Consider the following 139,047-nt stretch of genomic DNA (forward strand, 5'->3'; position numbering starts at 1 on the left):
TAGCCGTAGCGTTAATTGACAAATTGCTTGTAAAGTTAGTATCTAGACCGTAAACGAAACCGTTAAGAAATATATCTTAAGCCAGTAACGTTACAGGCCATTGTTACAATATGTTGGTAACGTCAAATGAATCATCTCTTAACTGTTTCAGTAAAATATACGCTAACAATAACCTCAGATATTGGTTAGCTAAGCTAGCGTACAACACTGAGTTAACATGATCATCATCCAGGGTATCAAGGGTAAAATGTGCAGACACGCTTGGTTTAAAAAGTCAGTATGTTTAGAAGACAAAAAAAGACCAACTTACTCAGTTTAACTGCTGTATGGACCACTGGTTGCTAACGGTCGAGTAGCGGCAGTTAACGTTAGTTAGCTAGCTAGCTAAGCTAGCTCCTTTAGCTAGCTAGCTAACTAACTAGCTGGGGAATGGGGATAATGCCCACCCAGCGAGTACCACAATCGTAAACCGGTTGAGTTGTTGCAGTGATATCAGCAAATACACACTGTACTGGGGTAACTAAACAAAATAACACAAGTCCAGGCAACAAATTAATTTACACAGTGACTGTGTAATCTCAAATTATTGTTTGCTCTTTCTCTGTTTTCTAAGTCGTAGCAGCAATTTTCCTCTGATCACCGCTTTAAGAAGGTCCTAGGAAAGATTACATTGTGCCCATTGCGCCTTTGTAGAATTGGATATAGTATGGTGTGCGTTGGCTGTGTTGTAAACTCATATTTAAATCCTAGTACAGCAATCACGTGTTGCTCGTAATATATTTTTTTGTGCATCCATACAAACTTTGGTAGAACATTTAACATAATTTGTAGGGGTTTAACTTATACTAAATGTAGAATATTCACAAGGCAATATTCAAGGCAGCTACTTATTATCTTGGGGTTTGCCCGATTTGTCACTCAATCATTACCGTCTCCGGTGCTTCTTTGTGAAAATGAAAGACTCCGCCCTCGCGGGCTGTCTAGGTTTAACATTGTGCGTAGCCGTTACCCTGAAAGGACCTCGGGTGCGTTCCAGTCCTCCTGTTATCGCCACAGCAAAGCGAGAATAAATATTTCACAATTAAAATATTGTATTAAAAATAAGTCTTTATAACATACTTATCAGCTCCATCTTTAAAATATTATTTTATAGTGTAAAAATGCCAGAGATACACATTTAATGCCCTCAACCTGAACTCAGCGCAGCATTGGAAAACGTTCATTTGCCTTTTGCTGTCTGGAACAGACCCTAGAGATATACCCGTGTTCACGTGACAAGGAAAAACAAACGCGCGGCACTTAGGTTAGTTACCCAAACAATGTTCCACATTGAAGGGTGTTGATTTTGTTTTATAGCTAAACCTGTGGTAAAGTTGTGGTGTTGATGTTTATATTAGATGTGATGTTGTGGTTTTACCTTTCTGTACACTGGTGGTCTGGTGTAATATAATGCAAAGTAACGCCAGGGGGCCAGATCCAGTAAGACCCCGAACAAGAGATGTCAGTTCTGGTGGTGAAAGAAAACAAGTCCGCAAAGTTCATACAAGAAAGCTCCTTTACAGAGTTGGATACAGCTGGAACAAAGGTGGAAGACTCAAGGAGCTGAGAATAAGGTGCTGAGACATTTGATTTACTGTATTATCACTCTTATCTTTTCATTCATAACTTAAACAAACCTTTTCAACCTTAAGGCACTTGGCAAGAAAGTTCCTGAAGATATGGATGCAGAACACCTTTGGCCGAATTCTTCCTCATAAAGCCAAGTAACATGTTAAACTCTTTTTTGCAAACTGGAGTCATTAAAATAAGAAATAATGTTATCTTTAAAGCTAGGATCAAAGTCTGTTTGCCGGTTTCAAATGTGCTAATTGACCCTGAGTTCTCTAATCCAAGCGAATATTACATATCACAGGTCCCACTATGACACCGTGGTCTTGAAACGAGCCTTTGCAGGATGGAGAGACGAGTGGTGGACGTCCAGGAGGGAGTGGAGTCTTATGATGCGGGCAGAATGTCACTACAGGTACAGGACACCATCCTGTTACTCAGTCAGCTGTTCACAGATAGTTGTTGGGTCTCCTAATGTTGTGTTTTGTGTTTCAGGTATTCTCTGTATAACTTGGCATTCAATAGCTGGCAAACGTTTATATCATTGCACAAGGAAAAGAAGAACAAAGTCCAAACTGCTAAATCATTTGGTATGGTTTTGGCACACATTAAGAGTATATCTAACTGCAAAGCCTTATGTTTAGTTTGATATCACACGCAGCTGTTTTGTTCAAATTATTTCCTAAATAGCTGACAGGCAACGGATGCGTCTGGTTTGGGAACGATGGGAGGTTTTCACAGAAATGAGGCGAATGAAGAAGAGAATGCTTGAGTCTGCACTTGAGCACAATAAACTTGCAACTCTACAGTAAGATAATTCATTGTATTTACAAATCAGACACTTATAATGCTTCGTGGATTACTGTTTTTTAAATGTTGTTGTGTTTATTTCACCTGTTTAGTTCAGCGTGGAGATTATGGAGGACTCGGCTGCAGCAGCATCAAGACCTTCACACGTTAGAGGATCAAGCCCTGAAACGGAGGGCGCTCACTTTACAGAGCAGGGTAAAGATATAATCCAATGCACACATGACCCACATGCTGTCAACATTATGTGAATGCTGATCTCCTTCCTTTGCGTTCTGTGTGATGATTTGTGAATGCCTTTTTTTTTCTATCAAAGACTTGGCTTCAGTGGAAAGAAATGCATACAGCTGCTTGTTGCCAGAAAGCGAAAGAATCCAAAGCTGCCCTTCACTTTACCCTCAAACGGAAGAGAAAAACATTGCACCATTGGAAAAGTTATGTGTCTTCCCTCCAAACCAAGAAAAAGTCACAAGGTTGTTATATTTGACCTGTCTTTCCTAATTTAATATACACCGCAAGCTCATCCATACTATACCTCTTATGTTCTCATATTTAAGCCTGATTACTCAATTGTTTTTTATAATTCCTAACTTTTAGCTGTGGCACATCTTGCCTGCGATCTCCGTCTGCTGATGATGTGTTGGAGTAAATGGAGGAGTGCGTTGCATCGTAAACGATGCGAGGAAGACCGTTTGCAGGCTGCAGGGCATTTGGCCAAAAGGATCACCCGGCGCCGAACACTGGTGCGCTGGAAAGCTTGTATCCTCAGCCCAAAAAAGATAAACACACCTTTCATGTTTATCCAACAACAGCATCAAATGTAGTTCAGTGAGGGATAGTTTGGGCTTCTAATAATCGGAACAGTTGTTTAATTCTTGAGCTTGTCAGTAGATGTGACGTTGTGCAGAGAAGAAGCTGAAAAAAACAGAATTGCAAGTCAGAGTCATCATCGTCATCGACTGGTAAGATGAAGAGCGAGTTAAGCAACTGCATACAAGTCAAGATTGCGATCATTCTTCAATGTATTGATCACAGTGTGTTCTTGTTGCAGCATGCTGGACTGCAGGGACTTTCTCTTAACGTCATCAGAAACAAAACACACCGACTAAACAACAACATGGCTGTCCAACATTATCATCAGACCGTAATAATGAGTGCTCTATCGTCCTAATACTACAGTGTCAAAACATATATCAAGTAACCTTTATAAAAATTTACCTTTTTTCTTCTTCTAAGATGACATGTAACTATTGGAAGCTGTGGCAGGACCGTTTGGAGGAGGCTGAAGACAAGAGTTTCCAACCCCTAACAGAAACGGCAGTTACTAACCACAGGTGCTGTTATTTACCTTTGTTTCCCCTCAAGCGAAAGATATAGTCATTACTTTATGTTGTAGCATCCGAGCTACAAAGATTTTGCATATTTCATATAACGTTTTTCCTGTTTTTCTCTTTACAGCACATGTTTGGTGAGCAGATGTTTTCACCACTGGAGACAGAAACTTGCTGAACAGCAACACATGCGGGTAATTTTAGATCCAACACATGAGAAATACCAGGGGAGAGATAAGGACACATAATATACAAGTGAATTAATTAAAAAAGAATGTAGCCAAACAAAAGGGGAAATATGAGTGATGATATGTGACCTTAACTCCTAGATATAGTTGAGTTGCAAACTCAAAAATATGATGTCTTTCTGCAGGAATTGGAGCATCGTGCAGACATTTGGTTTGCTGAAGGCATGTTGCCTCAGTGTTTCAACTTGTGGGTTGAGTTTACTTTACAGAGAAGACTCCATAAACAGAGGAGACACGAGGCAGAAGTCTTTAACAAGTGAGTTACGAACCCTGCGCTTTGTTCACGTGTGATTGTGATTTATTTATGTCTGTTGCCTCCACATGATTTGTTTGATCACTGTGTTATCAGGCAGCGTCAGTACTCTTTGGTGTTTTACACCTGGTGGGAAAGATTAGAGAAACACAAGGAGTGGATGCTCTCTGAGCGGATGGTATGTTAGCTGGAAATGGAAACATCAACAACTACTGCATGTTGTTTATTAAGAGCTCAGTTGTGTGTCAGATACTGAAGGATAACTCGCTGTTACCAGGCAATTCTGCATGAGGAGCGCTGCCACTTGCAGAGAGCCTGGACTCGCTGGAGGCAACGGACAGAGCAGCAAATTGACGAAGAGGAGAAACGGGAGGCTTCAGAGCGTCTGTACCGTCACAGACTTCTACACAAGTCGATGACACAGTGGAAGGACAACAGCTCTGAGATAAGAGACAGGTGAAGCAACCAAAGTGCTGCAAAAGTTTTTGCAGCACTTGCGGGTCTGTTGACTAACACATATTTTTGAATACTCTTGTTTGCATATCAGGAGAAATCGAGAGCTGCAGGCTTGTCATCAGGGCGACCTGCGCTGCATGAGATTGGCTGTGGATAAATGGAAGAAGGTAACACTGTAGTACTTGTTTGTGCAGTTTGCACAACATTCGTTCAAGTAGTACCGAATAGGCATCTGTTCTTTTGTCTAAACATTTAAAGAAAGACAGACAGTGACCTGTGTCGGTCTGGAAAGTTGGAGAAGGAAACTTGAAAACTATTTTTAATGTGTTCAACGTTCTAAGAACTACATATGCGTCTCTTTTATAACACAGCTCCTGTGTGTTTGAAATCCAATTTAAGTATTCATATTTTGTGTGTGCGTTAATGTCTCTTGTGTGTTCGGTCAGTTTGTTCAGTGCCGGAGAGTGAAGAAAAGCAAACTGAAACAGATGCAGCGTTACCATGAAGTTAAACTCCTCAAACACACGTTTGTGGCCTGGAAGGTACGTGGGCATCTTAAATCACATCATTTCTTAAGGTTGGAGTATTACAGATAAAGCTGATGCACTGTCGCCTGCTGCATTCACAGAAACACCACCTCCTGATGTGTCAGATGTATGGTCATGTAGAGGAACTTTACCGGCAACATAAACAGAAATTTCTCAGGTATTGAACACAAAGTCTTACGTTTACTCCTTTGCAAAATTTGACGTCTGCTCCCATTTTTTTTTTCCATCCGAATGATTTAAGTCAGCTTTACCTCAATGATATGTCTTCAGGGCAGTTCTGTGTGTTTGGAGGGAGAACGCGGTGCTGCAGACAGAAGTCCGGCTCACAGAGCAGCGAGCACAGAATCACTTTCAGCACCTCCTTCAACTTAAGGTTATAAAGCAGTCCAGCGCCATCATATGAAAACCTGGCATGGCTATTTCTTTGTGGGAACCTTTGCTTATTGCTGTCTTTGCACTAAATCTGTCAAGGTGTTTCTCGCTTGGAGAGAAGCAACAGCATGTGCAGCTTCAAAGCGACACCAGCAGGGGGAAGCAGTCCACAAGGCTCTGAGGTGCATAAATCAAGGTAACAACACATGTAGTATATTTTCAAGGCCATTTTCATATTTTCAGTTACATTTTTTTTATGAAAGTTACTTCCCTTCCACGAATGTCACTTATTATTATTATTATGCATATATTATATTTATCATATACGTATTTTGGTAGTCATGTACATTTCTTACACCAACAGCTTGATAGTTAGGAAGCATTATTTGTTTTTGTAAACAAATTGTATTGATGTACCTTTTGCATTTGGAAGTTTAATGGAAATAGATTTTCTCAAAATCTTATATTGGCTGACTGGCCAACTTTTAAAGATGATACACAAAACAACCTAGTCTGTGATGAAGAGAAACCCTCACACAAGGAAAACCTAATGATACAGACGAAACAAAACAGTTATTGCACATTAAAGTCAAAACTTTAAGATTTTTAAACGTTCATTCCAAAAAAACTTGTTTTTCTTTTCAATCCTTTCTACAATGTTTTCTTGTGTCCCATACACATTTGAGCCATCATCATTTACCTTTGTCTGTTGTATCACTGTTTTCATAGAATTACACCTCAGATTTGGCAACTTTTAAGCTGCTATTGTGTAAGGATACTGTTAAGATTAGGCGCATGTAGCTGAATTGTTCTACACTTTTTCTTTGTTTAGTGCGGCTGCTGCGTTCTTTCAGACAATGGAGGAAGCAGACCAGGGAGGCTCGGAGAGAGAGGATGTGTATGGAAAAAGCCCGGCAGCAACATGACTCCAAACTTCTTTCAAAAGCTCTGAAAGCCTGGAAAAAACATCACAACCAAGTTCTGAAAAACAAGGTTGTGACTTTATTATCCCTGAACTGTAATATAAAGCCACACTGTAAACTTCTGAGTTTTTTTTAAATGTGATTATTTCATAGGTAATGAGACGACAGGGACTCCTTTTGCTGAGATTAAAGATGTACCAGACGTACTTTGACCAGTGGAAAATTAAGGTATGTTTCCTTTTCAAACACTTTCGGCTCTTAACTCTACTGATTTTACACAGAAAGAGTACTGTACTTGTCTTGAAGAATTCAGACAGTCAAAACAGTTATATTATGTCCTCTTTGGCTCAGGAGGAGCTTTATAAAGTGTCTTTTGTTTAGCTTGACTGATATTAGTGACTAAAAGTCAGGATATTTTTGCTTCTACTGTTTATTTGTTTTATTATCATTTAAAAAATGGTCTCACATTTCCCCAAACTTTATTGAAGTATAAAATTGCTTGTTCAAATAGACAATCTCAGCCAACGGTAGTTTTTATTTGTTTATGGGATTTATATGATGTGGTCCAGCTCTATATTATGGAACAAGGTAAGATCAATATATGTGATGTGATATAGTGCCGTTAAACTGGCCGTGACTTTGGTTTCCTTCCCGCGAGCAGCTGCAGCACAGACGGAGAGAAGCTAAGCAGACGGAGCGAGCGCTCTGGCACTGGTCCCTCACGCTTCAGGCCAAGGTAACACTTGCCCTCACAGATGTCGCTTGCTGCAATATTGAGCACTGAATTTATAGAATTTGTGCTCACGCAGTCTTTATGTTGTTTTGTGAATTTGCTGCAGGTGTTGTATGGATGGAGGCTGCAGGTCACAGAGGAGCGCAGGAAACAAGAGCAGGCGGCCAGAGCTGCTCAGGTCTACAGAGACCAGCTGCTGAGGGAGGGCGTGACGTGCATCCTCACATATGCTGCTCACATGAGCGATCTCACAACGAGCCTCACGCAGCACAGCCAAGAGCAGGTTGGTTGAGTTTGTGTCACTTCAGATGTTAAATTTGAGTTTTGTTTGATCAAGTCTGCCTGTGTCCTGCAGAGGTCACGACATCTCCAGAGAGTGGTGAAGCGTTGTGCAATGCGGTGGAAGCAGCGGGTGCTGTGTAAACCACAAAGAGAGCAAGAGGTCAAAGGGCAGTCACCCAAGAAAAGCGTGACCTTCTGTTTGGCTACATGTGGATTAAAGAGTGTATCCCCGTCGGACTCAGAGGAGCAGGAAGCTGAAGATGGAGTCCTTAGCAAGCTGTGAGTCTGAGTCCCTCACAGGCTGTGAATCTGTGTTACTTGGACTCAGTATAACAGAGTTTTTCATTTTTTGCAGACAACTCAGCCGTGCGCCTCGACGTCAGCCACGACGCTGCGTGTCTCCACTGAAAATAAAGTACATTTTGTTTAAATTAAACATATACTTCAAGTTAGAAATGAGCTTTTATTAAAACATCCAGTTTCTCAATCAGTGAAAGATACTGACAAAAGCTTTTTTAATTTTATTTTTGCACCCAAAATCCGACTGCCATCAACAGCGCCGAAGCAGTTCCGAAACCCTCGCAGCTTCGTCGTCCTTCACAGCAAGACCTTCATACAGCATCGTCCTGCATCCATCTTCCATCCACACGCCAGAGCATCATCACATCTAACGGGTCACCCTCTGAACCAAACATGTCCACTGTGGACTCTGCTCAGAAAACCCAAAACCAAGACGTTCTTTTACCCCCTTCTGCTTTCATGACCATTGTGACTGGATATATGGTAATAGTCCCCTGTTTGAATGCGTTCAAAGCTAAATTAAGTAACTTGACTTGGTTATGACGTCTGCTTTTTCTCCCACAAGTTGGGAAAGACTAACAGCTCAGGTTTTGGAGATGCTCCTCATCAGTTTGTCCCTCCGTTTGAACAACACTCGTCAGCTTATTCAGGCATGATACCTTTTTTCCCCCCAGTATGGGTTATTTTTTTATTTCACTATAAAATGATATGATTGTCTAGCTTTGATTATACAGACATCACAAATGACAATCAACTTTTTTGTTGTACTTCTTCTAGATGAACGTCGGAGAGCATCCAGTAGAGGAAGTGTGGAAGATCTAGTGACGGATCCAACTTCAGCTCTGGCCGCAGAACTGCTCAGTATTCAGCTGGACATGGTGACGTACCAACAGGACAGGAAGCAGCTCCGGTATGAAACCTGTCCCAACTGTTTTTTCCATCTCTCTCAGGTTCTTAAACACCTTTCACAGTGTTTGATTGTGTGTGTCGACTCAGGGCTTGGCAAAGACTAAAAGAGGTATTACAAAGCTGGCTGCAGACCAGTGGAAAGGAAGAACAAATGGAAAGAAATGCTGTGTGTCAAGAGTTAAAGGAGGTAAGAAGATAAGATAATCCTGTCCTTGTTTTTTATTAAACTGGAAACAGCACTTATGAATGTTGCAAACAGAGTGACTACACAGCAGAATTTTGGTACTTCAATTTGTATTTTACACTTTAGAGATAATACTGTATTAAGGATTGATATATTGTTCCTTAATTGTTGCACCCCAAATCTCTATATACCATCAATACTTGTGATGTTGTGGGGCTTGAGCATGAATATACCTTTTTTTTTTTTAAAGTGTTTAACCCCTTCTTGAGACAACCAACCGTGACTAACAAATTTAAAAAGCAAATGGTAAAAGATAACATGTATTCACACACTGTGAGCAGACTGAATGCAGTTCATGAAAAGAGGAAATGCATTTAACTGTATGAGTTTGTTTCATTATGGAAAGAGACAGGCTTGTGAGGGACTGATCATGAGGAAAGTCATTTAAAGGTGACTGACCAAATCACTTATGATTATCGCTTACATTTTTCATGCATTCTTTTGGGTTTCTGTTTGAACAATAAATCATCGTCTGTGAAAAAGCCATCAACAATGAGAGGGTCACATGAGGGGAAGTGGTATGAAATCGCTTCCACTCAAAGTCATTTTACTGGTGTCACAGCCGATGTTATTGATGTTGACAGTTGGAGGAGCGCATCGCCGGTCTGTCCCCTGAATTGGCGAAACGGAAACCAACAATGCTGCTGCATGCAAAGAGGATCCAACATTTACAGACGGCCCTCCAGTCTTCAGGAGCTTTTTTTCTCCATCAGAAAACAGAAGAGATGGAAGAAGAGTGCTCTGTGTTTACAACATTCTCTGCTTAGGTCACATTTCTTAAAATAAAACAAGACTGACACAAGAATTTGATGAGAAAACGTTTCACTAGCTGATGCATATTTTAGAGTAAACATGTATTATTGTACCACTGCACTGAGTTTGTAATTAAAACACAGATATCTTGACGTTCATATATTGCTTTTCATTCCTGTTGAATGCCACATAAACTGTACCCAAGGTCCTTACAGCAGCTTTTACTGCGACATTTACACTTAAAATCCGCGAAAACCTTGGATAGGAGTGACAGATGGTGTTAAATATTTCCATATGTGTGAAAAAAAGTAACAACCTTTTCAGAGGCGCTGCCCTTGCACAATAGGATTTCTATTTACCCGCTAGTATCGATGCCTCTAATACTTGTGGAAATCTATGCAAGAGCTTTATGGACTTCAGACTAACAGAACGGACGGCTGTCTGTTGAGCTCTGCAGACGACAGACAAACAGTAGTCTAAATCTCTGATATACAACAGGCAGAATGCGAGGGCTAAATGCCATTTTCCTCTTTTTCCTCTTTGTCTGCTGCATCAGGGGTGAGTTATGATACTGAACTAGTTTATTACTTTATGATTACGTTATTGTATTTTCCTATTCAGTCTCATCTTGTAAATAATATGTTTATTCTTTTGTAGATGTTGACTTTTGGTTGTTTATGGCAAGATTGCTGCCCTCTTTTTGTGGATATTATTAAAGCTAATTTAAAATGTATAGATGTTGTAAAATAATTTCATTGTTTTAGATTTTCTTCATGAATGAATGCACAAAGAAATGCATGAAATAACTGCATCTTCCTAAAAGATGAACAAAAAGCCAGTTAATTCTGTTTAATTTGTGTGGACTGTTTGAACTCCCATGTTAGGTAAGAAGATGCGGTGGTGCACAGTGTCGGAGCCAGAACAGAGGAAGTGTGCAGAACTAGCTAAAGCTCTGGTGGCAGTGCTGCCGCCAGCTGCTGTGGCAGCTTTCGCCAGACTCTCGTGCGTACTAGCGTCCAGCACCACTGACTGCATCGATAGGATCAGGGTGAGCCATCTTCCACCTTAAATACAGTGTCATGTTTTTATCCCCAGTTGTAATCAAGCAAAAGGTGTACAAGGGATGAAGAAGTCACTTTAGCAGATAACAATCATATGAAGTTGTATATTTGTTTGAGATTTACAGCCTGCATTCGTAGTACAACTTTTATTTTTTACAAATACACATAGAAATCGATTGAAAATACCAAGGTGGATTTCTTCTTAAAGTTTTAGAGATAAATAGAAGAAGAAATTTGAGTTGGAAAAAAGACGTAAAGAATTGATGAAATGATTTTTTTAAAATAAAATATTAAGTTTATCGTATAAAGTCAGATCAGGGCAGGGCAGCTTTCTTCAACAATGAACAAGGCCGGTTAGAGTTGTGTTTAGAGCTTGACTGATACTGTATTGTTGAGGCCAATACCAATATTTTAGTAAAAATAAATAAATCAGATGGCAATAAAGCAAAAAAAAATTTTTTTAAACTTTTTGATAAGAATCCCATATAGAGCAAAATTATGAATAGGTTTAGTCAGTGATCCCGGATGGACATTAGATGTGATGGAGTTGAAATGAGCTGCTTCTCATTTACATGCCTTTGGCATATACAGTATGCCGATACCCAGAGGATTTATTAGTTCAGTTCTACTGATGAAAGCCTGTTCTCAGGGCTAGAGGTTGGTATGTGGGATGGAAGAGCCAAAGTGAATTGTCTTAACTAAAAAGGTGTTTCAACAAAATGTCTCAAAATGCTGAAACCCCTTCCTTTATTAACTATAGTGAGTTCTTCTTTGAGTCCTCCTTTCACTAAAACTGTTAATTCTTTGTTTCAGGCAAATCGTGCTGATATCGTGACGTTAGATGCAGGAGAAGTTTATTCTGCTGTGAAACAGTTTGGCCTCGTCGCCATCGCCAAGGAGATATACAGTGGCGGTAGGTTTACTTCGGATTTCTGAGTCGCTTAGGCATGTCTTTTCGGCACGAGTGTCTGAATCAGTAAGTGTGTGCACGTGCGTGCGTGTGCGTGTGTGTGCGTGTGTGTGTGTGTGTGTGTGTGTGCTCTGAGTCCTGCAGGAGGTTGTATTCTGTCCGTGGGAGTGGTGAAAAACAGCAGTTTGGACATCCGATCCCTTAAGGGCCTCAGGAGCTGTCACAATGGGGTTCGGTGGACGGCTGGATGGAGTCTTCCCCTCGGCTTCCTGCTGTCCCGCAACTATCTGAGCTGGTCGAAGGAGCAGCCACTCAGTCAGGGTGATGCGATTATAATCAGCTTTCAGGGAGAACAGTGTGGACGTTTCTTCTTTCTGTTTTCTATTTTCATTTCTGGTTTCATGGTCCCCTGACTTCTTTTCCTCCACTCCACCAGACATCAGTACCTTTTTCAGTGCCAGCTGTGTTCCCGGAGCTGCTGCCATGGCACCAAGTCTGTGTTCTCTGTGCCAAGGCCAGAAGTCCTACAATCGTCAGAAGAACTACCACTGTGAAACGTCCCACAGTGAGCCCTTCTACAACAGCCATGGGGCCCTCAGGTCGGGCTCAACAAAGAGTCAACAAAGCTCTCAACTTACAACCCACATTTGCTGTACTTTAAACATGTCCAGCATAGAAATGAATGTCTCTTTTTCTCTGTCACAGATGTCTCAGCAGTGGGGCAGGAGATGTTGCATTTGTGGACCATTTAGCTCTTGAAAGTATTCAAGGTAAGCTGTCTTCCAATATACTTTTATTGTATTTTACCCTTTATTTATTCTGTTACCATTGAAGGTCTTTTCTAAGGCCAAATAGGGACCAAAGGGTTTAAGATACTGACCATCTCACTGCAACGTCCCAAGTTTGAGTCCAGATTTTAGTTGCAAATCCTGTCTATTTAATAAAGGCATAATGACGACCCTTTCTGAGCAGGCCTCTCCCTCCAGAGTCTGGTCTTCAGGGAGTTTCAGATTACATGGTCTGGTAAAAAGACTGTATAAACTGGTGTCAGTCACGCAGTATCTCTCTCCCCTGGATTCCACTCTGTTTGGTAATGTTACATTTAGTTTATCATTTGATGTTAGTTGTGTAAAATAGACTTCTTTTTAGTTACAACTCACGTGTGGTCTCCCCTCCTTTGTCCAGCCTCGAGCCAGGTATACCAGCGTCACTATCACGGCTGGTAATGATTAAAATGTCCAGCGTCTGCCACTTTAAGAGATAGTGAAACAGTAGAAGTACAAATGCAAACCTAAATATTGACCATTTTAGAATCACTATATCTTGTTTGCAAAAAATATTACAACAATAGGTGCTTTTATATAATTAATGTAATCAATTAACATCTAGTAGAACACATTTGGAACAAAACAGCTGCTTAATAATAACACAACAATAATTACACAACATCCTGGTAACACGTAAGACTATAAGACTCTTCTCTTCTGTTTGTTCTCTCAGGCAGTGATAGAGATGAGTTCAGGCTGTTATGCTCAGATGGCACACAAGCTCCTCTCAGCCATTACAGAAACTGTAACCTGGGTCGTGGTCCAGGAGGCGGGACAGTCACCAGATTTAACTTTCGCAAGATTGCTAGCAAATTTCTGGTGACTGTACAGGTAATAATATTTTTGTTCATTCGTTTCCCCCCCCCCCACTTTTGTCAACAAATATGACGCACTTTGTTTCCATGCTACATGTCCGTATACCCAAATAAAAGATTAAGGATTATTTATTGTTGCTTAGATGCTGTTTGGCCACCGAGGGAGAGAGAGACGGTGCTTCCAACTCTTCAACTCGTCTTCCTTTGGAGAAAACGACCTTCTCTTCAAGGATTTGACAGATAAGCTAGCTGTTCTGCCCGACGACATGGACGTCAGTCAGGTGCTGGGGCTGGATTATGTGGCACTCCTCAAGGGTCTTGGACATGAAGGTGCTTGTACCCACATTATTCATGTTTATATTAAAACAGACTGATTGTATGAGCTCATTGAACCTGTATGTGTGCAGGGAGCTCACTGGAGGACAGTGTTGTACGATGGTGCTGTATTAGCCATGCAGAGCAGAAGAAATGTGAGCAGTGGGCTCTCAATATTAAGTCCGACCCGCTAGTGTGTGTCAGAGCCGTCTCAATGCGTGACTGTATCGAGAAAATTAAGGTAAGTCATTCAAGTAGCATGAATCCCAGGATCTGGAGATACTGGAGTTCTATCACACTTGAAAAACAACTGTAATTCTGTCTACAGAGGGACGAGGTGGACGCCGTCTCGCTGGATGCAACTCACTCTTTCATCGCAGGAAAATGTGGCCTTGTCCCTGTAGTTACAGAATATTATGGTGAGACTGCTTACATTCTCAAAGCACATTGTACTCGCTGCAAAGAGGCTTCTCAAAAATCAAGTTAGAGCCTTTTCGACTGTGTATTATTGACTAATGGTCGTCATTATTCCTGAAACAATTAGTCACATCATTATCAGACTGACATGAGATTTTTTTGTCGACAAGTTTGATAATTTATCGGTCTTTTAAGTCATTCATGAAGCAAAAATTCCAACATTTGCTGGTTTCAGCTGCTTAAATATGCAGATTTATTTTGCTAATTAAATATACAAGATCCAACTTGTCCTGTTGTAAAGCAGAAAGTTATTTTCATAATTTTATTTTAATTGAGGTAAATCCAATCATAAATTGCCTTTCTGTCTGCAGCACTTGATACTGCAATTAACCACAATTTCCTACCCAGAGTTTTTCACTATTTTCTTTACATTTTATAAACTAAACACTTAATTATCATTACATTATCTGCAGTTGTAGTCTTCATTGCTTAAAATACATTGATCTGTTTCCACTGTGTCCTCAGGAGGAAAATGTGTCCTTGCTGAGGGATCAACCCACTTAGAGACAGACGGTACGACAGCACAGTGAACGAACAACTTACAATAATCATAATACATTTTATTCAAATGGCACCTTTCATACAATAAACTTGGTATCTGATGTGATTGTTTTCTTTACATTTAAAACGGCCGCCGCCTCTCTCCTCAGTGTTGCCCTCAGTGGTGGGTGTGGCAGTGGCAAAGCGCTCCAGCAGAAACGTATTCATCGGGAACCTCAGAGGCCGCCGCTCCTGTCTTGGCCACATGTACAGCCCTGCAGGCTGGCTGCTGCCATACAGACACACATTAAGCCTGGAGCATAACAGCAGCTCCCCCTGTGATCCAAACCAAGGTACAGTTTCAAATATTTCATGTGCAGGAATGAACTACGAGGTGTGAGGGGGCCCCCTGACCTTCACCCACAACATGTCTATCAAAGAGACACGTACCAACCAGGCAGAGACTCAAAATGAAAGAAACACACAAACAAACACAAAGAAACATATAACGTCTAAAGAGATGCAAAATAGCTGCAAAGAGACCACAGAGAGACTCACAAGGCCTATGAAAAGGGCCCAAACAACTCCAAGAGACAGAAATAGACGACAACAAAAAGAGTCTGTACAACTCTAAAGTCTGTGTGTCTTGCTCTTTAGAGGGGCTCGTTAATCCCACAATGTTCATGTGGAGTTGCATAAAAAGCTTTATTGAACCAGAATGTAACTTCATATTTATAATAGCAGTCCTCTTTGTGTTTTATCTCTTTTGTGTGTTGTGACCTCTTGACCTTTACACTTTATGCTGTTGGTATTTTAAGCCCATTATTACACACATACACACGGTTTGTCACTTTATGTTTTCTCAGTGTACAATGACGTGTTCTGGAAAGGCTGCCTTCCCGGCTCTCAGGGGAATCTGTGTAAAGTGTGTCTCGGAGGCACCGGGGAGGCGGCCACCAAACGCTGTGCTGACAACCACAATGAGCGCTACTATGGCAACATGGGGGCTTTAAGGTATGTGCTTACCTGAACAAAAGCTTTCTGTTCATCTGTGATTGATGGTGCGGAGCATTTACAAAGTTTTTATAAATATTGCATATATTTTGTGATATACAGCCATTAGGACAGTTTTGGTTTTATTTGTCCTGGTTTGACTTCTACAGTTGATGTATGAGGTCGAATGTTTCAACTTGTTCAGCATCTGCCTCCATTTTTAATAGAAGCCAAAGATTTTACAGACTGATATCTCAACCCTTGAGCCATGGATGTCTCTTGACCATTTCCTGTCTGTTCACAGGTGTCTGGTTGGAGATCCCAGTGGTAAAAGCTACGGCGACGTGGCCTTCCTCGAGCAACACAACCTTCTTGCCAACATCCTCAGTGAGACAATCAAGATGAAATGTTGACATAAACACGCACACTGATGCTAACATGTACATACTGTATGTATATTGAGTAACATGTGGTTGCAGGTTTAAGCTCCACCGGTTGGGCAGAGGGGTGGACGTCATCAGACTACGAGCTGCTTTGTGCTGATGGCCGTCGGGCCCCGCTGTCAGAGTGGGAGAGCTGTAACCTCGGAGACATCCCACCGAACACCGTCATGACACGACCGGTGCTCACGGCACGAGTGTACGACTTCCTCATGAAGTCACAGGTCAGCTTATGGGAACAGATTTTTGTTTGATAAATGTGAGTGTTTCAAACCAGGTAGTCCTTTTACACCTTACGTGGACTGTCAACCCTTAAAGCTGCAGTTTGGGACACATGGAATAGGAAAGTCTTGACGAGGCCTTTCTCTGATTAGCCTCATGCAAAAAATGATAAGAGAAGGAAGTATGTACAAAGATGGACAGATTTGTGACTGGTCTAAAGCGCAAATCCGATGGAACTTCTGTTACAGCCGCATATTTTATACAGTTCATGCATTATAATGCAATTCATTAAAAACCAAGAAAAATTTGGGGTCGGGTTGCGGGGGGGGGGGTCGGGCCGTCGTCCAATGTTCCTATATCATCAAAGGGGGTCTTGACAGAAAAAGTTTGTGAACCACTGCTTTAAAGGGTGGCTGTAGCTCATGAGTGGTCGTCCTGAAACCACAAGGTAGCTGGTTCGATCCCTGGTCTTAGCATAGTTTGCATGTCGAAGTGTCCTTGAGCAAGACACTGAACCCCCATTTGCTCCCCGGGCGCTTCACAAGGCTGCCCACTGCTCCTTACTTACTAAGGGGTTAAAATGCAGAGAATACATTTCCCTACTGTGGGAATAATAATAACATTAAGATGTACATGATTGATTTAAAAAATCAATCATGCAGAGAAAAAGTAGTCAAGAGTACAAATCTGACCAGACATTTTGATTCCAGCTTTTGTTTATGCTCACGTAAATCAGAACCAACAGTTAAACTATTATCTTTGGCATCGGGGAAAGGAACAGGGGAATGTTTATGTCCATATTTACTCTTTTTTTTTGTTTTTTTTTTACCTTTTAAAGGAAACTTTTGCAGCCAACCCAAACACAGAGTTCAAGCTCTTTGAGTCTATACAATATGGAGAAAGTGATCTGCTGTTCAAAGATGCAACTCAGTGCTTTGTGCACACGAGCCACATGGACTACCGCTCCATCCTCGGAGAGGAGTTTTACCGTCACGCAGAAACAGTCTTCAACTGCACACACTCCGGTACGACTGTAGTCAGATACATCTGCTTGATTGTCAAACGAATAATCAAACTACCGCCCACACATGTTGATCATGCTAATGTTTACATTTATTTTTCCTTATGACAGATATCTTGGAGTTTTGTAATCAAGACGTGTGCAGCATATTCTAATGGACACAGAGGGAAACGTTACTTTTCTCTGTACTACTCAGTGGTTCAACTCTTCATCCACAGTCTTGTTTCGTTCAAATCCGATGTCTGCAAGCGATCACTGGTATCGCTTCAACAACAGTCCTCTTTAGTCATTATTACTATTAATACCCGTTAAAGGGTAGAGGAAATCAACTTTCAGATGCCCTTGTAACTTAATGTTTTGTTGTGTAATGGAACACATATGGGTGTCAAATTGATGTGTGTAGAATATGGATAAGTAGCAGTGTGTTACATTTTTACATACACCAATTATTAATGTGAGACTGGGAACATTAGATATATGGGAATACAATTTTAAAGCAATGTCTATACCTATTACTTGCTCTGACACTTGTTAACAGACTGTTTGACATTGAAGCTTTGGTTTGAATAAAGATATCTAAACTTGACAGGAAGAAAAACTTAATGCAGCCATGAATACTGCATTTTGTGTTGTACAATGTAATGTCATGTATTTCTTTATGACTTATGTATGTGTTTACTGTTAGCTAGAGTAACCAAGCTAACAATGTTTAACTTAGGGGGCACTGGAAGGTGGGGATACGGTTCCCCGGGATGCTGATGGTGGGCATCACCAGCTGTAGTGTAGCCTTGTGAGCAGTAGCAGTGAGTCAACCAGTGAGGTTAACTCACATGTACGAGCATGCATTCAAAGACTTAATTCTCTTCTCAAGTAGACATTACTCCCCAATATCATTACATAGCAAATAGTTGTTTGCTGCTATATTAATGTTCAGAAAGTTAAATACAGTTCCTTTAAATATATTGATTCCTTTGGAATACAATTTTGTCAATCAAATGGATTTAATGTGGCTTGAAAGTATAAATAAATATAAATATAGTGATGTCAAAAGGATGTGGTTAATCTTTTCAGAAAGAAAGGCAAATAAAACTGATCACTTTGGCAAGCTGGATCTGAACATCCTTCACTGCAACTCCCAGAATGCAACGCGACTGTGTTTGGTGTTATGTAAAACCTGGTGTTTCCGGTTTCTGCCACTGTGACTCAAGTTCCCATCTTATATATCAGCCTGTTGTGGTTTGTCATGTTATTCAACCAACACTTTGAAGCTGTAGACACGTTGTGTGCCAGTTAAATAACGTTAAACTGTAGCCACCGCCATAGAAAAGGTATCGTAACTAACTGACTTAGCTCTTAGCTAAACATATTCAGATAGCTAGATCAGATAACGGTTAAAACTTGCACTGAAGGACAGTTTAACATCTTTGCTATGTTTTAATATGTACCTGCATGTATGCACGCTTAGTTGGCATTAACCACCTTTAAGTACATTAACCTCTAAGGTAATTCAAGTGTGTGTTAGATGTGTGTCGTGGAGTCTCCTCACTAACGTCAGATTTGACTTAAATCACCGCCCCTCTGGGGGAAGGAACGTGGAGCAGGCGGTGTATAAAACACGCGGGTTTATTCATGTCCATCAATTTGTCTTGCCAGAGATGAGATTACCGCGGCGGTTCCTCACACTACACACAGCACCTGTGAGGAGGGCATCCTCAGCCCCCGCGGGTGCGGTGAGCTTCGTCCCCGCCTGCAGCACCACAGACACCAACTCCCTGGAGCTGCTGCAGGACTTTGTGTCCCGAGCAAGTCGCCTGTTCGTGATCAGCGGAGCTGGACTCTCCACCGAGTCAGGGATCCCCGACTATCGTTCAGAGGGTGTCGGACTGTACGCTCGCACAGACAGGCGACCCATGCAGCATGCAGAGTTTGTCCGCAGCGCAAAGTCCCGTCAGCGCTACTGGGCCAGAAACTTTGTCGGGTGGCCGCAGTTCTCGTCCCATCAGCCAAACGCCGCTCACAAGACCCTGCAACAGTGGGAGCAGGGAGGCAAGCTGCACTGGCTGGTGACACAGAATGTGGATGCTCTCCATTCAAAGGCAGGACAGAAAAGACTGACTGAGCTCCACGGCTGTGCCCACAGGTGAGAAGACGCCTGACACATTAATCATGAGCCTGCTCTCGTGGTTCTCGAGATTGTAGTCCTCACATTTGGAAAAGGAAACAGTTTACACATTGGCACATGGCATGTCATTAGATTTGGTGTAAATAAAAATGGTAAACATTGGCAGTTAGGAAATCAGTTGTCAGTAAAAAATACAGCAGAATATTGAATAGGATGGTTCACCTAAATGACATGGTTACTAAATGATAGTTCTGGTTTATTTGACCAGGTTTTTCATATTGCCACCCAAAATTGCAATAGAGGTGATAGCTCAGAGACGGATATCTCAAAATCTGGGCAAATGAAAACAAGTCACATTTATTGACACCACTAGGGGTAAGAAAGAGACATATTTTTTTATTAATTTGGGTGAACTGACCCTTTTTAAGTCACCGTAAAGATGAATTAGTGTTTGTATATGTGTCCTCAGGGTAATGTGTCTTGGTTGTGATGGCATCTCACCGAGGAAGGAGCTGCAGATGCGATTCGTAGCACTCAACCCGGACTGGACCGCACAGACGGGCGGCGTGGCGCCGGATGGTGACGTCTTCATAGAGGACGAGCAGGTCCTCAACTTCAGAGTTCCCTCATGTGATAACTGTGGAGGTATACTGAAGCCTGAGGTCACGTTTTTTGGCGACAGTGTGAACAAAGCTACAGTACAGTTTGTACACGACAGACTGAAGGAGTCAGATGCGGTACTAGTGGTGGGGTCATCATTACAGGTAGGTTTTAGAAAGTGTACGAGGCTACTTTGGTCAAAATAACACCAGTTTACAACACACCTCTTCTGGACTTTTGTATATAATTGTGTCCCTCTCTGTTATTCACAAGGTTTATTCAGGATACAGGTTTTTACTGGCAGCTGGTGATCGGAGAATGCCAGTTGCCATCGTAAACATTGGCTCCACGAGGGCTGACCACCTGGCTGAGCTAAAAGTGAGCGGCCGCTGTGGTGAAGTGCTGTCCGTCATCCAACCTCTCTGACTGTCATGGACATGCAGTTTGGATAATCTACATTAAGATGGTCAAAACTACCTCCGATTTAAACTGTTAAACAACATAATCAACTTCAGGATGAATGTCTCGCACTTTTTTTGAGTAACATAAAAGTATCCCCGAGCATCTGGCTCAATGAACATATCTACTCTCACCTATTGTATGCGGAACTAGTGAAAACAAGTGTGCCTGTCTTGGAAATTCAACTTCTTTTTACACTACAGATTGCTGTCAGCTGATTATTATCTTGGTCCAGCAGAAATACTCGAGCTGTACTGTATTTAGAACTGGTGCTGTGGGTTTTGGCATCATAGCACATGTGCAGTAGATCCTGCAGCATGTGTGGTTCACTGTCTGAAGGCCCAGAGTTGTAAGAGGAGGATTGGGCCCTGTGGTTTGTCTTCAGGCTCTGTTCAATGTTGTGTACTGATTTTATTTAAATTAACTACGAGCAACAATGTATTGTATTGGCAATATATCATGTTTTTAAATAGAGCTGACACTCGTGAACATTTTAAATGCTTAGTCAACAGAATGGACCGTTTCTTAATATATTGACTAATGTAACTACAAGTATGAGGCTTGAAATTACAAACTACAACCTGTCCAGCAGTGGATCATGTTTTACCTGAAACTGATGCAAATATTTATATTCATGTCATGGCAAACACATGCTATTTTGTTTTATGAATAAATGCCAAAGCATAATAGCACTTCATCCATGTAATGTGTTTTGTTTGTGTGCATTCTCAACCAGTGCATGTCAAGAAATAAACAGCCGTTTAATATAGAAAGAAAGTAAAACTCACATTCTTTAACGGTTTTATTTTAAAGACAAATTTGATGTCAGCATCACAAACAGACTGAGGGCAGAGTGACTTTGGATTGACAAAATGTAAGATCCGTGAGGACATTTTGCTGCTTAAATCTTTCTTGTAAACAAAGCCTCCAGTCTTCCAGGTTGGACTGCACTGCATCAAGCAGAACAGCCGGGAAGCTGAAGGAGTACAGACAACACCTGTGAGCTGCGGAGTCTGCCTGCCATATTGCTGACGCTGTAGTTACTATCAGGGGAGTCATAGACAGACAGTTTTCAAAGCTCTTGGTCTGATCGAACCAGTAAGTGACAGGGAAGCCCAACAAAAGACCAAACACCGTGCACAGGTTCCACTCGTCTGACTTCTCTCCAACATAATGAGGTTTCTCGGCCTCCTTCAGTTGTTCAAGCCCTCTCAAGAGAAGCAGTAAATCTTGTGTCATGCTCTTTATCTCGCCTCTGAGCGAGTCAGCAATGGTGGGCTTCTCCAGCGTGTGGCAGACATCAATAACAGCCACATTGTTATCATGAAGCAGCTGTTGTACATCTGATCGGACTGTAAGTGTATTAACAATAAGAGTGTTTCTATTTAAATCCAGTGTGAGAAGTGATTTAGACACAAGCTGGGAAGACTGCAAGGAGCTCAAATACTGCTGCACCTGATCTGCTCTGGCGCCGTTGCTATCGTACAATAAAGATGGTTTCAATCCCAAATCAACAGCCGAGACCTGAGCAGCCAGATCCAGACTCTGAGGGACGGAGAGAGATTTTCTACCAGCAGACAAACACTTACGAGCTGCAGCAACAAAGAGCTCCTGAGTGGACATAGCTGGAGAAATCACGGAAAATACGATTTTAGTTAATTTAATAAAAATAAAAAGGGACAAAAACTATAAGAACGGAAACACTGATTCAATGTAATTACTTCTCTTCAGGCCGCCTACAATGACATGAGAAAAAAAAATTTCTCTAGAAAAATGAAGCTGATTTGGGTCAACAACATGATTTCTGTTCAAAGTCAGACTAGTCAAACAAAAGTCATTCATTCACAACCCTTGTTTCTTCTTTGTTGGTCCAAGACACCTAAAGGGACAAACAGATGCCATCAATAACAAACATGTACTTATTTTCAAGATCAATAAAGTTGCTGCAATAAGACACATTTGCTCGGTCAAAAGTGAGAAGATCTCACCATTATCCTGGTTTAATTGGTGATGTATTTTAAATACGTTATGTCACGGGCTGAGGAGACATCAGGTCAAAATCTGAGAGATTTCTTGCAACCCAAACACCAGCTGCAAACAAGCCCAGGTTGACCAGTAGATTCCTGAAAAATAAATACGATAAAATCATGCATTGAGTCACAATTGACAAGATTAAAGCTAAACAAAGTGAACAAAAAGTACATCTACAAGTCAGCTGAAAATAAAAAAAATGTTCAGAAATTATTACATTATCATTATCATATCATCATGTAATGTATGGTCACTATGTTTTTTTCTTTCTTTCTACTCCTGTCAAGCCCGTTGTGACCTTTGTCAGTGAAAAGTGCGATATAAATAAATACATTTAAAAACAAACATAGTATGCAGACATGTGATCAATAATATGTAATGAATAAGACATGTGGTTGTTAAAAATACTCTTTGTAAATGACCTCTTACATATTTTGGCAATTCTGTACAGCAATTTCGTGTTACTTAACGACATATTCACCGATGATTGCACATATCTAATAAACCAGTATTTGTCCATATATGAGCCCAGATTATTTCTTAATGTAGTTTTAGTGCCACACTTTCCCAAAACTGAAACAATTAATGTCTTGAAACGGGACCTTTTTCCAGCCAGGGCCCCAAAAATCCAGATAATAAAGCAGAACCCCCAAAAGAGGTCATGGCATGTTAGTGGTGCAGTTTTACGATCACGTCAATTAAAGCATCCATTGACAAACACTGACATAAACTAGGATTTGGAGATTTGGAGCAGTTTCGCACTAACCCCTGTTGGTAATCTAGCCTTGATACTGACTAAACTAAGTGGTTTGACTCATCCGAGAGACATCGGACGAGGCAAGGACAAATGTCCCTGACGCGGCGTGTGCTAACGTCAGCTAACGCGGAGAACAACCACACCGTCCACACACATACATTCATCCACATCCGCTCACCTTCTGAAGTCGGTTCTGTCCGTTGCAAACCGACAAGCTGAACCGATCCACTCCATCACACCGGAGGAAGGACCCGTTTTACCGTTTGCTGCTCCGCTCATCTTGCTACCGTGCGTTGTAACGACAGAAGCAGCCACAACGAGGGGAACAGACCGGAGGCGGAAGACTTTCGTTGTAACGCAAAGTACGGAGAGCGATAAAGTTCAAAGTTCACGCGTCTTCAAAACCAACTCGATTTTCATTACATGTCCAAAGATGTCTGCCACCAGGTACCGTCGGTTCCTGAAGTTGTGTGAAGAATGGCCCCGGGACGAGGCCAAGAAAGCCCGGGATCTGGGAACGTTTCTGCGACAGAGAGTAGCCTCAGCCTTCCGTGAGGGGGAAAACACACAGGTAGCTCTTTTACGGTACACAACACACCGAGCTAAGCTAAGTGAAGAACCGTGGTAATGGGCTAACTGCCGTCGACCTTGGTGTTGATCAATACCTGTGACGCCTTTTTGTAATCAATAATATAATCAACAGTTTGTACCTTTTTTTATTATATTTGTAGAATATGATGATCTTTGACGTCAATATATTAAACATAAAACAGTTTACAGTACAGTAAACCAAAAACAACACATTTTTAAAAATGTTTTTGCATTTTTCTAATATTGTTCTCTTATAAAGTGTCAGTAAAATATCTGAAGTTGTATTTTTTTCATGGAATCTGTCTATGGTATAGTTCATGTATATATATGTTATATGTATATTGTATGTTTCCCATCAGATCTCGGATCCAGAGAAGTGTGACCAGATGTATGAAAGTTTGGTCCGCATTAATGATAATTTCTACAGACAACGAGTAAGTACAGTTTATTACTTGTATATCTTGTGTGCTTCTGTATCTGCTACAGCTACTCATTAGAGATCATTTATTGAATTACTTTGTTGCTTAAAAAAATAATGGAGGACATTATTTGGTGGGCCCATTTTATCTTTTAAATGCAACAGATGAAAGATGGATCCTTACAATACAACTCTCCCCAGAAATAACTTATCTGTCATGTTCAAGACTAAAGAAAACCTTGTGAGCCTTACTTTTTAGCATTAATTATATGATGATGATATTACAATAATTGTATAGGATGTGCAATGGTCTCATTACTTTGTTGTCACAAAAGTGCCTCAGTTAAGAGTATTTGCATCAAGTACTCCTCAACACAATGTATTCACTAAGCTGTTAGAAGTGATAAAGGTATGAAAAGACATGTTAATACAAACACGTCTCTGTATCTGTTCACAGTTCCCTCGCATAAGAGACACCAGCTTTACTGGAGTTACAGTGGAAGAGTGTAAATTGCTTTTGTCAGGTATGGACCCACATTATCACAATTATGTGTATGACTATTTTTTCAACACACTTTTGTTACAGTGAACTTTATTTTCATTGCACAGGAAATGTGCAGCAGATGGACGAGGAAAAAAAGGGTTTGTGGAAGACGTTAATGGAGAGATTCTCCAAATCACCAGAAGACGTTCCAGAGAAAGCCCCTGAAAAATAACTTTTCTCTCTCACTCTTTTCTTTTTTTTCTCATTACATGTATAGAATTAAAGCTTATTGTTGTTAACTTAAAAGTGCTTGTTACCTGTATCATTTCTAGCTTTTGAGGAATCAAAACACAACAATGTAAAGGGTGATAGGAAAGGAAGTCCCCACATTAATATAGATTTGACTAAAAATACTTTCCAGATTTTAATTTCCAGATGAAATTAAATCTACCTCCACAAGGTTTTGTTCATTCGGTTTGTTAGTGAGATTGTCAAACGACTGTGTGCCATATTTTAAATAAATGTGGTTAAACTTTCAGCTGTGAGCCAAGAACAAAATATTTTTAGTTTTGGGGCCTTTTTAAATATAAATTCTAACATAAGATGTCCTTGAATATTTTAATTATTTCACACACGCTACAGAATGAACTAAAAGGAAAAAATAACTGGTACATTTAATGTCGGTAAATACCAACTAGTGATCTGATATCTTTTTTATTGTAAAATGTGTACACCTGCTGTGACGTAAGGAATGGATTCAATAGTGATTAATTGGATAGAAATCTTTATGTTTACTATAAACACACAACTCTTGCAGTTTTACACTCAAATACACAACAAGAATTTGATTTATACATCCATAGGAGAAGGTTTTTCTCATTCACTTCAATGTGATCAATATGGCTTTTGTGTCAATAATAGATACTGAAAAACAAACAAATGATTTACTGGCAAATTAGTTAGGTTTTTGAATTAATGCACTTTTTTTTTTTTTTTTAGCAGGGATCAATTGAATTTGGGTTACAAATCAATGACAGATCAGAGGCAGGTTGTCTCACCTTCCCTAATATGGTGCAGATGACTAAACAAACAAGTCTGCTAGACATACTAAGTCAACACTATTTGTCTCCTACTCTTCTTTCTCCTCACGGTTGTCTCTCCATATGCAGTAGTTGAGAGCGGTGGCAAGGCACAGCCAGGTCAGGTAGGGCGCCATCAGCAGCGTGGCAGTTTGGCTGATGGGATACCAAGACACCATGGTGGCTCCAACAGTACCAGTAAGAAGCACAATTTCCATGAGCGCCTAAATTGGGCAATGAGAGGGTGTTAAATAGACATGTGGATGTAGGATATTAAACTGTCCTCCTTCATAAACTGGTATCCCAGTTTAAATACAGTTTGTGTGAAACATACCAGTTTCAGCTTGTGTGCACCAAAGAAGATAGGAGTCCATGCCCAGTTTAGAGATAGCTGCAGTCCATAAAGTCCCAGTGGAACCCTAGCATCTGCAGTAAAACCTCCCAGCTCTTTCCACACCAGGTAGGAACCATACCTGCATAACAACATACAAAATATGTTAGACGAGGAGGTTGCTTCACTGAATAAAAAACAGCAGTTGTAGATCTGAGCCTGCATGAGCAAGTCACGATGATGCGTACCCCATTCCTGTATACAGACAGGTCCAAACTACTGGGAATGCTGCATTTGGTGGACGCCATGATGGTTTCTTTATGGTTGGGTACCAGGTCTTCACCTCTTTGCGTGTGATTAAACCACCGAAGAGCCCTCCTACGTGTGGTAGGGCCGTCATTCCAAGCATGGGCAGCCACATGTTCTGTGATAAGAGCAACATGATAGCAACCTCTGCTTGGGCTGCAAATCCCAATACTGTGTAGTGCTGAGTATTGAAATATGTGACTCTACATTGATCATAATAATTCATTATAAGGAACAGGACAATAAGGAAAGTTAAAGTCAGTCAGTTGATAATTATTCAACACTAGGGACCACCAATTCATATGTGTCAGTTATTAGTGCATGCAGACTGACTTAAAAAAAAATCACTGAAATATCATTTAATTTAAGTATGCTACACAGAATGTATGGCTGTTGGCTAATGCAGGTATACAACATACAGTCATGAAGCTAGATTTAGAACATTTAGAAAAGAATGAACAAGTATGGTTGTTTGGCCAACCGCAGTCTACATAATAATAAGTTACAAAATACGTTTTATTACAAAAACAAAGCATGCTAGTTTTAAGCCAAAGTGTATCACTATTTTCTTACTATTATTTATTATGAGGAAGGAAAGCACTGAACGACACTAGCTCAGTCAATGTTTCAATCGCGCAAAGTTACAGGTAAAGATACATTTACAGCTGTTATATTGACAGTAACGTAACTGTTGGATTATAGACTGCAACACTCACCCCTCAGTCAGTTGTCAGTATATTGTATATATTGTATATTGTTTTGTCGAAATAACTAATGCTCCACCAAGACTGATGTTAGTTTGCTGAACGGGCAGGGCTGCCTTATCAGGGTGGTTAGTAACAGACACTCCCCATGCTAACGCTCACACACACACACACACACGCACATGCGCACAAACACAGACAAACATGTGACGTCGCAGCCTGGGTACCGACTGATTGGTCGCGAGGACAAACTCAAAAGAGCACATACGGGTTGGTAGCCAGCCAAATAATTATGTGTTATAACGCCCGCTACCGTAGTGCATTAAAAAGGTCCAAAGGTCACACATCACTACCTGACTTCCTGGTCGCCCTGCTGTTACATATTTCCCTGTTGCTCACTCCAAAACTCGCATAACAGCATTCGTGACTGAATAGGCAGTAGCAGAGATTAAAAAAACATCAAGATAGTTGCCCGTAGTACCTCTCATATTTTGCTTTTGTTCCTATGTGAGTTCAGTTTGTACGGGAAGCTAACTTAAATATTCTTATGGCTAGTAAAACTTGAAAAACACGTTATAGCATATTATTCTGTTTTATCACCAACAAAAGCATTTTGATGTTTAGTTGTGAATGTGGAGCCAATGTTAGATACTTAGTCAAATGGGTAACATTATAAAGTAATAGTGTCTAAGTATGTAGTGGATGGTTAATATTTCCCTCTGAAGTAAAGTAGAAGTCGGCCTATAAACTAGCACATCAACCTCTTGTAAAACAGGCAAATTGTTGTTTTGCAATTTCGGTGACAGGTCGGATTAAACAAACGAGATATAATGTGTTAGTTGGTGAGCTTTAGAGGTGTTGTCAGGTGGATTTTGTTTCCTTTAGACATGTGGTGGAAGAAGTACTCAGCTCTTTTACTTAAGACGCCTAAAGGTAGTACTATAAATCTATAATTAGAGACATTTCAGAAGTATTAGCATTGAAATATACCTAAATTAGGCTACCAAAAGTAAAACTTCTTACAGAACAGCTAATTTCAGAATGTCTGATTGAATAATATATTATTGACTAGAATGTGATGCATACATCCCTTTAACGTTTCAGCTTGTTTCGGCTTATTTTTATTATTATATAATGCTGGGTAGATGTCTTTTTAAATTTGACCAAGGGATCAATGTAGTCTTATCTTTATCAAATGTCATGCGCCGTAAATATTAGTTGATACTATTTTTGTATTATTAATCTTCATCTGCAAAGTAACAACTTAAATTATTAAATAAATGGTCGAGCAGGAGTATAAAGTATAGCAGAAAATGGAAATACTCAAGTAAAGTACGAGAAGGCCTCCCTTAAAATTGTACCAAAGGCCAGGCTGCCTGTATCCCACTGTTTCCAGTTGTTACGTTAACCAAGTGGTTCTCAAAAGGGGATGTGTGGAGGCACTCCAGGGGGTACGTGAGATTAAATTAGCATCCATTCAAAAATCCTTTAAAAATAGTAATTTAATAAATATTAAATAAAATATAAGTGTAAGTTCATGAACTGAATTGTACATATTTTATATTCAATCATACCTTGATGGCACAGTACTGTGCATTACATCTTTTTCCAACCAAAAATGTTATGTTCTGGTTAGGCCTGGCTAAAAAACTATTTCACAGGGAATCACTCAAAAAAGGTTGAGAACCACTTCGTTAACATACACGAACCACCTGCTGGCTGTTGCCTCATATTACATAAAAGTGGAATAAATCGTCTCATCCAGCTCCGACAAAAAAAAATTAGCATACAATATCAAACTATTCCTTTCAATGATTACGGAGAAGAAGAATGTGAAAACAGCCTTTTTGCATCAAACACAGTGAAAGTCAAAGATAAGTTGGTTTGAGTTTAGGATGGCTTTAATAATACGCTGGGGAAAAAAAACATTACATAAAAAGAAAAAGTTATGAGGGGAATATGTACAGTAAACTCACGGGCAGAGATACTCTCTCTTCCCAGTGCAGTTGTTTGATTTGTTCACCCCTCCTCCCCATCCGTCGCCAGACGCACCTTTCCTCTGTGGTCCTCCAGCGTTTCTTACCTTCTTGTCGCTCCTCTCAGCCTCGTTGTCTGGCGGTGAACTCTCACCCCAGCTGCTTGGGAAATGTCATACAGGCAGAGGCCCGTGCTGCAGTAGGGGGGCGTAAAAGGAGGAAAAAATAACAACATTTTTACTGCTCTCACTGCATCTTTTATCCGCCTCTCTGAGCCGTGCAAGAGCCACATGCCGCATCAAGCCACAGCAGCAGCCGCCGACAACTAATTGCAGTCTCAATGCTTATTTCGCATTAGGGCTAATATATATATATATAAATATATATATATATATAAATATATATATATATATATATATATAAATATATATATATATATTTATAAATACAAAAAATCCGTGCCAGACATGTGAGTAGCAAACCATCGCTGCCGTCCTGACTGCTATGTGTTCACGCTATTGTATCCTCTCACCAATGAGAACAAATGGTCATTGAACCGTATCGTGGTGCGTTTAGAGTCAGTGTGCTGGATCCCCGGTGTCCGAGCCGGAGTCTCTGCACACCGACGCGGCAGATGAAGCCTCGCTGGCGGCTTGTTTTGGGAGCTCTGCGTCGGTTTGGCTAATTGAGCAAAATGCTGTGATTTTCTTGCTGTAAATAGCCCAGGTGGAGGGGAAGCCCATTCAAGCAGTAGGCTGTATGGCAAGTGTCTATAAAGTAGCTTAGCTCTTCGTTTTTTGTGTGTTTATTTTTATTTTTACATTGACTCAAGGTAGCCGTGAATTGGTGGTGTGGAAGTCCAGCCTGGCATCTCCAGTCAGATGTGGAGGCCCAGGTTAGAGTACACATAATGCGGCGGTGTTGATCTGAAATCGGCTATGTGAGGGTGACAAGGAGCAGAAATCACAGGAGCAGATGTGAGCACAAAAAACAAACAGTTGATGTTGCTGTGTGTTTTTGTCAAGAGCTCAAAGGACATATGTGTAACATTGTTTGAGAATATTTGTAGAGATAATACAGTGTTTTTTCATTCCTGATTTAAAGAAGCACATTTTGTGATTTCCAGCCATAACTTTACAGGAAACTTTAGTGGAAGAAAAAAGCATAGTTTTCAGCTCGGGTTATTGGCCAAAACCAGTGCTCATAATTATTATTATTGACAGCAACATATTGTGGGACTTAATCTAAGACAGCAGCCCACTGTGAATGTAAAAATACAATGATTAATTTCAGAATAAAATAGAAAAGAAACACAATTTATGCCAGGTAACGTCAGAATTGGTGCTATGGAATCGGTGCATCTCTCCTTTTAACCACATCTCACAGTCGTTATCAGAGAATGAAGACATTAACTCTATTAATTAGTTATGGGGTGTATTTCATAATTTTGACAGATGGGGAGAAACTCATGATTTTAAATGTGATGTTTTTTTTGACATTTTATGTAGATATTGAATAATAGAGAGATGACAATAAAGATCACATGGAGCAGGTTCAGTCCACATATATTTCTGCTAAACATTGTATTTGAGTCTTGCTTGTATCAAAAGTTCTAAACCTAAATGTTGTTGACGGTTACAGGGGGGGGAACATGATGCTTCTCTTGAAGATGTCAGTCCAACAAACTAACTGGCTTGTGACGACGATGCCCAGTCGAAGATCCTGGGATTGATACGTGAATCCCTTTACGCTGATGGCCTGGACTGAGTAAGAAGTTTGTGTGTGCCTGTTCCTTGAAGTTGGATGGTCAGTGTTGTGTTGTCTGAGTTGAATAACTGGCATTACACTTGTTTACATTACTGTTGTTTACAGTACTGTTATCTGTTTGTCTGTGCACTTTATCTGTGCACTTTATTTAATATTTAATATTCTATTGTAAATGTTGATTGTTGTTGTTTGTCTAATGTATGCACCACCCGCCAAGACAAATTCCTTGTATGTGTAACATACCTGGCAAATAAATGATTCTGATTCTGATTAAATTGCTGATATTGTTACTGGCAGTGGGTGATGAGGTTTGCTTCCATGACAGGTTTCAGCCGGCCTGCTGAAGCTATGGGGAGCTGTTGGAGTTGTCTGTACAGAGACCCCATCCGAGACAACCATCTCACCAAATTTAAGGTAAATAATCCCACAATTACTTTAAATTGAACAGATTTATTTGGATCTTCAGGCTGATAATCACCTGTATATCCCCACTAACATATTTGACAGTGTATTGCCATAATCTGCACTTAAAATTCCTTCTCTCCATGTAATATATCTCTTCTCTCTGTCCTAGGTCACCAATGTGGATGATGAGGGCAATGAGCTGGGCTCTGGGATCATGGAGCTCACCCAGACCGAGCTCATTCTTCACACGCGTAAGAGAGACGCCATCCGGTGGCCGTATCTTTGTCTGCGCCGCTACGGCTACGACTCCAACCTGTTTTCTTTTGAGAGCGGTCGTCGCTGTCAGACTGGGCAGGGTAAGCAACCGTTTCTCTGCTTCAGTGCCAGAGTCATGATTAGAGCTGGGCAATATGGAGACAATCAAATATGATAGCATTTTTGACCAAATACCAAATAATAGAACAGCTACAACAGTTAAGTTCATAAAATAAAAAATCACTGTACTGTATGTAATGCAGCCTTTAAAACTAGGATAAAAACTACACTTACTACATTACGATATCGAAAGTCTAAGATGATATCTAGTCTCACAATATCAATATGCCAGAATAGATTGCCCAGCCGTGGTCATGATGATGAGGTTTTCTATTTTCTAGTTACATGAATTATTTTAACCATTTGTAAGGTGCTAACCGATCTTTTTTTTACTGAAAATATTTCAATATGTCACAGTAGGAAAAGCAGGAGTGAATATTAAAATTGATGTTTGCTGAATTCCATATAGCTACGGCACAATGTCCTGACTTACGGGGACACTTTAATAGAACAGAGAACTATTGTTGGTAGTTAGACCTGTGCTTTTCCAACTGTGACAAATCAAAATAACTGCTGGGAAAACGGCTTGTGTTGTATTCAGACTACACAATATCCGCTTGATAATGGCCCGACCCAAAGTGAGCATTTGGTGCCATAGTGAAAGATAAGTGACACAGCATCACAGTGTCTCACAACATCCCGATCAAAAGCCTGATGGACTCTCTCGTCCCGTTTGACAACTTTTACCTTGAGTTCTGCAACGTTGACCCACAGGAGCACAAAGTGGGCTTTTGTGTACAACAGAGTGCTGCAGGGATGATGTATTTTTGTAGCGTGAATACAATTGGCAGAAGTAAAAAGCCAACGTTCGGCTATAAACAAACTATATACGGTCGCATGAGCACGAGTTTACAAAACAAGGTTGTAAATGCGAAGTAAAGTTTGGCTCTCACTTGTTACCAACTTCCTTTAAGAAATGTAAAAGCTCAAACATTCTGTTGAAGGGTATTTACTGATGTATTGTATATATCGTCGAACAAGACGTTATTAAATCTTAAGCTTGTGTTAACCACAGACCCAGAAGTTAAAAATATACAAACAAATTTTAAAGTGTTAGGTCTTATTCCTGTCACACTTTACTAGGTTGGGTTATACTCGGGTAATAAAAACTACTTGTCCAACTACGTCGGAAATCAAACGAAGATAACATTGCACATTTTCCGACCGTCCCTCCTGGAGGACATTCCTAATGTTGTACTCGACCGTTGGCTTTGTTGAAGGTAAGACTTGTGTCAAGAGTATCGGATTTTCATTTTCCAGAAAACTACAGAAATGGTCGCACACATCCCCCTTAATGCAAAGTTGTCGGATGAAAGGTTTTTCCAAGCTGTTCAACCATCCAATAATCAGTTCTAACGGAATATACTGGCTCCTTTAACACGGAAAAGGGAAATAGGAAGGATGGTACATTTTATTTGTGTCACACATCGCTTGTGTTTACCCATGTGGTGTTACTGGAGAGGAGCATGGGTGGATTGCCAAACGGGCCTACCGGGTCTAGGGGCCCAAGAGCTCAGAGGCCCCAAAAAAGTGAGTGGAGGCAACCCATGTGTGCTTGTAACCAGCACGAGATGTTAAGATGTTAAACCTTTTTTCAAGGGGTAGAAAGACTAAATATGACTTTGTAAAGAAAGTGACATTTTCCGATGACTATTTATTGATATGGTGCACTGAAAAAAATGTGAAGTATCATTTACTTAAAAAAAAAGCAATTTCCACACAGAAATTCTAAGTACTTTTCACTCCGACAATTTTTAAGTTAAGTTTACTTGCTAATAACAATGTGTTTTCATCCGAAATGGTCAAGTAAATTTCACTTGAAAATTACTTCCTGAGACATAACATTTACTCAGCATTTGATAGTAATATTTACTCAGTCTTTGATCGTAATCTTTACTCAGCATTTGATAGTAATCTTTATATATATAGATTTCATATACCGTCATATACCATCATATAGCCATAACAACAGTTTTTTTTATTTTTTGACGTTTATTGACTCTAGTACATGGTAACAGCAGTTGTTGCTCTTGTGCAGGAAGCAAAACATATTTTTCACGGCTCACCTCTGCAAGTGCGGTCAGAGCTACTTGTATTACGTGTATTGAAACTGTGTTGAGTCAAGGTTTCTAACTTTATAACAACAATTAATAACCCACAAGTAGCACTCAAATAACAGGGTAAAACATCACGACACAACAGTTTGTGACACATAAACAATTTGTAACACTAATAATTGTACATTTATAAAATTACACTGCCGAATTGCATGCTGGGTACAGTTCGCCCACTTTCACATCGCAGGAAGAGTGTTTTTATTCGAAAAAAATACTGTGATATACCGTGAAACCGCCAGAATCATATACAATACTGTGATATGAATGTTTGGCCACCGCCCAGCCCTAGTTGCCAGGTTTACTTGTAACCCCCAAGTACATTTTACTTTGTTGTGTCAGGTTGTACAGTCAATCCAGTAGTTTAGTTAATATTACTTGGTGTGAATGATCACATTTACTTATCAAAATAAGGATTCATAATTACTAACAAACACAAAGTAACACATTAAATAAAAGAATACCTTTTAAAGTAAAAGGACTGAAATAATAATTTATTGTAGAATTTACACATATAATCAAGGTAATAATTACAGTACATGGCCAAAAAGTCATTTTTTTCAGTGTGTGTTATCAGCATTTAAAAAAGTATTTATGTAACTATGATGTAACTTCTATCCTTCAGCCAGGGTGTTCTGTGTCTCTTCATAGCTACGTGTGACTAACAATGTTGTTAATTTGTCGGTTTGATTAGGAATCTTTGCATTCAAGTGTTCCCGGGCAGAAGAGATCTTCAATCTGCTTCAGGAGCTGATGCAATGCAACAGCATCAACGTGGTGGAAGAGTCGATGATGATGAGTCGCAGTGGTCACACACCAGAGATGGAAATGGCTCGCACACCACAGACTCCCAACAGTGAGTCACTCACACACACACACACACACACACACACACACACACACACACACACACACACACACACACACACACACACACACAAGCTAATTATACAGTTGCGATTAATTGTAGAACTTGCATGCAGCAATAGAGCAGTAATTTTAGAAGATTTTTTGAGTTATTAATATACTCTGAGTCACAGGTACAAAGTTATCCAAATACACCAAGTAAAGCGGAGACCCTTCATATGGCTAGTTAGGTGAAACGTTGCTATTATGCCTCTTGTAGCTGAAAGATTGTGGCTCAAAGCTCACCTATTTAAAATTAATATTAAGTTGAATCGTATCCGGTACAGTATAAAATTCCGATTTTATTTATAAAAGAAGCTATACTGATGTGATCCGTTACGTTTAGAGCATCTAAATAGAGTCTTAAGACCAAAAACAAAGTAAAGCGTGTGAACAGTTGGGTTAGAATTATTAGACTGATGTCATTTGCAATTACATCGGTTATGTCAGAACTATTTATTGTATTTCTTCAGAGAACCTGATCATTATTGTTAATGCAATAAAATATTTTTTCAGTTAAAAGATTAGCATGGAAATCTGTTTTCCATGCTAATCTTTTAAGTAATAAGTTAATGAATGAATGATGCCACTTGGCATTTTTGACCAACCTGATGATGGTTGGAAATATTTAAACACCCTCTATTATTTCATTTGAGAGACTTGTTTTTATTTTCACCTTTCTGTAGCCACAATTCATCTGTTTAACTATGTCAGGGTTTGACTACAATTATAAAACAAAAACATTTGAATAATGCTTCATGAAATTACAATAAATTGAGTAATTCAAACATGAGAACAAAATAACTGGAGTGTAGATGACAAAATACATTGATTGGAAGACTTCTTCAAGACAACATCTTTTTACTATAAAAGCTTGATAGTTGATACTATTCATATTCACTATTCAAATAATATTCTCTGGGTTCTCTGAGCACGTTTGTCGAGCCACCAGATCAAAGAGCCGTCTTGCATTTCATTTTTCTGTGTCTTCATATTGTCATACAAATGTGTGTTTGCAGCTCCGGCGTTCCCTGTCCAGGCTTTTCCCAATGGATACCCTGGTTATCCAATCAGAGGAGACTCCTCCCAACCCTCTCTTGCTGATGATCATGGGCATAGCCTCATGGGTTTGGAGGACCAGGTAAGACTGATTCATGTTACTTACAGTTCACTGTATCTGTGCTAGTTCACGATGTGACTCTATTTTTGTTATCCCCAACAGACCCACACCTATGTAAATACTGTTAGTATGGAGGGGGATCTCTCTATGCGACACTGTGTACACTCCCTGCCTGAGGTGCGGCCCGGCTCTTTCCCTGAAACAACACGAGGAGCCATGCCTGTCGGGGGTCCAGGAAATCCCCCGTCCAACCTGCGGTGCTGTCCCCTGGAGGAGCATAACGATCCTCAGGTGTTCTTACAGCCGTCCTCGCAGGAGGTCAAATTCATGCTTGGCCCGACTCCGGCACAACGCCATCTCCTGGAGAGGGAGAGAGAGAGGGAGCGGCATGGGCACAATCCTCACAACCTTCAACCAGTAGAGGGAGCAACAGGCTCAGAGACTGAGGTGGACGAGCCCTCTATGCACCTCTGCAACTCTCACTCCTATCACCATTTCCATCACCATGCGCATCGGCACCCGGGCCTTGAGCACCCGGACAGCTGCCAGAGCGGCGAACTCACCTACGAGAACATCAACGGGCTGAGGAGTGGCCGCAAGCAGCGGCTGAGTCCCAGCAGCGTCTCACAGTCTGTGGGTTCAAGCAGCAGCAGCAGCACTGGGGACAGTCACACCCACTCCCTCCTGCACCCACACGCCCTCGGCCCGTCTTCTCTTCCCCCGCAGGCCTATGCCTGCGACAGGGGCATGGTTGGAGGCCATCGTCGAACAGCTCTGCTTAACTACGAGAACCTGCCCTCTCTGCCGCCGGTGTGGGAGTACAGCGCTCTGCAGCGGGATGACGAACAAGAAGAGGAAGATGATGAGCAGGATGAGGAGGAATACGAGGAAGAGGAGGAAGACTTTGATGAATATGAGTTCTCAGAGGGCCCTGGGACACCCAACGGGTATCACCAGGATGGTCGGGGCATCCACAGAGATGCCCTGCAGAACTATGTCAACACAGAGCAGGTGCAGCCCCGGCTCCGACACGCCTGCCCTCCGCATCCACGGCCCTGTCAGCCAGACAGAGGGGGGCGAATATTTAGCTTTGATTTCCGCAGACGATCGAGGTCAGGGGTCGGAGGCTGTGAGCACGGCCACATGCCTCCATCCCGGCAGCTGAATTACATCCAGGTGGACCTAGAGGGAGAACCTCCCCGCCAAGCCCTCAGCAGCGGGGGTGCCCAGACCCAGCCACAGCACCAGCGTCTACCACCCAAAAAATGTGGCCCACAGGCACCCCGGCGCAGTGAATGCTACGCAGTCATCGACCTAAAGAAGACCGCTGCCATGTCCAACCTGCAGAAAGCTCTGCCCAGGGATGATGGGACTTCCAGAAAGACTCGCCACAACAGCACAGACCTGCCTCTGTAAACGGTGTTCAAACTGAAGAGGAACGATGAAGACAGACGAAGGCTTATCCTCATTTTAGCACACTGGACCCTTCACTGTCATTCATTCATTCAACTGTCGGGCTGACTAATACAGTACAGGTACCTAATTAGAAACTTACTGAAACCTATCTGTACGTATAAAAGGAATTGAGAAATCTCTGAAGAGAATTTGCCATTTTATTCTGTGTTATTTATTAGATATGTGTGTTTGCAGTGTTTTCTGCAAATATATTTGCTGGATGTATGGGTATTTATACATATCCATATATATATATATATATATATATATATATATATATATATATATATATATATATATATATATGTATATATGTATATATATATATATATATATATAGATATATATATTTATATATATATTTATATATATATATATATATATATATATATATATATATATATATATATATATATATATATGAGATTTTATTCTTGGCTATGACTTGGAGCAGAGACCTCTGTTTTCAGTGGAAGCTATCATTGCATCAGCAAATTCTTATTCATAAACCCATCTCCACTCGCACATATTATTGTTCCTATCATTTAGTTATTCTACATCAATGTGGCTTTTTACTCAAATACGATGAGAGTCAAAAATGTGACCCTCACTACAGAAGAAGTAGAGTAGTTCTTGACCTGAAGGAAGGTTAATGGTTCCTCCAAGATGCTGGCCAATATTCATACCTCATCACAAGCATTTTAAATCTGATATTGTGACTGGTAGAAGATACCATTATTTGTTACTATATGCCTACAGAGCATTTTGCACACAATCCTATGGAATTGTATTTTATCATATTTTAGGGAATGGTTTCATCCAGTCCAATAATTAAATATACAGAAGAGATGGTGATATTAGCAGAAGTATACTCAACTGAATGATGGTAAAAGTAGCACACATGGATTAAACGAGCTTTGCTCTCTCCTATCCACATGCAGCAAATGAAAAAGTAGCATATCATCTTCGATCACACCTCCTGCACATCATGCCAGACCTGCAGGAGGTCCACGCAGTTTACGCTTGTCACGTTGCACTTTTGACCCTGGGCCACTGAAACGCTCTTTGTCTCTACTCCCACTCCACTGGAGCCGCAGGTTCGACCGTGTCCTTTTTACCAAAAGCAGGGGGCCAAATATTTCCAGGACATTCGCAGTCAGCATCATAGATAGAATTTATTTGCATGTTTTGATGGAGACATCAACAACCTCAAATAGTGGCATTAAGCTATGACCTCACATAAAAAGTGCTGAATCTATAATTGGTTAGTTATCAGTTGTGAATGATCTGTTTTTAAAGGGTAATCAAGTTTGTCGCAAAGTCATGCTTTGATGATTTTTGTGGGGCTATGTATCAATCGTAGTCAGATATTTATCTATTTATTTATTTATTAATTCTTTCATTTCAAATTGTAATATTTCTATTTTCCATTTGATGACCAGCGTTTTGTAATCCAGTTGGTAATATGGAGACCAAAGTTTCACCTCAAATTGTCACTGGACTGGTGTATTACTGTTATTACTGTGCTTGATTATATTTTAAAACGTAACATTTAGGAAAGAAAAAAACAAAGACTGTATTAATATTTGAAGTGCCAAAACTTATTTGCAAACTGTATGATGAATAAAATCAAACGTGCCATTAGGATTTGTAAAAACAATAGGACAGAAAGGCATGAGGTGATAACAGTTAGGACACACACTTTTTAGAAAAATCCAACTTTTTAAGGATAGATTACGGCACATTCCACCTCATCCACATTGATAGCCATTTGGGAGCGAGATATAAGAATGGTAATCTTGTAGTCTGATAATCACAGCCAGGGTGGTTTTATGCTGCTACATGTACATACTAACGGTAGCCGCGTAAGCTACAGGTACTTGTGAAAATGAAACCGTATGTATTTGAACCTATGCGATGTCAGATCTTTTACCATATGTTTAATTGCTAATAGAAGTAGCATTGTTGTGTTCTTCTGAGATTTATTTCTGAACAGTAGAAATATTTAATGTACCATTTCAGAGAATGATTGCTTTGGCCAATACTTAATTTCAGTGCTTTCTTGACAAACTGGCTGTCTGATAGGAGAAGTAACGGAAGCACAGGCCCACTGATGCTTTCATCTTTTTGTTGAGCGCTCACATCAAGGGGATATTTTCAGCTGACGTAGGATGGTCAATTGTTCCAGAGTTACAGATGGCAGTGGCATTTAGCTGTTGATCAACAAGGGATGCACATACAAATTCTCAAATTCTGATATGGAGGTTTTTTTTGGCTTCTGTGTGACACAAGGTGCAAATCAAAGCTGCTTTCTTTAAATTCAATCGAGCAAAAAAACAGCTTGAAGCTTGTGATTGTGATCGGTGCTATATAGATATTTATTACATACATTTTATTTAGATTTTTTTTCCTTATTGATTAATCTTGTAATCTTTTGTTGGAGTAATTGGTAAATTGTTTGCTCTATAAAAGATCCCTCACAATTTTCCATAACGCAAGGTTAAGCCTTCAAATTGCTTGTTTTGTCTGACCAACAATCGAAAACCATAAAGTATTCCATTTACAATTAAAAAGAAAAGCAAGAAAATTGGCACTTTGAGTAATTCATCAATGAAATATGTCAGTGCCACTGGTTAGATGATAACAATAATGTGAGAGTTTTAGTTTCTGATGAACATTCCCAACACAGAAGCTTTAAATAACCCACAATCAAAAATTGATGGTTTGTATTTTTGCTTGATTGTCATAATTTAATATGACATTTAAAAAAAATAGGTATCTTCTACAACAAACAGGCCAACTTTTAATGGACATTTTTGACTGTATTTGCAAAGATATTGTCATGATACATTGAAAGGATGTTTACATTTTTGCAATAATAGGTGAATACTTTTTTTGTCAATCTAATTCAGACCAATGTGTGAAGTGTGAAATTTAAATAGTAGTCTATAGAGCTGTGGGCTTAGTGTATTTAATCGCCTGTTCTTCTGTGAATCAGCAGTCTTATTTTTATTTCAGGCACAATGTTTATTTTTCAATATTCATAGTACAATTTCAGCTATGATAGTACAAAAAAAAAGAAAGATGCCTGTTTTCTTGATTGTCAGACACTGGTTTAAACTCACTGTGTTTTAAACTCACATTAACAGTGCCATACAGTAGGTGGCTATTGCCAGTACTTAAATTACATTTCATTGTATTAATCTTTTAAAACCAGTGGCGATATTTCATACAGAAATCAGAAAGTGTTTCATCTAATTTCTCAGAATATTGTTACATGTGGTTTTATGGTCATTTGAAAAAAAAAATATCCATGTTGAAATGTGTTAACTATCTTTGTTATAACGCAGTAACCTCACCACCACCCAACCCAGTTAACAGTGATTACGGCATCATTAACACATACTCCTGTGTTTACTGAATAATAATCAAAAATAAATAGATGTGTTCAATAATTGCTTTTCAAAAAACGCTCATGTGATCTCATTGCACTTGAGTTCAAATGAAGGGCAGCTCCCACCCCATAACTCATTCATTTATTATTGCGGTGGGGTTGATGCTATCTCAAACGTTTAGTTTTCATCACCTTGAGTGTTTATGCTCAAGGCGTAATTCACACAAGTGTCTGTGAAAAATGCACCGCTCACATTAGTTCTGCAGGGCAAGGGGCCAAAGGTCGACGTACCTTCTATCAGTAAGTTCTCCAAACTGAATTTATTGAATGGGTTGTTTAACAAAAGGGCTTGCTCTGTGTTTACTGTACAAACATGAAATGCCATTTAGTCCATTAAAAAAAGAAATCTCACTGTGCCTTTCATTTTCAAGCTGTAGTAACATTTCCTTTGCTGTTTAAGAGGGCGGCCTGTTGTAAAAACAATAAACAAATAAAAGTACCGCCTGTCGAAGGTTTAACGAAGTTGGAAGGGGCTTCCGTCAAAATGGTTTCATACTCAAGTTGTAGTTGAAAAAAAGGGCAAACTCTTGATTGTTTTACACCATACGGTTTTTTTAAATAATTATGTCTGTTTAAAGGAAGGTTTTCAAATTTTAGGAAACACATTTCTTGCTGAGTAAGAGAAAAAGATCGATGCCACTCTCATGTTTGTGTGCTTAATATAATACAGCAACAATCAGCAATCCAGGAAGTCACTGACATCGGCCATGAAATAATTTGGCACAAAGTAATTGATCATTTAATTAATACCAAATGAGAGTGGTATCAACCGTCTCATCAAACTCTTTGGCAAGAAAGTGAATACCCGAAAGCTTTTCCTTTAGCGTTGTCATTGAAGTTGAATGAGTTGTAATCTTTTGAGGATACATGAGTCATGATTTTAATAATCTGTTTAATGGTTTAGGAGATGCAGTGAAAATGGCCAAAATCAGTGTGACTGAAAAGGTGTTTAAATCATAGTATGATAAGTAGCATATAATGTTAAATATGATTTAAGATTGCAATTGTGTTTGTCATTATAATGTCACGTGGCTATGGTGCACTCCATGATTCCTCATCAGCTGCCATTTCTTCTCATAGTGCTGAAGAATGTGAAAATAAAAGTCCTCTCAGATATTTATTTTTCTTTACTTTTCCTTATTTGACTGAAAATGTGTAATGTACGTCAGATTACAAGAATATAATAAGAGCAGAAAGAAAAGGCAAGCGACACAGTGCACATTAATCCTACACATCTTCATCAGTGGTTTGTCATCATCAGCAACTCTTAAGTGATTCTGTGTCGTCTTCAAAATGACAGAACATCACAAATTACATATTGTAAAACCTCAACTTCCTGTCCATGCTATCAGATAGTTATCTGTCAAAAAAGTATCAGAAAACTGTAATATCTCTTTATTATTATTATGTATTTTTTTTTTAAATCTTTTTGTGTGTATCTGGTTCAAGGGTGTGATCACCACCAGAGGGTGATACATGTACAGGTCTGAGCTGTACATGTTTGTGTAATGCATAAAGGTTGCATTGGCTGAACTTTGTGACTATTATATCAATTTACAAATCGACTGAGTGCCAAATATGCTTGAGCATGACAACATCTAGGAACTACGAGGAACAGCAGGTACTCTCGAACTCATCGAGTGAGACTTGAGTGACTCGCTGCTGTTGTAGACTCTACGTGTGTGATACGAATGCACAGCTAAAGGTTTTACCATGCTAAATATTTCTGCTGAAATGGATACATTTCTTTGCTTTTGTCTCAGTTTCTTCATAAATTTCTTGTATGTTTCTGTGTATCTATCCATGGCTTATAAATTAGTATGCAGCGATGGTCTTATCATCTTGACATTAGAAGTGAATACAAAAAGCTGATTTGCTTCATTTGTTGGACTGTCAAAAATAATAATTTGGGTCATTTTCATTCTTAAATCATTCCAGACAACAGATGTATGTTATCTGACCTCCTCTTCATCCCAACCTGTCCCAAAACAAAGTGAGCCTGACATTTAGTGAATTTTACCCTGAATTATAGTGTGGATTTGTCCAAAATGTAAAAGTAAATGTAATTCTAATATTAAAATGAAGCTATGAAAATATCTTAATGCGCACTAAACAGTGTCTATTTTTTCTCTCTTTACAACAAACCTTTAATATCAAAGAATCAATTGATGTATTTAAGTAAAACTAAGCATTTTCCCTCCATGATCACGTACTTGTATAGTTAATTACATGTAAAAATGTAATTTTTTGGGGTATTCCTAGAATATTTTTATAAAATATACCTGAACTGTCTGCGCAATGATCAGAACAGTACAAAACTTTTACAAAAATCTTCTTTTTTTAAGAAAGAAAGAAACAAGTCTGGTCGACAAATGCTTTGTTTGCTCTGGTCTATTTATTATTTTTTGAAGAAAGATTGAAGACTGTCGAGAAACAAATGAGAAACGTGTGTAATACAATACTCAAACCGTTGTGCGGATACTCATTCATCCTCCAGCCCGACAGCTGTGTGATGGATGTCCGTACCGTTGATACGTTTCAGTACCCAGAGGGGAGAAATTGTATGAATTGTGTAAACACCTTTTAGTAAAAGTAGTTTACCTTTTTGTTAAGAATATGTACAGCTATCCAACTAGGCAAGCAGCCCATGATACATTATTTATTATCCAAGTTTTAAATATTTCCGTTTCTTGCTCAAACTAAAAATTAATTAATAATTTTATTCCACAATTGTTTTTACAGTTGAACATTAACTTATTTTTAGCATGTAATTCGTGTCTACCAATGTCTTAACAATTTAAATTATTTTATGAACAGAGAGCATGGTCCTTGTTTAGCTCTAGCGATTTACAGCAAACTGTAAATATATGCTTTAAATAGTAGCTGCCTTGTGTTTGTATGTCTGCCTGTTCTATGATTATTGAATTATTGTATCAGAAGAGGAGCCCCACAAATGAAGCAACGCTATTATTGTTTCTACTCTACGTCACTAATGTTATGTATTAGCTGACGCACTAAATAATTAATTTTGTTAGAACAGAACACAGGTAGATAGACAATGCCTGCACATGGTGTGATGAAACTCCATGAGAACACGACAGTTTGCCATTTGAGTGTTAGATTTATGTCTGAATAAATGTGAATGTAGGTTGCATGACATATGATCATCTGGTATTTCCAGTTTCCCCAGTAGAGTTTTCACGACAAATAGGTCAGCCTCTCCACTGTGTAACAAACAGTGGCAAGGTCTTATATGGTCTTACATGTGACAGGACATGGGGGTAGGGCTGCATAGACAAAGGTAAAGAGATGTAAGATACAGAACATACATGTTGGTTGCTTCTGAACTGTAGATAAGCCAGCTGAAATGTAAATAGCTGTAATTGGTCAAATTTCACTTAACTGATTGCCCGTATGCACAAATTATGTCAATTATGCTCCTTGTGATTTGTGCTTAAAATCCCCGTCGTCGTAAAGAAGCTGTGTTGTTAATATAGTTTTAACCAAAGACAACACAATGTTGTTTTTTATTTATGCTTAAAGTGGCTACAACTGAAATGTTTATATAAAATCCAAAACAGAGGTAAAAGAGACAAGTGGCCAGAAACACAACTCCGAATCAATGCTAACATATGTCATACTATGGTCATAGGTCAAAGTATTGGATGAATTAAAATGTTGAACTGATGGTACTAGAGGAAAGGTCAGTGGATCATCAAAGTTGATACAATTCATCTCGAGGGGGAGATAAATGTCTGAACCAAATTTGATGGCTTTCAATCTTTACATGGCTTGGATCGTAGCAGCAAGCTTCAAGCATGCGCATTTTAACCATTGAGCATGCGTGTGCAGCTTCCTTACATTTAAGAAAGGCTACACATTTAGCTTGAAGATTAGCAAAAGCCAGAGCATTAGGTTTATTGTTCAGATGTGCGTCTTCGTCGGAAACACCAAATATTGTTGATAGAAGGGTTTGTACCGTTTAGAGCCTGAGGACGTTTTTGAAATCTCTTTTTCATTTATTTATTTGATTTTATTTATTTATTTATTTGAACACATCAATCAACCCAGGGGTAAATGTGTCAGTCTTAGCTAAGGCTAAATTTCAACCGTAGTCCCTGTGGCCAGATATAACAAGCCATAACTAAAGTAAAGAAATGGTTATAACAAAACATCATAAAAAGCAATAAATATACAGGTTACGATCAAATATATAAATAGGCCTCATCATAAAATCATAAAAACATACCTTTGCACACTGTCCCTCAAAGTGCATGCCATTCGTGATCCCATTTTGAATGATCCTTCAAGAACTTCTTACTTTCATTTATTCATACTTAACAGACAATGAATCAAATGTTTAATATCAAGAACCCCATCTCTCTCACTATCCAAACTCCCCTGAGCCATCCTTCAATACACCCCGTTCTTTTCTCCTCACTTCCGGCACTCATTCACAAGTGGAAAATTCCTGGCAAATGTTTTTCTTTCCAAACTTCCTTCTGTATTTTTAGATATTGCAACATTGTTTATGCAAATTTGCACCATTGTGCTTCTTAGAACACGTCTTCAGCCTCCTCAGGGCACTGAAGCTCCAGGATTTCAACAGTGGCTGCAAGTCGTTCAGCGAGTAATCTTTCCAGTGTGCATGCGTTAAACATGTTGTGTCCAGCATGCCCCTGGGCCTCCGTCTGTACATCAACTCAAATGGCGAGAACCCTGTGGAAACCTGGGGAAGTTCTCTGATTAAAAACAAGACAAAGGGGATTAGTTGGTCCCAGTTTATCCCATCCACATCAATAGTCTTCCTCAGCATTTGTTTTAGGGTCTTATTAAAACGTTCTACCAGGCCATCAGTCTGTGGGTGATACACTGAGGTTCTTATTTGGCTCACCTTCAACAACTTGCACATCTTCTTCATTACACGAGACATGAAGCAGCTTCCCTGGTCAGTTAGGAGCTCTTTCACAATGCCTACTCGACTACAGAGGAGGAACAGTTCTCTGGCCACTGCCTTAGCATTTGCAGTGCGTAATGGGACTGCCTCGGGGTAGCGGGTGGCATAGTCCATGATGACCAGGATATAACGATGCCCCCTACTGGACTTTGGCAGGGCCCCTACTATATCCATGGCCACTCTCTGGAAGGGAACATCAATTAAGGGTAACGGGATCGAGGGGTTCTGGTAGTATACCTTTGGAGCTGTCTTCTGGCACTCCCTGCAACTTTTGCAGTAATCCTGGACCGCCCTCTTCACCCCTGGCCAGTAGAAGCGACCCAGGATTCTGTTGTAGGTCTTCTCTACTTCCAGATGAGCGCCCAACAGGTGTGAATGGGCTAGGTACAACACTTTTGGAACATAGCGTTTAGGGACTAGCAACTGTTCAATGACAAATTCCCCTAGCTTAGCTACCCTATATAGGAGGCCATTTTTCACTGAAAAATGTGGGAAGGAGGTAACAACCCCTACTCCCGGTTTCCCCTCGACCACCGCCAGGTTCTGTCTGGCTTGTTCCAGGTTGGGGTCTTCCAACTTGGCAGTCCCAAACTGTCCTGGGCTCACCGGGGCCTCTGCTGTTGTCAGTTTTTCCTCATCCGTCTCTCCTCCCGATGAACCAGTCGGGCGAGTTGGTGCAGCACAGGCATGTACCACTTCGGCATTCCGGATATTCTGAGGTCTGTTGTTGGTACGGCTTCTCCGGTTGTCTGTCATCCTGTGGCCCCACAACCGCCAGAATATGGGGCAGTCCCGACCAATCAGCACTGGCACCGGCAAATTATCTACCACTCCCGCAAGGACTTCATAGGTGCCCCTTGTGGTCTGGACCTTAATGTGGGTGGTAGGATAACTACGTGAGTCCCCATGGACACAGGATACTGGGATAGGGCCCCCCTGGGATCAGTTGTCAGCCCTGGCCGTATGAGAGTGACTGCACTCCCGAGTCCAGTAGGGCTTCTGCATCCTGGTCCCCTATCCTGACAGGAAGCTTTGGGGCCCTTGCACCCTCATGGGCCCAGCAAGTTGTCAGGTAGCTGCCGGCCTTCTGTTGTGGATCTGATGAGCCCGCCGTCGGCATCAGTACATCATTCCCCAGACAATTTCACACTAAATGGCCTTCTTGGCCACAGGTGAAGCACTTCCGGCGGCCCCGATTCACGAGGGGGTCGACATTGGGGTGGTGGTCTGGGCTGCGCAACCTGGGGAATCTGGCCGCTTGGTGGCGTCTCCGTGCCTCCCTTCCTCAACCTTGGCTCTTGCCGACTGCTCCACTGTGACCTAGTGGTTTTCCAATAGTTCCACTAGGTCATCCACTGTCTTTGGGCTGCTTCGGGAGGCGTGTAGTTTAGCATCCCCTGGTAGTGCCCTAACACAACGGTCCATTACAACTCTGTCCAGAGCTGGGGGTCCATCTCCTGTGGTTAACCAACTGTGTGTCAGCCGCATAAGGGTCGCGACCTGCGGCCGCACTGGGGCAGTAGCGTCATATGACCAGGAGTGGAATTGCTGTGCCCTCGTCTGGAGGTTGTGACCATAATGGGCTAAGATGGCTGCTTTTAGTGCCTCATAATTGTTCACTTCGGCCAGGGAGAGGTCCCGACAGGCTTTTTGCGCATCACCAGTCAAAAAAGGGCCAAGTAGACCTGGCCACTCTACTTCAGGCCAGCCCACCCTCTTTGCCGTTCTTTCAAAAACCTCTAGGTAGGCTTCAATGTCATCCTCCCCAGTCTGCTTGGTGAGCACTTTACTGGGATGTGTAGGCCTCTCTGGTTTTACCAGATGCTGACCCAGAGTGGTCATCGCATCCTGCAACACTCTAAGGCTCTGGGCCTGCTGAGTTTGGTTCTGGATCAGCTGGGCTAGTGCATTCTCCATAGCACGGAGTGTCTTCCTCTCTGAGGACCTATTTTATTGTGAATCTTTAGCGACGGATTTCTCCTGCCCGCATCCTCCACCAAATGTGGCAACCCGGGGGACTTGGAGGCAAGATTCAACAATAAAATAGGAGACTCAGAGACATTAGTACGCCAACAAAAAGTGTCCTTTAATAAATAGGTTTGGGGTGAAGGGGAATGGGGTTAAACTCAACAAAATATTCCTCCCGGTCGGGGTCTTCGGTCTCACAAGCAGCGTCCTTTCTTCTGTGAGGGCAGATCAGAGGAGAGAGGTTTAGAATACGGTTTTCCTCGTGTCCGTGCGGCTCCTCTCCAGCGGTTCAGGGGATCCTCTTAGCCTCCTGTCCAGTCTCCCCCTTCTTCATCCCAGCTCTGAGAATATATGCTCCCTCTGATTACCTGATGGGCTGCAGGTGGGTCCAATGCCATGTGCCGATTGGCTGCAGCACCTGCACTGTGAAGTACATTCCCCCGACCACCTGCCCCAACCTGAGCTTGGGGATCCGCCCCCTGTGCTCTGTCTGCTCCTCTGTTCTTCCTGGTTTACCACAACGTCCTCATTCACAGATGTTCCAAAGATGCCCAAATGTACAATACAATCGGTTAGGCAGGCTGTGTGTGCCTGCTACTCGACCATATTTATCAGAGCTAAATCAGCAGCTCGATTCACATTCTCACCCAAAATGTGCAGGCTGGCCAAGGGGTAGACTTAGCAAATTAAGCACGATTAGAGTGGTTAAAAAATAATACCATTTTGAAAGAGTGCTCCTTCGCGAATCGTCACCTTAACGAGGTGAAGGAGTTTGAGTGGCTCAGTGATCCTGGGAGCTATGTTGTCCGGGGCACCAGCCCCTGATTCAACTAGTAGGAGACCCCGGGGAAGACCCAGGACACGCTGGAGGGATTATATCTCCCAGCTGGCCTGGGAACGCCTCGGGATCCCCCAGAATGAGTTGGTAAATGGTGCGGGTGAGAGGGAAGCCTCGGTCAGGCTGCTGGACCTGCTGCCACCGCAACCCAACCCCAGGGAAAGCGAATGAAAATGGATGGATGGAAGAGTGTGTTTGAAGAGTTGATTTTAAAAAGAGGGGAGGGCATGTTTCTCTGTCCCCACTGGAAATTATTTTATTTATGTGGTCCTAACATTGTGGATTTAATCAAAACTCAACAACCAAAACAAGTAGTCAAAATGCTCCATGTTTAGGGGAGGTGTTTGATGTTTTGCTGCTATATGTCACCCCTTATTTAACAAAGAAACAATATGTGTGTTGCTCCTTTCACTGAAGAGAGAACTTTACTAATTATGCAGAACATGAGCTCAGTTTCAATCCAACATAGAGGCTGTTTGTTTCATCTATCCACACAGATTCATCATCAGATGGAGTGAGGTACATTGTAGTTTTACACTGTAAACAATGTATTTTAAATACAGTTTAAATCCGTCACATTATTGTCTCACTCCAACCAACCACCGAAAAAGTGTATACAAACCCCATATCAGACTGAGATGAGAAAAACTGTATTTATGTAGTACAGTAAAGTTGACAACAATAAAAAATGAAGAAGGAAGTCAGTCAAATATAAAAACTAAAAACAGTAGGATTATTGTAGTAAATAAGTACAACAGAAAAAAGTGCAGTTAGGTCAGAGATCATGAAGATAAAAATACAAAGTACTATCAATATTATGAATGAAAAAAAACTACAGAAATAAAGCCATGGTTGCATTTTAATAAATTGTTGGCATTTTAATGATTTATGCTACTAAGCAAATTCACAATTGGCAAATAATGGTAGCCTGTATGAGCACTGACATAAGAGAGACGGCTCAGCTGATTTGGTTTAGTTGTAAGCAACGTGCTAATCTCAGTGACTCACGCTGCTCTGTCTCAGTGGAAAAATACTGCAGGGAAGTGGTATACCTAGGACCTTTGTCAGAGCAAAACACTTTGCAAGTGAGACGGCATGGCGTGCAGAGCAGTGCGACAGATAATTAGATCATAGAGGAGCCAAACGAAACCCTAGCTACTTTGTTTCTCACTCTAGCTCTGCTCAAGCCATGTTGTTTGTTTAGAGATCCTGCAGTGCACCCAGCTGAGAGGAATACTGATCAGTTAGTTGTAGCTGTAAGCAACTCTTGGGGGAGGGTGCTTTGTGATGGAGGGGTAAGTACCTTCTTGTTTTACACTTGGCTGCTAAATGCATTGCTTGAATTCTAAAATGTGCTTCAATAAGTGCAGCTTTCTGATAAACACTTTCCGGTGAAAACTTTCCATTCCTGATAATCCCACAAGCTCAAGTTCAACAAATAAAAAAAGAAAGCTTATGATCAGTGCCAAACTATCACCTGAGTAGTTTAGTTTCTGTACAAAACCCAGAGCTACAAACGTGTGACTGTACTTTTCCCATAAATGTGGAAGCGATTAAAGGATATTTCCGTTTCGATTTCATTGCTTTTAATTATCTGCTGCTTTTCCTGCATATGTCAAGACCATTCCTTAAAGGAAACAGCCTTGAGATGCCCGGTCCGGATAAGAGTGTGGTGAAGAAGACACAACTGTTGGATCGAGGCCAGTGGGGGAACAAGTTGGAATTTCTGTTGGCTGTAGCCGGAACTCTGGTTGGGCTAGGAAACCTCTGGAGGTTCCCCTATTTGTGCTACAAAAATGGGGGAGGTAAGCAGGATTCCCATACAACAAGAAAAACATACAATGCTTATACTCTTCTGCACAAAGTCATGCAGCTGCACTTAATCAAATTGGTATGTCAACAATTGAGAAAAAAGAACCATGGCAAATAAATACATCTTAGCGATAAGAAAGTTGCTCCGGCGATCAAGGGCTGTTTGTTATTAAAGGAACCGTTTGTCTTGGTTTAACCAAATGCAGCTCAGGAGACAAAGGACGTCATTGTTTCCTGACAAATTTGAAAGTCATTCATTTACATACAAACATTATATGGTATATTCTTTAGAAAGTCATTCCATGTTTTGCTAAACTCTGCAGGCACTTTTCATCAGGACACAGATAAAGGGGTTCGATGTTTTGTTACTAGTTCTTTAGAATTTACGGAATACATTCTATAAGAAGAATCCATGTTGGTTATTTCAGTATCCAGATGTTTCCATGCAAAAGACAAAAAAAAAGACCATGAACAACAATCTTCTTGTCTACGCTCTCTACCAACAGAAACCATCATGTTTGATGTAAGTCGTTATCTATGGTTTACAGAGGGAGCGGTGTTTTGATATGCATGTAATGTTTCTCTCAGGTGCATTTCTGGTTCCTTACGTCTTGTTCCTGCTCTCTTGTGGCATACCGATGTTCCTCCTGGAGACAGCCATGGGACAGTTCACATCTCAAGGATGTATTACCTGTTGGAGGCACTTCTGCCCCCTATTTGAAGGTCAGTGTATTTAAAAGAAATGCATCATATAACTAGTAGTGTAAATAATCATCATCATTCTGACAAATTTCACAATTACATATATGGTATGTGTAATATATATGTAAAAAAACCCATTTCTAAAAGGAAATGTTTCACCCTTCAAGGGTGAAACTTTTACTTCCCTTTTATTTATACAAATGCATGATGCACAGGTACATGCAATCATATGTAATTTACAGAAGACCATATATATATATATATATATATATATATATATATATATATATATATATATATATATATATATATTACTTTTACAGATACATAAAGACAGCCTTATCTACTTCAGCCGATTAAAAACAAGCATTAGCAGGCACACGTTTGTAACAAAAATGATAAAGACACCAGATTTTCTAATGGGTATTGTTCTTGATGACTGCTTTGAATTCCATGTTGATGCCAACTCAAAAAGGTTTCAGAAAAATTAACTTTTTCACATTTTTTTCTGAGATGATAACAATTCACTTTATCATTGGTTTGGAAATCTGAATTTGACCAAAAAAGAATAGACTTGAAAGGCTCGTTGGACAGTTAGATTGCAGAGAGGCGTCAGGTTATGGTCTTGGATTTTCATAACAGGCGAATCTTAAAAGGGCTAATGCTATATTGGGCTGCTAGAACCATCCTCTCATGAAGAAAGGTTTTGCCTCCAGAACCTCGTTTCAGGAGACTGTAAAGAGAACTCTAAGATTCCACGTCGCTTTCATCCCAAATGCTATCAATATGCTCAATAGCATAAAGCACTCTGGCTGCACTCTTTGCACTTTCCTTGCACACTTGCTTGTAGATGTGTGTGAATCTTTCAATTCCCTGCTCTAGCTCTGTGTTTTAATGTTTTGATGTGTTGTTGATGTTGTCTTTGTCTTTTTGTATTCTGTTTTATGTGAATACTGGCTGCAAATAAAACTTCCTCAAATGGGATGATAAAGATAACCTTTAACCTTGAGTTAAGCTGAAGAAAAAGTCTCTATCCCTTAAACCTTGGAGAATAAGGTCCAAAAGATTTTTTTTTTATTTTTCATCCTGTGGTTTTATTTTGAAGGGATTTTTTTATGCAACTTGTTTTGCATTTGTTCCTCCAGGTTTTCAGCAGCGTCTGCCAGGTTGGGTCAAACCATCCTGATATGGGGCAGACTCTGGGTTTTTAGGCTAATTCAATTAAACAGCCTACTGAATATAAAATTTACAACTGATGGCGCTGCCTGCATGACAGGAAAAAACTCAAGGGTCGTGAGGAGAATTGAGTGCTGCTTAATTTTCTATAAAGCACAATGTTTTTCAGTATTTACCTAGTGATGAGGTAATCACAAGAAAAGTTAATTTTGCATTTATGAATCCTTTTGAATTAGAATTGTTTAATTTATTTTGAATTTGTGGAAAAGCTGCTCCTCAAGACAGTGACTTGTTCCATAGTAAAGTGTTTGTCATAGATTCAGTGAGTGTGTATTCTCAGTTAAAGTTAGGTCATTTGAGTCTTTTTGAAACTACTTCTTAGTTGTTGGACTTTTTTGTTTGTGCATGAAAGCAGTTGAGTCTGTTTGAACATTTTAACACCTCTGTGTGTTAAAAGACTCTGTTTCACCACTTGAATGACACTCTGTGTGCACACACGATGTGTCCGTTGCTTCTTGAAACTCCCAACTTGGCAAAATATCAAAAGACCTAATGTGACGCAGAGATTAGTATTGACTCTGAGACGCACCCAGACATCTCAAATGTAAATATCAAACATATGAAGAAGTGTTTAAATCTTGATTCCCACGAAGTGACCCAAGTGACAAATAAATACCTATACCATAATACTTTTAGTTACGTTTATATCAATGTGTGTTTGCTAACTTACTTTAAACATAACTGCAACATGAAAGATATATTCTTTCAATCAAATCATAATTTCTATTTTTAATTTTTTGATTAGTTGAGTTACTTTACTAATCTCTATTCTAAGTAACCGCTGCGGTACAAGTACCCCTGGCTGGGAATCACTGCTCTGGTGAGTTTGCAGCAGCAGGATGGTGTTTGTGGGATTGACTCAAAATAAAGGAACATGTCGCCCAGAGCAACAGTGTGTCGAAACGATATGTTTTTATCAATGACACAGAGGATTAAGATCAAGCAACACTTGGTAGTAGAATCAATTCATTGTTGGTTTTGGTCTTTTCATGGAACGTCTCGACATTTGAAAACAAACCGATCTGGATAACTGCACACAGATTGGCAGCGTTTGACTCTGTGACACTCGGTCTTACTTGGTTTCTCTTTCTGGAAGTCTCCTTGCCATCATAAAAAGCATTACACACGTGTTAACTGGTCTCTTAACGCTGGTCGTGGCAGGTGTGCCAGCTGGCTGAGTGTAAAGACACTCTGCACTTCCAATCAGTGTTAAAAGCTAACCGATCCACGCCACACTGACCAGGTAGGCAGGCCTGTCTGAGCCAATCCACATCGCTTTGTCTCCAACGGCACTTAAATAATGCCCAAGCATACCACAATCTGCTTTACCTGCCAGGACTTCAAAAACAAACCTTTCTTCAGGTATGAAAATGCTATACGCAAGGGGTCGGCCATCTGTACCATTTTAAAGTTTTCTTGTTGATCACTGTGCCATATAAACACTAAGTTTAAGCATGACACCACATTAACAAGTTAAATCTCCAATAGAGCTGTACTTTATTCCATTACTATAGGCAAAGTGCATAGCAACATTAAAAAAAAATACTTTCCTATAATCAAGACATTGTAATTAAATATGAGATCCTTTCACAAGAAGGCTGCCATCCTTATGAAAACATCCACATAGATCTGAGTTGAAATCATTAACCAACCAACCTTCCACCAAGCATGTATATCAGTAAATCAGAGGCATAGTAAGGCGGGTCTTCATGGAATGTGGAAGTGAAAAGAAAAACATTCAAACGACCATAAATAACAGGCCATGTAACTGTGAGGAGCTGGGAAAGAAGTAGGCCTGAGACTCATAGTGAGTGTGCCATTGGTTAAGCTACCATAGGTCAATGGTGGCAAACATTACCTACTATTATATGTTTTATTATTTTGGCCGTCATTATCTATAATCTACATTGTCCACACCCTTTCTGTCTCCTCAGGTATTGGCTACGCTACCCAAGTTGTGATTGCGTATGCTGCCGTGTCATACATTGTCATCCAGGCGTGGGCCTTCTTTTACCTCTTCTCGTCCTTCAGCGCTGAGATCCCATGGGCCAGCTGCAGAAATGCTTGGAACACAGGTAGACATGCAAACAGGTGCAGAAATGAACCATGTGCATGACAGACGTCTGTGTTAACGTGTTTCTCATCATTATTTTTAATCTTGTATCTTTATAACAGCAGCAATAGAGAAACTGGTCCACTAGTTTCTCTAGTGTTTGGATTCAAATGGTGAAAAAACAGACTTTCTAGAAAATTGCTTACATAATTGATTGCTTGACTGATGAAGCTATTAGTTTCATAACAGTACTGTAGCTAACAAAAGATACAGTTAGTTAACTAAAACTGCCACAGTGGAGGGTCCTTCACAGCTAAAATGACTATTGCATGGTTGAGGATTATTGTGTATTTGCTGAGTAGAACTGCATCTGTCTTTTCAAATATGCATCTACACTTTGATCAATGAAAACATCTCCTGCTGTTTTTTTCTCTCAGAGTCTTGTGTTGAATTTGGTAAAACAAATGTGTCATCCAATTGGACAGCGAACGCAACATCGCCTGCAACAGAATTCTGGGAGTAAGTTGAATTGACACCTGTCTATCTTTATAGCTGATGTCACATGTTTTTAGGAGCTTGATCACTAAAGGTGCATTGACACCCCGTTGTTTTGTGCATTTGTCTTTCTGTAAACACAGCCCATTGAACGTAATTAGTCACATTATACCAAGTGACAAATGAGTCAGATGACTAGGAACTCACATAACTAATGACACTGACGACTCACGTGACGAAATGTCAACATTTAGTCTCCTGGATGAATGTCCTGTGCTTGTTTAACCCATCCACTACCACCTCCCTTTGTGCACTGTATCTCTCTCTTTATATGACGTCAGTTGCGTCGGGATCAGACGTTGAGGGGAACTGACCAAGCATCGGTATTTGATGAGTTGGGGTCAACAAAGATGGAAATAAGTACAAATAAAAGGATAATTTACAATAAAAGAAGAAGAAAAAATGTAGTAAGAAGTATATACAACTAGTAAAAGGGTAGAAAGTATGTGAAACTGTACAAGAAAGAACAAGAGAAATTAACGGGAGGAAAACCTAAAACGGCCTTTGAGGTGCAATATACAGGATTCACATAGTAGCAAACTATTCATACATTTAGTTCAAAATAAAGCTCAATGCAACCAAGTTCCTAGCAAGGCTGTGGTCTTCATGTGTCACAAACAATGTTCAAAATAAGCTCAGAATATATGCTCTGTTTATTTCAATAATTATTTTAGCTGCCATTTTGAGTTTTCAGATATATATATATATAGTTATAGATCCAAGTTACAGTTATAGTTCCAAGTTTCCAAACTTTCACTCTGTGATTAGAACAGAATCCTACAAAGATTACTTACAAATATTATTTGGCAGCAAATTCATGAAAACAGGGTGTGACATTTATTTTGCTATGTCATGGTCAACCTTTCTCAGTAGATAACATGTAGAACATTCAGTAATCTATGTATGTAGCTCAAGCAATGAAAACAACCGTCAATTTGACTTCAATTTTCAGTGATACACCACATGAACAACTTGTTGTGTCCCTGCAGGAGGTTTTCCTTTCCACGAACCATGTATGATCTATAACGATAAAGAGGTGATATTGTTAGAGAAGCAGACTCTTATGTATTATTATTATTTTCCACATGAATGTGGTGCAATGTAGCCATAACAATGTGAAATGTGATCAGTCACATTGATGCTTCACTATCATAATAACCTTCTTGATTATCTTATGAATTAATTATAGTTGTGAACAACGTTCCCAGGGTTGTTGTGTTCATACTGACCCTGTTTTGACAATATGTTTTCTTTTCAGGAGACGAGTGTTGGGTATATCTAATGGAATTGATAAGATTGGTAGCCTGAGGTGGGAGTTGGCCCTGTGTCTCTTACTGGCGTGGGTCCTTTGCTACTTCTGTGTTTGGAAAGGAGTGAGATCCACTGGAAAGGTACAAAATACAGGAAACACCTCAATAAATGAACCATTACCAAATGCAGATGCCTCCATAGATAGCATACTTTACAATATTTGCACATTTCTAAAACAAAACTATCACTCTTAGAAAACTGCACAGAACTTTTTTTTATATAAGATATATTGTACATCATTTTACAGTCATTTTTCTTCTATAGTTGTTTCTTGATTTTGTACTTACTTTTATTTTTAATTAAATGTTCTCTTACTATGTTTATGTTACGAACCGACACACAAAAAGCAAATTCCTCATACCTATTATAAACTGGATTCTGCATCTGTTTATATATCACTAAACATCAGTTTTTATGGTTGGTATGGCTGGTTAAAGTATAACCAGGAAGAGATTGTATGTGTGATAGATTGTGGGCCAGCTGCACTCCCAGGAAATAATATTTCACAAATGTCACCTTGATATTTCCTTTGTTTTTCCTTTTTTGTGACTTGTGCTCGTTCTGTTGCTGTTCTGTTGTTGCTTCTTTTCCGATTCCAATAATAAATTGTGAATTAAAACAACATTTGAAAACGGCCTTTGTCTCATTTTGACAGGTGGTTTACTTTACAGCCACTTTCCCTTACGTGATGCTGGTAGTTCTGTTGGTTCGTGGACTCACTTTACCAGGAGCTATGGACGGCATAGCTTTCTATCTATATCCTGACCCGACAAGGTTGGTGGATCCTCAAGTAAGTAATACAGTTAAACATTCAACTTTAGACAAGCTGCCCGCACAATCGCCTCCCACTGGAAGCCCAAATACTGTAAAATACTTTAATTGCATGATGTATGCGTCCACTTTTACAGTAGTTTAAGTGGTGAAAGTTTACTAATATGTATGTTTTGGCATCTGCTTAGGTTTGGATGGATGCAGGTGCACAAGTTCTTTTTTCGTTTGGGATTTGTCAGGGGAGTTTGACAGCTTTGGGCAGTTACAATCAATACAATAATGATTGCTACAAGTAAGTGCTTTCTGCTTTTTTTAAAATATCTAAATGCATCATGAAAACACATTTAGATTCTTACAAAAAAATGTTTCTTTTGCTTTCTCTGACATAATATTAGAACTTGATTAGAGCTGCAACTAGTCATTAAATGATGCTGATTTGCTCTAAACCAAAAAAAGGTCAGAAATCATGAAATGTGATGATTACATTTTCCTGGGCAACATATTTAAATTGCTTGATTTGTCCATTTAACATTTAAAACCAAAAGAAACTACTTTCACTGTTGTAACAAAGATAAGCAGGAAATCATCAAATTTCAGAAGCTGGAACCAGAGAATGTTTCCATATATATATTCCTTTTGATTCAGACTCATAGGTCCATATAGCAAAAAAATAGTTTGGCATGAGTAACACATTTCTGTCAGAGAGACATAAATAGGTAAGCAGCCTTAGTTTGGATCTAGTTTGTGATACTACCATTAATAACACTATCTGTGCTTTCTGTGGCACATTGTGTGGTGCTATGTTGTTCTAATTTAATGTTTATCATTTCCAACCTTTGGTCTCATTTGTTACCTAAAGTTGTGATACAATGTTATGTGAAAACTTGAAAAAGATACAAGCAGTCAAATGCTCAATCAATCAGCAAAATTATTGATAAATGATAGGAGAAAGGAGATCATAAATTAATTTCCTCACTTTAAAAGCCATTATGTGTAGAAATGTCAAACAATCATAGCAACCTATTGTACCAGCATACATTTTGTTTGTAGAAGATTAAGGGGATCTCGCGATATAAACTGATGTGGTCTATGTGTTGCTTCCAGCATGTTTTGCTCTCTAACACAATGTCTTTTTTTATGCGGCCACTGGGGCGGCACCAAAGTTATAAATGTTGAGAGGGGAAGAGGTACAGTAAAGTAAAAGCCTTTATTCAATCAGGCATGATAATCAACCTGCATGCTCTTCATCAAGGCCGAGTTAATGAAAGGCAGACATAATCATATAAAGATGATAATTCACCGCATTGGCGTTAACATTTTACATCACTCATCATCCCTGTGTATGTATAGATGTCAATATTTGTCGTCTTGAACAGCCACTGTGTTCACTTTTACCGTTATCTCTCCATCAGGCTCTAGGCTATTGTTTTCTTCTCATTGTAACATGTATACAAAATTCCATTAGTTTGAAAATATATTTATGTATATATATATTACCAAAAAGTTTTGTTTGTTTCCTCAGGGACACGTTTATTCTATGTTTGGTGAATGGCGCATCAAGCTTTGTGGCAGGATTTGCCATTTTTTCAGTTTTAGGCTTTATGTCTTACGAACAAGGACTGCCCATATCTGAAGTGGCTGCTACAGGTGAGACCACCACTACAGCACTTATGTTACAGTACATTTGATATGTTTTGGTAAAGAGCTCCCACAAGAAATAATGATATAGACAGGGTTGAGAGTATAGCTCCCTCAAAAACATGTTTTATTGTGGCTTTACCAGGGGTTCTCAACTTAAGATCCACTACTGATTTTTCACAGATTTACGAGGTCCTCCTTTTAAAATAATGAGGACAAAACATCACATGACCAAACAGGGAGGACAAATACATTGGAATGTACATATGTGATCTGCCACTGTCATCTTTAATAACCAAAATAAATGCTAACACTCAGTGAGACAGGAGAATGGTATTGCATTTTGGTTGTAGCTGCCTCCAGTCAAAACGCGTTGGGCTCTTCCCGATGATGCAAGTGATTGGTGAGGGGATATTTAAACGTAACTGATCATCAAAATTATGCTTTTTAATTTGAAGTTTTTCTATTCATGTGAATTCTTGAGCACATTTAGACATAAAGATAATGATGTTTTTAAAATTACAAAATAATAAAACCATAGGTTAGCTATTTTAAAGGCCAAAAGAGATTGTACTAATATTAATAATAGCAACTGTGCTTTATCTTTGAAATCAAAAAGTTTAATTTGCATGTTCTCAAATACAGGACCTGGCTTGGCATTTATTGCCTATCCACGTGCAGTAGCCATGATGCCTTTTCCTCAGTTATGGGCTATATGTTTCTTCGTCATGGTCATCTTGTTGGGTGCTGATACACAGGTGTGATAAAAAAAAGAAGAACATTTACATTAAGCAGATTTCAAGTTAGTTTTATTATTTAACCTTTGTTAATTACATACAACAGCTTCTTTTCAGTGTCTCAGTTGACTCATCATTCTGTGTCTCTGGCAGTTTGTGAGTCTGGAGTGCCTGATGACCTCCGTGACAGACATGTTCCCCACCGTGTTTCGAAGAGCTTATCGTCGAGAGTTGCTGCTGCTGTGTCTCTGCACTGTGTTCTTCTTCCTCGGCCTCCTTCTCGTCTCAGAGGTGTGAACTCATGTTGGTGGTGTGTTCACAATGAATAAAAAGCAAGACTGCTTACCGTCCACAAATAGGCCAATACAATCTTTCCTGGACCTGCAGCATGCTGAGTCATCTAATTTAAGCAAAGCAAAAATGTTAAGCATCTGAACATTAGCCAACATTGTTGTGTTGTTTTTGTGTTTGATACGCAGTAACAGTTTCCCCTTTATCTTCCTGCAGGGAGGCTTATATTTCCTTCAACTTTTTGACCATTACGTTTGCAGTGGCAACAATCTTCTCCTTCTTTCAGTGTTTCAGTCGATAGCAATCGGATGGATATACGGTGAGTCATTAATCAAACAATGTTCTTGTTACAGCTTTTGTTTATATGCCTATTGAAATGATCTTCGACCAAATTATTAGAAGTTTTAATAATATTTTCAAACCATGGTTGTTATTCCTTGAGGCAAATCATTTAAAACCTTTATTCAGTGGTTGGTATTTGTTCAAGTCAAACACTGAACTAACATGACAACATGCTTTGACTAATTTTATACTGGAGCAAATCTGAAACATAAATTAAAAATAAACTGCCACTGTGAGGAACTGGCTCAGCAGACTGCTCTGAAGTCCAACATCTTCATCTGTTGAGCACTTGGCGGTCTCAAAAGAAGCTTTCTGAAATGTTTATGAATATAAATAAGTATTATTATTATTTTATTTATTTTATCTAAAAAAGTTTTAACAGCTGAAAATGAGGCCCAATATATCAATATCTGGGGTTTTGTTGGCATAAAAGTAATATGAAATGGCAATAAAAAATTATTAGTTTGAGGTCATTTAGAAACATTGCAGATTTTGTCCACCAGAGAGCACTGACAACTGTACAATAGTGCGCTCTGTACATATCCTAGTCAAAACTCTTTTAATAACCAAATATGAGGGATTCTTATTTGAAAGATTAAGTTCTCGTGTTGGTTACAAAATAGTAAAAGGTTTGGGGCTTAAAAGTACATTAAAACCATTGAATCAGATTTAAGTTCAGGCTACAGCAGAGCTATCAATATCTCTAAACTGAACAAAATGTTGGCAAAAGGTTATACAGTTACACTAAAAACAACATTTGACTGTTGATGTTCTCTGGGTTTCAAACCTACAAGTTGTTTGTTTATTACTGACTGAGGTGAGTGTTGACGCTCCAGTCCTAACTTACATTCTTTTGGCACATTTTTGGCAACGTGGACTGCACTTCTACCTACTGCCTAACTCCTGTGGTACTTGGTCAGTTGATTTACTAGATATTTAGTCCACACTTAAATTCCTGTGCTTTCCTTTACATTCAGCTGTCACTCCTGTTTAAGCTTGATAGACAATTGATCTTCTTGAGGGTGGGCGTTTGATCTCTGTGGCACTCTTTCTTTGACTTTCAATGACTACAAAAGATCTAAGAGAGCTCAAAACATTCACTCTATAAAACACATCCTTCACACTGCCTCCTTGTCAACTAGGATTTAAATGCCTCCTCAGAGGGGTTTAGGGTTAATGTGAGAAATCATGCAAAACTTTAAAGCAGTGTTGTCAGCTGTAGTAGGTTAAATATGTTATATTAAAAACAAAATAGTGAATAATAATATATAAATAGTTAAATATTGTAACACCAGCACCCACACTAGTCTTAAATATCACCATTGTCCATTTCAATACATGTGGGATTTGGAGCCAGTGTCAGTTATCAATATATTACATCATGCATTTGTTTGTGCTGTAACTTGAGTTTTGGGTGACCGAGCAGAATGTTTTTTCATATCTGCAGATTTGAAGTCAAAACAGGCTGTTTATTTTCCTTTTCATTCCCAGGTGCAAATCGTCTCTTTGACAATATTGAAGACATGGTAGGTTACCGTCCAGGGTGCCTAATGAAGTACTGCTGGCTTTACATTACCCCCACTGTTTGTCTGGTGAGTGAAATGTTTTATTCAAATTGTCTCAATAGTATAAAGAGGGTAAAGAAAAGTGTATTTTACAGAACAAAATAGTGCCTACTGTGAAGTGACACAGAGAGGGAAGAGGGAAGAGAATCATATTGCCACCTATGTTATTGTGGTATATAATTCAGGAAATGTAATATGTTGACATTTAACAGAACAAATACAATCTCTTTTTTTCAACTTTCCCAATCATTCACCTTTTCAAGTTCAACTGTCTCTGAGTAAAAATGCAAGTAGAGGGAATGAGATTGTTACATAACATTAAACTGTAGTATATAAAAACAACCAAAACTGGTCCTTACAATAAGATGAAGTAGAGAGAGAAACAAGGAAGGGACGAAAAAAAGATTCCTATTATTATTTCAAACGTTCAAAGTTTGGGGCAATTCAAACGAGAAATGACAACAATGTTCTTTTCAACAAAGCCAAAGAAAGATAACATACATGTCCAAATGTATGTGGACCCAAACAAAGTGTGTGGATGAAAAAAAAAAGCACTTACACTTACACTGACAATATGATAATAACAGCCTCTCACTCTTCTGGGAGATTTTGGAGCCTGGCTTTGATGTTAGACAATAAAACTTAGCTCATGCTTTCATTTTCCCCAGAGGTGTTAGTCAAAAGGTCAGCGTCCGGTTTCACAATTTTTTTTTTTTATGTTAGGCTAGTTTAAAGTCTATAAAGTTAGCCTCCTTACCCCGAGGCTGACTTTGAACTAAGAGCCATGTTTCCACCGTAGAAGAAGTAGTATCTGCTGGCCTGTGGTGAGAAAAGAGAGGAAAACGTTGCTCATATTTGGTGGTTAGCTAACGGTGTGGAGCAAACAATGCACAGTACAAAGCCACGGCATCTCAGCTCTGCTGCAGGACTGCACTGTCGCGGAAGTTTCTAGTGTTAAGAAACTTAATCACCAAATCTTCCCAGTAAAATATTTTTAAAAAGGCTGCTGGATTGAAGGAGGCTGATTGGTTTGATGGGGTTTATTTTACTCAGAATTGATGGCAAATTAGTCCAATTCAGAGAGTCAAGAACCAGACAGCGTTCAACGTGCAATGGATGAATTTAGACGTCCATCTGAAGTCTGACTAGATCTAATAAAGGCATGTTTATTCTATCGTCTATATCTATCTGTGTGAAACTGGCTTCAGGGCTCTGCAGGAGAGCAAAAGAGGCCAAACGCATTGGCTGAAATGCATTCTGGGAGCCCAAAGGCTACTGACGATAATTTAGTTTTGTATTGGTTTTAAATTAGCTTATAGACTGGCAATGTGACACAACCACAGTAGTTTGCGACGCCTCTCAACTCCAACTTCAGTCTCACATCTCAAGTTGCTCATCTGAAAGTAAACAACGAGCAGCGCATGGAGACCCAGATATCAGCTGGCTACATTGGATCCCCCAAAATATAGCCCTTTGCCCCCAGAGGCTCATCCATTGTCAGACCGATGCCAGATGCAAATGTTATGAGTTGAATCTGAATCTAAAATAGTGCAGATAGCTGAAGGGGAGGCGGAGGCTGCCAATAGCAGGCTTATACCCACAGTCGATTTCTATTGAATATAAAACTATTTATTTCGGGACTTTTTCTTTAAGGATATTTATGTTGAAACAGGTAAGCGCATTCTCAACACTTTTGCCGCAATGTTAGAAACACACTGTCTTCTAAAATATAATTACATGCAAATTAAGATTTCACAGCGTAGCTCAAACTATGAAAAACCTGCCCAGACCAAAAGGACACTAATGTATCTGGACAGGGGTGTCCAAATAGTTTTGCTCATATAGTGAAAAGACGGCACAATATATCTGTATATTTTTCACATGTGTATTGTTTTTATGCCGAGCACTTACATGTGTTAATAATAAACATAACATTCTTTTAGTAGAAAATATTTGATAAACTGGACATCAGGAGGTAAATGTTAGTGATCTGACCTGATTTTACTGAAACTGGATAGAAATAATGGTTGTGTTTTTTCCCTGTCAGAGTACCTTCATCTTTTCATTGGTGAGATACAAGCCTCTCAAGTTCAACAAAACCTACGTCTATCCGACCTGGGCTTATGCTTTGGGCTGGTCCCTTGGAATGTTCTGTGTTCTCCTGGTTCCTCTGTGGATCATCTTTAAACTCGTGCAGATGAAAGGGACTATAGGGCAGGTATGTACTCAATAAAGAAAGATTACATTCATAAAATATGAATATTACAAAAACATGTGATATTAATATTTCTGTGACGTGAAGCAATTAGTCGATCAATAGAAAATTGACAAAAAATGCTTTGACCTTTTGACCTGTTGGTCGGACAAAAACACAATTGAAAGGTTTCAATTTGAGCTCTGGGAAATTCTTTAGGGGTGTTTTTCTCACTATTTTTAGACATTTCATTTAATTAATTATTATCGTGAAATATAACAGCAGATTAATCGAGAATGAAAACAATCTGTAGTTGCAGCCCCAATGGGATCATTACAAAATGACATCAGTTTGTGAATGTACATGTCAATCTAAAAGTGAAAACCCAACTTTAATACATACTAATTATAGTATACTTTAACTTTTATTATATACTTTAACTTTATATAATAGTTTGATTTTGTTCACATTTTAGTAATAATTTGTGTACTTTCATTTCATTGCTTTAATTATTGCTTATTATAATTACTTAGACTTTGTCAGAGAACAAGGGAGAACAGTAGGTGATAAGACTGTGTGGTAATACCTTTACGACTGGAGCATCTAAACACATTTGTTGTACTATTCTTGCAAAATGCCCACACATTTTAACAGTACTTTAATACCATTTATAACATGTACAGTAAGTTAATTGTATGGTTCATTTGAGACAATGAAGAACTGCCTCAAATTGCGCCATAAATCTGGATCATAGTGAGGTAACAGTCCTCTCCTACAGTGCAAAAAATACAAGGTTGGTTATTCAATTACAAAATGTTCCAACATTGAGAAGTAATTACTGAGAGAATTATAGCACAAGTACTGTTGTACAAAACTCAGAGTCCAATTAAAGACACACATGAGATGTAAAAGTTTTCAAAAGGAACAGTAGTGGATCGACAAGGCCCTCCAGCCAGACATGCATGTCAAGGAGATGCAGCTGCACGTAATAACAAAAAAACTCAACTTGACACTAAGAAGTGTGAGAAATTAGAGGTGAGAGGCAAGGCTTTCCATGTAGCCTCTGTTATATTTGAGCCTGTATGTTTCTGAATTTGAAGCAATCAACAAAAAAGTCAGAAGATCACATAGTTATTACACTTCATCCTTCGGGGTACATGAATATAGGCATCGGATAACAATCTGTTCACAAGTTGAGAAACTAAAGAACACAACAGTCGACTTCATGGTGACCCCAGAGGAAAACTCAGGATCAAGTAAAAGAAAGCAAACATGTGTTTCTGCTGACCGGTTTGGGAAACCTGCACTGAATGTCAACAGTTCTACTAACATGAACTGACTGATTTTGTTTCCACAGAACCTCAGGCAGCTTTGTCGCCCTGAAATCAAGATGCACGACACAGCGAAGCAACCCGAGCAATGCCCTTTGAACCCAGACAACTCTCTTACTCCTGCTGCCAATGAATACAAAGCAAGTGGTGGAGCTGAGATGGAGATGCACATGTGTGAAACTGAGAGATAGATATAGATAGATAGATAGATAGATAGATAGATAGATAGATAGATAGATAGATAGATAGATAGACAGATAGACAGACAGACAGACAGACAGACAGACAGATAGATAGATAGATAGAAAGAAATATTTTATACTGAAGTACTTTAAGTATCAGGTATTGATACCTTGAGACTTATATATCAGTTCACAAGGTACAAATCAAGGAAAAAACATGGTATAAATCCCCCCCAAAACATGTTAGGTATCAAATAATATAAACATAAAAATCAGGGCTACAATAATATATGATCGGATATAATACAACCTCTAAACACAACTCAAATAATAAATAGGATTAGGTGTTAGGATTAGGGCGAGGGCTTAAAGGGCTGCACTGTTTCTAAACTTTCTAAAGTTATGCAGGCTGACAGGCTGCATAAGGAATTCAACCATATAAGGAATTCAACCATATATATATATACATAAATATATATATATATATATATATATATATATATATATATATATATATATATATATATATTTAAATATATATATGTATACAATACATATACACACACACAAACATTTGAAATGGTTTGCCTTATATATTATATTATTTTCCTCTAGTAGCTATGTATGTTCCATATTATATATTTACTGTTACATTGATTTACATGCATTTGTTATTAGATTACTTTACAATTAAATGGTGATAATTTCTAGAGTCTGCTACCAAGAGACAAATTGCTTCCGACCGTTCAGTCTGCTTTGTCGTGTAAACCCACCACACTCATCTCACCTAATGATATTGTTTATTTACGGGTCTTCAAACTCACAAATGTTTATGTGGATTAACAAATTGTACATATATTCGTATTATAATAATAGAACAAACTAAAGAGTAGTAATACTGTTTCTTTTTCTACTTAAGTTTTGATATGACACTGACATTGTTACTGCTTGATTAAAGATTGCTCTGCTTAGTAGGCGGTTACTGCCACGTTTTAAATGTATAGCGAAGCAAAGTGAGACTTTCAAGCGTCTCCAGCGTTCCAGAAGTAAAAGACCCTTTTATTTTCTACATAGAAAATGTTAGTTGACTGCCAACATGCCCCCTGTTGGCACTTGGCAGTCACTCTCTTGACACTCTTTGCACAACATTCTGTTGCCAGCAACACTAATGGCCTAAGTTACAGATTTCCCCTTGTAGCAAACAATTAATACATTCAGCAATTTAAATCACTTCACTTTCAGATTTCGGATTAATTCAACAACTACGCTGTAGTAGTCTTAACCCCTCTGTGTGGATTATTCTCCATAGCAACGGCTGCTGAGGCTCATGGGAACTATGGTACTTAGAACGAGCCATACAACACTGACAGAAAGCCAATAGTATAAATTCAATGAAAATGTTTACAATCATATACAGCTATAACCCTTTAGTATCATTTCAATTCCCAGACCACAGTGTTTTTGTGTTGAAGATCATTCAAGTTATCATCAAAATGACCTTTAAATATGATTTAAAACATTCTTGAACCTGCAGCTCTGCCCACAGAAAATGCCTCCCATGACAGATGTTTTGAAAGGTCTTCAGTTAATATTGTGCAAACAAGATATTCAAATTTATATCAGTGGCATTTATGCATCCTTTTTGGTAATCGATTTACACTTTTGGACCCCACTGTAGTTGTCTTGTTAATGTTGTAAAGATACAACAACAGTTGATTCCAGGAAAACTGACATTGAATTTTTGGTTTGAAGATGGTTCTCAATATAAGTATAGTATAAGCAATGTAGCATATTTTGTCAAATCATATCCAAGTTGTGAGAATTCAATAAATTGTATATCTTTTCTTATTTTGAATTAGTTTTCCATTGTATTTGTACACACCACTTATATATATATATATATATATATATATATATATATATATATATATATATATATATTTATATATATATATATATATATATATATATATATATATATATATATATATATATATAGATCTATAGATATATCTATAGATCTCTATATAGATATATAGATCTATAGATATATCTATATATATTTATATATATACTGACTGTAAAGTAGTTTTCTTTAAGTTTTCCTCCACTGACTACAAGAGGAACCTGAACAAGTCTAAACTGTCATCCCGGTCTTGGCATCCACTCCTTTTGCAAATACAATATGTTCTGTTACAAACTGAAAGGGAATTAAAATTAGAATATGATTGACAGTGGTAAAAAAAAGTACATTTGCTCAGGTTTTTGGATTTTGATGTGTATGTTACCAGCATCCCCTTTTATGTTCACGCTTTTACTTCAAAGCATGTCTTGAACAACAAGTAAAGGTGCAACATTCGAGATTGGGCGCATTTCGCTTGCTTTCCAACATGTCAGCAGTGAGCCGCTAACAGCGCTAACAAGGAGGAGGAGGAGGAGGAGGAGGAGGAGGAAGATATGTCACTCATACCTGTCTTAAAAACTTGAGAGCCCTGCTGTTGTTTGAGTACATCAAAGAGATTTGTCTGGAAAGAGTGAACGCTAAAAGAGCAAAAAGGTGCAACGGCTGAATTGTGCTTTTGTATGAGATCAACTGCATTAGATAAGGACCAACTACGGGTATTCTTCTTTGCAACTTTAAATTAAAAAGCAGAAGTACATTAAGGCAACAATATAAAGAGATAATTCACATTGAAAACTGCATAGTAATATCTAAAAAAGAGCTACTTATCATAGATTAATAGTTTCTTGGACAAAACAAATAGTTTTTGGACATTAAAGTATGAAAACATATTCTTGAAAAACAAAATGCGAGTATGGACCTGGAAAATAGATCAATATGTCCACTTTCACACCTGGATGATAAGTGTTATAATCACACATACCATACTATACATTATTGTAGATTAAATAAACACCTGAGGAAAGGCTAACACCAGTTTTCCCTGGGGCTGAGCAATAAGGATGACTGGCAGGTCATTCAGCCCTGGAACACTTACATAGAAAAGATATACGTATGCATCCTACATTAGGATCCAAACTGACATAAAAAGAGCTAAACATGTGAGTTCCATGTTTAACTTTGGATATGTTTCTATCACATACAAACACTCACATACAAAAGCAGTTTCTATATACCGCGTCTCCCTCCTCTCAAGCTCTGGTATGCATACAACTACAAGCTTTTGCCAAAAAAATATGGTAATTATGTGGAAATGCGTATACATTTCATTTTTTAAATTAACATTATATAAATATGAGTTCACTATAAACAGAACTGTACTAGAAGGGAACTTGGTACTTGGAAGTTTATAGAGCAGAAGCAGGTGGAAAGCAACATACACAGGGTCACTTGAAAGGTAGTTAAAATCAATTACATATATTACAGTCTAATCTGGATTTATGACTGTTAAAATGAATTTTGCTTCGGGCAAAACAATTCTAGTTTTCAGTTATTCATGGGGCGGAGAAATCTGTTATAAAAGCCTTCAATACCATGTCGAAACCGCAATTAGTCACACCAAATGCATCACTCTCCTGTTTGTCGCTTGAGTAGCATGATGTTTTTGTAAGTGGAAACTTTTGGTGCACATCTAGAGGTCCCCCTTGTGGCTAAATACCTTGCAGTGTGTCAAGTCTGCATCAGACAGTCCCCACAGTCAATCCAGAAACTCAAGGATCGATCCCACTAGTGCCATTACAGCGTTCCTCTCTCAGCGGTATGGCAGACTCTCTGTGCAGGCTGGATCATCCCCCTCCTAAGGCTACTTCACAAACAGTTGAGGAGCGTGGCAAATGGGGCAGCAAAAAGGAGTTCATCCTGTCTGCGGCTGGTGCTATTATTGGACTTGGAAACGTGTGGAGATTTCCATATCTCTGCTACAAGAATGGTGGTGGTGAGTATTTCTGTTTACTATTCTCTCAGTTTAGTATTGCTAGTCCAACATCCACTTACAAGAACAAAAAGTGTAGCATGGTGTCAAATTTTGCATGCAAACTTTTTTTTAACTCTTTCCTTTCGAGAATTTTCTTTTGTATGGTAAATGATGAGAGTACTTTTTTATTATTTAAGACACAAATACAAGATAGTTGTATTTATTTTACTTGTTAGGTCGCCTCTTGATATTGTTACTGTAAAATATTATATAATAATATAAATACAAAAATGACAGTGGATTAATAGAAACAACACCTCTTAAACATGGAAAACATATTATTCATTGATAAATTGCCAAATGCATCATTATAAATGCATACCAGATTGTATTACTAATGAAATGTAATCACTCAAATTGACTTTCACAAATCCGGAGGGCAAAGTAGTAAAGCTCTCCTGCTTTCGGTTGGTCTCCCTTCACTTCACATCTGATGATTAACGATGTGACAGGTTATGAAAGGCTATGAAAATAATCTACTGCCTGTGATTATGAAAAGAGCAGAGTCACATTCTTTGCTGATTCCGAAATTCAGTGCTGTAAACCAGATGGTGATTGTTTTAAACTTTGGTGATACTGGTTACACAGAACCTGCTTGGACTGATCTGGTCTCTTACATGACGAGTTTAGAGTATGCAGCAGATCAAAAGGAGACATGCAATAAAAGGCGATGCATATTTGGGAAAGACAATACATTACATGATGTTCATTCCAGGTAAATCTGTGAGTCGCAATGGCTGAGAAACCCATTTTATTGACCTGCAAAGTTCAATTTCAAATTAACAGCTTGAAGACCACTGTTTAATAGTGGCACATTTCAACTTTCCCCAACTTTTCCAAAATAATCGTGATTTTCCTAGAGAACTCCTGACTCTATTCAACTCTTAACGCTTTGCAAAGTGGACATGTCCAATGTGTCTCATGTGCTTGATTTAGGACAACTGATGAACTGTAAGATCACAGCTTAGTATATTACAAAGGACCCAAACTTTTATCAGCACTTTCGTGGCAACAGGATGGGATATAATGAGAACTTTGACACACGTTTTAGTGAAATGCTACAGTACAATGAATACATTTAACTGAGTAAAACTGCCATCTCATATAATAATATCATGGAGGAATATTCAACCCCCAGAATTCAGAACATGAACACCAATAAAACTGATATTAAACAAACAGCAACCTCATGCCGTGTTCACACCCGACGTCCACCGCGGAAGTTTACTCGCGTGAGTGAAACGAGGGTGTTCACACCAAACGCGAAAAATCGCGGCGCGAAGGGGGCGTGGCTTAGCTCTGTTGCTTGCCTCTGTGAGAGACAAGCGACGAAGCTTTCATTTCCGCTATCGACCATGGAATAAATAACCACTAGTTCTGCTTTATATTTGTTGTGGAAGTCCCAAACATGTCGGAACATGAAACGCCCTCGTATTTGGGTCGGGACACTTGAGAGCCCTGCAATAGTATCAGTAGTCCCACAACAGCGTCTCAATGAAGCCGCTGCCAGCGCTGGTTCAGGCGGAGCAGCAGCAGTTTCATTCAGAAACGGGGAGACGGCGGTGGTGACGGGCGGAGCTTCTCAACGCTGATTCTCAACGCTGATTGGCTGCCGCAACTTTGCGTCACGCGATTTCTCCGCTAGAGTTGGGATAATTCAACTCACGCGAATTCGCGCCGCGTCCTTCGCTTTGTTCGCCCCAGGTCAAACGTTCTGTTCGCGCCGCCTCCAACGCGTCTATCTCGCCGCACATTCGCGCCGCAGCGCGTCTGTGGATTGACTTTACATGTAAACTGGTCGCGCCGCAAATTCACGTCGCGTCCGGTGTGAACACGGCATAAGAAACATGGCATATGTTTTTGGCTTGCACAAGGGAGCTGCTATTGGTCCGTTATTATTTTCACAAACAAAAACAAACCCAGAGGTTTCAACTCATTCACAACTCTGCAGGAGAGGAGAGAGCACATTAGTCCAGTTCCGCTGCTCAGCAGAATACATTATTATTTATTAAATAAAGGTCCTCCTTCTTATATAAAAAGGAATTAAAGGATCACCATCAAAACAACATTTGAATTACTCACAGCGTTATCTTTAATCATTGACTAGAAATGTCGAGATTAACCGATTTTGCCACAACCGCGGTTTCATAAATCACGGTTTCATAACTGTAAGAATTGAAGAAGCCATGATATCTTTGGTGTCCTGGTTCCTGCATTGTTGCCCTGTGAAAACCAGTCTTGCGAGAAACGCTGTTAGTGTGTGTGTGTGTGCGGGCAATCTCTTCTCGCGCGAGATACGTAACATGTGCGTGTACCAGTGTGTTTTGAATGTGAGAAAGTCGTGTCACTGCCCTGAAGCGTTAAGAGCTTTTACAATGTCTGTGGGAACCGACACTCTAGCGTTATATCAGCCCAACACATGCGTTGAATAAGCAGTGTGGATGCAGTTTGAATAGAAGAAGACCAGGAAGTCTTCACTTTGCATAGCCATCAAATTTAACATCAGATTAATTTGTGACAACATGCTTTACTTACAAATTCTCCACCTTTTATAAGTTTAAAAACATAGAAAAGAGTTTTTTAAATCAGAGATTATTTAAAAGTATATTATGGTAATTCCATAACTTTCTATAGGATCTGAAGAGGTGTTTTCAGTTGTTATGGCTGATTAGACCTCTGATGAGGTTGAAGCCAGAGCTCTGATGAGAATACAGGTGCATTTTTTTCCACCCTGACAGGTTTAACAAAGGATAGAGACTCAGTAAGATGTCACTCAATTGGTCTCTATATACCTGAAAACACCAAGAAACTTTAATGGTTACATGTTTAAATTCATCTTGAAGGAAGTAGAGAAATCAGAAAACACTAATGTGATTATGATGCTCTTTGTAAGTGGTGTACCATGCATGTTTACAATGCTCTATTCACACTTGCAGGTGCATTCTTTATTCCTTACTTCCTGTTCCTTGGAGCTTGTGGTATTCCTCTGTTCATACTGGAGATATCACTGGGCCAGTACACCAGTCAGGGAGGAATTATGTGCTGGCGGAAGATCTGTCCCTTGTTTGAAGGTGAGGTACATGTACCTGTCAGGAGTTTACCCAGTTACTATGGCAATGCACTGCTAACATGTTCTGTTGTTTCCAGGCATGGGATACGCCAGCCAACTTATCATTTTCTTTGGATGTATCAGCTACATTGTGATCTTAGCCTGGGCTTTTCTATACCTTTTCTCCTCCTTCTCTGGTGAGCTGCCATGGGCCACCTGTAATAACACATGGAATTCAGGTAAATTAAATATTGTTCTTTAAGCATTGTAACTGTAACCACTATCTGGCATTCACCACCATTTATTAGGGTCCTATTTGTTTTAAGTGTTATAGATTATATATTAGAAACATCAAGTTGTAACATAAACACAATTGATTTGAATGGCATACTAACAAGGAAAAGTTGTATTTCATTGTATGAATAATTATGATGTCTGGTTTAAGCATGCATTTACAGCTTTAACTGTGTTTAACAATTTCATATTTTTTAGATTCTTGTGTGGTCTTGAACAACTTTAATGCCACTGTTAACTGGACTTTGCCTGTGAATTCATCATCATCTGTATCAGAGTTCTGGCAGTAAGTTGTTTTTTTCCAAATGAAACTGAATTGACTGGAAATGTGTCATATATTATCAAAGGATTAGATGGTAAATACTCTTAGTAACAAAGACATGTCCTATTTGCATTTTGATGGGGACGGAAAACAGTGCTTTTCCAAAATGATTTAATGCACCTATTCAGACACATTGAGGTATTGTCTGTCCCTGGCAGAATATTATGAGACCCGACACACCCATTCATCCCTTTTACTATGGCAGATTGGACCTCTGCTCAACACTGGTTGGGTGTGTGCAAACTTTGACTGATTCGCTGATATCGTAATGTTTGCTTTTTAGGGCTGGCAAGGTTCTGACAGCTTCTGCCTATAATAATTGTATTATGTAGTTCCTTGGCTTCATGTCGTTCTTGGGATAGCTCCATCTGATTTGAACCAGAACAGAGTACCATCAGCCAGAACAACTTTCAAACAACTCTTTTAAAATGACCATTTCTCCCATCTATCCAATGTGACATGTACCATCAGTGCTGAACTCTGTGACTCATTACAACAAAAGCCCTCACACACACAAGCACGGGCGTTTTCATTTATCTTGAGTGATGAGACCTCTTCACTCGTCAGGACTATGTGGACATGTAAAGACTGTGATTGATTTCTAGCATCTGTTAGGGTGGGAAGGCTTACACCTGACTCCCAGCACAGCTTCCCCCTAAATTCACCTTGAAAAGGGGTCTAATTAGTCAGAATAATTAAAAAGACATGTGTACTGAAGGTGTGAAGCTCTTTTAATTGCACATTCATGCATGTTTTATGGATAGTTTGCTGAGCTTCAGCATTATTAGACCTTGGACTTTCTGGCTTGTCAATCAACGTAGCCTCATAGACCTGCACAGATGTATATTTCCCCAAATAATTGGTTAACGGTACCTTGGTCCTTACAGACGACGGGTGCTCAATATATCCACTGGCATAGAGGCTCTGGGAAACATACAGTGGGAGCTTTCTTTGTACCTTCTTCTGGCCTGGATCATCTGCTACTTCTGTGTCTGGAAGGGAGTGAGATCCACAGGAAAGGTAAGACTGAAATGATGAATCCTGACTCAAAAATGTTCTGGTGTGCCTCCCTTCCCTCCAGCGGGCCCAGAATGTGGCCTGGGCCTCCAGTTGCGTGGTGTTGGTGTTCGCTACCAGAGGCTCTGCTCCTGGCCACGAGAAGCAGCTGCTGCTGCCGGCCGCGGAGCTCTGCCCCTCCCGCCGGAGCTCTGACCGCAGTCAGCAGCTGTAAACCATTTTGTCTGATTTCGCGGGGAATCTGACCTAATGGCCACATGAAAATTGCCAGAAATATTCTTTTTGCTGATGGTCCAATTTATATAGATACATTAATATTAAATTGAGACTGTTTCATAGCAAGTTAAAAGTTCCTCAGTATCTTTAAAATCTTCATTTTTACCTTTTTTTTCCTTTCTTTCGCTTGCCACTAACAATACAATGTGAAATATTATCTTAAGCCAGTCCTGAAGTTTTCTTTTCAAACCAATTATGTGTTATTACAATCTTCCAGGATCATCCATTTGATGGATTTTGATGGATTTAACTTTCAACAGCACATCACCAACAAGCACGTTGGCCCTCATGTTTTCACATTAACGTTCAAAGGCACACAGGTTTGCAGCAGTATGAATGTGTTTCCACTTGTGGTTTGTCCAGACATTCGAATACCATGCAGCTCTCACCTGCCAGTATTTGTAATGAATTTACTATGGTGTGAAAAGTGGCTCCAAGCCAATGCTCTCATTTGAAGTCAGTCACTGTAAATATTATATTTGAAAGCCCCCTGAGGCAAATTGTGACAGTCAGGGTTCATCTAACTGTAAAGAAAGGAATCTCTCTCTCTGTCTCTCAGTCTTCTTGTCTTTTGTATATCTTGCAAACCGCTCATTTGGTCTACTTCAAACTTAGGTGTATTACTGGGAACACAAGGAAAGGCTTTTGTCGTATTTCATGAACTTCAGAGACGTTCAATAATAATATACTTTAAATAATCAAGCGCCGGGGGTTGTGACTTCAGGACTCTGCAGACTGAGTCCATGTCGTCCACAGTGGGCAGACCGCGGCTCTTTGATTGCAGTACAACCAAACTCTTCTTCACTTCCTTGGAGTCAACACCAGCAAATAGCCAACTGGAAGCAGAATCGAACAAGCCTGTATTTCACTGGGGTTTCTAACATTGAGTAACCTGTGATTTAATTGTATTATTCCCCTGTAAGTAACACACTCCCCAGTGTATGTCTTGGTACTAATTTGTATCACTAATATAATAATTACTGCCAGCTATACTTTATATCCGCGGTGGTTATATGAAAACAAACAACTAATATGTCCATTTCGAAATTTCACTGATGGAATGGACCATGTGTAACGGCAATTTGGGAGTGTTTTTCAGGTGCTGATTTTGGCATATTTGGGGCCCCACGGAGGCAAATGCTGTCTTGCTTACTCACAAAAAAGAAATCTGTTAAACTATTAACTAGTAAAATTATGACTACAGTGCTGTAAATAAGCTACTTTCAACTGTAACTTGTCTTCTCTTTTGTGAGTCAACTCTTGATCTGCAATTTACCAGTAACATTTCTCTGTCAGCTAAATATTTGTATAATGTTTTCCTCGGAAGTAGAAGCACACGTTCTGTAAGTTGTGTCCAGTTGAGTTGTATATATTTACAGTGCTTTTGGGGCTTTTTGCAAGTTATTATATATCATATATTTTGGGGCACAATGAATTAGAATAGTAACATAATGTAATACCTTTCATATTTAAACATCATAATAAATATATATCTGTTTCCCGACCCCCTACAGTAAAGACTGCCTATGTTTTTATCCTGTGTACCACAGTGTATTTCACTGGTGTTTCTGACTGAATAGCTGCGACCTCAGTGTGTGATGGAATTATGTCATGGCAGCTGTGTTGCTCATGACCAAGGGAGCACAGGGTTGTCCTTGAGAAAGCTGCAAGCAGTAAAACCACAGGCCAAGCGTTCAGCCTGTTCTGATCAGGCATGTTTTGAACGATCACTGCCTTGAAATGGACTTGTCAGTGCTGGAGGGGATGAGCATCCTGCTCATCTCCTCCAGCACTTCTGTGGTTATGAGAAAGTCAATTAGAAAGGCTGACTGGCAAACTGTTCTGTAAGAGAGATGTTTCCAATTGATCCTGTGTGCCAAAGTTACGTAGCACGATTCACTCCCCATGCCAATAATCTTCTTTTAGTGCCTCAAATAAAAGTTATATAAGTAGATCCTCTGGAATGAACCTAATCGGCACGCTTAGCTTGCCTCTACTTTTAAGGTTGATTAAGTTTTCCACAGTTTTTGTGTGACTCATTGTCAACTTCACACATGCCCGGAATTTCTGCAGTCCAGCGCACAGCGTGTTGCCAGATTAAGTCCCCAGTCACGCAATGAGCGATAGCCTATGATTTATGGAGCTGCAGTGTATTGCAAAACTACCAAAACAATGACCAACTGACATTACATAATGAATCCTAATGTCTCTTACAAACTTTTCAACAGCCATAGTTAAAGAGTAGTTTTCTATAATTTGTAACAAAATAATGATCTGCTTAAATGTAGGCGGCCTACGTGACAGCGACATTCCCCTTCATCATGTTGACAGTGCTGTTCATCAGAGGAATAACCCTCCCTGGAGCCTTGCATGGTATCAAGTACTACCTGTACCCCAATCCTGCACGGCTCTCTGACCCGCAGGTATCATTCAGCCTATATTCTATTTTTCATTTGATTATTCTATTGCAAAAGTAGGTGTTTAAACATTTGTCACTGGTTTTTAGGTTTGGATTGATGCTGGAACCCAAATATTTTATTCCTATGCCATATGTTTGGGATGCTTGACTACGCTTGGAAGCTACAACAAGTACAACAACAACTGTTACAGGTAAGTACTATTTTACTGGCTACAGTTGCATTAATAATAATAATAATAATAATAATAACAATAACAATACATTTTATTTATATTGCGCTAAGGTACTCATGGCACTTTACATCCTATGTTGTCAAGAGAGAAATAAAGACATGTGCATTGTTTCTGATTTGCAGAGACTCCTTCTATCTTTGCTTGTTGAACAGCGGGACCAGCTTTATATCTGGCTTTGCCATTTTCTCCATTCTGGGCTACATGTCCCAAAAACAGGGCGTCGACATTTCTTTAGTTGCCGAGTCAGGTATGAATGTGAATCACCTCTGTTCCAATTTAAAAATACCTAAAACTGTCAGATGATATGAACTTGTTTCCTCATTTTAATTTTCAGTTTCATCTTGATCTATGATTTCACCGATTTTGCCACTTGAATTAAAAATGACAGTAATGGCGTTGTTGTTATTTGGTTTCCCTTTGCAGGCCCTGGCCTTGTGTTCATAGTCTACCCACAAGCTGTGACCCTTCTGCCGTGGCCTCAGGCCTGGTCTGTGTGCTTCTTCGTCATGATCATCTTGTTAGGAATAGATGGACAGGTCAGCTGTAGCCTTCTTTATGTCTCCCAAAAATGTCTTCCAATGCCTCTTCTATGTTCACTTTTCTCCAAGCTGACTTGTCTTTCTGTTTCTGTCTCTCCAGTTTATTGGGCTTGAAAGCATCATGACTTCTCTGTCAGATGTCTACCCTGCCCAGATCCGAAAAGGATTTCGCAGAGAGCTTCTTCTGATGCTAATCTGTGCTTCTGGCTATGTGTTTGGCCTCTTGTTGGTGTGTCAGGTGAGAAGCACATTCATTGATGGCCACATAAGCAATTCATCATGTGCGAGTAATTTGCAGTCTGATCAATTAACACCCAATACACAGCATGTAAACTGCATCTTTTATTTGTTTTTCTTATTACAGTTGCGGGACAGCAACTGTGTGTGTGTGTGTGTGTGTCAAATTGTGGTGCAATCTGTTTATATTGCCGCCCTCACTTTACCAATGTATTGCCTGCTTTAATTTTAGGGCGGAGCATACATTCTGCAGATCTTTGATCACTATGTTTGCAGTGGTCCCACTCTTCTTCTGATGGCAATCTTCCAGTCAGTGGTTATTGGATGGATTTATGGTAAGAAACAGTTCTTGGTTTTTAGATGTTATATCACACAGAGTTTACAACATTATAACCCTATTCCATACTGAGTATTTTTCCCATAAAAGTTAAGAATATATAATGCTCTGTAAACGTGGCTAAATAAGTATAGTGAAATTGAATATACTGCATACTATTTAGTATGTGTGATGCGTTTGTCTCTGTCCAAGGTGCTGACCGCTTCTGTGACAACATTGAGGACATGATCGGGTACAAACCTCTCCCACTGATCAAGTACTGCTGGTTGTATGTAACGCCTCTTATGTGCAGTGTAAGTGTTTTAAGAAGGAAACATATTTTATTCAATGAATAGATTGTTCTGGGCAGCTTAACAGCTTGGGTTCATGTTTACTTCCTGTCAGCGGATGTCATTCACATACACTGCAACAGGAAATAAACTGGGTCATATTTGGTATGTTTACGTTGACAACTATGGGATGGTTTATAGATATTTGCTTTCCGATTGATCTAACAATGTTTAATTGTGAGTTGCTTCCTTTTAAAGGGAACACTTGTGTTTTTGCTCCTGAGATACACCCCCCTGAGGTTCAACAACTCCTATGTGTATCCGTGGTGGGCGTACTGTTTCGGCTGGTTTCTGGCCATGTCATCTCTTATGATGATTCCAGTGACCATGGTCTGGAAACTGGCCCATGTAAAAGGGAATCTCTGGCAGGTCAGTTGTGTTTATATTTTATTTTATAGATGGTCATTTAAAGATTTAAAGAATTTGGTTTCTTTTTTAAATTATTAATACTGGGACAGGAGTTTGAAAAGGAAAACATGTCGGGACAAAGGCAATTTTATTTCCTCTGCCGTGCACAGATTTTTTCTAAACTGAGTAACGTTGTACATTTTAAGAGAGGAAAAGTATAAGCATTACAGTTTGATTGGAACCTACTTTTTGTTGCTTGTGCATGTTCTGCTGTAAGTGATACTCTTTGACTGTTTATACCTTCCTCTAGCGTCTCAAGATGAGCTCCCAACCTGCAGGTGACTATCCAGTGGTGACAAAGGAAATGAAAAGCATCAGCACCTCACTACACTTCCCTGAGGGCGGACACGATGGCAAACTGTAATGAAATGCCAATCCTTTAAAAAACATACCTTTTGCTTTTGGTTAGAGCATGTTATGGTGGTTAGTATTAATTTACATATTTTTTGTTTTACGGGGTGGTTAAGGCTTACAGTATATACATGTCTGATTGGGGTAACCCCGTATAGTTGACTATTTGATCAAGGAGCCTGCTTTGACTGCCAATCTAAAGGTCGAATCATGTAGTGACTGGATCATCATTCATAAATAACAACATGGTTATTTCAAAATCAAAGAATAGGTCTTCATGTATTAATCAGATTACTCGCACAAGAACTTAGCACTATCACTATTTTGAACGATTCCTTAATAGTCAACACTGACACATTTTTTTATATGGATTGAGCAAACAATAAATAACGTGTTAATTAGTGATCTAGAGGTTTATTTTTTGATTTAATTATTTATACCTGTGGACAGCACCAGGGTAGCGGTTTCCCCTTGCTTCTATGCTAAACTAAACTAAGAGAGCGGTATCAATCTTCTCATCTCTTTTGCAGCTAGAAAGCGAATAGGTATATATCCCATAATATCAAACTATTTGACCTGAAATAGAAAAGTATGCTTCATGGTTCAGATTTGTTGTTTTAGTGAGACATGGAAGTTATTGATCGTCTTCAGGATGCATATGTGTGGCAAAATAATCTCAGATGAAAGATGTAGTAATTCTATTTATGCAATAACCCAAGTGATTGGTCTCTGTTTAGTTATACAGATCTGTTGGTTTTAATTTATACAACCGCCTCGTGTACACGTTTTCAATGCTTTGTTCAGGTCAGACGGTGCTGTTCACCTCTGTGACCTCTGGAGCTCTTTGTTCTCCTGTTTTTCTAACTGAACAGGCCTGATTACCAGTGACTCTTTCATCATTACAGAACAATTCATTTGCGTGTTTCCATCTGTGAAACTCACTACAGGTCCTGACACTATTGCACCAATATTATCAGTGGTGTGACCTCAAACTAAAACCAATTGTAAAAAGCAAATACACTAGGATGGTCGTTTTTATATAGCTTACTCCAACTCATCTCATTCGATTACCCACATTTTCTTTGTGACTGATATTGACTTCTTGTATATTGGTGCTTTTACTTTGTCTAATAATTAATACAATGTATCATTTACAACATACTGTATATATTAGGCCAAATAAAAATATCTCCTCAGGCTGTCAAAATAGATGTTCAACTATACATGCTGCTTGAATTTATAATGCAAATCCTATAGTGCCTCAACACAACTTCTATTTTTAGATTTAATATTCCCATGTTGATGTTTTTTGAATACATACCTGTGTCTTTATACTTTACATTTATAAAAACTTTCTGGGGCAATATTGCTTGTTCATTTTAGTTGTATTATGTGCATGAGGTGTGTGATGACAGTGATCCATTATTAATTGTATATGCTTTTTGTTCTTGATTGAATGTTCTTCCTTGAGGCTCTTTCAGACAGAACGTGAAAACCACACCACGGTGCTCTGAAACCAATTAAGAATTATATTATATAAGAATTGTTAAGCTACGCCACGACAGATTTTTGCTGCTTCAAGCAAAAGGGTGTCGGATTACTCGGCTACTGCTGGGTGCCAATAGGTTCAACACACATTAGTGCGGTTGAACTTCTGGCGCATCGCTCGGTTAATCTGCGCCTGTGCTTTGCTCAAAGCAGCGAAAAAAAATGTAGTGGTGCAGTGCAAACCATTAGGAAATAATGAGCTTCAGAGTGCAGCTCTGTCTGGAAGGGCCTTTACCGTTTTATTATTCTTTTTCAGTGTTTAAAAACCAAATGTTTGGGTATTATTTTTAACAGCAGCCATCAAGCATTATTCAATAGCCAATTTGTCTAAATTTCTTTATTCCGCGACAGTCAATAAATGTGCTGATTCTTTTGATAATCTTTTGGTCTATAAAACATTAGACCACTCAGGAAAACTCCCAGTATTCACTGTGAAGACCAACATAAGCAGCAAATTCTCATATTTAATAACCTCAACCGATCAATTTTTGCTTGAAAACTATAATCAAATGAGTTGCTCTTTACTTGACATTGATATGTAACTAGGTCTGAACTTTTGTCTGTTTCTCTACATTTAAGTTGGTACAAATGAAACTGTCATGATATTATCATTTCCATACCAGTCTTGCCTCATACAATGATGAAACATGACATTGAAACATTTATTGAATAAAAAAAAAAAAATTCATTGTAAAAAAACCAAACTGCATTTGTTTATTTGGGTACATTAGTTCTGATGATTTTGATATCATCAACTGGCCGATCTTGGCCGTTTGTCTCTACCATCCCGATTCGGTTCAGAACTCCCATTCCCTGGCTTACTCTTCCAAAAATGCTGTGCTTCCCATCTAACCACTGGGTGGGACCGAGAGTGAAGAAGAACTGGCTTCCGTTTGTGTCTGGTCCTGCATTGGCCATCGCCAAAATACCAGCACCTAATAACAAACAAATTAAATTAAATTACTTTTTGCTGTTAAAGTCTGATGCATCACAAATAATAAATGCAAGTGATCTGAAACAATAAGTTGGTCCATTTAAATCAGATTTTAAAATAAATAATTTCTTGAGGAAAAACCACTACTTTTGCATAACATTTGACTTTAATAAATGTATTAATTATTATTTGCTTGGGATATACCTTGCTAACTAATTCCTACCTTCATTTTTTTCTTTAAAAAAATAACATCAAGGACTCAGTACGGACACAGATACTAATTAATTATAAAGGGTGCAGGAGCCTTTTCTTTATTTACCAACCTATATTTCCCCTCTTCTACATCTACAACCATTAATTTTGACAACTGTGATTACCTGTGAATTTCAGTTCTGGAACCAGCTCATCTTCAAATTGTTTACCAAAAATGGAGGCACCACCGCGACCTGTCAGAAGAACAAACATCAGTAAAGCACTGATTTATTATCAAGTGAGGGAATGGAAGAAGACAATATTCAAGTATGAACATTTAACTGCAAGTTTCAATTTGTCTTGTGTATATTTCACAACATTTATTCTGCCAAAAGAGATAAAGTTTGGATTATTAATGGATTTTAAAAAGGTAAATATTGTGTAAGAATTGGTATGTAATATATCGACATTTAAAAAAAAGTTAAAAAAGTTAAAAAACTGTTAATAAATGAGACGTGTGGTATGATCCTCACTACACAGAGTCCACTGATAACTGCTTTGGTTGGGTGTTTCTGTTGATTCATTTAAGAATGCAATACATAAAAAAACATCCCCTACAACAATGATTGATTGAAGCATACATTAAAACACAAGGCACACTAAATGTACAGAGGTTTGATTGAGAGACATACTATATACCAAAATATATAACGACATTTGAACATAGCACACATAAGGAACATGGCTGCAGGCCTTTGCTTCCATTCAGCCGCCAGAGCAACAGTGAGGTGGGCAATAAAGTCTGGCTTACAGTTTAAGCTAAATATGTTAGACAGAGCTCTGTCAAGTCTAGTTATTTTAACCTTGTAACACAATTTTTGTATTTCTTTTAAGTTTTACTTTGAAATGAGAAAGGGCCTCCTCTAAACTGTTGCTTTAAAATTGGAGCCACAATAATATGAACAAATATTGTAGTACACAACAATATATGAATAAATATTGTGTGTAGCAAATGATTTACCAGAAGCACTTTATTCTATGGTGTCCATTATTTCCTTGTAAGAACTATGTTATTTAGTACAAATTAAAGTGAACATAGAGAGCATGTTTTTGAGTTTAGTTTATTAACAGTAATTGATTTTTAGAGAAACTTCCTTGGGAGAAGTGCTCCATTTAATTCCAAATTAACCTTCATTATTTATTACTTAAAAACAAAATAAATTATCCATATATTGTAAGTTGAATTGTACGTTTGCCTGTGAATTTCATAATAATAATTGAATATTTTGACCTGTGACCCTAGTGTCAGTTTCCCAAGCCTTGAAAAACAGACCAGACGTATGTCTGGATAATAGTGTATGTGATTAACCCACCTGTTCCTGTAGGGTCTCCTCCCTGCACCATGAAGTCTTTGATTATTCGGTGGAACTTTGTGTTGACGTAGTAGCCTCTTCTGCACAGCTCTGCGAAGTTCTTGCAGGTTTTTGGTGCTTGTCTCCAGTACAGCTCCACAATAATCGTTCCCATCCTGCAACACATGGTCAGTATTAATAGTTAGCCTAGCTAGCTATGTATTGAGCGTCTTTCAACAGCACAGGCAGCATCCTGGCGGGGTGTTAAATATTACCCAATGCTCACTTTTAGTATCTCAAAAGTTAACCTAGCAAGCCCGACGCTTAACTAATGTCACCAAATCGCCAGCGTTATTGGGAGCTAGCTTAGCTGAGTTAACGCTAGCATTCATCTAATGGAAACTTACGTCGTGTCCATAGCCACTGTTTGCGGCTGCCATGTGTCTGCAGGTATCCCTGACATTATCACTCCAAACAGTACCCTTCGATAGACTTTAAACAAACTTGTTTGAATAAAAAAGTACGTGATTTATTAGCCTAGCACAAACTCTCAATTCATTTCTGGGGGGGAGTTTCTTCTTCTGTGGTTGCCGCTCGTTCCTCTGCATCTAAGCGGAAGGAAGTGGGCAACAGTTTGCCGCCCTCTAGTGGACGAAATACGGTAGTTGTTAATGTTGTCGTTGCACATACATTACAATTACAATTCCTTTTTGTTTTGTTTTTTACCATTGTTGAATTAGTCCAGTAGTTCGAATGAAACTAAGTGACCATGTCCTGCCGTTAGCAGCCTCCACTCTCTAGAATGTTTACTGTATTACATTGGCCTCCATAATTAGCTAGTTCCCCTATTTATTAACATAACTCCTTTATTTTTGATTGAGTGTAGACGTAGCAATTGTATTGTGTTATCCCATAATCTCAGTAATCTATCCAACCTAAAAATACACCTACTCCGTCTACATTTCCCCGTGGAGTTCATCTCATGTAGTTCACATTGAAAACTACAGGGGCAGCAACACGCCGGAACAGCGCCAGCGCCAGAAATGTATCAGACAAAGAAGAAAGTCTTCTTTGAAATAACATGTAAATTGCTTGTACACTTGTAGTTACATCGCGTTGATCGCCGTTACCGTTGACAACAAGGTAGAGTCACCTATTTGAGTTTTCTGCACCTTTGTTGTTTGTGCTATTGCATTTGTTTGGTTCTCATGAAGGACGCAGTGTGTTAACAGGATCTTGTTCTTATTTATGTTAAATGTTTAAGTCAGTAACCGCTGACGTCTGCTAGCTAATGTGTGCCGCAACCAAACAAATCAGTTCTGGGAAACGTTGTGTTTGGAGATAACGGTGTGAAAAGTTCATACTCTGCTTGAGGTTTCAGGTCCGACACTTGCAAAAATGACTCTTATTGCCAAACCGGGACATTGTCAGAATGGAGCTCACGTTATATAACCAATATAATCAATAATATCATACAGATGAGAACGTCTAATCCAATTAGGATGATAGGAAACCGTTATATTTCCTAATGCATTTGAAAATAAGCATTTTCAAACTACTCTATTAGCCTTGTTTTTTTCTGACCATCAGTTAAACACTTCAATTGTAATTTAATATTATATACGAGTAAGAAAGCATAACATCTTCACATATGGGAAGCTGGAACTTATGGTCATTTTCGTTTTATGAAATTACAAATAATTAATAGATTATGAATACATAATAGATTATTAATGTAGCTAGCTAATGTTGTTCTTCACCTACGTATTTAATCATTTCAGCTCTCAGTGTGTCTATTTTTTCAAGAATGAATGTTTGTATTAGCTTTAGTTGTTTAATAATGTTGGATGTTGAGACAGTCATTTCAGTTTCCTTCATGATCTTGGTCTCTGGGTTGCAATTAGGTCTCCAGGAAGAGTCATTGTTGGTTAGCTAGCTTGTATGTCTATCTGGCATGCAAGGCGAGGGGACTTTGCTATGGTACACATTCTGTTGTAATCAAAGTATCATTATGACTCCATGCCAGAACCTACATTTGTAGTTATACATTTTGCTGCAGCAACACAGGTTAGTTGTAGCTGCCAGCTTAACGTAGACAGATCTAACCATTTCTACATCCTTACTGCCATGTGATTAATCAGATGAGAAGGTCTAATCCAATTAGGCTGGTAGCATGCTGGTTAGCACTCTTAAGCTTGCAGCTAGGTCAGGATATTTTTGTGAGTAAGCTACAAGGACGAAAGAGAGTAAAAGAGGTGTGCTAGTAGTGACAGAAAAACAGACTTTTAGATAGCATTGAGATTTAATTAGCATTGTTATTTTTTTGTCAGAGGATCGTCAGATCAGATAGTAACAAGTTCATCTTCTTTGTCTCATCTCAAGTTCCTACACCATGTCCATTCTCAAAATCCACGCCCGAGAGATCTTTGATTCTCGTGGAAACCCCACCGTAGAGGTTGACCTTCACACTGACAAAGGTAAGCAACAATATGTATAGTTGTATGGACTCGTGTGGCTGAAGAAATTAAGTAGAATTGAATATGACTTCTAAAATGTATAAAGGTATTGCCCATGTGCCTCAATAACAATATGTATGACATCATATTTAGTGATTGTCATGTCACTACTCATATGTCCTTTCTCTGCAACCATTTACATTTCACAGGCTTGTTTCGGGCAGCTGTACCCAGCGGAGCGTCTACTGGAATCTACGAAGCCTTGGAGCTCAGGGACAATGACAAGTCTCGCTACCTTGGAAAAGGTGTGTATGCTATTTCAGTGTTTACTTTTTAATAAGATTAAATGACAGGTGTGTTTTTTATATTTACCATCACATATAAACAACCTTCATTGCCTTTGCAGTTCAAAGTGGATGCAGTTTCAAGGAAAAATACTATATCTTACACAATTGTCATTTTCTATATCTTTCTGTGTTGTCTCTCTTTCTCTTTGCCAGATGTGAAAGGGTTAGTGAGTTTCCATTGCCCGTCCCTCTCAATTAAAAACTAAGATGTGTCCATTTGATGGTAGAAAAGTTAATGACATGGTCATTTACACAACAACATAACAATTCCTTATTGAATGCTTTTGGCAATCAACCAGATATGATGTGCATGGTGAATTGTCAATAAAGCATGCTCTCACTGCAGAAGTGATGCTAAGCCTGTTGACTGCTTAACTGTAAAATAACTATTTATGGTGTTGTTGAATTAGAGTAATTATGTATGTTTATTAAAAAAAATACTGTTGCATGTGTCTCTGTAAATGTGAAATAAAACTTGCCTGTGTTTCTAAATCTATATTTTTATTATTGGCTTTACACGATTTGCCCATAATGTTGTGAAAGAACAATCACGTTAATATGTCTGTTGCAGGAGTCTCACAGGCTGTAGAACACATCAATTCAACTATTGCACCTGCACTTGTTGGCCAAGTAAGAAGATACTTCTCACTCTCTGTCTGTGTTTTGTTTCCCAAATCTTGTACAAACTAAGTTTTCACTGTTCCCTGTTGTGCTGATTTAAATCGATCCCAAATTGTTTTCTTTGTCCCCCTAGGATGTATCTGTGGTTGAGCAAGAGAAAATTGACCGGATGATGATTGACCTGGACGGCACAGACAACAAATGTAAGTGACAATAACCACACTGTTGTGTTTAATCTAAAACAATGATATGCATTGCACTGCAGTCTTCATAACAATGGACTAAGGCAGATTTCTGGTCAGGGTCTGAAATTAACTTTGTTAGCAGGAAAGCTTCTTTTTTTTGCCACTCAAATTTGTTATCTGCCACGTTTGAAATCAATGCACTAAATTAAGGAGTACAATTCACATTATGGAATCAAATCAATCAAATAAAATGCTGTAATTCAATGTTTGATATATTTCCACAAAATCATTACATACATGATAAAATCCAGTCTACAAAATTACACCGTGGCTTTGAGGGGAAAAACAAACACAAACTAAACTTTTTGGGGACCCTTACTTTTTTGGTCTCGGAGAGTACTATACACATGCATGCGCATATATGAATGTGCCTGCTTCCGTCCAAAAATATAGTATCAACTTCAGTTCAAACAAATATTAAGCCTGGGTCAACAAAGAAAACAAAATTCACCATTATAATGTTTTTAAGCAAGACACGGGGACTGTACCTTCTTGAGGAGCTGCAGTATTTATTCATGGACAAACTGAAACCTACACAGTTCCACTTGACAGCCTTACTGTTAATTTATTCTCCACTCCGATTGCCAGCAGCTCTTCCTTCAGACAACATTTATACAAGTTGATACACTAACAAATGGGTGTGTATGTTTGTGTGCATCTTTTATTTTATTGCTATTAATTAGAATTTGGTGAACTGTCAATCAAAACAGGGAAGGTTCAACAGCCAATACATTTGCTTTCATATAGCAGTGTTGAGCAACTTTCAAATGTGTAGCGCTATCCAGTCATACCCTCATCTTAAGTGTGTTTCTCAGTTGTGAGTTTTCCCTGTTTGCCAAAGTGGCGGATGGACTGCAGTATTTATCCACCACGGCTTAAAATGTACCTGTATTTGGCGGTTGCATTAACAAATATCACATTTGCTCTGATGAATTGAGATCACAAGACCAACTTTACCAATAAATACGTTTTTACTGTTTGGCTCTATAATTGAGACAGTTGTCCTGCTGCGTTATGAAGTATTCCTCCAGTGAAGTGTAATGCATGCGTGCTTGGATCTGAGATGTTTGACTAAAAATGTCTGTGCTGGTTGTAGTAGGAAGAGAAAAAACCTCTTGAATCATTAATAAACACTCAAAACAGATTTCAAATAAGGATTATTGGTTGTTGATATTTTTTTATTCTCAAACAGCCAAATTTGGAGCCAATGCCATCCTGGGTGTTTCTCTGGCTGTTTGCAAAGCTGGTGCAGGAGAGAAAGGTGTCCCCCTGTATCGTCATATTGCTGACCTAGCAGGAAACCCAGAGGTCATCCTGCCTGTGCCGGTGAGGTTCTGTGTGCCCAATTACATGCATACATTTCCTGTTTTTGTTGTTGTTCCACTTTATTCAGTTCCCATTCCAGTTCATCTTGAAGTCACAGCTCTTGTTTCTCTCCCCTCCTCCACCAGGCCTTCAATGTGATCAACGGTGGCTCGCATGCAGGCAACAAGCTTGCCATGCAGGAGTTCATGATCCTGCCCATTGGCGCGAGCACCTTCAAGGAAGCCATGCGTATTGGAGCCGAGGTCTACCACAATCTCAAAAACGTCATCAAGAAGAAATATGGTCAGGATGCCACCAATGTGGGTGATGAAGGGGGCTTTGCTCCAAACATCCTGGAGAACCAGGAAGGTATGTAAGAGGAATGATTTAGTTTGACCTACTGATAAATCTAAGTATCTTAAAACTGCAAAATTAGCACAAAGTTTCCCAAAAAACTACTTTAATCACATTGCTGAAAACCAAATGTGCAGCCAGTAAAAAAAACACTGTAGACAAAAAATAATAATATGCACACGGTTCTACTTACTGTGCAGCTTTTAAGAGAAACCTTTTTGGTGTGTGTTGCTTTTGCCACACAGACCAAAGTTATTGTTGGAGGAAACCGGCTATAAATAGTGGAGACATGGAAACGACAACATCAACGAGCTTTACGACAAAGAAATCTCAATAAGTTGCTTGAACAGTTGCATGGTAATACACTGTTTACCGTGTCACATTTTGCATTTGTTTTTGTGACAAGAAATGTAGTTTGTAGACCAGACATGCCCATCAGGGATTCCTCCCTGTGAAAGATCTTGTAATGTGTGACCCCTGTCTTCAAGTCTTCAACTCTACCGATTACAATACAGCAAGTACAACTAGTGCCATCTGAGGATATTTTGTGAAGATGTTCTCTGGCACACTTTGAGAATGCAGTTGGTGGTGCTGTTGTCATTGGAGTGTGTTCTCTTGAAAGGCATTTCTCATATTTGGTCCACTTGATTTACATACATGGTGGAGCAAATGATTAGACTTTACAAAATAATGCAAAACAAAATCGTTCTGACATAGAATCAACAGTTAAAATGTTTGTTTTGTTGTTGAATTGAATTGTATTTCAGTGTTGAGGGGTTTCTATGGTTCTAGTCAATGTGGAAATAATCATCATCATCATCATCATTCATTGTTTTCGGTGGTGCTCAATGCAAGCGTAAATCATAATAGGTAATATTCTGCAACTCAGATTTTTCACATTAATTGTTTAACTCTGCAGCACTGGAGTTGGTAAAGGAGGCCATCGCCAAAGCAGGATACACAGATGAGGTTGTGATCGGCATGGATGTGGCAGCATCGGAATTCTACAGGGACGGAAAATACGACCTGGACTTCAAGTCTCCTGATGACCCGAGCCGTTACATCACCCCAGACGAGCTGGCTGATCTGTACAAGAGCTTTGTGAAGGATTATCCTGGTAACCTTCAGACATTCCTTATTATTACACATTACACATTATTTACACATTTAGTAGGCGGTGAGCAGTACACACAATATACTAGTAATATATAATATTAATGTCAGCTTCAACATAATCTCATAAGGGGAGAGATCTAGCAGTTCTGTAACTATCTGGGTTAACTTTCTTATCTGTAATCTCCTCATGCTCTTAGAGGGACAAAGCACCTCGTATCACAAGCTCAAGTCCTATGGGTAAAGAGGTGTTTAAAAATGGAAGGAAAGCTGGAAGTCATCTTATTTTTTAAGCACTTAAACCCATTTTTTTCTTGCTAAAATGTAGATTAGATAGATGTGTGCTTTGACTCACAATGCAAGCGCCTGTGAATTTCAACAGGCGCTTCAATTCAATATTTGTCAGAACAATCTTCTTTGTTTGTACAACAATATTCAATGCTCCCATAACGTGATCATGATCCAGTATCTTGATGTGTTTGACCCTAATACGTCTTTCAATACTGCAATGATTTTGTAGGATTAATCATTGGTATTTTACTAAATTTTTACAAAATTAGATTTTTAATAAATATTCATCAGTAATGTGGATGTACTCACTAAGTGGGTGAAGATATAATAATAATAGAACAGTGAGAGCAAACTGTTAAATTCAGAAAATTGTAGTCCCTGTAATGCAGCCTTTTAAACCAGGAAAAGACAACACTTTTGCCATATTATATTATTACCATATCCAACGCCTAGGATATCTAGTCTCGTATCGATACAATATTTATATATTCCCCAGCCATAGGTTAATATTTACAGATGCACATCATCATCAGACACCATGGCCCTAATTATTGTTGTGGCAAAGTTACACAGATGTATTTTTATATACTGGTCAATATTGATATTATTAATAAATTAACGTTTCATAGCATGTTTATACCTCATAAAGAGATTACAATCTAATTTCTCCATGATTCTTTTAAAATGAAAGGATGATTTTGGTTTTGATGAGGTCTTATTTTCATAATTTTGTCCGTCATTCCTATCGGTGGTAATAACGTTGTCTGGGAGGTTAACTGCAGGTGCTGTGCGGGAACACGAGCATCCAGACAATCACACAGGTTTTAAACAAACCCTGAGGTTTGGCAAACACACATAGAAAGCTAAAAATGTAAATGTCCGTCACAGTTTATCAAACAATTTCTTGGAACACACTTGGCCCTGTGTATTGGGGAACTTTCAGTTTGACCTCGAAATAAAATGATTTAATGTAGATAATCTAGTTAAACTGTTGACTTCTTTATGACCCTGATGAATTGTCTGATTGTCTTTCAGTTTAAGCCATATTGATCATCTGTTTCACTATCCAATGAGGAATGTCTGCATATTTCTCGCAGTGGTTTCCATCGAGGATCCCTTCGACCAGGACGACTGGGCAGCCTGGTCCAACTTCACAGGAAGCACAGACCTGCAGGTTGTTGGAGACGATCTCACAGTGACCAACCCTAATCGCATCAGCAGGGCTGTGGAGGAGAAGGCCTGCAACTGCCTGCTGCTTAAAGTCAATCAGATTGGCACAGTTACTGAGTCCATGCAAGCGTAAGTCAGCACACCCAGGTTCAATTTAAATGTAGACTTGATACCATACAATGACCTGTAATGTCTAGAGGTTGAAGCTCCCCCATTTGTCTTCCTCACAGGTGTAAGATGGCTCAGGAGAGCGGCTGGGGTGTGATGGTCAGCCATCGCTCTGGTGAAACTGAAGACACCTTCATAGCTGATTTGGTGGTCGGCTTGTGCACTGGACAGGTACAATCAGATAGTGAAACGGTTTATTGTATAAGTGTGTCTTTTGAAAAAATTATAAATTTGACTTTTATGACAAAAATATCAATTAATCTTCTCTGTCCATAGTCACATTTGAAAATGATTGCCACTATATAAACTACTTTGATAAAAGTTGGAAGAAGCAACACATGTAGTCAAAATCCAATATAAAATGTATGAGACCGGATTCACAATGACTTGGACGAAGTTTAATGGAGACATTGAATCCCTTTGAGTGAAATTTTTGTACACATTTTGTCACTTTCAGATCAAGACTGGGGCGCCCTGTCGTTCTGAGCGTTTGGCCAAATACAATCAGATTCTTAGGTAAGTCTCGTTCTTATACAAAAATAAGGATTTTTTTATCCCATTTGTGCAATTTTTAAAAGTATAAAATGTGATTGTGCATGGTGTTCTTCAATTTTTCAAATAAAATACCCCCAATACCTTTCCGCTTGCCTATAACTACTTACTTGTGCTGTATAACTTAAAAACTACATCAATTATACTGTTATAGTAGTTTTGGTTTGAGCAGTAATCTCAGTTTGTATCATTTCTGATCCATTAAACAGCATTTTGTCTGTACTTAGCTCAAATCTTTGATAGACTTTAAAATGTTAAACTAGTAATGTCATTAAATACAGGGGGAAATACCTACCTGTTGTAAAAGATAAATGCATACATTAAAAAGAGGAAATTAACTTGTAACCTTTCTTGTCTGTAGAATCGAAGAGGAGCTGGGAGACAAGGCTGTTTTTGCTGGAAAAAACTTCAGAAAACCATTGATGTAGTAAATGATGATTATACATATTTACTTTACATAGAAATGGATCCATGCATGCAAATTCATAACAATACTTCAAATAACATTTTAAAGCGATAGCGTAGAGCTAACTGTGAAAGAGTAAGTTATAGAGAGCTTACTATAGTCACTGAATCTGTAACACTCAAATAACTGTATTCTGCCATGTTTTTTTAATGTGTAAAATAGACCTCACAAAAGCTGTAATCACAAAAGCTGCACTTAGAGATAATAAAAAAGTTTTCTCAGTGACAGAATGTATTTGGATTATTTCTCCCATTTTTTATTTCCTTTTGCTGCTTTTGTAGATGTTTGGGTCAAAGGTGATTGACGTCCCACATCTTTTGAGAGAGAGACCGAACCCCAACTAAAATGCAGTGTTATTTAGCTTATTCTTGTGTCAACAGCATATGATATAATATTACATAATTCTTAAGTCTTAAAAACTTTGTGGTAAATCAATCAAAAACTATTTTGTTTTTAAAGCTGCATTTTCCCTCGACTCCAGCACCTGACTCTCTTTTCTATCTCTTACGTGCTTGTGTGCTTCTTTTCAGATGCTCAAAAGTAATTGGACAATTGTCTTACAAATATTTTGATGGCCATGTTGTATGACAAATGAAGCCGATAATAAGGTCTGGAGATGATTCAAAATGTTGAATTTGCATTTGCTAGCTGGCTCCTCAATGGTTGAATGAGCTCCCCAATGACATCAGGACTGTAGAAAATCTCTACATCTTCCGCTGCAATCTAAAAACACATATTTTCCGACTATACCGTAAATACATTTGTTTCGTATTGCACTTTAATAGCACTTACATGGCACATACTTATAGCACTTTGTAGTTTGTCTCTCTTGCAGAAATTGTACTTCTTGATTCTTTTTGTTCTGACATTGTACTCTCATGGTTGAATGCACTTATTGTAAGTTGCTTTGGATAAAAGCATCAGCTAAATTAGATGTAATGTAATGTCCATGGAACTCTCAGCATTAGGACTAAAGAGGTGTCAACTCAAGTGATGGAGGCCATTAAACAAACTACACAAACCTATCAGGCAGATAGCAGAAACATTAGGATTGACCAAATCAACAGTTTGGTGCATTCCTAAAAAGAAGGAATGTTGGCAAGTTCACCAACACCAAAATGCCCGGAAGACCACAGAAGACATGTAAAGAAGACGTAGAAGAATTATTTAGTTGGTGAAGAAAATCCTTCATAACATGAATACTGAGGTCAAGTATACTCTGGAGGAGGGAGGTGTGGCTTTGTCAAAGTCTACAAACAAGAGATGCCTTGATGAGTCTGAATAGAGAAGATTTACAACAAGGTTTACAACCACTGGGAACACTGAAGAACAGGAAGGTCAGATTAGACTTTGCCAGAAAGCCTCTGAATAAGTTTTAGATCACTGTTCTTTGGAAGATGAAACCAATAGTAACTTATACCAGAATGATGGGAAGAGAAAAGTGTAAGAAGGAAAGGAACAGCTCCTGATCCGAAGCAAACCACATCATCTGGTTAACATGGTGGAGGTGGTGCTGTGGCATGGGCTGGTATGGCTGCCAATGGAACTGGGTCACTGGTGATGTCACAGCTGATAGAAGTAGCAGGATGTGTTTGAGGTGTTCAGGGCTTTTATATCTGCTCAGATTCAGCCAAATGCTGCAAAACTGATTGGACGGTGCTTGTCAGTAGAGATGGGTAATGACCCAAAACATACTGTGTAAACAGCCCAAGTGCCTCTCAAGGCAAAGCAATGGAATATTCTTCAATGGCCAAGTCATTCACCTGGTCTCAACCCAAGTGAGCATGCTTTTAGTTTACTTCAGATAAAACAGCAGCACCTGAAGTAGGCTGCAGTAAAGGCCGGCAAAGCATTTCAAGGGCGGAAACTTCGCATTTGGTGATGACGATGCGTGGCAGACTTCAGGCAATCATTGACTGCAAAGGATTTCCCTCCAAGTATTAAACATGATCATTGTATTTACTGTTGTTGTCCAATTACTTCTGAGCCTCTGAAAATGTGGGGTACTGTTTAAAAATGGCTGTAATTCCTAAACAGTTAATGCCATATTATATATGTTATAGATAGATAGATAGATACTTTATTAATCCCCAAGGGGAAATTTCTTGTCATAGTAGCGCCGTACAACTTAAAGATACAAATATAAGATAAAAGATAAAATATATAAAGAAGCAACAGGGATGAAAGATATATACAAATTAAATCAAATTAAAATAAAGTAAAATATAAACGTGTGTATATATAACTATATATATCCACTAAAATAAAGCTGAAAGTCTACACTTCAACCACATGTTGACTGCTTTATTTAAAATGATTTGCAGTCGTGTAAATAGGCAACATTATAAAAATTGTGTCACAGTCCAAATACTTATGACCCTCAGTGCATATGTGTATATATGAATGTGTGCATATGCATATAAATTATGTGTGTATATGTATGTGTGTATATATGTATGTGTGTGCATATGTGTAAATGTATATGTGTATATGCATGTGTATATATATATATGTCTGTGTGTATATATATATATATATATATATATATATATATATATATATATATATATATGTATATATATATGTATATATATATATGTGTATATATATATATATGTGTGTGTATATATATATATATGTGTGTGTATATATATATATATATGTGTGTATATATATATATATATATATATATATATATATATATATATATATATATATATATATATAGTCAGGCTGTAAATACGACAAAAATTAGGGTATAGTATTAGTCAGTGGTTTTCTACAGCTCAGTCTCACATTCACAGAACAGTTTCTGCCGTTGGGAGGTTCATGTCCTCGCTTACATAATAATGTTCAATAACCACAGCAGCAACACAGTATGATATGTTGTTTGATTCATGGAGGCCAGTGTGTGCAGCAGCAGCTGATGAGCAGCCTCCGTGGTTTCTGCTCCTGCTGCTGATCCGCGGCACATGCTCAGTTATGTACACCCAGACAACTTTGAAGGCTTAGCTGTGGCTGTGGCTGCTGAGGTCATTGCACTGGGAAAAAAATAGACTGACTCGCTCCACTACACCGCCTCCATTTTGAATAGCCATGTAATCGGGGATTCGCATAGTTTTTGTGTGTATCGCCCACTGCGCTACGTAGTGTCAACAAGCCACATCCAAACATCCTTCGACATGGACGACCTGTTCAGTCCGCGGAGGTAACTTGATTAACTTACCGTCTGAATGCGTATTTTACTTGTTTAATGTATTTAACACGTCTCCAAGTGCGTTGCGTGGCGTGACTTTGGGAGCCGTTTGTATGAAATAGTCGGAGTGTCAGTGGTCACGAAGTTCGTGCCTGGCTAACAAGCTAGCCACATTACAGCCGAGTGTTTCTGTCTCGATAGCAGCTAGCTTATCTGTCCGCTTTGATGTAGCTTACACTTCTTTCTGCAGCTGTTATTTTTAATAAATGCCAGTAAAGCAGATTAACATGGTGTCCCCCTCCCCTGTTATTCCCTCTGGGCTTGACGTATATTGACATTGGGTCGCTGTCGCTATTTGTGTGTGTGTGTGTCTGTGTGTGTGTGTGTGTGTGTGTGTGTGTGTGTGGTGTTTGTCAACGACGGGTTGTGGATGCTAACGTTGATAGTTATTATTGATTGCATACTTTTGACCAACGGTCCGCCACGAGACTGAGTCAGCCCGCTTCCGTCAACCTGTTAGGCTCTCCAGAGGAGCACACACTGTTCTCGTAATGGTGACCGTAAAAATTAGCAGCTCGTGTATGATTGATTGACAGTCTTTTGCGGTAGCTAGCGTCGGGTTTCATTCATGTGATAAAAGGAAACGTCGCGGGTCACAGCTGAGATTGGTTCCCAGTGATGGAGGGGCGGGATGTTGTTCTGCCGCTGGAATCACTGTGCAGCGCGAGGGAAGCGGCTCTGACAGCCACGTTTTACACATATCGATCATACGTCTGTGTGCACACTCTGCAGCGTTAATCACCTGCTAATGAACAGATATTATGTGGCAGACTGACTTTAAACTGTGTAAACTTAAACCAATGTCAAAACTGGAAGTGGGAAATCATTTTTGATCCATATGATGCACGTATGATTCCTTCTCTTTTTTCCATTTCAGGAGCCTGAACAGCACACAGGGCGAGATAAGAGTTGGGTCGAGTCATCAGGTACACCCTGCTTGAACTGATTTGCGTCACACTTGATTAAAATCCAGTTTTGAAATACCCAAAAGTCAAATGTAATGTTTGTTTGGGTGGTAAATATATATATATTTTGAAACCCTCAGCACTTTAAGGAAGACTATGTTAAAGAAGTATGTGTACCTGATGAGTGTTGTAGTGGCCTATACTACTAATTTATGTAACTGGTCAGACCTGCCTGTTCCGTGTGAAACCGATTCTCTTACAAAACAGAAGCAAAATCCATTTGATTATAATAAAATACTTTACCCAGTAATGGCATTCATTACCCAGTGCAATAGTGAACATTATTGACTCCTAAGTGGCATTCAGTTGCAGTTCTTGAGGTGGTCTAATAAGTGTTTGCTGCTTTCACTGCAGGCCAAACTTCCAGAGATGCAGCTGCGGTCTGCTCCTGGTTTACAGACTCAGACAGAGAGTGAGGAGCTGATGTGGACGCCTGGGGTCAATGACTGTGACCTTCTCATGTACCTCAGAGCTGCCAGGTCAGTGTTTGTACTGTACTGCTTAAAATTACTGTTACGTAGGTTTGTCAATCTGTAGTCGTGTATAAAGTCTAGCAGCTTTTCAAAAGAAATTTACGATAAACTCCGACAATTAACCTGCAGCCACATATTTACTGAACAACAAGATTCAGATTATATTTAATGCTTTACTGGATTGCCCTCACTATGTAACTATAAGCAAATATCCCTTAGTGATATATCAAACTATTATAGTAGATACATTGGGGCATTGTAGTAATAACAATATCAAGTGTTGACAGGGTAATTGGAATTGCACACTCAATATTTATTTTGCCTTTTTTTTTTTTAAGGAGCATGGCAGCGTTTGCAGGGATGTGTGATGGTGGATCCACAGAGGACGGATGTTTAGCAGCCTCTCGTGATGACACCACACTCAACGCACTCAACATGGTTCGGAGCACAACTTGAATTATATTCATCAGTATCCAGTAAAGTCCTAAAACAAAAATGTTGCCTCGCAGATTAACAAACTTCTTTGTTTTTCTCAATTATAGCTACATGCAAGTCATTATGATGCAGCAAAAGCTCTCCAGCGTCTCGTTAAGAAGCCTCTGCCGAAGCTTATTGAGAAATGCTGGTCGGAGGATGATGTGGTGAGACACCTTTAGCTAGTAATACTGCACCGAAGGTCAGTCACTGTTAGTCCTTTACAGTGTTTGTGCAGGCAAACACAATCCTCTGTGATTAAAAAGGATGCAAACTGTTTATGTATTTTAATTTTGCTTAGCATATTGAAAGGTGCAGTGAGTGTAAAATATAGTTATCTGATCAGAAGTTGGCAGTACTCATCTTTGTTTACTAAAATTTGACACGAGCCTTTTAACCGCTACTTTAGTTTTAAATGGCAAATCAGTCTTGTAGTACTTTTTTTAAGAAAAGCTTCTATACATCACAAGATTAACATGATCTATTGTTTCCTGGAGCCTTTTGACAAGCAACTGTATATCATTTAATCTTATACACTACCCTTCCTCATTTCTCCTCCAGAAACGCTTCATCAAAGGTCTGAGACAGTATGGAAAGAATTTCTTTCGGATCCGGAAGGACTTTCTGCCCACCAAAAAGACTGTAATTTAACATGTTTTTAACGTACAGAACAATTTGCAACGCATGCTGAGATTTTATGATTTTTTAATAGAAACATGACTTGGTTTGTTCCTAAAAGTCCTGTGTTCTCATCAGGGCGAGCTGATCACCTTCTATTACCACTGGAAGAAAACTCCCGAGGCTGCAGGCACAAGAGCTTATCGGCAGCAACGGCGGCAGCCGTCCTCTCGCAAAGCAAAGACTCGCTCTGCTGCAGTTCCCGTCACCCCGTCGCGAAATTATTCAGGTGAGCACCAAGTGTTCCTCAGAAATGTGTGGCCATTTTTTTCATTCATGCAGATGTTCATATTTCATACAAAGTGTACATATATAATATATCATATGAGCTGGACGTCTTCTCTGAACCTGAACTTTTCCTTTGCAGTGGATGCGAGTTCTGCCAGTGAGGATGATCTTGATAGTGAAGACAGTGAACAGGACATCAAGAGCTGCAGCCACTGTGGCACAACAAGTGAGGGCTTGTGTTTATTTGAGATTCATCAGATTTGGCTCAGTATGTTTTGAAATACTTATGTAAAATACTTTTTAGTATTTTGAAAAATACCTGATAAAGCTTTAAAATGTTTGGCAAACAAGTTTTTTAATTTTTTATTCAGGTTCGAAGGATTGGCACCAGGGGCGAAGAGACAACCCATTGCTCTGCACAACTTGTCGCACATACGAAAATAAACATGGATGTTTGCCGCCAGCTTCAAAATGCGCAGGCGCCCCATTCATGTTTAAACCTGTTAAAGAGGAAGAAGAGGTGAACAGCAAGCATGGCATGAGGACACGGAGGAGCAGAGCACCTGTAAGCCTGAGGCTGGCAGATCAATCACACAGTTGGCTTTAGTTCTAGTAAAAATGTCTGTGCTAATGCAATTTTGCCGTTAAGATGTCATTATGATGAACAACAGATTTCACACCCTTATTGAATCTGTCAAAAAAAAATTAACTTTGACTTTTTAGCTAGGAACATATCTTATACATTAGTGCAGTCATTCCCAAACACTGTGTCGGGACCCACAAGTGGGTCACATGAGATTTGATTAGGGTCTGTAATAAATTGGCAGAATTTATTCCAGTCTTTTTTTTATTTTTATATCTGCAGTACATTTTTTAAAGTTTGCATTCTAAAAATTGTAATCAAAATGTCTGGTTTGCTTTTTCAATACAATATAAGGTGATGTGGGATTGGTAGTAAAAATGGTCAGGATAGTGGATTCACGCACAAATTCGCTCTTCTCATAATTTATAGATTCGGCCTATTGTGAAATTTAAAAAGTGAGTCCCCAGAAAAAAGTTTTGGTTACACCGCTTTAGGGGATTTATGTCTTTCTTACATGTGTTTTAACAATATTAACTACTGAATATTATTTTATAGCAGCTGTCATCTTTAAGAAGTGGCCACAGGAGGCTCACAGGTTCCCCCACCAGTGAGGATCACCAGTCAAGTAGCCTGCCCTCCCCGAGTGTGACAACCTCCAATTCTTTGAGATCGCCTTCCACGGATATTAAGAATGAATCCAGCAAGAAGACGAACAAGGTAAACATAATCTACATTTCACTTGATTGGCGTCTGGCTATCTCACCAGACCAGCAGGGTTCTTCAAAGAATTCAGCCATTGAGTTGATGAAAGTTTAGTTAGTCCCAACCTATATGTAACTAAAACCATACATGTACATTATATGTAATAAAAACAATGTGTCCCTTGAGAATACATGTAATATTGCTGCAGCCATGGAGGCCTGACCTTCACTTAATGAGGTGTTGTGTCAATCATCGTCATTATTTTCTGTCAGTAATTAACACCACTGTGTAAATGTCATGCTGTGTCCACAGAAGATAAAAGAGGAGGTAACGTCACCAAAGACAACAAAACGCGTACGGGAGAGTCCTGTTCCGGAGCCTGACGAGGCTGAGAAAGTCGCACCTAAAAGGCCGAAGACACGGGTGAGGAAAAACGTATTTTTGCAGATGGGACTAGGCTGCCACATTTATATTGACTTTAAGTTTCCTTCAAAATGTATCATTTTAAATTATGCAAAAGGATCGCGGTCAGCTCGAATAATAACATAACGGTGTCAAAACGTTATCTGAGTACATAGTAGACCTGCCAAACTCTATGTATTTTACGTGTTTGTATACCACCATAAAATGTTTAAATAATGTATTTGTTTGTTCCTCCAGGATCCACGGAGCTCTCGGTCAGATGGAGAGGCCGAAGTCGAGGAGGAAAGCTCTTCAGAAAGCCGCAGTGACACCAAAGATATCGATCAGGACAACCGCAGCTCCTCTCCTAGCATTCCCAGCCCTCAACAGGGCAACGAGAGCGACTCTGACTCCTCTGCCCAGCCGAACGGTGTCCCATCAGAGCCTGTTGCTCCTGCTACTGTATTGGCCGACACGCCAATCTCACAGGCCCTCCCCTCTCAGGGCCCATCACCCATTACTCCTCCGCCAATGCAAATCAACCCCCCTGCTGATCCTGTTCAGAGCCCACCTCCTTCTCCAGACCCCCGTCAGTCAGCTACCACAGCGGGCCAAAACAGCCGACCACCACCCACTTCTCACTCTCTTTCTGGTTCTTCATCTCTTCCATTAGCACTGGGTCAGGACTCTCCTCTTTCTACAGCATTTCAACTCCCACCTGTTCTCACCTCTGCACAGCCTCTGCAGCCTCATGGCCCGCCACCTCAGGCCCCCCAGCGACCCACACCCTTCTTTAGGGAGTCTCAGCTCCCCCAGCCTCCTCTATCTGGCCCACAAGTCAAGCCTCCTCCCACCACTCCAATTCCACCTTCACACAAACAAATGCCACACCAGTCTTCTACACCTTTCCCTCAGATGCCCTCTAATCTCCCCCCTCCCCCTGCTTTAAAGCCACTCAATATTTTGCCCAACCAGCATCCTCCGGGTGCTCCCCCTCCACCTCTTCAGCTTATGCCACAGCCTTTGCCAATGCAGTCACTCCCTACCCAACTTCCAGTGATCTCTCAGGTGCAGACCCACCCTGGAAAAAGCATGACTTCCTCTCATCCACCTGCTGCAGTCTCCCACCCTCTCACTTCTGTAACATCCTCTGCTATTGGCCCTGTACCGAGCCTCCAGCCATCATTCCCGCCTCTTCCTCTGAGACCTTCAGCGAGCACCATGGCTGGAGGATGCCAAATTCAAATTAAAGAAGAGCCACTGGATGAGATGGAAGAGGCTGAGAGCTCACCGTCTCCACCTCGGAGTCCCTCGCCGGAGCCCACCATAGTCAACGTGGCAAGCCATGCCAGCCAGTCTGCACGGTACGTCCAAAGACATTCTTTCTTAGGAGAATCACAAAAACAATCCCAGAAAATGTGAAGGTGTTTTCGATCCTGTGTATTGTTGTGAAAGCAGATATGACTTAATTTACTTGTATTATCGAGGATCCAATTCAAAGAAAACGTTTACCAATCCTACCACTTATGAAAACATTTTATTACAATATGGAAAGCAACATTAGTGATCAGACATTTCAAACAAATCCCTTAGTTTCAATCTGTAATAACAGAATTATTTTTTGCCACTTGGGGTCAGTGAGACTGACATTATTGCTTAATACGTGGATATGGGGAACTTGCTAGCAGACAGTTGTCTATTTACACATCCAACAGATTAAGAGCAACAATAGTTTACATTGGGAGTTACTGTGATACATATACATCCAATATTTGCTCTTTTTTTAGCTCTGGTTTGGACTCCACCACCTAATGAGAAAAATGTTGTACACTATATTTACCAGCTGTTCCCTAACTTTGTGTTGAATTGGGCTTTTGAGTAATTTTTGCTGAACCCAGTGTATTAGTCATACTAAAAAGAATGCGCATCTTATATTTCTTTCAGGTTTATCAAACATCTGGATCGCGGTTACAACTCTTGTGGCAGAACGGACCTGTTCTTCACTCCTCTTTCGTCCTCCAAGCTGGCCAAGAAAAGGGAGGAGGCTGTTGAAAAGTCCAGGAGAGAGGCTGAGCTCAGTGCTCGACAAGAACGCGAAAGGGAGAAAGACAGAGAGAGAGAGAGAGAAAGGGAGGCAGACAGAAATGCTGTGAGTCCATTCATTACTTTTTTAAAACATCATCTCTGTCATAAACATGTTTGAGTTGTCTCACACTGTCTTTACTTACAGAGAGCCTCCAGCTCCTCCCACGACAGCCGTATGAGTGATGTTCAGATGACGGTTCAGTGCCACGGACGCTCCTTTGAGCAGCCGCCTACCACTGTAGCCGCGGTGCCCCCCTACATTGGCCCTGATACACCAGCTCTGCGCACCCTAAGTGAATACGCCCGACCCCATGTCATGTCGCCCAACAACCGCAACCATCCTTTCTACGCTTCACTGAACCCCGGGGACCCCATGCTGGCCTACCACATGCCTGGTCTGTACAGCGCTGAGCCCAGCCTCAGAGAGCGCGAGCTCAGGAACCTGCGAGAGAGGGAGCTCCGAGAGAGGATGAAGCCTGGCTTTGAGGTCAAGCCCCCAGACATGGAAACTTTACACCCCTCCGCCAACCCCATGGAGCACTTTGCCCGACACGGGGCGATCGGCCTGCCTCACATACCTGGGCCTCCCCACCACTTTGCAACCTTCCATCCTGGGCTGAACCAAGTGGAGCGGGAGAGGATGATGATGGTGGGACCTCAGCTGCGCCAGGAGCTGAGTTACGCAGAGCGACTCACTGCAGAGCGGCTTCACGCAGAGAGGATGGCATCTGTGGCTTCAGACCCTGCTGCCAGGCTGCAGATGCTCAATGTGACGCCGCACCATCACCAGCACTCTCATATTCACTCCCACCTCCACCTGCACCAACAGGATCCCCTTGGTCAAGGTGAGTTTTGATGAATTCAGAAGTTAATTAGTCAGTATTCATATATCTGCTGATGAAAAGTTGATCTGCATTTACCAAATGATTTATTTCTTCATCCAGGTTTAAGCCCTCATCCTCTAGGGGACCCCATGGCACCAGGACCACGTATGGCCCGGTTCCCCTTCCCTGGTGGCCCAATCCACAACCAATTACTCAGCGATCTTCCTCATGATCATGAGATGCTGCGCCACCCACTGTTTGGTTCGTAATCTCAACTCGCAGCCTACAACTTGAGTATTGTTTGGAGTCAAGCGCCTCCAATTTAGCCTTTCTGTATCTGTGTTGTCCGTAGGAGGTGCATATCCAAGAGAGCTACAGGGGCATATTCCTCAGATGTCTGCTGCTCACCAGCTCCAGGCCATGCATGCTCAGTCTGCAGAGCTGCAGAGGATGGCTATGGAGCAGCAGTGGCTGCATGCGCATCACATGCATGGAGGTGCTCTACCCAGTCAGGAAGATTATTACAGGTGAGAATTATCTAGTGTACAGGCTGAAACAATTATATTAGGAATACCAGAATCTAAAGATTTTTTCTCATTGAATAAAAGCATCACATAAAATACTTTAGTGTGCAGTGGTTGTTGTCATTGCCATTAACTAGACTATATAGACACAATTCTGGACATCATTCCACATTGCTCAGTTAAAGTCATGTAAAATGTCTTTTTTTGTTTCTTTGTTTCTGTTCTCTAAAGCCGTCTGAAGAAAGAAGGTGACAAACCATCTTGAGTGCCAGGTGGTGCATGCCCAGAAACCCAACACTTCATGCCCAATAGAATACTGTGTACTTTCTAAGACGTTAAGAGAATATGTGTGTGTGTCTTTTCTTTTGTTTTAATATATTTTAGAAAAATCTTTGTGGATCTTTATGTGCATTCCTTGTTCAGCACTTAATGAGACCGTCAAAGTCCGTCTGAGATTTTCATATCACATAAGACTTTAAACTAGTTTTATTATCAAACTAACAAACAATCTCACACATTCATGTGAGATTTAAAATGACAGATTTACAAAAGGTTAAACTGTTTCATATGCAGTGATATGAATTTGCTAAAATATAGCTCTTATAACGGATATGAAAACAGGCTGACTTTGGTCCTAAGTTTAAATATCTATCTATGATTTCTAAATGATTTCCTTGTACAGAATAACATTTAAATCTGTGTCTGGATGATTGTAACGACCTAGCATGACTCAACCTTAATTTTTCACCAAACTAGAGTAGCAAGTTGCATTGTGGTGTTTAGACTTTGAAAGCATAGTAGAGGTTGGTTTTACTCTTAAATCTGCTAAATATTTGTCTAAATCCTAAAGTTTTATATATCAAGATATCTTTTCACAGTATAACCGAAGCTTTTATTCGCTCATTTTTGAGATTGTAAATATTACATGTTCACAATATTCTATATGAACAAGTACTATTGATATAGCAGTAGACGTGAACACTTGACCCTCAATTCAGCACGATAGCAGTAAATCATAAGCTAAAACAGTATATAGTATTATAAGGCGATAATTATTAATTGGACCATAATCTGTTGCTACAGACAGAATGTTTTATTAGAATAATGTATTTACATCGTTTTAATAAGAATAAATGAATTGGAGAGACACTAAATCTTGAGCATTTTAATGGATTTTTAAAAGAACGGCCTTCAAATTCAATATTTATGTGACATAATATGAAAGTGTATCCATTGCATATTTATTTCAATAAATATTTCTGCAATGACACCTTATTCTCTTTGCACTTGGAGTTCCTCTGAAACAACAGCCTGTGGTATTACCAATTTATTAGGTACACCTTGCTAAAACTAATGTCGTCCAATGGTATATTTTACCCTCAAGGAAGTTCTAATCCGCTTTAGAGAGATGGTGATTTAATTGTATGGTCATGTTGGATATAGTTTCTTGTGCTGTTGAACCAAATTGCATTGTACTGACAGGGGTTTCCGTTATTTTGTCCACCCCGTTAATATCAATAAGGGCTACATAACAGGAACACCTATCTGTGTAATATGTTTTGAACTATATTAATTTTAGCTAGGTGTACTAAATAAACTGGCAAAAGCATGTGTGTATATACTGTGTGAAAATTACAGTATAGGTTCATGTTAGCGCTGTTTCTTCCTGCACAACATCAACTTGGTTAGAGAAGAGTGTGATGTATTCATGACTTTATTGCATTAAATTACTAATTGCACACAATCTGTCATATGCTGTATGTTAAATCATGTGTACCCAGCCTAGATAGATAAAGAAGAGAAGTCTTTTGACAACAATAATTCTCACAAAATGTGAAAGCCATAGCAGCAGATCATTTACGGGTAATACATAAAAGCATTTGAGACAGCAACACCTAACGGATATGTCAATTTTATTTTGCTGATTATGTATAAAGGCAAATAAATTTGCTGTTCTTCAAGCTTACATTTTACTGCTCTTAACTCGTGCAGCCTGTGATGGCAGGTCACAAATGGACATAGCTTTGCGTTAGCAGGGCTCGAAGCCCAAAAAGTTAGGCAACCACTTGGACGATGCTTACCCATAAAGCACAGCTCATGTTACTCACCTGCTGAACCCTTTCTTACAACGTACATACCAATTAGACCAATATCTTTCGACAAAACAACTTTCCGAAGGTTTCATCCTCTTTCATGCTCTACCGAGACGTGGCACAAACACTTTGCATCTGCTGAAAAACTACCAGCTGCTTAGCTTGATGACATACAAAGCCATGACATTCACAAACGGCACGTGTCAAAAAAGTATGAGCTTATGTGCTTACATAATGGTCCACATCAACATCAGTTTACCCAGAACTGATCAAAGTTATTAAAAGTTTTAAATGTTTAAAGAATAAGGTTGGTGATAAGTTATATTTTTCTTATTGTCAACAAATCCAATGAAAAGAGCAAAACCATCTAGTGTTAGTCCGTCCCTCAATACTTTCCAACTTATTTATCTTGTCTGTGGCCAATGTGTTCCTATTATGTCTCGTATATACAATATACTGATTCAGTTAAAAAAGATATAAAGAAAGCTAAACAATTTTCTTAATCAACTCGGCACTGTAGTTTTGTGCAAATGTAACCTAACAGAAGTGACGTGTACATTTGACCGATTCTGAAAACATGCATTTCAACATTTAAAAACTGAATGTACATGTATCTATATTTTTTTCTTTTACATTTTAGTTTAGTTTTAGTTTTCCAATCCTTATTATTTACTCTGTAATTATATTGATTGTTAAGCCCCCCCATCTTTGAATAATAAATAAAAAAACTATAATCTTGAAATAATAACTTTGTTGGGAATTAAGTTCACAACCTGGATTTGTTAGGTGTATATACGACTGACCACAGCGTCCATATACATTGTAATGGAGTGTATTTAGACAACAATGGAGGTCTTAAGAGGAATAAACTACATATATAGGCTTTGGTTACACAGACAATACTAGATATTAAGATCAATTCATTTTTGGTTTGTCTCTTGGAAGAACAATAAGAAACAGAATATCACCTGATTTCTACTTCCTTTAACTAAAACTAGCTTCAGACTGAAAATAACTTAAAACACAAGTTTGCTAACGTCTACTGTTACATGCTGTATTGGAAACCAATGCATACGCTGAGGCAGTAGAAGTATTACTGCAACAAGGGTCGCCTTAAGAGGGAATCTTCTTCTTCACATACTTCCGCAGGTACTGGATGGCCGACAGCGCACTCACATTTGCTAGCAGAGCTAAACAGGATTTCAATGAAAGGTCAATTTGAAGAATTGGATGTCAATTCACCAAGTTATACAGTACTCTGCATGTTCAATACCTAAGGCCCCTGGGGACATGGTTTCAAATTTTAGTTTTTCTCTGTAACATCTCTTTAACTAATTCTTAGTTATTTAGTGTTTAACACTCAAAAACTCAGCCAAAAACAACATATGTCATCAGATGTTAATTCTAGTGTTACTGAACTGATTGGTGCACAGAAATATGTGACATCACCTTCCAGGAAGAAGCTAATTGAGGAAGATGTTTTCAGGGGTCTTTAATGTTTGTATTCTAGACAGTAGGTTTGAGTTAAACTAGTAGATTTGTGACTGTAAAACCAGACTTATCATTGCAAGGAGTTTCATACCTGCTTTCCAGGCATCAGCAGCTTCTGGATCAGAAGATTTTAACACCCAGGAGGCAAAAGCAATGCAGACCAAACACATATCTGACTGCTTCAGTGTGGAGAAGATGCCCTCTTGTCCTGTAAGAGACCATTTATTACATTTTTCCTTCGAGTATTTGTTGTTGTTTACATCCAGTTTGAGTGTATGAGAGAGCTCCGACTTACTCTGCTGTACTGCCAGCTCTCTAAACAACTCAGAAGGAGCTCTTCTCTCAGTGAGCGCTGCAATTGGTGGATCAGAAGTCTTGATGGTGATCTCCTCGGCCTCAACTGGAAACACACAGGCGCCAGATCTCCTGCACCAGATGCTACCTTTGTCCGGGAAGCGAATCTTCCTCATTAAACTTTTCCAACAGTGGAATCCATGTGGGACTGCTGCCCCACAATCACTGCCCTGGATGAAAGCGCGAGAAACGACTCTGATTGGAGAAATGTCGTCCTCTTCCTCGCAGTCTGTACTCAAGAAAACATAGTGTGGATTTGGGAATGTGAGTTCTCTGACGGTGGGATGAGAACAAGAGAAAATGGGGATGGGTTTCTCCTCGCTGCGCTGGAATCCGTGGAGGGAAGAGAATGACATTTCATCCCTGAATATCCAAAGAGGGTAGTCAATCACAGGAGCCACTGAGATGTCCTCTGGCTCATAGACCGTGAGACAGCGGCAGTCATTCTTTGTGTTTTCCTCACTGAAAAAGTATTGAAACATTTCAGGGGAAAATATTTGAAAATGTTCATCCATAAAAGCCGCAGGTATTAATGCTAACAGGCTTTCGTGCGCTGTTAAAACCATGTTTTCCTCCAGAAGCGGGCAGCTGCTGAACAGATCACTCTCGTCATTACCAAGTAGCAGCTGCAAAGATAAATCCTCTGTGTTGAGCGCTTGTACGTTGCGCACGCTTTTGCATTTTGTCATTTGTCTCGGCAGTGCAAGTTGGCTTGAAATGAAAGCATTTGAGTCCTGATCCTCTAAACACTTCCTTGCAAAGTATTCTGAAGGTGTCTCCTTTCCAGCAGAGCTTGTGGACTCCTCTTCCTCATGTGTGAAGATAGGAGAGTCACTCGTGCTACGTTGTTTTTTGCTTTGAGGGTCAGGACTGGGATTCCTACTGGCACAGAGAAACTGCCCGTACTCTTCTTCAATATCGGAGGTAGAAAACTCACAGCTTGAACGACCTGGCTTGGATTCATCAGGCTGTGTGAAATAGTCTGAGTCAGCGGCGTCGGATGTGTCCATCAGACCGCCATCAGACAAATTATACTCTGCAGTGTCATCCAAAGAGCTGAGGTCATCTATGTTTGGCGTCACTGTTTCCCTCGGAGGGGTCCTTCCACCCATCCTGAGTTGCAAAATGTCATTTATTGTCAGTTTTTCCATTTCATCCCAAAAGGCAGAAATGGCGTACACAGGCCGGGCGTGGCCCGCAGCTTCGGCATATGTTTCAGGGCTGTCGGCCGCAGAGCAAGGTGTTACCGTTAAATCCGGAACGGGGAGAAGATGATCTCCTGAAGAGCAACCAGATGCTGCAAGACTTATTTCATGTTTTTGGAGGCCGTGCATATCGGAGGGAGGCAGGCTGTGTGTGTCGTTATCACACGTGGAGCTGTCATACGGCATTTTGTCAACACTTTGGCCGACAGATGGGGGCGTCAGGGTAGGCTGAGCATTGGCCCTTTCATGACCTTCAGAGTTGGTAGCTGTTACATTGCAAGAGAAAGCGCCGTCACAAGAATGCACTTCACTGCCTTGCGTATCGTCTGCATTCTCAGTGAGATTGAACATATTGTGGTTTTCTGTCAGAGATAATGAGGGTTGCAATTGCTGCTGTTCCACGAGAAGTTGCTGCAGTTCCTCCACTGATTCAGAAGCGGACAGATAGCTTTCAGAATCAAAACTGTGTGTGGAGAAGAACTCAACGCCGTCTTCAAACTCGTCAGACTCCACACTGGCCAACTGTGAAGGGTCTTCGGGTGTAAATGTGTCACGTGATATTCTGTCTATCATTGGCTCAATGATATTGTATTTAAGGGAATGAGATATCAGCAGTTTTTCTGACACACTGTCTTCTTCCTCAGAGGTTAAAGATATTTGTGATGCATCTGAAATGATTCCCATCTGAGGGCTCTCAGGGTTGTCTTCATCACTTGGATAACCTGCTGATTTTATCACCAAGTCTATTTTTTTTCGTGTGACATACTCTGCATCAGTCCCGCCCTCAAATTCATAATTATCTTTCACTATCTGTAACTTTAGGCCATTTTCAAGAAATCTCTCCTGTCCAAGTCTGCACATGTTATTGACCTTACGAGTTTTTAGTCTTCGTTTTTTTTTCACAGAGGCAGCACGTAGTCGTCGTTGTGCAGGATTGTCGTTCACTGTCACAAACCAGCGCTCTTTTTCTCCTCTCAAAGTACAGCCAATCACATCCTCGCTCACAGCGCTGTCTGAAGTGAACGACTCGTTCACATTTATCTCTCCTCGGTTGCAAGAAAGTGGGTCACGTTCCTGTATGGATTGGAATTCACGAATGTCACTCTCCATTTGCACATCTCCATCTTCATTTTTCAGCTCTGATGGTTCTTCATCTGAATACTGAACATTCAGTTGCTTAGTTTGCAGTGTGGCTGTGATGCTGTCATCTGTGTCTTCTGTGATGTGCTCTGCTGTGTTGATGGCGGTTCCTCCAGAAAGATCAAGAGACATTTCAGCTTTTGTTGTAAGATCATCTTCTCCTCCTCCTGTACCACTCTGAATAATCTGCCATGATATATACTCTACACAACCTGAGTAGTTCTCTTCCTCCATGCAGCATCCTGCAGCATTGCTTTCAGCTCCATCACTGTTAACAGCAGAGTTCTGCTGTGGCCCTTTTTGGCCTGTGCTAAAGTCTGAAATTGAGTTTCCTGAATCCTCTGAATCACTGAGATTCGAGCTATCTGGGCAGGCAAGAGAGGGTTGAGGCAGACAACACTGGTCACTCTCCTCATAGAAGCGTGTCCAGTCATACTCTGCAATGTGGATGCTGTGATCCAAATCATCCATTTTGATCCCTCACATGCTCCTCAATCTGAAAGAAATACAAAAACAATCCGTGTTAGAAGGCTGCAGATTGAGGTATTTTAGATGAAAACTAATGAAAGAGGCTTTATTTAATGTGTAGCAGTACATCCTTGGTTTCACCACTAGCTTATCGTTGAAGTTCCATCAACACATTTGAGTTAAATATAGAGCGTGTCTTTATCTGAAGCTTAACATTGCTTGTAATCAGCTGTCATTAGGAAACTGTTGTGCAGAACGTAAACAAACTGCTGTATTAGTTTAAAGCTTGAGAGTTGAAGACCTCAAAGGGCCTCAGAGGACAGCAAAGCACCACTAGAGTATCGTGGTCACAAGATCCATAACGGACCCCAAAATACTCCGGTCATATGACATGATGTGAAAAACTCATGTCCAATGTCAGGGCACAACATTACTGTATCATCTTAACAAACTCAGTGAGGGTCATTGATGCAATGTGATATAACGATTAAAATGTCATCTTACTTCAAATGACAGCAACTTAAATAATACTCAAATAAGTTTTGAGTAGTTTCGAGTAGTATTGTTTTATCGACAGGATAGAAGGTTTTTCTTTATTTTTCAGGTGTGGAATTATTAGGATTGCCGACAATGCCCCTCAACTGCTCTGCGTCAAAGTCAGTAAAGGTCTTGTCTAATACGTTAGTATTACATCATCAACACAACCAACACACAGCATATAGCTACAGTACATTGTTGTTAATGAGTTTTTGCATTAGAAAGAAAACCTACCTTTTGGAGAAGGACGAAGTGTCCAGTTTGAAGGTCTGATGTCAGTCTGTCCTTGCATGTGTCTCACTGGGGCCTCGCACTCTGCTGTTATAAATAGAGTAGTATGTCCAGTCACATGTAGCTGCAAAGTCTGTCCCTCTATTACTAGAGGTATGACATTTCAGTACCTTAAAATACAAGCCCCCATAAAGTTATTAGGTGAGATCGATACTCACTTTCATTATTTACATAAAAGATGTTCAAGGACACATGACACATTTTGGATGAATTATGGATATTTTATACATATAGTGCATTTATTTTAAATGACAAAAATCTGAACAAATATCAAATCTTATCTACGAAGTATGCATACACTATTTCTTTAAATTTAGATTGTTTTACTTTACCCCACTTATGTTAATTTGTATTATCAGAAAACTTTTCAGTCCCAATAATCCCAAAGTATTTAACATCTAGCCTTAGTCTCAAATATAACAACAAAACACTTGAAAACCCTTTGAAATCCGTAACACGATTGTAGATTTCCAAAATGCACTCTACATTTGTTTGCTTGGATGTCTTGCTTGCCACTCTGCTATACATACTGCTAAATTAACAATCAAGATAAGTAAAGTACTTTAATTCCTGTTTTCCTAAGTAATTAAGAGGGACATTTAAAATAATTTCTCAGTAAACCTCTCATTCATTCTCATTTTGTAGAAATATATTCTTGTCTGGCTCAGTGAGGCATTGTTTATTATTAACAGCAGGAATCACAAAATAAATAAGCTTTATTTGTATAGCACCTTTTATACAAGAAATGCAGCACAAAGTGCTTTCAAATAAAGCGATATAGACTAAAACAAACAACCTGTAGTGGAGGTAATATGAGACTTAATAAACGTTAACTCGTCTAAAGCCAGAAGCAAACACAGAACTGTACAATTTCCCACCAGACACAAATTCACTACAGGTCTGGATGACCCCAAAATAAGCATTTCCAGCCATCTCAGAACATTTTCACTATGGGTGTAACCTCACTGCAGGTATTATCGGTGTCAGAAAACACCCAGTGTGGCACTGTGGGGGTTCACAGAACACACACAACACATTCAAATTTGTCTTTGAACATTATGCAATTTAAACTAACTAGTGTCACATAAAGACAGCCGCAAGAGAACTCATAACTGCACAGAGAAAAAAACTGGTTATGGCAAGGTGCTTTATTTCTCCAAACATTACATACAGCTTCAGAACATTATTCATGGCATTAAAACTAGAATATGTACATCATTACAAAAACAATACATCTTTTGTATAAAACAATATATACATGTATTCAGCTTATGGCTGTCTGTACAACAGCAAACACATTATGCAAAAAAAGGGAATATTTATGGAACGATTGCTGCCTTTTTATCTGGTTCACTTCACGTTGCTTCACGTACACTGGAGGAAATTAGTGTTGTCAAGATATAAAACTATATGTAATTAAATAGCATGTAGCAAATACAACTAGGATACTTGTTTTAGAATAGTGTACAGTAAATATAAAGGCCACTGGATATAATTCAAATACCCAATTATTCCCCACATCATGACTAAATGTGTCCTGGCTGCTTTTAAAGCTCATAATGGCACAGTAATCACAGTTATGGCACAAGTACATTTGGCAAAGGTTATTAGTAGTCAAGAAAAGTTCACAATGCAACAATAATGTTGCCATCTATACAACAAAAGAATTCTCAATCCACCTTGATGGCAACTAGTCGTTTCAAATAAAAACAGGGTCCAACATTAGCTGATGACCTTAGACAAATAAAGTGCACAAGGATTCAGTAATTTGAGGTTTTGAGAGAAAAATCTATTGGCCTTTGAATCTACTTTATGGAACAAAATTGGCATATTAGAAGAGATCACAGGCCTTCCTATGAAAACAATGATTTTGTTGTTGAAAATGACTTCACATCGTTCATGTTTCACTTGGTCTGTTGTGAATGCATTCAACAGCGATGCATGATTTCTTGTACTTGTGTAATACATTCACGTTGGTTAAGCTCACAAAAAATGCAAATGCAATAATAAAAACACAAAAAGCAATCAAACAATCATCCATACAGCGGTCTCCTTAAAATATCCCAGCCCACCAGAAGACCTCTACTATCAGACACACAATATATTCTGTTGGTCTGACTAATCAGTAAAGCTCAGTGCACAAAATGACAAAATGTAAATAAATATCACGCATTTAAAATATCATCCTATTTAGCAAACACAGGCTTCCATCAAATGTCACTGGGCTGTCACTTTGTCCCCCGCAAACAAATCCCTGCTTCTCAACTTGATCACTCACAATTAATCTTTGCATGAAAAGGAATAGAGGGAACATGATTTTAAGCTTTCTTGCAGAGAGCTAGATGAGAAGATCATGACCGCTCTCAGATCTGTAAAAAACATGGCTATCGCCAGCAGCTGGTTAGTTAAGCTTAGCATTAAGACTGGAAACAGCTAGCCTCTTTCCAATGGCATCAACATTCACAACGTTATATCTGGTTTGTTTAATGTAAACAAAAAAGAAAGTGGATAAATTACAATTCACCGCAATAGTCCGGCCAGTACGATAAAGAATAGTTTTTTCCACTTTTTGGATGAGGTTATACGGATTAAAATGGATAAAATGTGTTAACCAGTGAACCTTAGAGGTGCTGGTGCTCCTGCAGAGAGTGAATACCTGTATTTCACGAAGTGGCAAACTATTCTTTTAACAGACCAGTCCACATATTTATGAAACTCATCACTTTAAGTTAAGTCAACTGAACACACACTGAGGAGTTTTGACTTAAAACAAAAAGAGGGATTCTGAAGTGCTGCACGAGTGGGAGGAAAAAACAGACATGGGAGGTTTCATTTTACCGAGAAATACTGAAACTATTTTCCTGGGATGCTTGTGGCTTTTGTGTGAAAAAACAAAATGTAGTATCAGAGAATGAGTCAAGAAGATTGACAGGTTAGCTGGTGGATACTAGAATATAACACTCAAATTGTTAATTGGAGAAAAAGTAACAGCCCTAGTGACATAAATGCAGCTACAGTTAAATATGGCCACCTACCTACGATTCAACTGGTCTTTCTTCACACAGCTGAACCGCCACCTGATAAAAACATAATCGAACATCGTTCCTGAGCGTTCTCTCGTACCTGCAGCGGCCGTCCCACCTCCTACTCCTCCTACACATTATAGACCTGGGTGGGTACGGTGGCACTATTCAGTGTTGATGTGGCAGAGGGCCGATCCCTTCTGACATATCTTGGCTTCCTCACTTCAAAGGAAACACAAAACAAAAAGGAACATATGTGTGGAAAATCAAGAAGAGACAAGCAATGGCATCCCACTGTATAGTGTCTTTGAGCTGACTCTTTTAGCAGAACTTTTATGCACTTCTTTTTGTGAACACAAGCCTGTCATTGCTACATCAGTCTTCAAATATGCAACACTCCTCATCAACGTTGCCCAATACTTCCGTGTACTGTTCTGACTGCTTTGCATTACCTAGTCTTACAACCTGTTCCACAAGACAAGAGTCACAGTTCAATAACAGATAATTTACAGATTAGGAGAAGGAAGTTGTTTTACCTGTCGAGGAGGGGATCATGACAGCCTAGTAGGGGGAACAAAAATAGAAATTATAACCATTTATTTTAGACTTATTTACAAATAATGTATTTGTGCTACAAGACAGCATTGCTGAGGCTACAATAGATGTATTCAGTCTCAACATAAGGCCCCACATGTACTGTAGTGTGTGATTAGCTGTGAAACGAACAAATAAAATTGACTTACAGTCTCACTTGGTTGGAATATGAAAGCTGTAAAAGTACAAAAATAATATTGTTACATTTGGGTTTAACTGACTGAACATCAATTATGAAATCACTAAAGCAGAGCAATAGCAGTGTGTTTCCATGCTCTCTCAGCACTTCCATGCTTCATTATATTGGTTGTAATGGTTTTAATGGGTGTGGTGTGTCGATAAAACCCTGCTCGTATAGTTACAGTGCATCAGAGCTGTGAAGTGCTTACCCTTGTTGCGGCGGTAGAAAATGCTCGGGAGTCGGTGGGAGCGTTTGAGGTAGAAAAAGGAGGCAACAGAGAGGATCAGGAACAGGCTGATCAACAGCGTTCCCAGGAGAAGAGAGGCTGCCACACCTGGCCCTCCTGCCCAAAAATACAGCACAAAACAGAAAACTCATACTCAAACATCATACACATATTTTTAAACACATGGAAAGTGGTAATACTCTTAGAAAATAACAAATAATTACCATACTACCCCCTTAAAGTTGGTTCATTGATATCCTTTAAACACATTAGCTTGAAATAAATGTATTATGTTTTCTAATAATTTAAACGCATCATATACGTAAGAAAATTAATAAATCAGTTATTAATGACTGGATTTGATATCTTACCAATTTTAGGAATGACTGTAGTTACAGTTGTGTGGTTTTTCCTCTCCACTGTGTAGTCTAATGAGCACACAAAAGTGGAAAATGTAAAATAAATAACATTCAGGTTTCTTTCTTTTTAAATAAAGAAAACAGCTCTGTCCTTACTGTAGGTGCAGACTGTTATGTTCTCCAAATCCACAGCTGCTGAGTCACAGAATATGCAAATAGTGTTGCTGTTCTCAAGGACACGCAAGAAGCATCCTGAAGAAACCAGAACAAGAGCATATTTCACTTTCTTTGCCTTTTGACACACAGAGATTAACAAATTATTACTTTCACCCTGCAATTTATATTCCATTATATTCAAGGATAGAAGTGAACATAAAAAAAGATATGCTTTTCACATTTTCTTATATGAACTGCTTTATATACTGCATGTATAATATATTTCTTTGTTTTCATCAAAAATAAAACCCTTTGCCAAATCAATCTAAAAAGTATCTAAAAAATAGCTAGTTTAAAGTTAACTCAAAACAAAATGTCCACACATTGCCAAGGATAAGGGTACCGCATAAGCACAGGGGTGAGCTGTTTCATGAGTTTCAGTGATTTTCACTATGTCCTTCTTGCATGCAGGAGCAAATTGTCTCAAATTTGTTCAAGATCAAATTCATACTCTCTTCTTTTAAAAAGTACAGAAATTAAAATGGATTCAGCACTACTCCTGCACCGGTTGTACAGTGCGTCACATTATTGGTAGATTGCCTGTGTTAAGTATTTTAATTCAACAACACTTCACTATTATGTTTTTAAAGGAACCCTGAATTTATCAAAGTAATTATACAAGATACATGAATTCATGACCATAGTGTTATTTCACTCTAACTAATCTCTAATAATGACGATCAAGTAATAGATGTGACGTTGAAAAGGTCAACAGTCTTAGTGACACTTTGTATATGTGTGCCAATTTCAGCTGTTAGTAAACATCCACATTACCTGGTTCACAGTGGGTGTCATTTGAACATGAGATGTTCACTCTCTGTTTCTCGCCACAGCACTCAAGTGAGTTCTGACGTAAAGCCTACACACAGAACATCATTCATTGATTAGCAAATAAGTGTAACCAAAACAAAATCACACATTGGCTCAGTAACATCCATTTTCTACCTTAGTTACAGGCGTCTCGGGTCTGATAAGAATCACAGTTGCAGCCAAGACCAAGAGGAATGACAGAGCCATATTCAACCCTTAAAGAGCAAACAGACCTGAATTAGATACAAATGCAATACGTTGACAAATAAACGATTACAATACATTTGACAAATTCTGGCTGAGGATAGGTTAAGTTGAATACTTGTTTTGTATATGTGTTGCATCCAAACTATACAGACAAGACAAGCCACAAGCCTTTCTTTACGTCACAACTTTGAACTTTACACTAACATTTTGTAATGCATAATAATATACTGGCAAAATGCGAAAGTGGCAATCTCTTAGATTTTCTGTCGAGTCACTATTTCTCAAAGAATAAGGGAACACAGTGGTGATTGAGCCCATACATATATTTATTTGCAGTGTTGCAAACTACATTATTGTCTCCCTCCATTATATAAAACACAACATAAGGAACTATGCACACAGTTCTGTCAAGTTGAAGCTGACAACAAAAACGATTGAGTGAACGCACAGTGGTAATACTCTGGCAAGGGTCAGGCAGGTTCTTGGTTTCGTTGGAATCGGTTGAGAAATGTAAACATTACAGTGTAAAGCGGCTCCCCTGTCAATCAAAACCGATTTACGGCAGCTGACCTGTCGTGCCAACAGTGATCTCGGGAAACGTGGCCCCGCCCGCTCAGGTCCACGGTGCCGCTGTCCCGACACCTGCCTGACGCTCGCCAGCCACAGGCTCGCCTCGCCACTGCGGTGCCAGTGGCACAAGGAGGATATCGGCCTTGCTGAAACTCTGAGCACGAGCCCTTGTTTTCACTCAAGTAGAAATAAAATCAGGACTGAAATCCTAAGTAGTGCCACTTTAAAGCGTTAACGTGAATGCTTTGGGAAATGGCATGAACAAGTGCGAACGTCAGCTGCACACAGGGTACAACCAAGCTGTTTAGCTGCCTAGCACCTGTCACTATTATGACGTTAAATCGTATTCGCAGTCAGAGCTTTAATAATGATGTCTAACATATTGAGTTACTCACAATGTCAGCGTTACAGAGGCAGATTTGCTCATTTAAATCTGTTCAACATTATCGGCTATGTTTACAATGACAGATAGATCAGCTGCTCGTAACAAAAAGTTAACTCACCAGCCAGTCACTAGGCTTTGACCAGACCAAACTCCTAGGTGTGGTTTTGATAATCAACGTCAGGTGAGGTCCGCTGCACAGGTGTTATCTGAAAGGCACCTATAGTTTTGGCAGATTTGTCATCAACACGCCTCCGTAGTTCACCCACAGATCCTACAGTGCGCAGCCTGCTTTCAATTCATTTAGCATAGACACTTCCGGGTACAATTTTCAAAATAAAGCCCTGACCGTATACTTCATTGACGTATGCCTATGCCTGTATAGTATACACATAAAATAAATTAATAAAATATATTAAAATATATACTAAAACTACTACTAATACTGCTTCATTAACGTATGTATATGTATGCACACTATACATTAAATAAATTAATAAAAACATGATATATTGAAATATATACTATAACGACTACTACTGCTTCATTAACGTATGCCTATGTCTGCATAGTATAGTACAATATACTCTTTAGGAAGCCTATGAGAAATAATACATTAAAATAACTTTATCTCAGTAGACATTTTAACATGTTTTAGCAAGAAAGGCCACAGGTGCAATTGATGACATTAATTATGGTTCTATTACATTGCTATTGAGTCTGCATGCTTACTAGGTTAGTGGCTCTGCACCTGAATGAAATGCAGCCAATAATGCATTAGAATGGCCAAATTAACCTGCTACAAGGCCCTATGATTTATTTATTTTGTTTGCCATTAGGCCCCTACTGAGACCACACCTAAAATCTGTATATTTACCCTTTTGTCAAACTCAGTCTATGGGGCCCGCTGGATTACTAGATTAACTATTCAGCATTGATAGTAAACCTACATTTATTCGAATTAGCTATACAATAATGTACCACTTCATCATTGCCATAACATATCTTCATAACTAAAGCGCTCACTCACTCGCTCACTTTTCACACGGCGGGAGATTCGAATCCTCGCGAGTTTCCTGTCGGTTATCGATCTTTATCAACAGGCCTCTGCAGAATGTGAGTCAATTACAACAATATTTAATCTATACAGTCTGTGTATTTAATCCACGACAACCATTGCTCAGAACAAGATGTCAGATAACTAAATAGTATGGTTAAGGTTTGGCGAGCTCAACAGTTTTTAGTAACTTAAATTTAAATAGACTGCATGTTATAACGTTAGCTAGCAAGTGAAGTATTTTCTAGATTAACGTTCGTGCTAACGCAACACTAGCTCGCACGACTCCAACACACTTGTCAGCAGTTGAATGATAATTCGGAGACAAAGCCTGCTACAATTACTACTAACGTGTTATCTTTACAAACAGATAATCAAACGCCATGAATCATACGAAGAACATAAAAGAGATGCTGAGCATCCCAACTGGAAGCAGGTAAGCTAACGCTAGTTAGATTGAGTGTGGTACTTAACAGTGACTCCCATGAACTGGTTAGGTTACTTCTCTCCAACTCTGAATAATATTATATGAAGCTGGGATCCATAGTTTAAATCTGGAAAACGGTGTAATCAAGCCCTACATTTGTGGAGGAATATTTTAAGTGTGTATCTGTGTGTTTACCTGATTGCTACAACTGTGTGGTTGTGTTTTCTTTACTCCTCACACATTGTGGGGATAAAACAATCCACAGAAATGGGGCTACCAGCGGCTACTCCAGTTTCACAGACTCTCAGTTTTTCTTTGGGTCTCAGTTTTGGCCTGAAAATTCTCAAGGCCCGTCTCAAGATATGAGTTTGTCATCCAGGACGTCTCAACAAAGTTCACAAGAGGTGAGGTCTATCAAGTTAATTTGATAAGTGGCAGTAATATCTTTGAGTCCCCAGATTTATGGACAAATTCCTGAGCTATCAAGGCAGTGTTACTCACACCTGGTACAATATTTGTGGTCCAAACTCATGGGCATATTTCCAGATGTGTTGTACTAAGAGTAAAGTAAACAATATGTTGTAGCGATGCTACCACTTTTTAGTTAATTTTAGTAACTTTATACATATATTATATAGTATATAAATATACTATATAATATAACAGTATATACTGCCATACTGTATATACTGCACAAATTATATCATTTGTGCAGTATATACTGGGAGACAATAGCCATTTATACAATCTGAGATTGCTATATTGCTTGTTTGTAACATACGTATAGTGCATTCCACATTATTGTGAGACTCTTTAGTCCACTTAAATGGGCCATGATGATTGAGTTCAGTAAGGCCATCTGTTTCTTTGCAATACCTGTTTTCCATTTGGTGGATAACACATACTATCTTATGAAAAATGTGACCCAATGCATAGGACCAGGAGTGCGTACAGTTTTATTTATAATCCCTCAGATTATGTGAAACATATGTATTGTGTCTTTTTTTTTTTTTTTTTTTTTTTTTAGGGAAGTGACCCAAAGTTTTCAAGCAGTTATCACACTAAACCTTTCCTGTTCGGAGAATTTAAGGACAAGAGCAAAGTTTTTGGAATACTGGATAAATTTGAAGAGGACAAGAAAAAGGCAAAAGAAAAAACAGATGGGTATGACTTAAACATGCTACTCGCTTTGAATGTATACTTCTACGATTATAAAAGAAGTAGGACTAATCACTTCTGACATTTTTATATCTGTCCTTTGCTTTAACAGTGATATGTTTGCCAAAGAATGTAATCATTTTCGAGAAACACTCAACAATGTAAGTGATGATAAGCATCCATTCTGTTTCTTTTTTGATTCTGCTATAGATTTTGGAGATAAAACCAAAGTGCTGCCATGTTTTTCAGATCCATCAACTGGTCGCTGGCACAGAGAGAAATACTGCGGTGTGTCAAACGGTCCTTCAAAAATTTGACAACTTTGCATCAACATGTAAGTTTCCTAATTTATTTACATTTATTTTTTGTTGGAATGATTAAACTCAGAGTTGCATTCTGTAGATCTGAATAAAATTAGTAAAAAATAAAGACTCACGAGCAAACATTTATTATTGCCAGTAGATGGTGCTCTTGGCACAATGATTATTCATTGGTCACCCATAATTTCCTCTAATGGAGATTTTATATACAGTTCCATACTTTTTTTAATTGTATTGACTTCTGTGCAATAAATTCAATCATTGTGTTATTCAAGCACATTTCTGTCTTTCATTCATCCCAGTGCAAAATAATTTCAGCAGTCTTCACAGTGACATTTCTCAGCAGTTTGAGACTTTACTGAATAAAGTGAACTCCCAGAAAGATATGATGACTGAATTAGAGGAGACTGCGCAAAAGGTAAACATTATCTCACATTTTGTCAAGATTGGCTGAAAGTAGATATTGGTGGATAATAAATATTTTCGATTAGTTATAGATAAAATTTAGATTTTTCTTTCAGCATGGGGACACCACAGCAGAACTCTGTTCGAATCTGCAAAGCTTAAACACTAGCCTGAAAAGTCTGACAGAGGACCAGGGGAGAGATCGAAACATGCTTGAAGAGGCTCTGAAGCTGCTCAGCACCTTAGTCTCAGAGCACTCAGGCAAACCCAGCCCAAAGAGAGTGACGGACAATGCCATCCAGACGTCACCAGAGCTGGAGCAGCCATTCTCCATCATCCTGCAAAACGACAAGCTCGAAGGCACGCAGGTTACACGCAAGTCATACAATAATGATAACACTAAGGCTGATGTTCCCCCTCGGCATCCCGGCTACATCATAGGAAAGAGGAAATTCAGTCCGAGAGGCCACAGAAAGCGCAAAAAGAGGCCGTTGGTGCTCTCACAAAGGAGTAAGTGCACTGTCACGAACGAAAACAGTAACCCTCTCATGAACTTTGATAAACAACAACATGTTTCATCACCCTTCTATGAGCGTCAGGATCCGAACATGTTAACCAGCCAGGAGAGTCCCAACCCAGACTGTCTAAAAGTGCCAAACAGGGAGATAAGATCCATAGCTGAAGGGTGTTTCATCACCCCTTTCAGCTGCTGGTCTCAGGACAGCAACAGCTCAAAGCACTTCTTAGAAGTCGAGCCCATTTTAGAGAAGCTCTCATCGGAGTCCAAGAGAGGGAGCCCAGTGAAACCTGAAGGCCTCTGGCAGTTGTTTGACAAGGATTGTGATTTTGACTTTTAGAGGCCGAGTAAAGGATTCAAGGGTGAAGCATCTGTGCTCTTATGTTCGGAGTAAAAGCCGGAACTGTTTATTGTGATATTTATCATTACGTATGACCTATGTTATATCTGTTGTAGAGTTATTCAGTTTTTTGAAGAATGAAAACATTGATGAATGTTTATTGTCTTATAGTTGTGGTGGAAGAGCTGTTGAGGGGTCTAAAATGTACTCGTGATAAGTATGTTTAGGGCAGATTGACATAAATACAATAACATATTAACAGTTATTCAGCTGACAAACAAAAATCCATATTGTTCACTTAACCTTGATTTTTTTTTAAATACATTTGTTCTGTATTTATACTCTAGATTCGATTAAATATAAACTTTTTTTTAAATAATCAGCCACGCTCCATACATGTTAAGGTGCATGTTTATTAGCAGAAAACATTACTACGCTTTAGCAAGCATTCCACAAAACAAACAATGGATTGATATGTATATTCTGTAAATTTATTTTATTTATTATAGATCTTTACCCTGCAATAAACAAATCAAATACTCCATAAGCATCTTGGCATAATTTTGTTTCAGAGTCCTTAATAATAATTTGAGCTATATTATCATTTAATGTGCAAATTCTTGTTGTGGTTAATCTGTTATTGGTTAGCTGCTCTATGATATGTTAAGAAATAGTCAACAGATTGCATTCATATGTTCTCAGAGGTGACTGTGATGGCTTCAGTTTCTTTGTTTTGAAAAGCTGGACTCAAATGTGGTTCAGTATTTTTGCTTGAAATATGACTGAAACCATTATGTTGATTTAATTTCCTGTCAATCGACTAATCGTTGCAGCTCTAATTATAACTATAATATATGACTGGTTAATGTCAAGAGATACTTTTTTGGGTTTTGCTGATAATGCTATGTCCCACACAGCTGCAAGATTCCGATGATCATTCTCTGCAGATTAACATTCTCTTTTAAGATTAACAATAGCAAACACTGTATTTACAAACAATCGTTCTATTCTCATTGACATGAAAATCTTATAACAATGTGCAAATCACTAACCGTAGATCCTCTTTCATATAGAGCAGTAAAACCTTTTCGCTTGAAAATAATAAGTGCATTGATAATTAATAATTAATTGCCTTCGCTAATTCTCCAACACAGACTTTGACTTGATCTGAAAGGTGTGTCACTCTTTAACCAAGTCTGCAGGAGGGGACATGAGTCCCCGTGGGTTGAGATTTGCCACTAAACAGACGTCATAGTTGTCATGCATCAGAGCGTGCCGAGCCATCACAGTCCACCGGTTCTCCCGTGGGTCCAGCTCCAGAATGTCTTTTGTTATATTATCATGACGATCTGAAGGTAGTTAAGAAACAGAATGGTTAATGTAGTCCCTTGGAGTCATCTTCCAAACTCTTCATTCATTGGATATGACTATTATTTAATTACCTGCTCCTTTGTAGTATCCACATACATAGATCTTGCCTCCCACCACTCCTGCGTTTGAGGCATTGGTGCGCAGTGAAAGTTGTGCAGATGGGAGAGGAGGTCCATCCCTCCAACAATCTCCATCTGGGTTGTAGATCTCTACAGCATCGAGGCAGCGGCGGGATTGTCCACGATCCACACCCTCACATCCGATACCCCCTGCAAAATAGTAAAAATAAATAAATAGAATCCTTATGAAAAAACGTTGTTCTAGGAATCAATGCAGCTCAATTGGCGTTTCAGGATTATCACAATATCTGCATTCCAAGAAAAAAAAATGATATTACCCATCACAAAAATTTCGCCATTGACAACAACAGCACTGCTGCGGTACTTTGAGTACTGCATGGGACGTAGCTCTGTCCACTTGTTTGTGTTTGGATCATACTCCAGGAGGCGGTTACTAAGACGGTCGGGCTCATCATCCGTCCGGTATGACTGGATGGTTAAAGGTGAGAGAGTGTGTGGCAGAGCAGGTGCAGTCAGAGAGGAGTCACACACAGACACTGAGCTTATTAAACGTGTTGAAGTCTGATTCTCTAGGTTTCACAGTAATTGCTAAGAAGTTAACTTGTGTAAATATGTTTTGACATCACCTGTGGGGTTCGACCACCCATCACATAAAGGCGATCTTTCACCCTGACCACGCTGTGATAGGCTAAAGGTATCGGCAGGGGTGCTGCACTGCGCCAGGGTCCTCCTTGCAGAGACCATCGCTCCACACAGTTAGTGATGAGAAACTGGTTCTTCAGCTTCATCTGCCCACCCAGCAGGTACAGAGTGTCACCCAGTGACCCCAGAGCGTATGAATCACGGTACTCAGCTGACGTCAGGCACTCCCAGCTTCCTTGGGCCTCTACTTTGTACCTGACAACCCAAGATAACAATCAGTGTCATTTGTGTGCATGCACATACAGAGTTATCCAGTGTGTCATCTAAACCTTACCTGTAAATCTCAACATGCATGTCCTTCTGTCGGGCCATTCTTCGTGCACCTATCTCTCCTGCCACTATAATGTCATTTCTTTCAGTTACAACCCCGGCACACACGTACCCCAGAGCCTCCGCATAGCGAGGGGAAGTTATGTAGTAGATTCGGCCTGTGGATGGGGCATAGCAAAAGCTGCGCTCGGTATAGTTGCCGTATCTTGACCTGATCCCGTCGCCGTCGTTTCCAACACAGAGCAGCAGATCTGTGGTCTCCATGCCGTACCGCAGCTTTAGTTTGCGTGGTGCAGCTGAGGGATGCATCGCTGTGGCCTCCAAGGCTTGATTGAGAATCTCTAGACATTCAGCATCTGCCAGGAGAGCCGTGTTTCTTTTCTTTGCCTCTCTTAAATAGTCAGGATGTATCAGTGGCAGACGGACCTTTCTCAGGAGCTCTGGAAGGTGCAGAACGCGAACCTCTCCATCCATCAGAGTGCTGTGTTTGACCCAGCGCAGGACAACATCCAGGATGGTCTCTTCTTGTGAAACATTGAGGTCATCAGAAGTCAGGAGCTTTCCCAGCTGATGGGCCTCCAGCTCCAAGACCTCCTCATTTTGGCAGACTTGGTCAAAGTGCTGCCGCAGGAAGCGCTGAGCATGGTCAGCCAGTTCTTCTGCACCAAGGTCACGGGCAAAGTAATACACACCAAGGCAGTTGGAGGCGTCCATGTTCTCGGTCATGTGCTGCTGGCAGCGAGTGAAGACGTCATCCATCTGCAGGAGGAAAGCGGCAATAGAGATGCCTTGTACATTGGCGTTGGTGAGAGGAAGATCAGAGCAGTACATGTAGTTCAATAGGAGGGCCAGGCTGTCTGCAGGGGTGTCATGCAGGAATATTTCTCTGTTGTTGCACTCACGCAAGCCGCATGTGAACATTACACGGAAGTATGGGCTGAAGGCAGCCAGAACGACCCGATGGCATGGAAAGCTGATGCCCTCAGCAACCAGCACCACATCTGTCAGATGCTCACCCTCCCTCATCTTCCTCAGCTGGTTGAGCAGCACCAGCCCATGTTTGGCCGTAAAATCCATTTTGCCTCAACTTCTTTAGAAACGATGATATTTAAAAAGTTACACAATACGTTTTATGTACTCTGAACAACTTGGTCAGGACTTTGTCTCTGAAAAAACAAAGAAAAAAAACCCAGAAACAAATACATAGCAGCAATGAATGTCATCAACTAGCTAGCAGTTTAATAAGCAAATGCTTGTGCGAAATGTACTTGTAATGCTGTAACTGCTAGTTAAATCAACTTTTTATGTATACTCATTTGGTAATCTTAGTGTCCTAAAAATCGATTACGTGAAAAATGTTAATACAAGAATTAAGTAACTATTGTTTTACTTGATTAACCATGAGAATCAATGTAGAGCATATTTAAATCATACAAAACCACATCTCTATTGTGGCCAAAGTAATGGCAAACCTGTACAAATATGTCCATGGACTTCACATTTAATCAGAATATCTAATTAGCTTTGGATATAATAAATACTAGCAAAATTCACCATTGTCCAAATAACATGTAGACTCCCTTATGTTAGCCGTATATCTGTTCACATCATACAGCATTTACTTGTAAAAGCCTTACCATAGTCTCCAGTTCCTCTGCTCTCTTTGGTCTAAAAAGACAAGTAAATATCTATGTTTTTCATGTGTTGTTGAATGCGTCAGTCAGGGGTGTTGAAGAGGGTCTGAGCTCTTGCAAGAGACAAAGGTATGCACCCCCTCCGCCGCTGTGGCCCTCTGAGCTGCTAACCCAAAATAGACAGTGTTGTGGCAAACAGCAAGTAGGTCAGAAGGGTTTGAGTGGTCAGGAAATCTACCTTTGTTTGTTTTTAAGCTACGATAGTGACAAATATTGAGAATAATTTTTACATTCTTTATTTGACTCATTGGCATTACGTTGTACTGTGTGATTAAAGTCATTCTTTGTTCCACTTAGTTTGCCTCGTCACGTGCCTGCAGCTCTGGAATGGCTGAAATGAAACATTGCTCCCGGCTCGGATTCAGATTTCATGACAGCACTCTCTTAAAGGCCCAGTATACTGCATGGCAACAAAAATCAGATCTTATCTATTAAGTTTGATTCATAAATCCAAATTTGTGAAATTGTTGTACCAACAATAATAAGAATATTAAGAACAAAGGCCCTAATAAAGACTCGCTTGACCAATATAATTTGAGCTAAAGGGGACATTTCATGGTTCATTAGCTTTACTTTTGCAAGTGAATGGAAAAAAAGACCAGGAAGAATGGGAAAATACCTGTCAAACATCCATTGAAATTCAACAGAGTTAATATTTTTCCACTTTAAGAGTATAATTACATCCTTTCCTTCTTCCGGTCATCCATCATTGTCATGAAGAGGCTCTGCCCACAATGTCCTGACTATCGTTAATCATTCGGCAATATGATATACATATGCAGATACAGTTGTTCTCTTGTCAGTTTGGTGAAACATTTGTAGTAAAGTCTTTGGCATATATCTCCTTTACTGCATATTAAAAGAGTAAAACCATTGAAGTTGCACAGATATTGACAGATTCAGCTCAATGGACTCTACACGGAGACTTGGGAAATACAGAGTGGAGCGGGAAGTGCTTGATGAGGAGAAACTGGAAGCGGTAACGCAGAGAAAAACATACTCTGACACTCACCCTTCTCTAACTGAACACCTTAAAGACTCCTTCAGGTAAGGCAAATGTAATGGCTTGATCTTGTAACTTTGAATCTTACTCTTTTGTAGTTTTATCTTTTTGTCAAAGTCAACCAGAGAAACATTTTCAGTAAATGTATGCTTTGAGATATCAGCCAATAAAAGACTTCTGCGTATCCTTCAAATCTCTTCCAGATGTACAGTACCCAGACTGAAACAAAGTGTGATGAGCAGCTTGCCTGTGTTGTACTGGCTGCCCAAGTACTCCATCTGGGACTATGGCATGCCAGACCTCATCGCTGGCATCAGTGTGGGCATAATGCACCTGCCACAAGGTATGACAATAGCAAATAATGGTCGAGTAAATATCCATTTTGACTCAGGAGCAATATTTTGCTTAGACATGTTTTATTAACTTCTTCTTTTTTTGCCAGTAATACTAGAGTAAAAATGGTTCATACAAATATTCATGAGTAAGCTGAGTCAGGTGTAACAGAACTTCTGTTTTTCACAGGTTTGGCATATGCATTGCTAGCTTCTGTGCCTCCTGTATTTGGGCTCTACTCGTCTCTCTATCCAGCGTTGATCTATTTCTTTTTCGGAACATCACGTCATATCTCCATTGGTAAGTAGAAAGAGAGAGAGAGAGAGAGAGAGAGAGAGAGAGAGACCATGTAACTGTAGCCATCATGACCTCTGTATAATGATATGTGCTGCTATCTTTCATTGTGTTCAGGTACATTTACTGTGCTCAGCATCATGGTGGGTAGTGTGACGGAGAGACTTGCTCCAGACTCAGCTTTCCTCATAACAAATGGGACCAACGTCACTGCAGAGGTAGACATCGCTGCCCGGGACTCTTACAGGGTGCAGGTGGCGGCTGCTACTACGGTCCTAGGAGGACTTATTCAGGTCAGGACACAGCAGCCCACATAAATCATAATGTTGTATTCCGTTATTACAGCTGTCAATACTCATTCACATATATTATCGTTTGCATAGGTGGTACTGGGTTTGGTAAAGTTTGGATTTGTGGGGACATACTTGTCTGAACCTCTGGTGCGAGCTTACACAACAGCAGCGGCAGCCCACGCTGTGGTGGCACAACTCAAGCACATCTTTGGAGTTTCACCAGCACGGTTTAGTGGTCCCTTGTTGCTGGTGTATGTGAGTACTGCCAAGTATTTGGTTCTGATTGCTGTGTTTTTGTTGATACACCAGCACTGATCTCATAACGTCATTACAAAAGTAATATTTACAAAAGAGTGTGTGTGTTCCTCAGGTTAACTTTCATTGAATCTTTATTTACCACGACGTCCCTTGAGATACATAATCTCTAATACAAGATAATATAAATATGTAGTTACATTAAAAAACACATAATTGCTTCACAACAAAACAGGACCTGAGAGACACAAGTTATAAAACTTGACTATTTAAAACAAAATATGGACCTCATAAAACATTATTTGAATATGATGCTTTATTGTCTGATATCAAGGCATCATTTGATTTGACAAATGTGAGCGATGTGATCATTTTTCCTTCTTCATTAAACCATTTTGAGGACTTGGTCCTTTGTGCACCAAGACACTCAACACTTAGATGAGGTCTGAGATTCAAATGTATTTATATAACCCATTTCTGCTAGAATTGAATAGTAAATTTAAACAAGCTCAATTAGAATAAGATAGGAGTTGAAATCAAAGTTACAGTGCAGTGAAATAAATATATAATACTTTCATAAATACCAGTAGCAAACAGAAGAGTCTTCAGCCGTGATTTATAATAACTGAGAGTTGCAGCAGACCTGCAGTTTTCTGGGAGTTTGTCCAGGTGCATAAAAACTGAATGTTGCGGCTCCATGTTTAGTTTTGGGGACAGAGCTGTGATGCACTTGAAACAGGATGTCAGGGATCAATTCAATCTGTCAACCAATAGGGCACCAGGTCACAACAATGTTTTAAAAACTAAAAGCAAGAATGTATGACAATCAAAAGGTTGTAATTCTTTTAAGATAAGTCTACATTATAGATTGGTGAATACGTTAACAATGTGGATATGTAATGTCATACTGAATTCTGACTAAAACCATCAGTAGTGTGCAGCGAAGCATGTGTGTTTTAATGTGTACGGTAGGAAGCTTTAACCATCTCCTGCTTTTACTTACTCCATTTTTAGACTCTGAAGGATGTTTGCATGTTGCTGCCACACACTCATCTTCCCACACTGTTGGTCAGTGCTGTGTCCATGGTGTTTCTAATTTCAGCCAAGGAGCTCAACTCTTTTCTCAGTCCAAAGCTGCCGGTGCCCATCCCAGTGGAGCTCATCACAGTGAGTTGATAAGAGGACACACTCTGGCCTCTCTTTATGTTATCACCACCTGTGCTCTGTGCAGCTGCTGATGTTGCAGCACTGTAAGAGCACAGACAAGCAGCTGAATCAGCAGTAGTGCCCGGGCCTCTGCATTTTTTTGCAGTTCACAGCAAAAAGGAGATATTTATGGTTAATAATTAGGTTCACATCTAGCATATGATTCACCAGATTTGTAATTATTGAAGGTCTGATGTGTTGTGAAATTTGACTTTTAGTTGTTGTCTGTGTTTATGATCTGTATGCTTTCTGTGATGGCTTTAGATTGTGGTGGGGACATTAATATCAACCTATACCCACTTGAACAGCAACTACACTATTTCAGTTGTTGGAGAAATTCCGAATGGGTAAGCATTGGAGTTCAAGTTATACCGTTGTAATTATTTGTTGAGTCATATTTCAAGCTTGATAAAACTAACTAATTTCCTTTGAACCAGTCTAAGTTATCCCAGTTTACCAGATGCAAGTCTTTTTGGAGAAGTTATTGGGGACGCTTTTGCATTGGCCATGGTTGGATACGCCGTATCTTTTTCGCTAGGCAAAACATTTGCACTGAAACATGGATACAATGTGGACAGCAACCAGGTAAACCACAACTCTCATTAAAGTCCTGTAAGTTGTAAGGCACCACTACGACAACAAATTTTCTCTTGGGGATTAATAAAGTATATATCTATCTATCTAATTTTGCAGATCCAGTTCCTTTCTCTCTGTATTTTCCTGCTCATGCTTGTGTTTCTTGTCTTCCCCCTGCTGCAGGAGCTGGTGGCACTGGGTCTCAGTAATGCAGTGGGAGGCTTCTTCCAGTGCTTCTCTGTCTGCTCCTCCATGTCTCGAAGTCTCATCCAAGAGACCACAGGAGGAAAAACACAAGTGAGTGAGCAACAGAAGTAAAAACATTACATCAGCATGGCCTGTGAACAAGTGCTGTGAACATGTAACATGTAGGAGTACTTAAGAAAAATACAATGCATATGACCCATTAAAGGATGATTGAGTTAGCGTAAAAAAACAAATGATGTTTAAGAAAACAAAACCACATTATGTAAAATTTCAAAACTGATGCTATTAGAACATGTACTGTAGTTTTTAACTTAAAAACATGTATTATGCAGTAACATAGTTAGTTAGTTTTGTTAGTTAGTGTGTAATGCACAAACAAGTCCAAGCCAACATGGACTTTAAAGAAAACATTGGTGACACTGTGTCAGACGTGAACATAACTTTTTATTTATTGCAAACAAACAACTGCCCCAGCCTCTACAAAAAAAATTGCCACACGAAAGGTTTCCTCTCTAAAACACGGTACAGGGTTTTGATAAGCATTAAGCATTAAAGCCCATCAAACTATTACTGACATTTTCCTGAAAAGATCATTTTATCAGCAAATTATTATCATTGGAAATTAACTTCAGGGAGACCAATACACCTGTCGAATTCTAGCTAAAGGTAATGTACCAGAACGTTTTGTACACAGAGAGGTTTTTATTATTTATCTAAACACGATTAATCAACATCAATGCATTATTGCAAACCACACTTTAAAGTTGTTAGAGTACTACATATTGAAAATATCTGCTGTCAAGGTATTCTCCAACAATGGACTTAATCTCTTTCTGATGCACAAACGAATGTGTTAACATGCTTTTTTAACACAAATATGACAATAAAACCAGAAACAACCTTTGCGGTGTTCTTGCAGATGGCTGGAGTGGCCTCAGCTCTCATTGTATTGGTGACTATCCTGAAACTTGGACCTCTATTCCAGGAGCTGCCAAAGGTTCAGTGGCTGTACAACTCATGTGTTCTGTAGATTTGCAGTAAACATTGATAATAATGGATTTATTTTGCCTCATTCACTCTTCTGTGTACACATCTGATTAATAATGTGAAAATGTGGGTGTGCTTGTTTCAGGCGGTCCTTGCAGCAATCGTCTTTGTAAATCTTAAGGGGATGTTCAAGCAGCACTCTGACATTGTAACACTGTGGAAACGCAGCAAGATCGATCTGGTGGGAAGTTTTTTACTCATTTAAACAAACAACAACTTCAAAGCACCAACTCCGACAGAATTTGCTGTGGTGTTGAATCTGGAAATGTGTCATTATTCTTGTTTTCATTTCATAATCATACTAAGGAATGCGTAATGTCATGCTGCATCCCCCAGGTGGTGTGGTTGGTCACTTGGGTGTCAACCATGTTGCTCAATCTGGATCTGGGTCTGGCAGCGTCAATCATTTTTGCTCTGATGACTGTTATTTTCAGAACTCAGCTGTAAGACTCCTCTGCACCTCATCACAGTATATTTCAGTATCTGAGTTATAGTGTGTGTGTGAGAAAATATGAGTAAGAACGTCTGGATTAGACAAATACGGTATCAAAACATATTGCACACATAAATAATGTTGTGTTTTTATTCCATTCAGGCCAACATACTCCGTTCTGGGAAATGTTCCAGGTACAGAACTGTATGTGGATATAGAGACCCACAGAGAGGTGAGACAGAAATATAGGAAATCATACATTATAGCTTCTTATGTCGCAAAACAAGCTAATGACTTTTTGCTATTTGGCAGGCGAGAGAGATTCCAGGTGTTACTATATTTCGCTCCTCTGCTACGGTATATTTCGCCAATGCTGATCTCTACCTTGATGCTCTAAAAGAAAAGGTTTGTTCTCCCTCATAATAAATACTATATTTACTGTAGGGCTGCAACTAATGAATATTTTTCATTAATAATGTGTAATCTGGTGATTATATTTCTAGAAAATGCCAGAGAATAGTAAAAAAATGGCCACGCTGTTTTTGTCTTTTTCTTACCAATAGTCCAAAAAACAAATACAAGTGACAAAGAAAACCAGCAAATCACATTTGAGAGACTTCTTTTTGCATTTTTACGTGAAAACAGACAATTAAAAGGAAAATTTGCTCGGCCTCTCTTGCTGCATTTCTTCAGCTGAATACTCCGGCTTTAATAAATACAGCTGAATATCCGAGTCAGCCAAAACACAATCGACCGTCAACCGATCGTTTATAGGACATAAACAAAAAAGGTGACACATGTTCCCTTTAATCTTTTATCATAATACTTGCTGATTCAATTCATGTCAATCGATTAATCAGTTAATTGACTTATTGGTCCAGCTCTATAATTTCTTCTTTACCAAAGCAATACTTTCTTGTTTTTGTTCCCTGTTATATTTGGATAAGATGCAGATGATTTTTTATTTTTCTTCTTTATCTGTTTTTAGAGTGGGCTTGACATTAGTAAAATGATTATCTACAAGAGGAGGCAGGAGGCCAAACAGAGACGCAGAGAAAAGAGGGCTGAGAGACGGGCAAAAAGGCAAGCCAAGAAAGAGGTATGCTATAAACAATCCATTGCTTACAAACATGTTAAGGACCACACTATTTTTTCCAGTGTTTGACCTATTGGTCACTTATCCTCTAGAAAACTGGCACCAAAGTCCTGAGTTATAGTAGTTTTCTGAAGAGTGCCTGCATGCTGTCACACTGGACAGAACTACAGTAAGCCAAACTACCAAAAAGTCAACTTACTCTACCAGAAGTTTGAATCATTTCTTTCACTTGCCACTCTGCAGAGAGAGAGGGCTCAGAGGGCCGCTAAACAGCTGTCTGGAGCATCGGTGTTCTCTGTGGAGGAAGAGGCCGGCCGCTGGATCGACACATGCGTGGACAGGATTGTTACAGATGAGGAGGAGCAGGACTGGACTGAGAGGGAGAACGGGACAGTGTTTGTCGTCCCGATCACTCCTCGAACACCAGACGGCCCCTGCAGGTGGGAGTACCTGAAGGGAGGAGAACCAGACTGCACCAGCTTAGGGTGGATGTCTGAGCTGCAGGACGGGGACACCACCACTCTGGGATCCAGCAGTGATGACACGCTGAGTCACGATCTGGAGCGGGTCTCCCTTGGGTCCCTGGGCAAGTGGACCTGGGACATTCACTCCATCATTATCGACCTCTCCACGGCTAACTTCATTGACATAGTGGCTATCAAGACTATGAAAAGTGTAAGTACAGCAGGGACAAATATCCCCTGAACGAAACTTAAAACATAAGTGAAAATTGTCAACACATTTGTACTTGTTTTGAAACCTTAGAGGAACACCCTTTTCCTTTCAGGTCATCCAGATGTCTAATCCTTTTAATAAATATAGTGATAGAAGTGTTATTTTTAAAAGCGTAAGCAATTTATAAAGGTTGCCATGGGAGTTTTACAAGGAGAGCTTGGGAGTTATGTGTTTATTAACAGCTAATTTTACAATGTTAATATAGACTGATTTAGTTGACAATAAGAAAGTTAAATACAGGTCTGCAATCATCCGGTCCTGACATATAAATACATTTGTAAACGGTAAAAACACAATGAAGAAAGAGATTCCTATTGTTATCATGAGGAAGAGAAATATGACAAATCTTCATTAAAAGACAAACAGATTTTGGTTTCATTTAGTCTTTGCAAGTTCTGATGTCACTGAAATTGGAATTTATTAAGTTCTAGTTACACATGATGGATAGTTTTACTGTTGCAGTTAAATTAACATTGATGATTTACTGTGAGATAGATTATTAGGACGATTAGGATTAGTAGTAGTACCTGATAGGAAAGAATTGTGATTTTGTTCAGTGGTAGATTTTGATGAGGATTTTTTTTTGTCAGATTTTCCAGGACTTCAGTGAGATTGACGTAGATATCTACATGGCTGGTTGTCAACGTGAGTGAACACTTTCTCACTTCCTCTGCAACATGAAAAGGCTCATTGTGGTGGTCATGTTGTGCCTTTAAAACTGTTTTCTCTTCAGCCTCTGTGGTGGAACAATTAGAGCTTGGGGACTTCTTCTCCGAGTCAGTGACTAAGAGGCATCTTTTTGCCTCCGTTCATGACGCCGTGCTCTACTGTCTGAACCACCGTGGAGCATCATCGCTCTCCAGATACGAGACACCGGTGGTGAGTATATTCTGCTGATGTTCAGGTGACTCTTCAGTTGGATGGTCCAATGGTAAAACTCAAACATTTTCGTTCATCTAAAAACGTTTCGTTTAATCATGTCATTTTGACTAAATCTAAAAACTGTTTGATTTCAGGACACATACAGCAACACAAAGCTTTAAGGACTTCAACCAAACAGGACATCCAGCACTGAAGATGGAAAAAAACTGTCTCAACATTGACTGGGGGCAATATCAGAAACCTTTCTGAAATTGTATTTGTAAATTAATAGATACTAGAAGAGATATTCCGATACCATTTTTCCTTCCCGATACCAATTACAATACCAGTGCGTTAAAAACAAATATATATATATATATATATATATATATATATATATATATATATATATATATATATATATATATATATATACATATTATCATTTTTTAACAGCTACATACTACCAACCCTGTATGGATGATTTGATTGATATCATTGTTGTAAAGTATGACCTGGCTCAGGTCTTGAACAAATAAAGAGAATGAATGATAGACAGATATTCAAGAGTAAAATATTGCCAAAATTATTACATTTAGCTAGCTCTGGCTAACGAGTAGCCCATCCCGCTCGTTTCTCAAGGCTGTTGTGAGTTGCAGTGGCCTCCCGATTGGGCAGCTTGTATGGGTCGGGTTGTGAGTGACTAGTCTTGTTGTTCTTGCGTCACTGAAATGAGCTGATAAATGATATATGATAACATTATATCAGATCAGTGCAGACTCGCGTACACGATCCAGCATTTTAGATTGGAGTGGAGGCATTTTCAATACTGGTTTAGATATCAGAACAACTCTACAAGACGATTGATGACTTATATTTATGAATCTTATTCTCAAAGTAGGAAGACACATGAGTTTAATTTAACTTTATTAAAAGTGTGAGGACAATAGAGTGCATTTTTTGAGAAAAATACAAGTAATAAAATGAATCTCAACAATACCTTTCAAGAAGAATCTGTTAGAAAATAATTCAAGGAACAAATACAAGACAACATGCATCACACGGACAGTGTGAGCCTTTTTTGGTAATGGCAGCATTAACAAGGTAGGACATTGAAATGTTTGCAGTAGCCATTTCAATATTTAAGTGCAATTTCTGCTCATAGCAACAGCAAACAGACATTCTGTGAAGCTAATGCATGCAAAGGGAATTTTTGTCTCAACTGTTTTCATGAGTTTCGAGTGCAACATTCCTAAAATGGGAAACTATAGGAGATTTAAAAATAACAGTATAACAATAGGGATACACCAATCTAACTTTTTCAGTCCCGATACAGATTTTAGTTAATAAACTGTATACCTCACTGGGATCAGTCTTTTATGTGTAAGGCAACATCCGACCTGACTTAAACATTGCTTTCCTAACTTTGTTAAACAAAATGTAACAACTAAATACATAGATATAAATGTACTGCATCGTTATCTATTAAAATAATGGCATCCAATCAGCCTATTGTCGATACCTGATCCAGCTTTTTGATTCAGTGTCAGACATATATCAGTATTGGTGCATCTCTATATAACAATATCCAAGCAATATTTATAAAATCCTCTCTTTACAGTTGCATAAACCCACTGTGACCTCATTCCCTGAATAAATATTGTCTCTACAAACTGGACACAGGGGATCTTGCCAAAGAAGTTGTGCACAGGACAGGAAGGCTAGACAGATTTTTTTTTGTTATTGTACACATTTGGTTTATGAGCTACAATTCTTGATGGGTATCAGAACTCTGTAGGTCCGGGTTCAGAGTCAGACCTTCATCATTTTCATCCTCTGGCTGCTGTGAAACCAGCTGCTGATAGCGAGCCTGCCGCTGGTAATCCGGATCAATGTTTATCCATTTATTTGCAACCCATTTAGTGCCATGGGTGACCACACATCCTCCATGTAGTGCATATTCATCCTGCTCTCCCACCCAACCTAGTAGGGAAAAATAATAATAGTAATAATGTAATCTTTGTTCACAACATCATGGCACCATGTTCTTTAAGGGCTCACACTCAACTCGTTGGTCAATATGAACTACTATACTTTTGTTATTTTGTTATTTTAGTCATGCTACCAATGTCGGCCTACCACTGGGATCCAGACTGATCTCTGTAACTATTGGACGAATTGAGGTAAAAATGTTGGTGAACCCCATACATTTCATCTAGTGTTAAGTCAAAGCACTTACTTTACATGTCTCAACATCTACTAGATTGACATTTATACAGATATTCATGGTTCCTGGACAATGTATTGGTTATCCTCTGACGTTTATTCTAGCGCTACCATTTGTCCACTTCATTGGTTTATGGCCAAATATCTGCAAAACTCTATCAGCTGTACTTTGTGTTTAGTGATAATTACCAAATGCTCACATGCTAACATGCAAAAATTAGATGGAAGATACATTACTAAACATTACATCTGACAAACATCAGTGTGTTAGTGTTGTCTTCATGAGCATGTAAGCACGATGACATTAGCATGACGTTCAAAGAACCACTGTGAAGTGTAGCCTCACACAGAACTGCTAGCATGGCTGTAATCTCTTAGTTTAATTTGTATTAATATTGTAATAGGATATTCAAAATGATATGTTACTAAATGGTCGTAATGACCATTTAGTAACATATCATTTTGAATGGTTCGTGTTTTAATTTGGAGAAACAATATGGCACACATTGTGTATGTAAGAAAAATCGTATCGTAAAAATATTCTCCTACATCAAATGAAAATGAAATAGTTGCTGGTTTGCATCTTCAGTGCAACAGTATGTAAACAAAGTTTTCAATCCTACCTTTTCCATCAGAAAGGTAGTTGTACCAGAAAACAGCTGTCCCCTTGGTAGGCTTCACCTTTAGGTTGCTCTTGTCACAATTCCTTCTGGTGTCCAAAAGATCAACGTCATTCTGTATGAGAGACTACAACAACACATTCCAACTCAGTGACTGCGTCTGCTCAACGTCAGGTCCATGCACTCACTGACAATAACGCAGCTATGAGAGACATGCGCAGCATGTATGCATTACTTTTGCAGGGCTCTCCCTCCACATTTCCACGCACAACTACGCACCACTTCATCATAGGTCCTGTTGTCTGCCACAGGGAATGCGGTCTCCCCACCCCCCTCGACAGAGTTCAGGTAGAAGAGAACTGTGATGTACCTATAGGTGTGCAACACAGGTTTAAATTGACATACATGTATGGTGCCAAAAAACACACACATATACAACACTTTGCAAACAAGAGGCACACACACATGTTTACAGGTTGACAATGTTGAGTCACATAAACCACCATGCAAGCTGTCACAATGGAGTTTAGTAATCACACTGCGCAGATTAATTCAAATCTGGACATTCATAGATACAGTTGCAGATAAATGCTGCTTCAGCCAACACTGTGCAGCTCAGGGATCTCACCTGCAGGATGTCTCAAACGGAGTGGAGGTGTTCGCTGCAAGGCGCGTGTGTGTGCATGCGGTTTCAGGATACACAGGCCCGCTGTCGTGGTGGGCGTGGTAGTGTCCTCCCTCCTCATAGCGAACCACCTGGAGGGGCTCACTGAGGTCAACTAATGCGGGTGGGAGCCGAGTGAGACGAGTCACCCTTTGTTGGAGAAATGTTACGAAAAAGTTAAAACTGTCCTTTCAATTTGTGAAACCCAAGTAATATTTCAATTATTCTAGTTATTCACTACAGCAATCTGAGAAGATGGTTTGACTTGCTTGCCTCGTCTTGATGTCTTGGAGGACCTTATGTGCTCCTTTGCCCTGATACAGCCAGGTGTGCCTGCTGTTCCTCACCAGCTGACTCCTCTTCACCCCTCGCTGCAGCAGGAAGCGCTGGAAGGCGTCATTGCTCAGCAGCCTGAACTCTTCTAGACTCAACAAACCTGTCCAAAATATGAGATGAACATATTGTGATGCCTTGTGTACATTTTAATTTATTGCGTTAATGACAATTTGTACCATAAGTTAAGTTGACTTTTTTTTATATTCAATATACTTTTTGTTTTGTCACTGCTGTCCCACCTGGTGTTGTAAAACTAGTTTATAGGTTGCACTTTTAGTGAAGTGTATACAAATGTTTAAAATTATCTCACAAATTAAACTTATATTTAAGAAATACAAATATGTACACAAATAATGTTTTTAAAAAAGAACAACGTTGATTTCTTACCATCACCATCCTTGTCAGCTTTGAGTCCCGCATAGATTTCTCGCAGATTCTCCGGTGTGAGCCAGATGCCGTCCCTCACTCGATAGTGAGTCAGTATCTATTGGAAGCAGGATAGTAAAGACAGGATGAGTTAACCAACTCTGAACCAAAAAAGTACTGCATTTCATACAGTACATGCTCACAATCCACAAACTGACATACACCTCATGGAGCTGCAACTGTCCATCCTGGTTTATATCAAGAAGGTTGAAGATCTCCTCTGGGCTGAGGTTGAGCTCCTTGGCCAGCTCCTCCTGGCCGTCTTGCATCATTAGCTGACTCTCCATCAGACCCTTCAGCTGTGCAAGTTGCGTTACCACACGGCACTCATCCTCTGACAAAAACCCAGGGATCTCTGCAGAAAAACACAGACGGACAGTTTTACACAGAGTAAAATATCTTGGATTCCATTTTCTGATTTGCAACCGTATTATTGTATTCTAGTTTTAACTAGAAGTCCAGTACATTTTATGTCTATAGCCCAACATCACACATTTTCCTCAAGGGGCTTTACAATCTGCACAGCATATGACACCCTTAGTTCTTAGACCCTTGCTTCAAAATGTAAAAAAAAGAGTAAAGCTAAAGTGAAGTAAATTAATACATGAGTCAAACAACAGAATGATTAA

The 139,047-nt window shown here is 39.4% G+C and overlaps 17 protein-coding genes across 21 annotated transcripts in view; 10 read left to right on the plus strand and 7 right to left on the minus strand.

Moving 5' to 3' along the window:
- Nucleotides 1-1,449: 1,449 nt before the first annotated feature.
- On the plus strand, nucleotides 1,450-9,993 carry sfi1 (SFI1 centrin binding protein; the record flags this gene model as incomplete). The annotated part of the gene is made up of 31 exons (XM_079217891.1): nucleotides 1,450-1,613; nucleotides 1,692-1,763; nucleotides 1,913-2,023; nucleotides 2,104-2,198; nucleotides 2,299-2,416; nucleotides 2,511-2,613; nucleotides 2,732-2,888; nucleotides 3,013-3,174; nucleotides 3,307-3,377; nucleotides 3,467-3,559; nucleotides 3,652-3,749; nucleotides 3,874-3,940; nucleotides 4,120-4,250; nucleotides 4,344-4,425; nucleotides 4,525-4,703; nucleotides 4,795-4,870; nucleotides 5,150-5,245; nucleotides 5,332-5,408; nucleotides 5,522-5,624; nucleotides 5,723-5,819; nucleotides 6,456-6,616; nucleotides 6,700-6,774; nucleotides 7,208-7,282; nucleotides 7,386-7,562; nucleotides 7,635-7,840; nucleotides 7,917-7,976; nucleotides 8,119-8,344; nucleotides 8,427-8,511; nucleotides 8,639-8,771; nucleotides 8,858-8,957; nucleotides 9,599-9,993. The coding sequence occupies 31 exons, from the start codon at nucleotides 1,450-1,452 to the stop codon at nucleotides 9,779-9,781; spliced, it is 3,633 nt and encodes a 1,210-aa protein (XP_079074017.1). The 3' UTR covers nucleotides 9,782-9,993.
- A 277-nt stretch (nucleotides 9,994-10,270) lies between these two features.
- Nucleotides 10,271-17,629, plus strand: sxph (saxiphilin; the record flags this gene model as incomplete). The annotated part of the gene is made up of 17 exons (XM_079217893.1): nucleotides 10,271-10,325; nucleotides 10,652-10,815; nucleotides 11,642-11,741; nucleotides 11,883-12,059; nucleotides 12,175-12,337; nucleotides 12,444-12,508; nucleotides 13,239-13,396; nucleotides 13,524-13,710; nucleotides 13,788-13,936; nucleotides 14,024-14,114; nucleotides 14,638-14,685; nucleotides 14,823-15,005; nucleotides 15,519-15,666; nucleotides 15,950-16,032; nucleotides 16,125-16,309; nucleotides 17,146-17,332; nucleotides 17,440-17,629. The coding sequence occupies 17 exons, from the start codon at nucleotides 10,271-10,273 to the stop codon at nucleotides 17,481-17,483; spliced, it is 2,187 nt and encodes a 728-aa protein (XP_079074019.1). The 3' UTR covers nucleotides 17,484-17,629.
- Nucleotides 17,630-18,554: 925 nt separating this feature from the next.
- On the plus strand, nucleotides 18,555-21,179 carry sirt4 (sirtuin 4). Its single transcript, XM_079217904.1, has 4 exons — nucleotides 18,555-18,656; nucleotides 18,982-19,468; nucleotides 19,920-20,214; nucleotides 20,324-21,179. Exons 2-4 carry the CDS (start codon nucleotides 18,984-18,986, stop codon nucleotides 20,474-20,476), a joined length of 933 nt encoding a protein of 310 aa, XP_079074030.1. The 5' UTR covers nucleotides 18,555-18,656; nucleotides 18,982-18,983; the 3' UTR covers nucleotides 20,477-21,179.
- A 125-nt stretch (nucleotides 21,180-21,304) lies between these two features.
- Nucleotides 21,305-22,359, minus strand: cUnh1orf74 (chromosome Un C1orf74 homolog). The gene has a single exon (XM_079217905.1). The coding sequence runs from the start codon at nucleotides 22,130-22,132 to the stop codon at nucleotides 21,341-21,343; it is 792 nt and encodes a 263-aa protein (XP_079074031.1). The 5' UTR covers nucleotides 22,133-22,359; the 3' UTR covers nucleotides 21,305-21,340.
- tomm6 (translocase of outer mitochondrial membrane 6 homolog (yeast)) lies at nucleotides 22,248-23,597 on the minus strand. Its single transcript, XM_079217910.1, has 3 exons — nucleotides 23,476-23,597; nucleotides 22,498-22,632; nucleotides 22,248-22,388 (listed from the first exon to the last, which is right to left on the minus strand). Exons 1-2 carry the CDS (start codon nucleotides 23,574-23,576, stop codon nucleotides 22,536-22,538), a joined length of 198 nt encoding a protein of 65 aa, XP_079074036.1. The 5' UTR covers nucleotides 23,577-23,597; the 3' UTR covers nucleotides 22,248-22,388; nucleotides 22,498-22,535.
- Nucleotides 23,598-23,730: 133 nt separating this feature from the next.
- On the plus strand, nucleotides 23,731-25,090 carry uqcc2 (ubiquinol-cytochrome c reductase complex assembly factor 2; the record flags this gene model as incomplete). Its single annotated transcript, XM_079217909.1, has 4 exons — nucleotides 23,731-23,868; nucleotides 24,248-24,322; nucleotides 24,764-24,830; nucleotides 24,916-25,090. 4 exons carry the CDS (start codon nucleotides 23,731-23,733, stop codon nucleotides 25,020-25,022), a joined length of 387 nt encoding a protein of 128 aa, XP_079074035.1. The 3' UTR covers nucleotides 25,023-25,090.
- A 471-nt stretch (nucleotides 25,091-25,561) lies between these two features.
- tspo (translocator protein) lies at nucleotides 25,562-27,348 on the minus strand. Its single transcript, XM_079217908.1, has 4 exons — nucleotides 27,223-27,348; nucleotides 26,449-26,624; nucleotides 26,204-26,342; nucleotides 25,562-26,093 (listed from the first exon to the last, which is right to left on the minus strand). Exons 2-4 carry the CDS (start codon nucleotides 26,619-26,621, stop codon nucleotides 25,920-25,922), a joined length of 486 nt encoding a protein of 161 aa, XP_079074034.1. The 5' UTR covers nucleotides 26,622-26,624; nucleotides 27,223-27,348; the 3' UTR covers nucleotides 25,562-25,919.
- Nucleotides 27,349-31,301: 3,953 nt separating this feature from the next.
- On the plus strand, nucleotides 31,302-37,289 carry frs3 (fibroblast growth factor receptor substrate 3; the record flags this gene model as incomplete). The annotated part of the gene is made up of 5 exons (XM_079217894.1): nucleotides 31,302-31,367; nucleotides 31,528-31,714; nucleotides 34,542-34,703; nucleotides 35,773-35,894; nucleotides 35,976-37,289. The coding sequence occupies 5 exons, from the start codon at nucleotides 31,302-31,304 to the stop codon at nucleotides 37,287-37,289; spliced, it is 1,851 nt and encodes a 616-aa protein (XP_079074020.1).
- Nucleotides 37,290-50,157: 12,868 nt separating this feature from the next.
- Nucleotides 50,158-65,557, plus strand: LOC306736279 (sodium- and chloride-dependent GABA transporter 2-like; the record flags this gene model as incomplete). The annotated part of the gene is made up of 14 exons (XM_079217896.1): nucleotides 50,158-50,350; nucleotides 50,946-51,080; nucleotides 54,230-54,370; nucleotides 54,786-54,867; nucleotides 56,162-56,294; nucleotides 56,870-57,004; nucleotides 57,174-57,277; nucleotides 58,508-58,632; nucleotides 59,269-59,381; nucleotides 59,514-59,651; nucleotides 59,868-59,970; nucleotides 61,485-61,585; nucleotides 63,606-63,776; nucleotides 65,110-65,557. The coding sequence occupies 14 exons, from the start codon at nucleotides 50,158-50,160 to the stop codon at nucleotides 65,272-65,274; spliced, it is 1,839 nt and encodes a 612-aa protein (XP_079074022.1). The 3' UTR covers nucleotides 65,275-65,557.
- Nucleotides 65,558-68,980: 3,423 nt separating this feature from the next.
- LOC306736284 (sodium- and chloride-dependent GABA transporter 2-like) lies at nucleotides 68,981-79,033 on the plus strand. The gene is made up of 14 exons (XM_079217902.1): nucleotides 68,981-69,161; nucleotides 72,137-72,271; nucleotides 72,348-72,488; nucleotides 72,742-72,829; nucleotides 73,753-73,885; nucleotides 76,447-76,581; nucleotides 76,665-76,768; nucleotides 76,933-77,057; nucleotides 77,234-77,346; nucleotides 77,450-77,587; nucleotides 77,819-77,921; nucleotides 78,116-78,216; nucleotides 78,451-78,621; nucleotides 78,911-79,033. Exons 1-14 carry the CDS (start codon nucleotides 68,987-68,989, stop codon nucleotides 79,022-79,024), a joined length of 1,776 nt encoding a protein of 591 aa, XP_079074028.1. The 5' UTR covers nucleotides 68,981-68,986; the 3' UTR covers nucleotides 79,025-79,033.
- Nucleotides 79,034-80,278: 1,245 nt separating this feature from the next.
- On the minus strand, nucleotides 80,279-83,608 carry ppil1 (peptidylprolyl isomerase (cyclophilin)-like 1). The gene is made up of 4 exons (XM_079218278.1): nucleotides 83,445-83,608; nucleotides 83,059-83,213; nucleotides 81,871-81,939; nucleotides 80,279-81,494 (listed from the first exon to the last, which is right to left on the minus strand). Exons 1-4 carry the CDS (start codon nucleotides 83,498-83,500, stop codon nucleotides 81,274-81,276), a joined length of 501 nt encoding a protein of 166 aa, XP_079074404.1. The 5' UTR covers nucleotides 83,501-83,608; the 3' UTR covers nucleotides 80,279-81,273.
- Nucleotides 83,609-85,429: 1,821 nt separating this feature from the next.
- Nucleotides 85,430-92,313, plus strand: eno1b (enolase 1b, (alpha); the record flags this gene model as incomplete). Of its 2 annotated transcripts, XM_079218660.1 has the most annotated exons (11): nucleotides 85,430-85,514; nucleotides 85,703-85,798; nucleotides 86,412-86,470; nucleotides 86,595-86,664; nucleotides 87,899-88,032; nucleotides 88,158-88,380; nucleotides 89,285-89,482; nucleotides 90,867-91,068; nucleotides 91,170-91,278; nucleotides 91,565-91,623; nucleotides 92,021-92,313. In XM_079218660.1, 11 exons carry the CDS (start codon nucleotides 85,430-85,432, stop codon nucleotides 92,085-92,087), a joined length of 1,302 nt encoding a protein of 433 aa, XP_079074786.1. In that variant the 3' UTR covers nucleotides 92,088-92,313. The 2 variants fall into 2 exon arrangements, with proteins under 2 accessions (XP_079074786.1, XP_079074787.1); XM_079218661.1 differs by lacking the exons at nucleotides 86,412-86,470; nucleotides 86,595-86,664.
- A 2,979-nt stretch (nucleotides 92,314-95,292) lies between these two features.
- rereb (arginine-glutamic acid dipeptide (RE) repeats b) lies at nucleotides 95,293-104,560 on the plus strand. Its single transcript, XM_079217852.1, has 17 exons — nucleotides 95,293-95,333; nucleotides 96,259-96,307; nucleotides 96,701-96,825; nucleotides 97,158-97,257; nucleotides 97,362-97,460; nucleotides 97,855-97,935; nucleotides 98,050-98,200; nucleotides 98,339-98,425; nucleotides 98,571-98,764; nucleotides 99,338-99,499; nucleotides 99,797-99,907; nucleotides 100,145-101,250; nucleotides 101,831-102,035; nucleotides 102,117-102,816; nucleotides 102,916-103,056; nucleotides 103,148-103,322; nucleotides 103,551-104,560. The coding sequence occupies exons 1-17, from the start codon at nucleotides 95,308-95,310 to the stop codon at nucleotides 103,582-103,584; spliced, it is 3,546 nt and encodes a 1,181-aa protein (XP_079073978.1). The 5' UTR covers nucleotides 95,293-95,307; the 3' UTR covers nucleotides 103,585-104,560.
- Nucleotides 104,561-104,706: 146 nt separating this feature from the next.
- perm1b (PPARGC1 and ESRR induced regulator, muscle 1b) lies at nucleotides 104,707-107,429 on the minus strand. The gene is made up of 3 exons (XM_079217853.1): nucleotides 107,199-107,429; nucleotides 106,995-107,111; nucleotides 104,707-106,602 (listed from the first exon to the last, which is right to left on the minus strand). Exons 1-3 carry the CDS (start codon nucleotides 107,371-107,373, stop codon nucleotides 106,526-106,528), a joined length of 369 nt encoding a protein of 122 aa, XP_079073979.1. The 5' UTR covers nucleotides 107,374-107,429; the 3' UTR covers nucleotides 104,707-106,525.
- Nucleotides 107,430-122,083: 14,654 nt separating this feature from the next.
- Nucleotides 122,084-125,843, minus strand: kbtbd12 (kelch repeat and BTB (POZ) domain containing 12). 4 transcript variants are annotated; one of them, XM_079217992.1, is made up of 6 exons: nucleotides 125,751-125,843; nucleotides 124,118-125,279; nucleotides 123,768-124,038; nucleotides 123,459-123,609; nucleotides 123,133-123,330; nucleotides 122,084-123,039 (listed from the first exon to the last, which is right to left on the minus strand). In XM_079217992.1, the coding sequence occupies exons 2-6, from the start codon at nucleotides 125,188-125,190 to the stop codon at nucleotides 122,870-122,872; spliced, it is 1,863 nt and encodes a 620-aa protein (XP_079074118.1). In that variant the 5' UTR covers nucleotides 125,191-125,279; nucleotides 125,751-125,843; the 3' UTR covers nucleotides 122,084-122,869. The 4 variants fall into 4 exon arrangements, with proteins under 4 accessions (XP_079074118.1, XP_079074119.1, XP_079074120.1 ...); XM_079217993.1 differs by lacking the exon at nucleotides 125,751-125,843 and having other exon boundaries at nucleotides 124,118-124,872; nucleotides 125,130-125,590; XM_079217994.1 differs by lacking the exon at nucleotides 125,751-125,843 and having other exon boundaries at nucleotides 124,118-124,872; nucleotides 125,016-125,145.
- An 871-nt stretch (nucleotides 125,844-126,714) lies between these two features.
- Nucleotides 126,715-134,395, plus strand: slc26a6l1 (solute carrier family 26 member 6, like 1; the record flags this gene model as incomplete). The annotated part of the gene is made up of 19 exons (XM_079218870.1): nucleotides 126,715-126,854; nucleotides 127,014-127,153; nucleotides 127,333-127,443; nucleotides 127,555-127,730; nucleotides 127,821-127,985; nucleotides 129,000-129,152; nucleotides 129,456-129,538; nucleotides 129,629-129,776; nucleotides 129,951-130,064; nucleotides 130,894-130,971; nucleotides 131,107-131,202; nucleotides 131,358-131,464; nucleotides 131,617-131,686; nucleotides 131,767-131,859; nucleotides 132,443-132,553; nucleotides 132,794-133,225; nucleotides 133,876-133,930; nucleotides 134,019-134,164; nucleotides 134,302-134,395. 19 exons carry the CDS (start codon nucleotides 126,715-126,717, stop codon nucleotides 134,326-134,328), a joined length of 2,445 nt encoding a protein of 814 aa, XP_079074996.1. The 3' UTR covers nucleotides 134,329-134,395.
- A 698-nt stretch (nucleotides 134,396-135,093) lies between these two features.
- Nucleotides 135,094-139,047, minus strand: part of p4htmb (prolyl 4-hydroxylase, transmembrane b) — a gene marked incomplete at its 5' end in the record, with an annotated part of 5,177 nt that continues 1,223 nt past the window's right edge. Inside the window, 7 exons of the mRNA XM_079219012.1 lie at nucleotides 135,094-136,129; nucleotides 136,996-137,119; nucleotides 137,272-137,362; nucleotides 137,621-137,806; nucleotides 137,930-138,092; nucleotides 138,380-138,476; nucleotides 138,583-138,773. Of these exons, the coding sequence (XP_079075138.1) occupies nucleotides 135,912-136,129; nucleotides 136,996-137,119; nucleotides 137,272-137,362; nucleotides 137,621-137,806; nucleotides 137,930-138,092; nucleotides 138,380-138,476; nucleotides 138,583-138,773 (1,070 nt within the window). The 3' untranslated portion in view covers nucleotides 135,094-135,911. The remainder of the gene's footprint in view (nucleotides 136,130-136,995; nucleotides 137,120-137,271; nucleotides 137,363-137,620; nucleotides 137,807-137,929; nucleotides 138,093-138,379; nucleotides 138,477-138,582; nucleotides 138,774-139,047) is intronic.

The sequence above is a fragment of the Taurulus bubalis genome (assembly GCF_910589615.1).
Source record: "Taurulus bubalis genome assembly, chromosome: 5".
In the NCBI taxonomy this organism is placed as follows: Eukaryota; Metazoa; Chordata; class Actinopteri; order Perciformes; family Cottidae; genus Taurulus; species Taurulus bubalis.

Coding starts and splice junctions, on each gene's coding strand:
- sirt4 (XM_079217904.1), top strand. CDS start 18,984: ATGAGATTACCGCGGCGGTTCCTCACACTACACACAGCACCTGTGAGG. Junction 19,469..19,919: donor CTCCACGGCTGTGCCCACAG/GTGAGAAGACGC, acceptor ATGTGTCCTCAG/GGTAATGTGTCTTGGTTGTG. Junction 20,215..20,323: donor TGGTGGGGTCATCATTACAG/GTAGGTTTTAGA, acceptor GTTATTCACAAG/GTTTATTCAGGATACAGGTT.
- cUnh1orf74 (XM_079217905.1), bottom strand. CDS start 22,132: ATGTCCACTCAGGAGCTCTTTGTTGCTGCAGCTCGTAAGTGTTTGTCT.
- tomm6 (XM_079217910.1), bottom strand. CDS start 23,576: ATGAGCGGAGCAGCAAACGGTAAAACGGGTCCTTCCTCCGGTGTGATG. Junction 22,633..23,475: donor GACAGAACCGACTTCAGAAG/GTGAGCGGATGT, acceptor TTTATTTTTCAG/GAATCTACTGGTCAACCTGG.
- tspo (XM_079217908.1), bottom strand. CDS start 26,621: ATGTGGCTGCCCATGCTTGGAATGACGGCCCTACCACACGTAGGAGGG. Junction 26,343..26,448: donor TGTCTGTATACAGGAATGGG/GTACGCATCATC, acceptor GTTGTTATGCAG/GTATGGTTCCTACCTGGTGT. Junction 26,094..26,203: donor GTGCACACAAGCTGAAACTG/GTATGTTTCACA, acceptor TGCCCAATTTAG/GCGCTCATGGAAATTGTGCT.
- LOC306736284 (XM_079217902.1), top strand. CDS start 68,987: ATGGCAGACTCTCTGTGCAGGCTGGATCATCCCCCTCCTAAGGCTACT. Junction 72,830..73,752: donor TCTGTATCAGAGTTCTGGCA/GTAAGTTGTTTT, acceptor TGGTCCTTACAG/ACGACGGGTGCTCAATATAT. Junction 78,622..78,910: donor TAAAAGGGAATCTCTGGCAG/GTCAGTTGTGTT, acceptor ACCTTCCTCTAG/CGTCTCAAGATGAGCTCCCA.
- ppil1 (XM_079218278.1), bottom strand. CDS start 83,500: ATGTCAGGGATACCTGCAGACACATGGCAGCCGCAAACAGTGGCTATG. Junction 81,940..83,058: donor AGGAGACCCTACAGGAACAG/GTGGGTTAATCA, acceptor TTCTTCTGACAG/GTCGCGGTGGTGCCTCCATT. Junction 81,495..81,870: donor TCCAGAACTGAAATTCACAG/GTAATCACAGTT, acceptor GTTTGTTATTAG/GTGCTGGTATTTTGGCGATG.
- rereb (XM_079217852.1), top strand. CDS start 95,308: ATGGACGACCTGTTCAGTCCGCGGAG. Junction 99,908..100,144: donor CTAAAAGGCCGAAGACACGG/GTGAGGAAAAAC, acceptor TTGTTCCTCCAG/GATCCACGGAGCTCTCGGTC. Junction 103,057..103,147: donor GCTGCGCCACCCACTGTTTG/GTTCGTAATCTC, acceptor TGTTGTCCGTAG/GAGGTGCATATCCAAGAGAG.
- perm1b (XM_079217853.1), bottom strand. CDS start 107,373: ATGAGGAAGATTCGCTTCCCGGACAAAGGTAGCATCTGGTGCAGGAGA. Junction 107,112..107,198: donor AGAGCTGGCAGTACAGCAGA/GTAAGTCGGAGC, acceptor GGTCTCTTACAG/GACAAGAGGGCATCTTCTCC. Junction 106,603..106,994: donor TGCTGATGCCTGGAAAGCAG/GTATGAAACTCC, acceptor AATCCTGTTTAG/CTCTGCTAGCAAATGTGAGT.
- kbtbd12 (XM_079217992.1), bottom strand. CDS start 125,190: ATGGATTTTACGGCCAAACATGGGCTGGTGCTGCTCAACCAGCTGAGG. Junction 123,610..123,767: donor TGGGTGGTCGAACCCCACAG/GTGATGTCAAAA, acceptor TTAACCATCCAG/TCATACCGGACGGATGATGA. Junction 123,040..123,132: donor TGGATACTACAAAGGAGCAG/GTAATTAAATAA, acceptor AACTACCTTCAG/ATCGTCATGATAATATAACA.